General features: G+C 40.0%; 2 protein-coding genes across 3 annotated transcripts; one reads left to right on the plus strand and one right to left on the minus strand.

The window, feature by feature from the left end:
• The first annotated feature begins 40,797 nt into the window (after nt 1-40,797).
• On the plus strand, nt 40,798-55,348 carry LOX (lysyl oxidase). Of its 2 annotated transcripts, XM_032212436.1 has the most exons (7): nt 40,798-41,727; nt 43,185-43,293; nt 46,266-46,403; nt 47,157-47,313; nt 50,703-50,798; nt 50,879-50,994; nt 54,269-55,348. In XM_032212436.1, exons 1-7 carry the CDS (start codon nt 41,082-41,084, stop codon nt 54,273-54,275), a joined length of 1,269 nt encoding a protein of 422 aa, XP_032068327.1. In that variant the 5' UTR covers nt 40,798-41,081; the 3' UTR covers nt 54,276-55,348. The 2 variants fall into 2 exon arrangements, with proteins under 2 accessions (XP_032068327.1, XP_032068328.1); XM_032212437.1 differs by lacking the exon at nt 54,269-55,348 and having other exon boundaries at nt 50,879-50,998.
• A 4,535-nt stretch (nt 55,349-59,883) lies between these two features.
• Nucleotides 59,884-108,588, minus strand: SRFBP1 (serum response factor binding protein 1). Its single transcript, XM_032214257.1, has 8 exons — nt 108,453-108,588; nt 93,646-93,734; nt 90,853-90,925; nt 67,511-67,582; nt 63,905-63,986; nt 62,592-63,318; nt 61,753-61,787; nt 59,884-60,766 (listed from the first exon to the last, which is right to left on the minus strand). The coding sequence occupies exons 1-8, from the start codon at nt 108,480-108,482 to the stop codon at nt 60,588-60,590; spliced, it is 1,287 nt and encodes a 428-aa protein (XP_032070148.1). The 5' UTR covers nt 108,483-108,588; the 3' UTR covers nt 59,884-60,587.
• Nucleotides 108,589-144,179: the final 35,591 nt, after the last annotated feature.

The raw sequence follows: 144,179 nt of genomic DNA on the forward strand, positions 1-144,179 counted from the left end.
ATTACCTCTTTCTGCTGAAGAGCAATCTAGGAGAAAAAAGACATTCCATTTATTTGCTTATTTATTTAAGATAACGACACACTCCTTTTCTACCAAAAGGTACTTTGGTCTCTAGTTTCCGGTACTTGATTTAGCTTTTTTATTGTTATTAGTTTTCTTTCCCTTCACTTTTGCCAACAGTTACACAGAGGTATCCCCTGTTTTGATGCTTTTGGCAGGTCACTGAAATTTTTGCTATCTCTCCAAAGAACTGACTGTTCTTAAAGGGTTCCAAATTGTCAAATTTAAGACTGAAAATGCAGCAGAGGGGAAAGTTCAGAAAGTTCAGTTTTGTTGACTTAATAACAATACCAGTTCTGCCCTCTTAGGAAATTTTGTAGGGTCAAAGGAAGTGAAACCCCATGTTAACATGGTTGCCCATTCTTGAATTAAATGCTTAGTCAAACTGCAGCTTCCATCACATCCATTTAGTACTACAAAAAGAAGATGCAAGAAGATGGGAATGGCCACCACCTTGTTTTTAAGATGATTTAGAACAGTGATGATGAAACTTTTCGGCACCGAGTGCTGAAAAGGGAGTATATACACACTTGTCGGGGTCACAATTCAGAAGAGAAGCTGCCCAGGGTGCTTGCACACATTGGAAAATGAACTTCCAGTTTCTGGTGTGCGCATGTGCACCGGCAAGCTAATCTTCCGAGTTTCTGACGTGCATGCACATGCGCCGATTAGCCGTTGGGCGCGCATGCTCACATTGGAAAACAGAAAACCAGTTCTTCCAGTTTCCAGCACTGCCGCATGTATGAAGGCCAGCTGATCATTACATGTGTATGTGTGCCAAAAAACCGAGAAGAGGAATGGGCAATGCCGCACATGCCAGATGACATGGTTCTGCATGCCACTTTGGGCACATGTGCCACAGGTTTGCCATCATGAATTTAGAAGTTTTTAGCATGTCAGAGACATCTGGTTCACGCAACTTTCTCCTCCTTCAAAATTACTTACTTAAAAAGAACTTCTGATGAACAGCTGTAGTTGCCCACTTTCATCTTTACGACAAAATGTGAACGTCTGCTTGACTACTAAGTCACGGACACCAGCTTTCCTCACTTGGTGTCTTTCAGGAATATGAGATAAAATTCCAAAATTCTCAGACTTTAAGAGTTCCCACCTTGGAGATGTTGTACAAAGATGTTATTCTCCTTAGTTGCTCTTCTGTTTTGGAACTATTTCCTTTTATTTGTATTATCTGCCACTACAGTTTCTGTTGCCCTTATAGTTCTAAGGTGCCTACATTTCATGTTGCTTACCACAAATCTGTAGATGCTGCCATCAAACACAAAATATCATTTCTAGACACCAGGGATTCTGTCCTGAAGATATGAATGTTCTCAGTTGACCCAAACATTCACATTGCTACCAAAACACATTCAAATGCTCATAAACTATATTTGCCTTTGAAGTTTGAAGTTATTCTGTGAATCTGACCATTGTTCCAGCTGAAGCAACAAGAACTTTTGCACATGTCAAAATCTGTACCATGAGCCAAAATCAATCAAAGTAGCTATCAAATTGCAGATTACAATTTGTTTCTGCTCACTAGTATGTCTATGGCAATTTGGACTGATTTTATCATTATTTACCGAAGATATTTTGATTCCAATGTTCTGATTAGACCAAAAAGAGTAGTGCAAGATTTGTATACAATACCAGACAGGAAAATATATCCAAGAGAGGCCATGTTTCTAATGAGGAGGGAGGAAATTGTACTTTAAAAATAGCAACAAAACAACAGCAGCAAACCAGAAACTTTAGAAAAATAAATCATAGTAATGACAGACAAGATGCAGGAGCCGGTGTAGAGTGGTTCTGAGGGAACATACCACTTCTCTACCATGCAATGTCCTATCAAAGAAAGGCTGTGATTGATATATATATATATATATATATATATATATATATATATATATATATATATATATATATATATATATATATATATATATATATATATATATATATATATACACCGTGTTTTCCCCAAAATAAGACAGGGTCTTATTTTCTTTTGTCCCATGAAATATGGCCTTGGGCTTATTATAGGGGGAGGGCTTATTGTTTTGGGGTTGCTGGGCAGCTGCTCCCTTGTGCACTGGCTCCCGAAGAGCTGGGCATAGCCTCAGGGACAAAGCAGCCATGAGGTGACCACGCTCACGAGCAGCCACCCGGCAAACCCCCACTCCAGCCGAGCAGAGCATCATTCACTGACAGAGGGGGTATCCCTAAGGCGCCAAGAAACATGGCGCTCTGCCCACTCCCCAGCTCCCATGGCTTGACACATTTGGGATACCCCCTAGGTCAGTGCATGGAACTCTTCCTGGTTGAAGAGGTGGGTTGCACGAGCGCCTGTTCCGCCGCCGCTGCGCTCTGAGCATAACTTCTTCTGCAGCTTCCAAACTCCAAAACTCAGCTGCTGAGTCTTCCAGCAGCAGCCGCTCTAGGAGTGCACTCTATGGTTGTGGACCGGCTGCCAGACAGTCTTCCAAACAGAGAGTCTTCCAGAAGCCAGGGGTGGGCTTATATTTTTGTCCATGTTTCAGGACAGGTTGTATTTTCGGGGGAACACGGTAGTATACACATCTAAAGTCCCCCACAAAGCACTCTTTTAACAAAGTGATGGATGACAGGGGAATTACCAATGCAACAGCCTTGGTGCCCGGGCTGGCAATCCCTGCTAACTAAAGTTGCTGGGGCAAGCAGAGAATGTTATTTGGGGAAAATTATATTTAGATGGAAAGTATTGGGAATGTGCAACTTATGTCTCTGTTTTAATTTTTTTTTTAAAAAGTGATGCTCTTAATTCATTATTTCCTCCATTCTTAAATTCTTCCACACCAGAGGTGGATTGCTGCCAGTTCATCCTGGATTGGCCGAACTGGAAGTAGCAGTGGTGGGAGGCTCTGCCCACCCACCCAGATGCTTCTGCGCATGTGCAGAAGCATTGGGAGCACGTCCGAACTGGTAGTAAAAAGATTAGCAACCCACCTCTGTTCCACACTGTGGTCAGCCAATCCATGCCTTCACATTTACTCTTGAAGCCTGCTCGTCAGCCCCTTATATGCACCTTCCCTCTCTCAAAGAGAAGCATGTGGCACACATGCCATAGGAGGGTTCTCTCACATCCCACCCCTTCCTTTCTACTGAATAGGAAGGCAACTTGTATTTTTAAAACTCAAGCAGAAGTTGTTGGAGAAGAAATTGGAAGCTAGTGGGATTTACCAGCTCTCCTCAGCCTTAGATTTAAGCTTGAATTTTCAGAAAGAAGGGTTTTCCAAGAACCAATTTAACACCAAGGTCATTTATTTTTGGGAATAAAAGAAAATCAATAAGAACTGAACCAAATTCATTTTTTTCAGGGATCTTATATTAGATACAGATTAACAGAGTTGGAAGGGACCTTGTAGGCCACCTACTTCAAACCCCCCCCCCCACTTAAGCAGACCCTACACCATTTCTGACAGATGGCTGTCCAACCTCTTCTTGAAAGCTTCCAGTGATGAAACTCCCACAACTTCTGAAGGCAAGCTGTTCTATTGGTTGATTGCTCTCACTATTTAATATAGTGATTATGATCTTCATACAGATTCAGTCCTTGCACACATGTCCATGGGTGTAGTGAATGATGCCAGTATGCAAATTAGGTAACACATGCAAAGAATGAAAATTGTGTTATTTCTGTAAGGATAGCTCTATACAAATTACATAAATTTAAGTGAAAATTAGGCATATTCCATGAGCAACTGAAGTTTGCTCAATCAAAATTTCAAGGCATATAAGTTGAGGATAAACCATGGGCATCTATAGCAATCAATTTTAAGTCAAATGACAAAAGGTGCATTGTGACATCACAGTGAAAGCTCCATCCCTTTTTTGCTTGCCTACATCATCATCAGAGTTTACATTATAATGTACATTTTGGTCACGGAAATTCAGCTGTAGTATTAACTCAACACCTATCTCTCTGTATTACATTATGTTGTCACTTTCTATTATCTTCTGTCTGATTTCTTTTGCCTGATGATGTTAGCCTGGATTTCAGATACTGAAATATTCTAATACTTTTGATCCCCCGCTTTTCTTAAGTTCCTATCTTCATTTCAATGAAGAGTATTATTGTACCTGACTATCAATTTTATTGAGTTTCACTTCTGAACACAGCTATTAATTTAGCATACAGAAATTTGGCAGGCCAAGATCCTAGTGATGTGGAAATAGATGTAATCATCCATTAAAATGTATAGTTCAAATTGCTGTTAAAAGGCAGAAATGAAATAGCTGATGCAAAGTAATGATGACAAAACTTGTAAAAGATATGGCAATGCCTTAACTGGTCTCTGGTCTGGTTGATTGGTGTTCTATCTAGCTATATGATACCAATGCCTTCAACCATGATAATGTCAAAGATAAGGAGGGTATTGATTGAGTGGCTCAGAATGTGTATCTGTTACGCATGTCTCTCTTTTACCAGTAGAGGGAAGATAGTAGTAACGAATAGTAGTTACCACTGGCGAAAAATTAAGATGAAATGAATATGTAATGTTCTGCATGCAGATCATCTGTGTTTAAATAAAAGCAGATAAGAGTATTGTATTCAAACGTATTTCAGCAGGTTTTCAAATAATATTTTCCAAGAACTGCAATACCCTGGAATCGATGCATCACTCAGAGAAAAATAATCAATAAATAGACAATAGGCATTGCTCCATGATTTAATCAAAGCCATGCTTTCTCCAAAGAGATTAGCTTGCTTAAAAACTTGAAGGAAGGGATAGAAAACCTCCCTCTTTTGAAATTTATACATAAAAATGTGGATACTTGGCTTGAGATTTCTAAAATAAAATTACTTTCAATTAAAGAGAAGATTACTATCATTAGAGAATAGCACAAATACTAGAACTCAGAAAGCTGCAATAATTTTAATTGTCTAAACTCAGTGCTTCCAAAGAGTAAGTTTTATGTATGCAGAGTGCCTTTCTAATTGAAATGGAATAAAAATCAATATATTGCATTTAGATTTGCATCCAGGTTGCTACTTTAAAGAAAGTGGAATGAATAATTAAATGAGTCTTTCTAAAAAAAAACCAGCTCTGGACAAAGATGGCATACTCTGCAATGAATTATTATATCTTTGAAAACTCAAGTTGCAAGATGTTTCTCATCACATATCACTAAACCCCATATGTTAGACATTTTATGTCTCTGATGCAATGTGATAATGTTTCCATTGAATATTTCTACTAGATAAGCATGTAGCATGAAGACTAAAACATAAACAGCATTTTATCTTAAAGCATTTTATGTTGAAATACTTAAAATTAAATTTTATTTTGCCCAAAAATCCCTGTAAGGGACTTTGACAGTCAATAGCATATGAAGTAACATACCTAAAATTGTTTAGAATAGAATATAATGACTGGGTCAGCTCCAATATTTACCTTCTGTTCCTTATCTTTACTTTATTCCTTTTGCATCCTCTTTAGGCCTTCTTTAATATGTAGGTCCCAGCTTTCATTTGTTCAATGTAGGTACAGACCCAGGCAGGACACCCACCCACACATTAGTTCTGTTTTGATTTAATATTTTGATTATAAAAATAAGTCACTTTTATTAGGAAACAAAGGCTACCTACTGCTTTATTTGCAATGAGTACACAATGATTTTATTTATATGGACTCTAATCCAGAATCTTTACTTAGCTTTTCCCAGCTAAATGGCTCAGTGGTTAAAATGCAGTATTGGAGACTAACTGCCAACTCACAGCAGTTCGATCCTGGCTGACTCAAGGTTGCCTAATCTTCCATCCTTCCGAGGTCGGTAAAATGAGGACCCAGATTATTGGGGGCAATATGCTGACTTTGTAAACCACTTGGAGAAGTGGTATAAATCCAATAAATCTAAGTTCTATTGCTATTCAATTTTTTGTTTGCTTTATTATTTTTCTATCTAATACATATTTCTCTTACTCTGTGTATCTTATCTCTAAGTTTTACATACTTATCTTTGTATCCACTTGTGTGTGTATTTTTTCTATAGTTCTCTAATATTCTTCCTGTGTATTTTACTCTGTACAAAATTATTTTCCAATTTGTCAGGTCTGTGTTATCATCACCTGTCTTTGTTGAAGTCTATGACTTTGCCAACCTGTTTCCCCGGGTTCTTTTGCTGTGGGATCAACTGGCTTGATCTTCATTGTGCTGGGACTACTGTTGTGTGAAAAAGGGCTCAATGTAATTACTTACACTGAATTAATTGCTTCAGGTATAAGGTCAGTGGGAAAATGGAATTGACAGGCTTTCAACATTGTTATTCTTAGCACAGGAGCCCCCCAAGGCCATGTGCTCTCTCCACTTCTTTTCTCTCTATATACCAATCACTGCATCTCAAAAGATCCCTCTGTTAAAGTACTGAAGTTTTCAGATGGTATAATAGTGATTGGTCTCATTCAAGACAATGATGAATCTGCATACAGACGGGAGGTTGAACAATTAGCCTTGTGGTGCCACCAGAACAATTTTGAACTAAATACACTCAAAACTTTAGAAATTGTGGTAGATTTTAGGAGAAATCCTCCTATATTACCATCTCAATACTAGACAACACAGTGTCAACAGTAGATACCTTCAAGTTTCTAGGTTCTATCATATGGACACCTAACGTCAAAAACGTCATCAGAAAAGCATAACAAAGAATGTTCTTTCTGCGCCAACTGAGAAAGCTCAAACTGCCCAAAGAGCTGCTGGTTCAGTTCTACAGAGAAATTATTGAGTCTGTCATCTGCACCTCTATAACTGCCTGGTTTGGCTCTGCAACCAAATGAGACAGAAACAGACTTCAATGGATAATTAGAACTGCAGAAAAAACAATTGCTACCAACCTGCCTTCCGTTGAGGACCTGTATACTGCACGAGTCAAAAAGAGGGCTGGAAAAATATCTGCAGACCTCTCACATCCTGGACATACATTTTTTCAACTCCTACCCTCAAAATGATGCTATAGGGCAGTGCACACCAGAACAACTAGACACAAGGACAGTTTTTTCCTGAATGACATTACTCTGCTAAACAACTAATTCCCACAACACTATCGAACTATTTACTGTATTACTATTATTCTTCTCATCCTTCCTGGTAGATATCTCTTCCCACTTATGACTATAACCATATTGCTTGTATCTTTACAATTTATATTGTTTTATTTGTTTCCTAGTATGATTTGATTGCTTATTAGTATCCTATGACTATCACTAAGTGTTTTATCTTATTTCTTTATATACACTGACAGCATATGCCCCAAAGACAAATTTCTTGTGTGTCCAATCACACTTGACCAATAAAGAATTCTATTCTATTCTATTCTATTCTATTCTATTCTATTCTATTCTAATGATTTTTCTGGATAGCCAAATGATTCTTGTTTTCTGAGATCTTGTCATCTTTGGGGTTTGAATTTGACTGTTCGTAGTTTCCCAGGCTCTTAAATCTGTGAATACCCTGGTCTCCCAAAATACCAGTGTCCCTTGACCTCTCCTAATCACACCATTGATGGGAATTCCTGACCTTCTCTACTAGGTTGGGTCACTTGCCAATATCCTGGACCACTTTTCTTTCTTGAACTTCTTGACTGTTCTGATTCACCACCACTCAAAGCTCCTCTCAGTGCACCACTACATGATTCTTCCTCCACTCCCTCTTTCTTTAATTCTTCAACTATTATCCTGCTTCCCTCTGATTCTTTTATCTTAGTCCTTAACATTTTCCCTTTTCTTCAAGCTTTCCTCTTTTGGTTCATTCTTCTGATTTCGTCTTTGGTTCTTTCCATCAGCTCCTCCTTCTGATGCCACCATCCTGGAAGAATTTTGACTCTCTACCTGAAGGAGCCACACCCCCTTTTTTTTTTAATAAATGTTTTTTAATTTTAATTTAAAACAGGTACAGCATCTTTCTTTACATCTGTAGAAAATGTATCAATCAATTACAGATAAGTTTTGGTACATCTTCTCCACGGTCATCCAACATAACTCATATTAACTCAAGCATTATTATATATCCATTTTCATTTAACTGTAATTATTATTTAGAAATATTAATAAAAGTAATAATCTTGAACAATACCTGCCCACCCCGGTGGGAAAATAAAAAATAAAAAAAGGGCAAATAAAAAATTAAAATTAAAATAAAAAATAATACAAAAAAAGACCCCTTAAAAGACACACTAGGGGTCAAATTCAACTTGTGCCAGAGAGCAACCATCAGTAGTCAGCAATGATCAGAGATGAGCTGCTGCCAGTTTGGACCAGCTCACCCGTACTAGTTCCAACCATTGTCTGGGCCCGCCCACCCATCCTAGTGGTATCCCTTCCTATATATCTCACTCTCTGGCTCGCTTGCCCCACCTATGCAGCCCAGCTGATTTCTGTGCCTTACCCGCTCTACTCACTATGACTGCCCAAGAAGGTTGCTGGAAGCCGCGCACATGAAATCGCTGTGTATTTGAAGCCGCACGCAAATGTGGAAGATGCGTGTGTGAAGCATGCATGAGTGCGCAAAGTGTGTGCTCATATTTTCGGTTCTGCACTAGGTGAACGGGTTGCTAAATTACATGAAGCCCATCTCTGGCAATGATCCATCTGGAGTATACCATGATAACAATTCCCAAACAAAGAAGCCTCTCATGTTATGAAAACCTTTTCAGAAAAAAAAGTTCACATAGTTCAACAAAGTATATTTCCCAGTCAGCATGGACGAATATGGAGCTCAAATAAATGAAGCCCTTGTTTAAATGAAGCCCTTGTAATTCTTATCCCTGCATTTAATAAACCCTGATCAGTAATATGTTAGTACCTCATACTTTCAATCTAAAACATGTGAGCCATGTGTAAAAAAGAAAAAAGAAATGGGGGAAGAAAACACATTGGGTAATCAGAAAAGGGAATAAAATGGCAACAGCCCAGTGACAGATGGGGGAAGGCCCAGGTCAGGAGAGCTCCCAGCAGGAGTCAGTGTGACTTTTTCTTTTCTCTCACTTGGCTCTGCAGGGTGTTGGAATTGCTGCCATTCGAGGTTAGCTGAGGAAGGCCAAAGATGGCTGCTGCATGAGTAGTGATGATGGAATAGCTCTGCCTCCCTTTTCACCATCTGCTTGACAGCTGAGAGGAAGGGTTGCTGTAGAGGGAAGTCCAGGACAGCTGCTTTCTCAGTAGAGGCTGAATGGGAAAGAGCTGGGCTTCTCTTTCTTTGCCTCGGTGGCTCTGCAGCCTGGGGCACTGGCTGCTTCCCAGCGACAGTGGCCATATACGTTCAGCAAGTCTTGTCTTATTTTTCTCTGATTACCCATATCATTAGGAATAAGAAAGGTGGAAAATACATCCCTATCTACTCAGCACATTCAGTTGCGTGCATGCAAGTGTATGTGTGTAGGCTATTTCCGGATGTACACACTGCAGTCATGGCTCTGTGTCCAAGACACTCTGTTTATTTTTTGTTTTTATGTTTATTGTCTTTGACCTTTTGCCACGTGCTGGCTATGCATGCTATAAATCATTCATTTATTTTTCCAACCCCCACCCCCCATCTTTTCTGCCTTTGGAGGATAGTAATATGGGGCAAAGTTTAAACAGTTAAATGTGGAGCTAAACTAAAACACTAGATTGGACTAGAAGCAGAAGCAATAACTGATTTCATTTAGAATTATACTTGAAGAAATCTATTGAAAAAGGGGATGGCCAAGTGCTGGGCCAAAGAGAAGTTGAGTTAGAAAGCAGGACAGATTTTCTTCAGCAGGGTATAAAATGGCAATGTTAAAGAAGCATTTTGCCAGTGGATCAACTATTGCAAGGTTCCCAAATTTTAGAGATTGGTGGGAAAAAAATGGGAATTTGGAGAGAGAATATAATGCTACAGCTATTCTGAGAAAATGGCTGGTAGATATAGTATCCACTGACTAAGACAGGAAGATTTCCAAACAAAGCATTTGGCTGCAGCCCCTATTATTTTTATTTCCTAAGAATGAGTTCATGTTATTTATTTATACATTTGGCAAACAAACAAATAAATGGATATAAAAGGGGCCATGAAGCATTCTTAGCAATAAAGATTACATTTGAGTATGTGCTCTGCTTTGCAGCATACTATCTTTCTACTTTTTTTTTTTAATTAAGGCCATAAAATGGCATAGAGCTATGGAGGCTGCAAGGGACACATCCATGGGGATATTGGGGGAAACCAGGTGCAACTATATTTGAATTAGCTGAGAGGAAAGAGAAAAGAAACAACATAAAATAAACATAGTAGTATTCTTGAAAACCCTGTCAACACCTATGAATCAAAAACCTGTATTTGCTAACGTGCATGAAAAGACCAATGCACGTCCAATGACAGGATAGGCTCTCAATGTGTACCTCTACATTTCCTCAAAATTATGTTGCCATGGTTCCCACTTTCCAATCAACGTTAATTGGCAGCAATGAATAGAGGCAGATGTCTAGAATCTCTTACATTCCGTAAATCTGGCTTCCCCAAATTGGTGCCTTCCTAAGACTTTGAAGGAAAGCACAAAGAGTAACAAGGACAGCCACAGACAATAATGATTCCAAGTGTCTCCATTCATTCAGAAATCATAATTGCCCCAGTTTGACGATGATGATGTTGAAGTGGTAGAAAGCTTCTGCTTTTTAGAATCAAACATCAACAGTAAAGGAACAAGAAGTCAAGAAATATGCTGCACACTGGCATTTGATAGAGTAATCATGAAGGCCCTGGAAATGATTTTCAGATACTCTGGTGGATCTCTATCTACAAAGATCCAAATAGTGCAGATAATGTTATTCCATGTCACACTGTATGGAAGATAAACTTGGATTTTGAAGAAACAGGATGGAAAGATTATTGACTGTTGATGTTGGAGAAAACTCTTAGAATATAATAGACAGCCAAGAAAACAAACAGCTCATCAATCAAATCAACCCAGAGTGCTCACCTGAGTCACAAATTATTATAATTCAGATATGTTATGCAAAGATCCGGCTCTCTGGAAAAGGCTCTAATGTTGTGAAACATAGAAGGATACAGAAGAAGAGAACAACCAAGAGCAAGATGGATGAAATCAGTTATAATAGCAATGGGTATACCATTGGACTATCTGAAAGACTAGATTAGAGACAGATCATCTTGGAAAAATCTAATAATAGATAATTATAATGGTAATAATCAATCAATCAATTCCTCAATTACTAAATTCTTTTTTCCCCTGTTTAATAAGATTGTTCAGTCAATATGTTATATTTTCAGTGAACTAAACATATTCAAAACCACTCAAAGCAATGTTCTGTTTAGCTACAGATAAACCTGTCTGGCTTTTCTCGAACAGCTAAACAAGGTTAAGTTTGGTTAATACTTAACATGATGGGATAGCAGCTTAATGACACTGGAACTGCCAGACAGAAATAGTCTACACTCGAGCAGTTCGAAGCCTGCTCCATAAGATGGGATGAGCTCCTGCCGCTCACTCCCCAGCTCCTGCCCACTCAGCAGTTTGAAGACATGCAATATTGCAAGTAGATAAATTGGTACCACTTTGGTGGGGAAAAACCTAGCTGTATTTGTGTGTGCAGAGAGTGGAAGCTGGTGCTGGATCTGGCTGGACAAGAGGCAACGAACCCAAGGAGAGGTGAGCTGAGACAGGTGGAGGAGCCTGAAACAGTGAGCAAACAGTGAGCAATCCGTCGCTAATCAGCTGGTGTAAGTTAGTTTGCCCTCTGTGGTGCATCAAGGAGAGGCATGCAAGTGCTGAATAGAATGAGCTAGCTGCACTGACTGCACTGTGTCTAGCCAGTTGTACATTCCCACTGACATTGTATGACATATGCTAAATAAATAAATAAATCTGGTTAATAGGCAAGAGAGAGAAGTAAAACAAGAAAAAAAGAAACCAGAGTGAGGTGGTAGCAAACCACTTCCATACTGTTACTGATATAACTTGATGGACATACTTATGAAATCCTAAGGCATTGAGTCTGATCACAGGATATTTCATTTCATTTCATTGCTTCCGATTAAGCAACTGTTTTCTATTATTTAATAATTGCCATTTCTCAGATAGTTGCTTTTATTATGATATCTTTGGCACATTGTTCAAAATATCAATCAACTTTCTTCTCTGTGAAGATTACCTGTCAGGTAAATTGCACAAATCTGACAAGTAATAGTTAAAAATCGTTATTTCTTTTTTCCTACTATTGACTTAGGATAGAAGTAATTCAATTCATTCTCTAAAATCGTATCAGCCTCAGTATTTACTTCAAATCAATACTTTGAAGAACTTAATGCAGCGGAGTAAACAAGACCTTTTATGGGTGGGATATACTTTGTTAGATTTGATTGATTTGTTTCTTATTACAAATTATATTATCATATTATCTTTCACTAAAATACTTTATTATGAATATAGTATTGGTTTACGATGGTGCCATATAAATGGATCACTCTATTTAGTTGAAAAACAATGTTTATTTAGTAGAGAGAAACAATGTTTCACAAAGATAAACATACGATATGGAGAATTTAGTGGCATTATTATTTTACCATATTTTTCCATACAATTATGCAGAACTTAGCCTATGATTTCTGATCTTCACATTCTGATGTTATGTTATGTTATGTTATGTTATGTTATGTTATGTTATGTTATGTTATGTTATGTTATGTTATGTTATGGTATGGTATGGTATGGTATGGTATGGTATGGTATGGTATGGTATTTTTATTGTGTTTGTTGTGCTGTCATGTCATGCCATGTCATTCCTAAGGAGTTTCCTATAATTTTATCCTAACAAGAGCAACAGCCTATGTTAGATTACCTGAAAGTGCAGGTAGTCCTCAACTTACAACAGTTCATTTAGTGGCCGTTCAAAGTTACAATAGCACTGAAAAAGTGACTTATTGTTCACGCTTATGACCATTACAGCATCCCCATGGCCACATGATCAAAATTTGGATACTTGGCAACTGATTCATATTTATGATGCCTGCAGTGTCCCAGATCATGTCATCAGCTTTTGCGATCTTCTGACAAGCAAAGTCAATGGGGAAGCCAGATTCACTTAACAACCATGTTACTAACTCGACAATTGCAATGATTTGTTTAACAACAGTACAAGAAAGGTTATAAAATGGGGCAAGACTCACTTAACAAATGTCTTACTTAACAACATAAATTTTGGGCTCAGTTGTGATCGTAAGTGAAGACTACCCGTAATTTCCCCAGATATATCCAGTGAATTTCATCTTTGAATGGAGGCTTATAGCAGGTCTCCCCAGGCCCAATCCATCATATTATGAGCCGCAGTGGCACAGTGGTTAGAGTGCAGTACTGCAGGCTACTTCTGCTGACTGCCGGCTGCCTGCAATTTGGCACTTCAAATCTCACCAGACTCAAGGTTGACTCAGCCTTCCATCCTTCCGAGGTGGGTAAAATGAGGACCCAGATTGTTTAGAGCAATAGAGCTGAGGTGGCGCAGTGGTTAAATGCAGCACTGCAGGCTACTGCAGTTCTGCAGTTCGGCTGTTCAAATCTCACCGGCTCATGGTTGACTCAGCTTTCCATCCTTCCGAGGTGGGTAAAATGAGGACCCGGATTGTTGTTGGAAACAATATGCTGACTCTGTAAACCGCTTAGAGAGGGCTGAAAGCCCTATGAAGCGGTATATAAGTCTAACTGCTATTGCTAATAGATTGACTGTGAACTGCTTAGAGAGGGCTGTAAAGTACTGTGAAACAGTATATAATTCTAAATGTTACTGCTGTTGCTATATTGAATGAGAGAGAACTGCCAGTTCTGTAAAGAATTATAACTGCATTACCCCAGTATGGTTTCAGTTCCATTTATGGTTGCGAGTGCAAGGGATAGTGCAAGGGATAATGCTAGACAGAGGATCCCTATTTTTGCTGTAAAGTTATAAGTTTTAAATGCCTGAGCAGGAATATAGTTTCTTTAAGCTCTTATGGAGGAATGAGTGGAGCTTCTGGATTGTTAAAGTTTGGTCTTAAAGATGCTGTATCAACAAATAGAAACAGGATGAGCAAATACATTTATAAAAACAAACTGCCTGCACTATATGAGCAATTAACATGAGTTTGAAAAACTTATTTGAGGGGTTATGATAACATTACTTCTATTTTAGAGATTAGGTTGATGAATTGATTGTTTCCTGAAAGTTGCCCATGGGATTCAGGTTGGGAATAAAACCAGGCACCAGTCCAGATGTCTTTCACTGCACCATGTCAAAGTTTACATTTAACAGCACAAATGCTCAATGTGATACTGTGAAAAATGCAGCATGTAATAAGCAACTTCTAGTTGAAAACAAGCTTATGTAAGGGTGTTGGTGCAAAAGGCGAATCTTTCAGACTGTGATTTCAAGTACATCACAGTAAAATCCCCATCTGGTTGAGATTACATTTAAAATAAATATTTACATGGAGGAATTCTGGAGAAAAATATGTGCTTTAAGCAAAAACTGAACTCTTGGGAGTTATAACTCACTAATTGCCACTTGGTGTTTAATAGGCTGCCTTAAAAAAAAACACCAAAAGATGAATAATAAATTGCACATCACTATGCTGTTGAGGAGGAAGCAGCTAGTTCTGTTGTTAGCAAGCTGGAAAGAATATGTAAATGGAAACAGGAATCTAGTCTGATTCGGGGGACCAACAACATTTTTTAAGTGCAACCAAGTGAAAATACAGTTCATATTGAACCGCTTTATTTGTAGCACATTGTGCTTTCTAAAAAAGAATGCTGAAAACAAGTACACAAACATGTTAAGTTATATGAAGAAAGTCCATTTTGGAAGCAGAAAAAAAATGGCCATTTATAAAAGTCAACAGTTGGGTGACAGAAGAAAGGAAGGAAGGAAGGAAGGAAGGAAGGAAGGAAGGAAGGAAAAGAAGGGAAGGAAGGGAAAAGTAAAGAAAGGAAGGAAAGAAAGAAAGAAAGAAAGAAAGAAAGAAAGAAAGAAAGAAAGAAAGAAAGAAAGAAAGAAAGAAGGAAAGAAAGTCAATCAGTTAATCAGTCAATCTCCATGTGAGTGGAACTAATCATCAAAATTTGTGGGTAACAGAATATGGATGTTTTTTCCAGTAGATTCATCAGGGTCTGCAAGGACAACTTTTTAAACATACTGTAATCAAACTTCTGATTATTTTGTATGATATGAATCAACTCTAGAGAAAAGCAATTCCTCCAAGAGGATTGGAACAGCTGACCAAATGGAAAAGAAAGACAATTGGTACATAGCAGTATTATGAACTCACAGATCTTGCACAATCATAGACAAAGCTGTTCAAAGATGAATTTCAGTAGGAGAAATTTATGAAACAACAGAGTTACCCCATATCTCAACTTCCTTGTCAAAACAGTCACTGTCCCAAATAATAAGATACCTAGACATCCTGCACACACATCAGAATTTGAATACTGTCAAGGATAGCCTTTCCCTATTCTATTGTAAGTCCTGTTCAGGTCCTTACCTGAATTAATGACTGTTCAAAGTTGAATAGCAAAGTCTAAAAGGGGAGTTCTAGGAATGTTACTCTGAATGTGAGTCAGCCAATCTGGAACCCCACTTTATCAAGGTAGTGTATTATTGTGATAAATATGTTTCTTATGGCCAATGCAGAAGCTTTTGCTTTTTTTGTGAATATAGTCAGGTCAGTTTTATAGCATAATTCTTAGGAAAAGCTAACTCATATTTTACTGAACATTTTGTTAAATAATTTTGAATTTTAATCCATACTGGTTGGGTATACACATTTTATTCTCTTTAAAATATAAAAATACAATCTAAGACCAGGAGAGGGCGATGAAGCCTAACAAATAAAATGATATTTGCAAAGCAGAAACTGCTGAATAAAGGAAGAATTATATCCTTTATGCTATTTTTTTTCTTTTTGAGGAGGGGTGTGTGAGTTATTTCCATTGCAATATGTATTTGTCCAGGTCCCAGTAGATCATTCATACAGAGTTTTGCTACTGGCTGTGAACTTAATAACACTTGTCATCTTAACTTTATTGGGAAGGCATGTACGTGAAGACAGTCTTTGAGATGAAAGGAAAATCATGTTAAGCAATCCAGTGGCTGGTTTTGGGAGCTTCCTGTGGAGCAGATGGGGAATAAAGTGTTTAACTGGACAGTGTCCCAGACTAAATTCCACGGAAGAATTTGTACTTAGTAAAAAATATTCGATGCATTTTTAGAAACCCTCTGTTCCAAAATATAACCACTTCTTTCTTCTTCAACTCTGGCTCTTTAATATATTTCATTTTGGAGACATTATTTAAAATGACTGGACATTTGATGAAATCCAAAAAGAAAGAAAGAAATCACATGTATTAATGTTTCTCCAATGCTGTAATAAAGAAGCTGGACACTCACTTCTAGAATCAGTCTAGAGACATAAACTTCTATAAATTGGGATGCTGGTCAAGGCTTATAATTTTGTTTTGTTTTTCTTCTGAAGGACACTCCCTTTAAATAGACAATGTAACTTATAATTTAACAGGCCCAATTGGTTTTTTTTCTTTCTTTTTTTTATGGGAGAAACTGGCTTTGGTCAGAGTGAAAATAAATCTGTTCTAATCCCTGCTGAATGTTTGTCTTCATTTTGCAGTATTACAGTCATATTCCAGAAGTTTTGGGTGTGTTACATTTAATCCTCAAGTTCAATGATGGCAAACCTTTTTGGCACCGAGTGCCAAAACTGGAAGGTGCGGGCATGCATGTGCATGTATGTGCGCTGAAGTGCCAGAAACCCAAAGACCAGCTGGTCGGTGCACATGCGCATGCTGGCCAGTTGATCTTCAGGTTTCCAGCACATATATGCATGCCATCTAGCTGGTCTTTGCATGCACCGGAAACCAAAAACGGCTGGAAAAACAGCTGGAAAATGACCCGAAAAACCACAGGTTTTTCAGCTGGCTTTTTGGGCTATTTTGGGGGCATTTTCCAATGCTCTATTGCCTGTGAAGACCAGCTGGCCAGAACACATGTGTGCATCAGAAACCAGAAGAGCAGTGGGCAATGGCACGCATGCCCACAAAGAGATCTCTGTGTGCCATCTCTGGCATGCGTGCCATAGGTTCGCCATCATGGTTATGTATTTAGTTATTGTAGAGAAGGAGATAAATGTTTTTGGTGTTGGTGAAATGTACCCCATACAGTGGTGGGATTCAAATAATTTAACAACCGGTTCTCTGCCCTAATGACCAGATGGGTAAGCATGGCTCGGTGGTCATGTGAACGTGTGGCCATGGCCAACTCAATGTCACTCAAGTTGATGACCTTACAATGTAATAAGGGTTAACCGGAGAGGCAGTGTCTGTAAGCAGGGCAATAAAGATTAGGCTAGAAACAACACCAGAATGTTTCCTTCCTGCCTTCCTTACAGGAGTAGCCCTGTAAAGTGGAAAAAAACAAAAACAAAATAAGATTTCTTCCAACAACTGGTTCTCTGAACTGCTTAGAAAGTTAACAATCGATTCTCCCTGAATAGGTGGAAACTGGCTGAATCCCACCCCTGACCCCGTATAGGAGAGGGGGAAAGACAAAACTGGTTCCATAGAAAGCTTTTATGAATGATACATATAGCCATAATATTCCCTCAAAAATCATGACACATGAGCAGACCCGGTGTTAATGATAGTGCCTATATGCAACCCACATGGAGATTCATCCAGGATGGAAACCACATTGCCACATATGCACCCACAGATAAAATGATGGGCCAGAGAGAAGAACCCAGTCCACAGCTGGTAAAAGTAGTTTTGTTTTGTTTTCAAATCAATTTTCATTCTGTAATTTCCCCAACCATGGAAGGTAAATTTGCCTAATTCTGGGGAGGCTTTTGACTCCTAGGTCTACAATTCTGCAACTTTAGAGGGATTCCCACCTGAATTCAGGCATCCCTCAACTTCCGACCACAATTGAACCCAAAATATATGTTGCTAAGTGAAACCTTTGTTAAGTTAATTTTGCCCCATTTTATGACCAAGTTAGCAACAGGGTTGTTAAGTGAATCTGGCTTCCCTATTGATTTTGCTTGTCAGTTTTCAAAATGTGATTACATGATCCTGGGACACTGTAACCGTCATAAGTATGAACCAGTTGCCAAGCACTCGAATTTGATCATGGGGATACTGCAACGGTAATAAGAATGAAAAATGGTTGAAAGTCACTTTTTCAGTGCCATTGTTACTTTGAATGGCCATTAAATGAGTTGTTAAAGTCAATAACTACTTGTACTAACCAATTCTGACCTTGGTTAGTTTTTCAATACAAGTCAAAATCTATTAGGTGTCACTATATAGCTTATAGCAATCAACCACCTCAGTCTTGAATTTTGTTTTAAATAACCCAAATGCACAATGCTCTCCCTCTCTCCCTCTCCCTCTCCCCACCCACCCTCTCTCCATTATGAAGTAGCTTTTTGTTTGATTTTGGTATCACTGCAGGGCAGTGGTGGGTTTCAAAAATTGTTCGAACCTACTCTGTGGGTGTGGCCTCCTTTGTGGGAGTGGCTTGCTGCCCATGTGACCAGATGGGAGTGGCTTGCCACCCATGTGACCAGATAGGAAGATGCCGACGACACTTGTCAGAACCACCTTAAATTACCTCACACACAGCACTGCCATGCATAAGAATATGATGTAAACTTGTTTTTTAAAAGGCATCTTTGGTTTGCGTTAAAACAACTTCAACACATGCAATGTTCTGATTGCACCACAAATGCAGTAGTCATCCTTACCGTTCACAGAGGCACTGAGTTTTATAAATATGAGCATGATAGTGTAGAATAATCATATCCAAGGACCAGTTGTGGGTTTCAAAAAATTTTGGAACCTCTTCTGTAGGTGTGGCCTGCTTTCTGGGTCCACTGGTGGTACCTCTTCTAACCGGTTTGGTCGATTTGATGAACCAGTTCTACCAAATAGGTGTGAACTGGTAGGAACCCACCTCTGCTGCAGGGGTGGGCTGCTGGGGGTTTGCACGGGTTCAGGCAATCCTCTAGCTAGCATTCTGCCCAGTTTGGTGAACTTCCAAATGCAACCCTGGCTGGCATGCCTACCCTGCCCCTCCCACCCCACCCCGCCCCTCCCAGGAGTCTCCATGTCAGGTAAGTTCAGGGCCCGCACGGAGGCTCAGGGAGAGGGCGTCCTGGAGCTTCCAGAAATCTAGAAACGGGCCTGTTTCCAGCCTCCGGAGGGCCTCTGGAGCCTGGGGGAAGACATTTTTGCCCTCCCAGAGGCTTGAGGAAAGCCCCCAGAGCCTGGGAAGGGTGAAACCTTCCCCCACACCACCATGGTGCAGAAGACTGACTAGGCCACACCCACCATGCCCATGCTCACCCAGCAACAGGGCAGTGAACTTGTTGCTGCAATTTACAGCCCACCCCTGTATCACTGTCATTCACAGCTGTTAAGTTACTTGACATCCTGCTTGAGTATGCAGGGCTTATATATGAGTAAAACTCTGGCTGCTGGATGACCTTTCTATGACTTTCTCTGTGTTACAAACAATGTATTAAATCTTTATTTTATAGCCGTCTTTATTGCTTTAAGAATTATATCTGATTTTTATGAAGGGCATCATGTGTTATTATTTATCAAGGCTCCAGTTTGACTTGAAAGATATTCCAGCTACATTCCTGTGCCTAATAATGCTGCTACGGTAGACAAAATGGATCTAAATGGAACAAAAATTCTTTGACCACAACTAATTCCATAATTTTTTTCTTTAAAAATTGCTAGTCGGAATAGTCTGTCCTGTCAATATTTATAAAGCGTTTCCCCCCATAAATATTATCAACGGGTTCTGAGCCTACTCATTGTCAATGAAGCCCATGTGATGCAGTGTTGATGGTCTCTTTTGAGACTCTCTTGCTGTTTCATCCAGTATATTATTAAAATTCTGGGACCAGTAATTAAATATCTCCCAAGGAGACTTCCTGAAACTCTTTGCCATCTTCCTCAGTCCTCATGATATATTCTTGGACTGAATTTTACGTTCTTTAGGTGAGCACAGGCCAATGAAGAGAATGGAAAATATGTTAAAATTGGAGTTAGGAAATAATTTTGAGACATTCATGTAGTTTTATTTCAATCACTGGAATTCAAATGCCATGGTGTGCAGTTAAGTTAAAATCAGGTGGAATATTATAATTGTCAAAAATTGTTGTAGACGATTGGTTTTTCTTTATTTCATTTATATTCCAACTTTATTTTTTTAAAAAAATAACTCAAGGCAATGAGGGTATTTAACATTCCTTTCTCCTGCTGTTTTTCCCATAACATCCTGTGAGATTGGTTGGGCTGAGAGAGCGTATGGTAGGCAAAGAGCTAATAGTTTTTTGAAAAAGAAACGAAAGCCCTGATTAATATCATAGCTACCATGATCACGCTCTCTTTCCCTTTCTTGCTTTCAGATTGCAAATGTACTCTTATTCTCTTATCACCTTAACAGTATTTGTGCATTGCAATCAATTCAGTTCAAACCTTTATTGCCAGAGTACAACATGTGTACAGTGAGATTGGCTGAGCCACCCTTCATGCACCCTCCCAACACAATACAACTCACAGTGAAAGACAAAAAATCCCTAGCCCAGTGAATCCTACTAACAAACACCCAGTCCTATTGCACCATGTGAACCAGTGGTGGGTTTCTAATTTTTTTACTACCAGTTCGCTTGTGTGCAATGCTTCTGCACATGCGTAGAAGCGTCCAGGCAGATGGGCGAAGCCTCCCACCACCGCCACTACAGGTTCGCCTGAACCAGGCCTAACCGGCAGAAACCCACCTCTGATGTGAACTTATTGCTCGTTGAACCGCCCCACAAGTCAATTTTACTGTGTTGTTGTAGAGTTATGTTTCATTCAGGAGTCTGACAGCCCATGGATAAAAACTGTTCTTCAGCCTGTTTGTGCGGCTGCCTATGCTTCTATATCTTCTTCCTGATGGTAGGAGAATAAAGAAGGGCTGACCAAGGTGTGAGTCATCCCTGAGGATTCTCCTCACTCTTCTAAGGCAGCGAGCCCCACCGATGTCATCTAGTGGTGTCAGGGGACAGCCGACAATGTTTTGTGCTGTGCTCACCACCCTCTGTAATGTCTTTCTATCCGCAGCTGTCAAGCCAGCATACCACACCATAATTAAATGAGTAGAGACGCTTTCTATTGTGGACGGTAAAAGGAGATCATCAGTTGTTGTGCCACTTTATTTTTTCGCAAGACCCTAAGGAAGTGGAGACTCTGTTGGTCCTTTCTGGCTACCTGGGTCAAGCTGAATTTCCAGGTGAGATCTTCACTGAAATAGACTGCCAGGAATTTAAAGGAGGCAACTCTCTCCACACAGCCCGCCTCGATGTAAAGTGGAGCAGGTTCCTCTCTCTTCTTCCGGAAATCTAACACCATCTCCTTTGCCTTACTGATGTTCAGGTGCAGGTTGTTTTGTAAGCACCATGTGGATAGTTTTTGAACCTCCCCCCTGTATGCTGTTTCGTCTCCACCTGTAATAAGACCCAATTCAGTGGTATCATCTGCGGATTTAATGATCACAGTGGATGGGTCAGACAATACACAATCATGTGTGTACAGTGAATACAGTAGGGACTGAGCACACAGTCCTGGGGGAAGCTGCTGTTAAGCTTCAGGTAGGTGGATATGACAGACCCAATCCTCACTGTTTGTGGCCGGTCCCTCAGAAAGTCTTTGATCCAGTGGCTGATGGAAGAGGGAAAATCCAAGTCGGTCAGCTTTTCAATAAGGATGCTCGGCGAAATGATATTGAAGGCTGAACTATAATCTATGAAAAACATCCTGACATAGTTTCTGGGTTTCTCCAGATGGCTCACTACAGTGGTACACCACTCAAAATAGTGGTGAATATCTGCAACTCAGGTATAGAGTGAGGGTGAAGATTTATTCTCCAAGCTTGTGGGTTGATTTCCGAACACCAGGCTAGTTAACATCTTCAGCAGACTTTAGGGGATGTCAGTGTTGGTGTTCTTCTGTTTATAAGGACTGTGAGTCCTGTGATGGGTCTTGTGATAAGGAAATTACATCAGGTCAGAGTCACTGGGAGGTGAACTGCTGGGGTGGGAGGGGGTTGAGTGAGTTGGTTGATGTTGGTGCTGTATCTGGTTGGCTGTGCAGTTGATTTGTATTCTGAGGGGTTTGTAGGTTGGTTATAAGTCAATGCGTTTGTTGATGGAATTGCTTGTGGACTGCCAAGCTTCGATATACTCACAAGTGTGGCGGGTGGCAGCATGGCTGATGATTTTTGTGTTTCTCCAATCGAACTATGCTGTTGGTGTCAGCGTGGGTAAATATTAAAGATGTGAGATTGTGGTGTTTCATTGCCAACTGGTGTTCATGGATCCTAGTTTTTAACTGCTGTGATGTCTGCCCCACATAGAATTGGTTGCAATGGTTACAGTTGATTTTGTAGATTACATAATTTCTTACATCCTTCTGTATTTGTGCATTACAGAAACCTGAGTGTGCACCATGGGAATTCTCCTATTAAGTCCTGCATTACATGCTTACCCATGAGAAAACACTGACCTTTCAATTGCCTATTATAATCAATTTAGGTTACATTTAATTGACTTTTTTCAGTGTTAATTATAATTGATATAGGTCCAGTTGTTTTAATTTTAGACTATTTTCTAGTTCCAATGAATACATTGTCGCTTGAATTGCCTATAAACAGCATCCACTGAGAGATAAAACTTGTTAAAAGTGTGCTTGATTCTTGCAGTTCCTTAATTATAGAAATAGCCAGAAGGAAGAGGGAGAACTGGCTAAGTTGTAAAGGCAGGAATGTATGTTCCTTAACATTCATAATACTGGAAAGAGAACGTATGAATTCTACCTAAATCTCTCTGTAGTGGATTATTTCTAGCCAATCTCCAATATTCAATTATTTGAAAAATGCTGGAATTTTATGGTGGGGTTTCAGTTCCAGAAGGGGTGGCATGGTGGCTCAATGGTTAAGATGCTGAGCATATTGGCTAGAAGGCTAAAAGATGGCAGCCCAGGTTTGAGACCCGAGCTCCACGTGACAGAGTGAGCACTTCTATCCTCTCCCCAGCTTCTGTCAATCTAGCAGCTTGAAAGCATACAAATGCAAGTAGATAAATAGGTACCACTTTGTTGGGAAGGTAACAGCACTCCACGATGTCATGCTGGCCACATGACCATGCAACATGACAGTGCTGGCTCAATGGCCTTGAAATGGAGATGAGCATTGTCCCCTGTAGTTGGCAACATCAAGCAGAGAAAAATCCACAGGGATTCCTTTATCTTTTTTTCACCTTCAGTTTCAGGATTTTCTGAATTAGGCAACTATCAATGTTGACTTCTACAGTTTCCGGCCAAGTTATAAAACATACTTTGACAAATATACTTTGTCAATGTTCATTCTGGAACTTAAATAGGAAGTGTGGCTCCATATTACTCAGCTGCACCGTTCCATGGCTTTTGAAATCATCAGCTATGATAATCTCCATGATATAGCTCCAATGGGACTTCGAGATAAGGTTATTTCATTATTCCTTTGAATGGCAATTAACATAGGTGATGGCAAAAGACGTCTGCTCAATGTTATGGAGGTTGGGTTAGGGTGCTCCTCAAAACAGGTTATCCAAATCTGGAGATTTGTTATGTTCTCTTTTTTCACATAAATCCAAGAAAGGTGTTCATATTCAAGAACTATGTATAATATTAGTATTACACAGATAAGGGCATACAAACTAATGTCAATCCAGACATATTCCTATTTAATTGAAAAGCAGCTAGGGAATGGGGATTCAGTTTGTTATAGATGAGATTAGATTTCCGGTGAAGACTTAGATTTATTGCTTGAGTTTACTCATAGATTCAGCATCAATGTGGATGTCTAAATTGTAGATTGTTGGGGATATGTTTGCAGAGATAAGACTAATTCACCAACTGCCCATTCCAAGAAATGTCACAGCTTTATAACAGGGGTGTCGAACTCATGGCTCATAGGCAGTGGTGGGTTTCAAAAATTTTTGAAACTCTGTGGGTGTGGCCTCCTTTGTGGGAGTAGCTTGCTGGCCATATGACTGGATAGGAGTGGCTTGCCAGCCATGCGACTGGGTGGGAATGGCTTGCCAGCTGTGTGACCAGGTGGGAGTGGCCTGCCACCCATGTGACCTGGTGAGAGTGGCCAAGACGATGTCACTGAATTCTTTGCCCCAATGGATGAACTACAATAACGTTAAAATAAGTACAAAAACAATAAAAGAGCTAATCAGTCAATCAGTGAGCGGCAGGCTGGGCTAGCCTAGTTTAGTGCGGACAGGTGGAGGAGCGAGTGAGCTGCAATAGGACGGCAAGGGCGATTGAGCGACAGGGCCGGTGCCGGCGTTCCCGGAAGTTACTTCCAGGTCCACCGGTCCTCACCAGCTCGCTGAATTTCACCAACCGGTTTGCCCAAACCGGTGCGGACCAGCAGAAACCCACCACTGCTCACAGGTTAGATGCGAGGTCACATGCTGACCATGTCCACCTCCAATTTAGTGAGGGGGAAAAAAGTCACGATACGTCACATGATGACAGTGTGACACTGCGAGTTTGACATCCCTGCTCTATGATATGGTCTTTGCAGGTAGGACATGTGGAAGAGTAGGCTGCTTAGAAAAATTGTGGGTGTCTGTGCTGTATTCTTCCCCTCAGTTCAGTTCAGTTTATTGTATTTGTGTGTTGCCCTTTTCCCCCGAAGGGGGACTCAGGGCGGCTCACAACTCGAACCGGGGAAGGGGGATACAAACAAAAATTAAAAAAAAACATAACAATATATAATTTAAAACTCACAACAGTCATACCATTCGAGACGGGGGCAACAGTTCTTTAGCCCCAGGCCTGTCGGAACAGCCAGGTTTTGAGGGCTTTGCGGAAGGCCTGGAGGGTGGTGAGGGTTCGAATCTCCATGGGGAGTTCGTTCCAGAGGGTCGGAGCAGCCACAGAGAAGGCTCTCCTCCGGGTAGTTGCCAGTCGACACTGGCTGGCGGATGGAATTCGGAGGAGGCCTAATCTGTGGGATCTAATCGGTCTAGTGGAGGTAATTGGCAGCAGGCGGTCTCTCAAGTACCCATGTCCAATACCATGAAGGGCTTTATAAGTGACGACTAGCGCCTTGAAGCGTATCCGGAGACCAATAGGCAGCCAGTGCAGCTCGCGGAGGATAGGTGTTACGTGGGTGAACCGAGGTACGCTCACGATCGCTCGCGCGGCTGCATTCTGGACAAGCTGAAGTCTCCGAATATTCTTCAAGGGCTGCCCCATGTAGAGCACGTTGCAGTAGTCCAGTCTAGAGGTCACAAGGGCGCGAGTGACTGTTGTGAGGGCCTCCCGGTTCAGGTAGGGACGCAACTGGTGCACCAGGTGAACCTGGGCAAATGCCCCCCTGGTCACAGCCGACAAATGGTGTTCAAAAGTCAGCTGTGGGTCCAGGAGGACTCCCAAATTGCAAACCCTGTCTGAGGGGCGTACTGTTTGACCCCCCAGCCTGAGAGATGGAACACTTGGCCAATTAGTAGGAGGGAAACACACCAGCCACTCGGTCTTATCTGGATTGAGTACAAGCTTGTTAAGCCCCATCCAGTCCCTAATAGCCTCGAGGCACTGGCACATCATGTCAACCGCTTCACCGAGTTGGCATGGGGCGGACAGACACAGCTGCGTATCGTCCGCATATTGATGGTATTTTATCCCGTGCCGTCGAATGATCTCATGTAGATATTAAACAGGAGGGGTGACAGGACCGAACCCTGCAGCACCCCATAATTCAGGGGCCTAGGGGTCGATCTCAGCCCTCCGACCAACACCGACTGCGACCTGTCCGAGAGGTAAGTGGAGAACCACCGTAGAACAGTGCCTCCCACCCCCACCTCCCGCAGTCGTCGCAGAAGGATACCATGGTCGATGGTATTGAAGGCCGCTGAGAGGTCAAGGAGCACTAGGACGGAGACATGACTTCCATCCCTGGCTCTCCAGAGATCATCAATCAATGCGACCAAAGCGGTTTCCGTGCTGTAGCCAGGCCTAAATCCCGACTGGAAGGGATCTAGATAATCGGTTTCCTCCAAGGACTGCCGGAGCTGAAAGGCTACCACTTTCTCAACAACCTTCCCCACAAAGGTAAGGAGACTGGACGATAGTTGTTTAGGACGGCTGGATCCAAAGATGGCTTCTTCAGAAGGGGTCTCACCACCGTCGTCTTTAAAGCGGGGGGAAAGAACCCCTCCCGAAGGGAGGCGGTAATAACCGCCTGGCTCCAGCCCCGTGTCACCTCCCTGCTGTTAGCAACCAGCCAGGAGGGGCACGGATCCAGTACACAAGTGAAGGTACTTACAGCTCCCATGGCCTTGTCCACGTCCTCAGGGGTAACAGCTTGGAAATCAATCCAGTGATGTCCTTCCAGATTTTCCCCTGGTGCCTCGGCTGGCTCTGCGCAATTGGAGTCCAGGTCCATCCGAAGCCGAGCCACTTTATCCACGAGGAATTGGACGTAGTCCTCAGCTCTGCCCTGCAAAGGATCGCCCGTATCCCTCCTATTTAGGAGGGAACGGGTTATCCTGAACAGGGCGGCTGGGCGCGACTCAGCGGAAGCAATCAGAGAGGCAATGTGTGTTCTTTGGGTCGTCCTAATTGCCCGAAGGTAGGCTCTGATGCTGGATGTTAAAAGCGCTCGGTCTGACTTGGACTTACTGGATCTCCATCGTTGCTCTAGGCGTCTCTTTCGGCGCTTCATCTCCTGGAGTTCCTCAGTAAACCAAGGGGCCCTCCTGGATCCACTGCCTCGGATCGGCCGTAAAGGCGCAATCCGGTTAAGAGCCCCTGCTGCTGCTGAATTCCAAGTAGCAACCAGAGTCTCCGCCGGACTGCGGACCAGGGTCCCTCCAATTTGAGTTGTCTCCTCAGCATCAGTATAGCAGAGTTGCCAATAAAGTTGTAACTTTGAAACAGGTACGGAAAAAGACACGTGATTTATAAGCTCTATAGCCATCAAGAAAGAAAGTAAAGCACACAGATAAAAGTATTTTTCTTTCAAAGGGAGTGAATGGTCCAGAGGAAAAGAACTACAGAAGCAAAGCATAACGTAACATGGAAGGTGCATGGTGGCCACTGTGAGGAAAACAGGTTCTTAGAGGAGTAGAAGCATGGTAGCAAAATAGAATCATAGAAGGAATGGCTGCACTTGAGGGAACATTGGAATGCTTAGTTTTCCATAAGCTTTGCGATTTTTTAATGGCAATGTATCTACTATGATTTTATTAAGACAATTATTCTTTCTTGAATACAGTAACAATAAAAGGGTGGAGAAATAACTTGAGGTTTACTAATTATGAATATCTATGCTTACATCATTTATTACCTATGCATATTTATGACTATCGTTTTCTCCTCCTTTCCTGAAATATAAAACTATGAGGGCATCCTTTTGTCTGTAGGGGTCTCTCCCATTGTTTTCTGGTGGAAATTCTTCTAATGCATGCTGTTAAATAAATAAATACTATAGTAACCCTTGATTATTGGGTTTTGTATCCTGCATTTGATTCTCTGTTAACAGAGAAAAAACAAAAAATTATAGAGAGAACTGGGGTGGAACAAGATTTGTAAGAAGAAAATATTGCCAATAATACTATGGAGTGTAGTGTAATAGTATATGTAGTATAATAGAGCATAGTAATGGTTCTAGTAATATAATGGGACATGGTGGCTCAGTGGCTAAGACACCGAGCTTGTCAGTCAAAAAGTTCAGCAGTTTGGCAGTTCGAATCCCTAGTGCCATATAACGGAGGGATCTCCCTTTATTTGTCCCAACTTCTGCCAACCTAGCAGTTCGAAAGCACATAAAAATGCAAGAAAAATAGGGACCACCTTTGGTGGGAAGGCAATTGCGCTCCATACAATTTCGGTGTTTAGTCATGCTGGCCACATGACCACAGAAACCTCTTCGGACAGCGCTGGCTCTTCGGCTTTGAAACTGAGATGAGCACCACCCCTAGAGTCGGGAATGAGTAGCACATATGTGTGAGGGGAACCTTTACCTTACCTATAGTAATAATACTTATTAATTTAGCAATAATATCAACAGAAAAAATACAGGATAGAGGCAATAGAAAAAAACTCATATATAGATTTGTAGGTTTCATATTTAATAAAACACCTTCCCAGCCATTATAGGGAGAAACTAAAATTTTCCTGTCCAGAGGTCAGTTGTAGCGCTTTTGAGTTTGGATTAGTCTAATTAAGCACATTTAAAAAAAATTCTGTGACATTTTATTCTTGAAGTGGACAAACTATTGACATCGGATAGTGGTAGAACATTCCATTCTATTCCATTCCATTATTGCAACAGCTTCTCTACAGTAGCTACTGGCTTGTTTCTGCGCTAAGTTTAAAGTGCTGGTTTTAATTTATAAATTCTATAAAATTTGGAAGCAGATTATTTGAAACACCACATTTTCCCATTTGAGCTTTCCCATATGGATGTTTCTTAGAAGAAGTCCTTTTCACGGTCCCATCTTTCCTAGAGGCATATTTGGTAGAAATATGAGAAAAAGATTTTCTGTGACTGCTCCCGGCTCTGAAACTCCCTGCCAAAGAAAGCCAGGATATTTATCCCTCTTGATCTTTTATTGGCAGACAATGACATTTTTATTCAGACAGGTTTTGGCTGTAACAGGTTTTAATCATCTGAATGTTGCTTTTTAAAATAAAAAAATTAAAAAAATATACACCCTACTTGTATTTCTTATAACTTTATTTAATATTATTGTTTTAAAAAAATTATCTGTTGTTCATAGCTTCTTTCAGCAACATTTTTTGTGCAAATACGTGGTAAAAATATAATAGAAACAAAAATATGTATATGCATATGGGGTCCAGTATAATTTATTTTGCACTGATTAAGCTATAAGAGGAGCATTGTATCTAGTTTTAAGCCCCCTATTTAGCCAGAAAAGTAAATAGAGAAACTGGAACAAAAGAGGACAGCCAGAAATTGTGCAAGTTGTAGGAATCTCTAAAGAGTGAGGGGAAGAGAAAAGATTAAGAAAAGACATGATGGATGCAGGGTTGAAGCTGGTTCTGTGGCACCTGCAGCATCTGCTTCTTCTGGAGGGTATCTCTAGGAAAGGGGCGGGACCAGGGGTGAGATTCAGCTAGTTTGGACTGGTTCCGGTGAATCAGTAGTTCCGGCAATCAGTTGGGCCGCCTCCCCACCCGTTCTATTCCGTCCTATATTTCCTTTGTTTGAAGCCCAGCTGATCAGCACGACAGAGTGGATTGCCATGTCTCAGCTGTTTTACTCACCAGGGTTGCAGGAAAAGGGAAGATTTACTATTGATTTCATATGTAATGCGCTTGCGTGCTTAGTGTGAGTGCTTGCACAAAGTGCACGCTCAACGAACCGGTTGTTGCACCAGTAGAATCCCACACTGTGCAGGACCTGCAATGTAATACTGCTTTCATCCCTCCTGCCTCCTTCCATGAATGCCACTGAACAGTTAATATAGCAGAGAATGAAGAGTCCAGAGAATTAAATGGTGATTAAATATTGAGAGAAAATTCAAAAGCTGTTCAATAATATTAAAATCTGTTAAAGGATTTGGTGAAGCATGGAAATCTGTAAGATTGCTGCTGTTGCATTCTGTATGTAGATCCGTCTTTTAACAAGTGCTTGGTCTCTAAGAATATTGTTTGCATCTAGTGACAAGTCTATCATGGGTGAAATGAAGACGGATAGAAGGATCCTTTGTGTGACCCAGCTCCTGAAGACTATGGCAGCTAAGGGAATAGCAAAGAAGAAAGATGAAGGCATCTGTAGATGTACATGCGGAGGCAGTCAGGCTTATTCAATGTTGCAACAGACTGGAGAATTTAATTTATTTGTTCCTAAGATTCTAGTCAGGAAATGGAACCATAGACTTCTCACTGAGAAATAAGACTAATTGTGGCATATTTCATAAAAGTATTCCTTTGTATTTTAATGAGTGAAATAAAAATTATTGTCAAAAGTATTATTGCAAATTTTATTACTATAACCAATAAATACAACATCATACACAAATTGCAATGATATGTAATGACTCTTGAGGAAAAATGTGTTTTCTTTCTATCTTGGCTGAATCTAGGCCCTTCTACATAGCTTGGGAATCTCTGGACTAGATATGCTTCAAGTTCTCTTTCAGCGCTCTTTTTCTGTTCTATAAAGGGTAATTGCACATTCCTGTCAAGAAAGACAATTATTCTTTGCAGATTTATAATATGTAGTTGGGGTAGTGTTAAACTAAATAGCACAATACAGATACTGTTCTGTTAGGCTCATTTTTTCAGTACTCTTTTGTATGCTAGTAAAACATGGACTATTTCTAGCTAATGAAGGAATGTATTTCTCATTTCGCACTGGCTGAATAAGAACATTTATTAGATTCTTTTAAATTAAAAATAAAATGAAAATGCACATATGTCAAAGCAAAGTAATATTACATTTATTCATGTATTAACCTAATTATATCATTAGCTATTGAGGTACACAGAGGTCCCAAATGATAATCACTGAGGGAGGGAAATTGTGATTGATTGCACCAACTGCTTGCTGAGCTCCCCAAAACCCACAAAGCGGGAGAGTTAGAACTGCAATCTTAACCTTTAGTTTTGGATATGTTGGCATTTTGAACTGGCCACATATTCCCTAACAGCCATTTCAGAAAAGAATAAATCTATTTTGTGACAGCATTTAAAGCAGGCTTCCAAAATTCCAAGATGGACAATATATCTACAAGCTTTCGAACAGATATGTTACATAACTCATTCATTTGCTATTTGTATGTTAATTGCTTTATTAACTATTTTTGCCACCTTTTTTATTTCTGTATCCTTATTTAGTAATTTAATAAGTCTGAGTTTATTAGATTTTTACTCATGGTTCATGATTGTTAATTGCTTTATTAACTATTTTTGCCACCTTTTTTATTTCTGTATCCTTATTTAGTAATTTAATAAGTCTGAGTTTATTAGATTTTTACTCATGGTTCATGATTGATTTTTTTTAACACAAATTTACTGATTTTTGAAACAGTAGAAAATTAAAATATAAGCAAATAAAAAAAGATTTGGGGGAAAAAAAGAGGTGAGAGGAAAAAATTACAGTACAAGAAGGAAAAAAGAAAAAAGGAGGAAAATACCAAAAGACTTTTGACTTTCTTTGGTAGAAATATACAGTAGATAAAAAATACATCAAACCCTTACTCTAAGATTAATGTTTATCTACATTATTTCTATAGTCCCATATAATTATAACCATAAAATCCCAAAATCAACTTTTTATTTCTTTTGATTTCTCACCAAAAGTCCAAAAATGATTTCCAAGTAAAAATAAAATTATTAAAATCTCTTTTTTCATCAAACCTGTCAATTTCACCCTCTCCACCAGCTTCACCATTCATTCTTGCATTGTAGATATTTAAAAATATAAGTTTAATGATGACAGCGAGCTTTTATATGCTCAAAGGTGGGACTCTTACAAATAGATTGCATTATAATTTTAAAGACAAGTTTTATAAAATGACATGCTGTTGGCATATGGGAACTTCAAATATTTGTTGAAAATGTAATCACACAGAGAGAACACTTTTTAAAAAATGTTGGGTGGATATGTGACAAAGATAGAAAATATTGGATTAAAATATATTTTTTTATCCAGAGGATTTTAAAGATGAATGTGCTATTGAAACAATGGGCCTTTCTTTTGGGCTTAATGGATAAACAAATGGAAACTTCTTATGGAAATTCCTGCAGCCATCCACCACCAAGTATTTTTGTAATATGTCATTTAGTCTTCTAAAAGTTGTGGATTTTCTCTTAAAAATCAAACTGACAAAGGCTGTGGCCAGAAAAAGTTTAAATAAAACCTCTATCACAGAAATCTTATTTGCAAAATTTTTAGAAATCTGTATATCAATTCTTGAAAAGCATCTCGGTCTTTCTGAAAAGTAAGTATATTCCCTAGAGGTACCATACTTCTGTATCCAAGGCTTCAACCAGGGGTGAAATGGTACCGGTTTGCCCGAACTGGTAGTAAAAAAATGCTACAGGTTCACCCCAGTGGTAGGTTCTGGTACGGTTGGAACGGGTCCGGCATCGCTCACATGGATGTGTGCAGTGAGCATGCACACGTGTATGGCATATGCATGCATTGTAGCTGCAAACGATGCTTCTGCAAGCCTCTGCGACGTTCCAGCTGCTTGTGTCATGTGTGTGCGTGGGAGCGCTGAAAGCTTTAAAACATGGTAAGGAGCTTGGGCAGGCAGGCAGGCCTCTGGAGCACCGAACTGGAATGGTATCTGGTGCTCCGGGCAGGCTCTGGTATGCCCGTCCTGGGGCATGCCACCTGCAACCCACCACTGGTTCACCCAAATTGGTATTTCCAACCATCAGCTGTGACGCGTAATTTACATTAGCTAGAAAGCAGGATTTCCTACTTTCTAGCTAATCTTAATCGTGTGGCACAGCAGATTCCCACCCTCCCGCTGTTCTACTTACCTTTGTAGGCGTGTATGGTAGCAGACTCTGCCCACCCACCCGGATGTCCTCACATCCCTTTTTGACACTCTGCACATGCAACAAAGTTCCTGCGCATGCACAGAGGTGGTGTGTGCGAGCGCTCACATTTGCGAACCGGTCATTCCTGGGTTCAACAAGAATATATTGTCCATCATATATATATATGGAGCAACAATCTGGAGAACAAGTTGATTGATTTCTGTTTTCCTCCTACAAACCACTGCTGTGCAGTGAACAAAACAAGCTGTCATTATTACCAGAGGTGAAATTCAATTTTTTTTTAATACCGGTTCTGTGCTCATGGCTTGGTGGGCATGGCAGGGAAAGGATACTGCAAAATCTCCATTCCCACCTCACTCCAGGGGAAGGATACTGCAAAATCCCCATTCCGTCCCCACTCTTGGGCCAGCCAGAGGTGGTATTTGCCAGTTCTCTGAACTACTCAAAATCTTCGCTGCTGATTCTCCAGAATCTGTCAGAGCCTGCTGAATTTCACCCCTGATTATTAACAAGAATGAAAGTGGCATCTAAACCACCATTTTCCTCACTAGAAGTCCTATGGTGGGTGGATTGAATGATTGATTGTGCCACCCATCTTGCAGTTCGAGGTGATTCTAAAAGATGATATTGATTTAAAGTAAAATATTTCTAAATCTTCATTAGAAAAGCCTGGTTCAGGAACTAAATCTTGGAAAGAATGAGTGAAGATTTCTCTTACCTGCCTTTTTATAGTATTTTTCTATTAAAGAGTAGAAAAAGAACACAATTATCCCCTTGATCATGTTCAATCAACAGAATAAATTAAGTTCATATAGCTCAAAAAGCACAAACACATCTATTTTCTTCCTGACACTGATAATTGTCACCACTGACCTACATACAAATTGCTAGAAGCTCAGTCTTTCCAGAATAGAAATAGAGAAATTAAAATACTGGATAGTGTTCAGTGGTTTGAATCTGCATAAATGCTTAACTGTAATCTGAATCAGCTATCAAAATGACTGTTCATATTCAATATGAAATGCAAATTTTAACGAATCAATCATTTTGTTCCAAATCTCTTTTCCTTCCTTAATATATTTTAAATAAAATGATTTATTTAATCACCTGGTACTATTTTTCAAATAAAATAAATAAATAATGTGCTGCTCAGAAAATGAAAAACATATTTTGCTTGCAAATTCCAGAGCAGCAATAGCAGAAGCTTAGCAGAGATATTTGAGCCTTATTTCCAGATGGTAGGTACATAACAGCTAGAAAAAGCTTAATTTCCTTCTCAAATCTTTTTATATTTAATACCATGACATAAAGGACAATTATTTGGTTACCTCACTTAATTTTTTTCAAATGTTAAACATGTACTTATGATATGGAAAACTAGGGGTATATAAGCATGATTTGACATAAGAAAAATGTTTCCTAGAAAGAATGCTAGTTGATGGGACCTGGGAAACGTGCCTTTTCTTTAGTGGCCCCTGGCCTGAAATGATTTCCCTCCAACCTTTTCATACTTGGTCTTCAAAAAGGCTTTAAAAACTTTGCTATTGTCTAGGGATTGGATGGGGTAGAAATATGGGCCACATTGCTGATTTGGGGAAATTTTTTGTTGTTGCAAGCTACCCAGAGTTGCACTGTTCAAGTTGGGCAGCCAAATAAAATGCTTATAGAAGAAGGGGTAAGATAGAGTTGGAGAGCTTTAAATGTGTCAAAATTCTGATTAAATTAGATGAATCTGAAACTTGGAACTTGGGTTCTTTTAGGCTTGCAAATCTTTTTTCAATGTTACTCTTTATGCTTTTAGTTTTTACCATTTTAAATTTCTGGCTGTATATGTATCTCCTTGATTTGCTTGGAGCAGAAAAAAAAATGATAGACAGTGGGAATAAGGATGGGGTGAGGAGGGGAGGGGAGAGCAGACATGCTTTGAGCCTGCAATTTAGTTCATGATTTCTCGTTTACCTGCCAAAGCTCTTTACCCCTGAATTTCCAGAACTAAAGTCAATTTTCTTGGATTTTCTCCATTGTCCTTTGGCAAAGCACCAATTGGGATTTAAGAAAATTATAAAGGTATTCATTTGTCCTTCATATTTGGTTGCTTAACCTTAGTTATTTACTGTTTTATTTCTGTTGTGCAAAATGTCTTCCATATTTCACCTACCTAGCACACCAGAACCTATTTGTGTTCCCCCTCTGAAGCTACCATTATATGCCTGATTTTCTATGGAGGTGATGAAGCATTAATCATGGTTTATCCCACTATGTTTTTGGGTGGAAGGACATGTAAGAAAGTTGTTTGGGGGCATTCTGGAGGCAAAGGCATCCATTCCCAATTATGGTAACACTGAAATGATGAAATGTGCATGAAAAGAAGAGCTCTACTCTTTCATTCTTGCATTATGATATCATATGCAAATACATAAAAATTGAGTTTGCATTGTGATGGATATTTCATCACTTGACCTCTCCTCCTATGGATGCCTAAGTCTTTGAATGTGTAAGTAGGTACTTTAGAGGCTTGAGGAAATGAATACAGAATGAATATGAAGAAAAACTGTGTTTTCACTCAATGATACCAACTTATGAAAATTCAGTACAAATACTGATTTATGATATCGAACTATGTCATTAGCATGCATTACTTGATATTGGGATCATACTATTTAATATTTGCTAAACTAAAGTAATTGTAAATTTAATACAGATATATATTAAGCTGAATATAATAATTCTACATTACATCCAGTATAATTGTGATTTATATGGAAATATTAAAACACATAGTCTGTTCAGTTATCTTAAATAATTTATTTTAAATACACCATAGGTATATATAATTGACAGGTATTTCAGGGAGAATGATTTTTAAAATAAAATCTGATGAATAAAATTCATATTAGAACTGACAAGTTTCTTTACCCAACTGTCCTTTTTTCAAGATTTATATCCTATCTTTCACTTAGGAGCTCAAGGCAGCATACATTGTATGAAATGAGTTAGTGTGGGTCAAAAAGAGTTCAGTGATTTGCCTTTAAAGTTTGGCAGCCTGTGATGTAAACACTTTAATGTGTGTATTGAGAGTACTAAGTTCTCATGAACTTTGACCACGTCATTTGGAAATGATAAACCATCTATGAATGAATATATTTAATTTGCAATATATGTTTTGAGTATTGCTGATATATTGATTATTCTTGATCTATGATTTGCAAACTCCATATTGATTAGAAACATGGAACTGTATTAGAATTAATACAGTATAGTAAAAATGTGCTAGTGGTAGTTTTTACTATTGCTGTCTTCATTTTCATATAAGCAGTAAAGTCATCAGAAAAGGGGCAGCTAAGGCCCAAATCCCATAGCAAAGCATTTCCATAGTGAAATACTTTCTAATATAACACATTCAAAAATAATAAGCTATATGTAACACTATTAAGACTTATGTAAAGATTAGAAAGAGCATTCATTTTATTCATGATTGCCTTTTCCAGACTTCCCATTTTTTGTCTGATTTAGTCATTGTTTGCTGCAAGCAGGAACAAAGAATGAAGGAAAAAATTATGTAACCAAAATGAAAAGTTTGAGAATCTTTAGAAATTTCATCTGAAAAGACTATCTCATCCCTAGAACTGGAGTCTTAAAACAATCTACTTTATAATTCTTATGTTCCCAGCCAATATGATGCATCCTGGATGGAAAGATATGTGTTTCTTAAGATTTCTGTATCGTTCTGGTTGGAGTAGTTACCCAGCCTTGGCTTTTTGAAAAAGTTCAACCCCCTGAGAAGACGATTAGGGCAAAACTGGAAAGTGAAAAAAACAATGGTGGAAGAACAGTGTATTATCATAAATTTTATTAAGCTAGAAGCTATCAAGCACTGTAGTGCTGTCAGTTTTACTGAAATATTGGTGAGGAGGAATTGGATAGTGATGTATATTAATGTACCATGGTGCACGGTACAACTTTATATTCTTATGTAATATAATACAGAACTATATTACAGAATTAAGCAACCATTTATTTTCGTTACCAAAGGGTTATATTGGGGTATATTTTGTTTTGCCCTATCCTTGGTGGGACACTGTGTAAAATAGAATGATCTTTCTCATTGTCAATCAAAAACTTTGAAAAACAGATACCTTTTAACATTGACATGGTCTCATCATCACATAAATAAAAGCTTCTTAATTTTGATGGCCTCATTCTTGACTGCATTAGACAAAGCATTTCAAACATTTGATAAGACAGACTCTTCTTTCACCAATTCCATTTAGATGAGACCCTCAGAATAGGTGTGAGTAATTGTGGTTCTCTGTCTATATAGGGATGCAATTTCAATGGATATGTAATGAGGACAGTGTTGCACCCTTTTTCCTCTTCTCAGACTTTCTCAGTCTGTTAAACATTCCATCATTACATCTGGACATTGGCAGGAATGGGATATACCTAGCTACTATTGGCTGCTTTGAGCTAGTGTAGGTATCTTTCCATTTGATCACCTACTGAAATTAGGACCTAAAAGGTGGATTATGTGATATCAGAGACTATGACTTTTCAAAATCATATTCCTCCCTTCCAGATTCCCTTCATAGTATGCCCACTGGTATAGCAGCTGTTGTGGAATGTTAGTGGCACTGGTGTACGTGCTTCCACCCATGCGTAAACTGCTGATATGGGTCTCAACATACCACAAAAGGTGTATGGTTTAGGTAGAAGGAAAATAATTATCCTGCCCCAGTCAGTGCCACACTTCTGGAGCAGGTTGGCAGGTTGTGCATGGGAATAGGGAGAAACGAGGTTGATTGAAATGCAGTATATTGGCAGGTCCTATTGGATGCCAGGCTGGTAACACCAGGACAGTTCTGCAACTTCAACTAGTGCTACCTATGATTTTCCCACACAGCTGCTGACATGTCATCCAGGGGAGATCATATGTATGGTATCTGTATCAGCAGATCAACGGTGTTGGCACTCACTGAATCTTTCTGCTTAATCAAATACTACTATTCCATGCATACAATCTGGCAGTATACTGCACTGGAGATCTCGAGGGAGAAAAATGAGAATATTGGAGGTGGGTAAGGGCTTTCCAATATACAGGAGAGCATTTTCTGCTTTACTGGGGCCTTCTCTAAGTGCCTGATCTATGAAAGACTGAGGCCTATATACATAGCAATAAGACCAAGAAAGTAAGAATGACATGCATTTTAAGAAAGCAACTTTAGTACTGGCTGTACCCTGAAAATAGCATCATATTTACCCTGAGTTAACTAAAGCAGTCTCTCTTAAACGTTTTTTTCCATATCTTCAGCAATTGCCTCTTCCGGGATAAATATTAAAACACCTGGTTCTTCACTCTCCCACAGTATCTCACAGGAACTGTTTGACAGTGCCGCACCCTTCATTATGTTATTGCCATGGACCAGGCACTGTAGTTGATCTTTGGGGTGGATAAGGCCTTCCTAGCAAAGCAGAAAGATTTAACCATCCAGCATCCCTGCTCTCATCTTTGGTCAAACCCATATCCCCCCCCCCCGCCCCCACACAGCCACCTTATGTTAAGGAGGGGGATTGGTGGATGCTTTCCTCTCTGGCAGGGAAATCTACCAATAACTTGTTCCAAAGTAAATTGATTCTAACTTGCTTTACAGTGATTTGTTAGGACCATGCAACATACCAGTCTTGTTAATGAGGCAAAGTAAAGACCGGCTATGTTGATGGAGGAAATTCTTGGTTCTCCTTTATGCAATGGAAGACAGCATGTTAAACTAACTGACTGTATGCTATGCAATGACGAGAACATATGGAATAGATGTAGCTTGTGTATTCCTGCCATTACTATTTCTCAGAAGCTGTAGCACAGAAAAGCCGGGGATGCTTTCTATGTGTGGTGATTAGCATTGATAGAAAAGACAAGGGTGTGCCATTTATATCAATATGGATTATTTTTTCTCAATTCTGTTTCAAATTAATGACCTGAAGAAATTAGAAAAAAGATATACATGTAAACTGTTTAGCTAGACTTGAGCTTTAGCTAGAAATCCCCATGTAAATTATTTAGCAAGGTATAGAAGGGGAAAAAGGGGGGAAAATCAGTGATACGTTATTTAGCTGTAAATGAGAACAAATTACTCTATGTGAAATATATCTAATTTTTACCAAGTTCGGTCTTCAGATGTTTTAATACAACTGGTAACAGAAGGTTGGATAAATGAAATGACTAAAGGTTCCTTGAGGTAGGTGATGCTGCTGCAATCTTGAAATACATGTCCCATCCTCAAAAAGCAATTACTTGACCTGGCTGTTCTGGATAATCACTTTTCTATCTCCAACGTTTCTTTATAGGCAAGATTGTAGATAAGGTTAGCCCAGCATTTAAAGAGCATTCTGGATGAAACAAATTATCTAGATCCCTGGATCCAGTCAGGATTCAGGTTTGGGAGCAAACTGGAAAGCTCCTTACTCATTTTTGTGGATGATCTGTGTCAGGACTCATGTAGTTCTCCCCAACGCCCAAGAAACTGGAGATTTCTTAGCACTACTCAGTATCATTGATCATGGTGTCCTTTTGGACCATCTGCAAAGAAACAACCAATTTCATTGTATTTAAGTACAATGACAATAAAGATTATACTGATCTTGGTCACTATTCTACAGCAGCGTTGCTGCTTCTGGAGTGATTCTATTCTTCATTGGTTTAGGAAGGGAAGCTAAGGCCATCATTTGGCCCTTTTCACAATTCTTTTTCATCTATAAATTCACAGGAAGAGACCATCAACCTCTTAGGGCAATTTATTCCTTCTATATTGATGAAAGCCAGTAATATATATCATCTCAGGCTGACTAGGTGATGTGGTGGAAATCTTGATCTAGTACCTGCAGGTTGTGTGACCCTGGACAGTCTAAACCAGTGGTTCCCAATGTGGGCCCTACATCCCATAGGGGGGCAATTTGATTTTAGTGGGAGCAATTTGAACCTTGTTTAAACCAAGTTAATGACCTTTTAGGCTTCCTCCGCATGAGTAGAGTTCACTTTTTGAGTAAAGTATGAATTATATGTCACAAGTTGGGGGGGGGGCATCAGGATTTTAGAGATGCTTCGGTGGGGCGTGGCCAAAAAAAGATTGGGAACCACTGGTCTAAACAAACTCAAACTGAATTCCAGGAAGATGGAGTTACTCTTGGTATAAATACTGTTAATAATAGAAGTTATATGTTAATTGGAGTCAAAGAGCATCTATAAATTATTCTGGGAAAAACAGGTTCATGATTCTGCTTGGAAGAGGTCTAAAGAAATAGAAACTGTTTGAAACTGATTTCTTCTACCAACCACAGCAATATTTCTGATGTGATGTACAGTTAGTTCCATGAGAAACAGACTTTGACTTACACCTCTTTGCAAAATTCATGTCTTCACGTCTGTCACGAACTTCTTCTGTGACTCACCCAGGGAAAAACAAAAGTTGGTATGCACAAGTTTATTTGAGGAGGATTTGGGGCCATGATGCAAGGGCATTGCAGGAGAATGTGCAGTTGTTGTTTTTTCATCCTGCCACCACCAAGTTTCCTCACCAGAGGTCCAACTGTGGGAGATGTCTTCGGTGAAAATATTTCCCAGAAAACATGTTTCTTCCCTCTCTGACTTTGCTTTCTTGTCTCTCAAGTTGTGGTGGTGATCTAATAGCATTTTTCTCTCTGCATATTTTGGCAGCGCCCCACCTCCTGGCAGACCAAATTGTCTGAGGAAAGTGAAATGCCTGCATATTGTTAACCCTAGACGCGTGCCGATTGCAGAGAGAGACTCCTAAATACCCAGAGTGGCACTCGATTGCTGTTTTGTCTTCTTGGGCTTCTCCCGACCGAGGGAAATAAGGTTGGGGGGAAAGATGGAAAACCAGAGAGGGAGAGGAACGATCGGGCTTGCACGTTTCCAATGGCATTACGTGAACAAATAGAGAATCCGTCTGCCAGAATGGGCTTGTGTAACTTTGCAAATGTGCCAGAAACTTTGAAATCCCTCATCTCCTCCCCCTTTCCGCCCTTCCTCCAATTCTCTCCCTCTCTCCCACTGCTTCATTCCAGACTTCAGCGAAAGCGAGGACGAGGCGAAGGCTGCTCCTCCTCCCCAAACCCATCTCCCTGCAAAAGAGAGCACTGGGAGGAAAAGAAAGAGAACGACGGGGAGTCCCTCGCTTTGCGCAAAGTAAGTCGGAAGTCGGCAGCTGGGAAAAGAGAAAGAGGAAAGCCGCCAAGTGTTTCTTTTAACCTAACAGAATAAGAGAGTTGGAAAGGGACCTTTGAGCGAGCTCCCCTTCCCCAGTCCTGCAGCGTCGTCGAGTAGAGGTCCCGCTCGCTTGTGAGAGACCCACGCCGTCGCCATGCGTCTCCATTCCCGGACTCCGCTTCTCCTGGGCCTTGCCCAGCTGCAAGCGTGTTTCTTTTGGAGTTGCCTGCTGTGGCTGCCGGCGGACGGGATGCCACCGAGGAATCCACCACCCCTTCCTCCCGCTGTGTGGAGGCAGCGGATTCAATGGGAGAACAACGGGCAGGTGTACCGCCTCCTTAGCGTCGGCTCCCAGTATCAACCCGCGCGGCGTAGGCTCAGCCAGGAGCCCGCGCAAGGCGGCCACGTTTTGCTCCTCAGGGGCAACGACACTGCTCCTCGCAGGGCGCCGGGAACCGCTACAGGCGGAGGCGCCACTGCCACCCGAAAACCGGAGGCGCAGTACTGGTTTCAAGCCGGCTACGAGCAATCATCCGACAGAAATGGCACGGGAAGGGGCCGAGGAGGACCGCAAGGGAACCCCGCGGAGAGCGCCACCGCCAGGACGGGCAATGGGACTGGCTTTTCTCTAAGCAATCTCCGGCAGCCGCCCCGCGGAGACGTCATGGTGGGCGACGACCCGTACAACCCATACAAGTATACGGACGACAACCCTTATTATAACTACCACGACACCTATGAGCGGCCCCGACAGAGAGGCCGCTACCGGCCGGGGTACGGCACCGGCTATTTTCAATACGGTAAGGGCGCGCATTTCAACCAGACACAACAGGCGACGGGGCAGGCTTGCCTTGCCTTGCGGTCGCCCGCAGCTTAAAAGGAACGGGGTGAAAAATTGCGCGTCTGTTCTAAGGAAGTTTTTAAATATTCTGCACGCAGATACCGAATTAGCCGTCAGAGTCTGTAACGGTGTCCCTCCAAAAAGCGAGCTCCTACCCCCACCCCCAGATCCAACCCAGCCGCGTGGCAAGTCCCTCCCTTCTCGGCAGCCTGCGGGATTTCACCTCGACCAGCCCCACATCCTCCGATCACCATCTAGTTCCAAGTCTCGCCCGGTAGTCGGTCGGGATTTTGCGCTAAAATATAAGATGTTGAGAGTAAAGTAATGCAAAACATCAGGATGCTGGGGGCTAGAGAGAGGACTCATTCTAATAGAGCAGCAACTCTTCGGAAGTGGAATTTATAAGGGAGAAAAGTATTAATTATTAGGAGTGGATCATTTTCTTAGATGAATTCTAGTCCTTTTTGCATATACATTTATTAGAACTTAATCAGCTTGCCCTTGACTTTAAATGTGACTATTCCCTGGCAAGAAGAAAACTTTATAGGTATGCTGGTCAAGGATACTTGTATTATTTCAAGTGCTGCTATCTGGAAGGTTCAGCGATGGGACTGAACCAAACTTGAAAAGTAGAAATGTAGGTCTCCTAGAGAACACTCAAATTCAAGATAGGCTGTTGTTGGCTTCATTTTGAGGCTCATGTTTTTGTTGTAATTTAGTTAATCTAGCCTACTTTGTCTATCAGAAAGGTGGGCAGTTCGAATCCCTACCGCCACGTAACTTGTCCCAGCTTCTGCCAACCTAGCAATTCGATAGCATATAAAAATGCAAGTAGAAAAATAGGAACCACCTTTGATAGGAAGGTAACAGCGTTCCATGCGCCTTTGCCGTTTAGTCATACCAGCCACATGGTCACGGAGATGTCTTCGGACAGCACTCGCCCTTCAGCTTTGAAACGAAGATGAACACTGCCCCCTAGAGTCAGGAACGAGGGGAGCCTTTACCTTTAGCTTACTGGATATTCACAGCCTTTTGTTTGAGAATATTGTTGCCTTAGACAACAAACATAATTTATTGTTCTGGACATATTTCTGGTATCTGGCAACTTATTGTTTTCCTCAGCTGGTGGCCTTATGAGGAAAATGCCTTTATGATACTTAAGAAAAATATTTTACAGGATCATGTGGTATAATAGTTCCAATCTGGAAGACACATTTTATTTTAATGTTTCTTTTGATCGTCTGAAAAAGTTATTTTTGGTCTTAATAAATGACTGTGTACAGTATGGGGTTCCCATTTGTCACACCATGACTAGAAACTGCAGCTTTGGCTGCCTTTTCCAAGATTAAAATTTGTAGATGTTTTCTGGGCCTGATCTATTTTGTGTATATTTGTGTGTGATTTGATGCACTGCAGGGTTGCCAGATTTGGTGCCAGATCCTTATTACATCCAAGCAGCCACTTATGTCCAAAAGACGTCCATGTACAACCTGAGGTGTGCTGCTGAAGAGAATTGTCTAGCTAGGTAAGTACAGGGATGGCTTTGATTTCATATTCTCCTTTAATACCTGTTGGATGGAAAGATTATTGAATAAGTTGCAGGCTTTCCCTAAAGATTTTGGGGGAGTACAACTCCCAGTATCTCAATCTTTCACTAGGTTGACTAACTATTACTCATTTACTGATATTACTATTCTAGTAATCCTTATATATTTGGAGAGCATTAGATTGAAGAAGGCCAAACTTTAGAATACAGGTTTATAAAAGAATTAACATTCTGAGGCACATATTGTTTGATCATTATTGTTTTGTGCCCAGGGTACATTATAAAAGATTTTGAATTGCACTGGTAACTTAACAAGAGGGGAATAGACATGATTTCAGTAGAATTTAAGCAATGGAGAAAATTCCTTTACTATTTCAATTCATAAAACATGCTGTTTTTATCAATGTCTGCTGAAAGCTTGATGACCAAGCTACATAAGGTTTCCATGCTTTGATTGTTTAAGAATTATTTTCTTACCAAGATCTGTTTTTCATTAACCCAGAGCTTTATTAATTTTTGAAAAGAAGGCCTTTATTGAGCACATTGCTGTGTACACAGCAGAAGAAAGTAATTTTAAAATTGCTGTTTGATTATTGTAATTTGCACTTATTTATCAGCTATCTCCCTACTCTAATCTGTTTTTTAACTCATTGCTTTTCAGCATCTAGATTAATTGATAATCAGATACCAAATAACAATCATTGCAGTTCATTTCATAATGAACCTGTGATCGAATGCATACATGTGGAAGTAAGTTACATTAAATGCAGTGGGGCTTTCATAAACATGCATTAGGATAAAGCTATGATAATACATGATACTAGGAATCAGCAAAGCTTTCAGAGGTCCTTCAGACCGAAGCATGTCTTATGAATGAAGGTAAATATATGTGTCCCAGAATAATGTTGCAAGATGCAATCTAAGTCAGTCTCCAGGACCGATTTACTCTTCCAAGTTGATAATGGACTGTTGAGTTCTCAGGCTTCAATCATTTCACTGACTTTTTTGTCCCTGTTCACCCAATATTCATAGTAGCTGTGAAATTAAATGCATGTCCTTGCTCACTGCAGTGTGAGGCTACCAATGAGTTCAGGTCTCGTTGGTAGCCTCACATCGTAATGAACAATGAACATTCAATTTCGCAAGTACAATGATTGTTGGGTGAGCAGGGACAAAAATAGCCTGAGAAATGGATCCTTTGTCAGTCAATAGAAGTGCTGATCTACCACCAGCCTATCAGGTACAAAAGAGCCCAGGGTGCAGTGGCACAGAGAAACAAAAATGACTTAATAGACAGAATTAAACACCTCAAATGTGTAAAAGCTACACATAATCAGGAATACAATGCATAGGACACCGCAGTGTACATATTCTGGAGAGAAAGAACTACCTTGATGACAGGCTCCAGCAGGAGCCCAAAGCCTTGGAAGAATAAATGTTTGGTCCCAGTGGCCAACATAGATTGGATCCTGCAAAGCACATCTCTCTGAAACTTAGAAGTAGCTGTGCCCTATACAAGGTTTGTACTGCTAGTTTGAAAACTGTCTAGTTGTTTGCTGTTTAATCTGCAGAGACACACAACTGGTAAAGGTAATGTGTCTGTAGATAGCTACAGTTCCTAGACACATGAGAAACACCAAGGACAGTTTCCAAAGGAGACAACAAGGTTTGAAAAGTTGTCACTGCTTAACCGCTAAAAAGCTTTAATTTGTGAAACACTGCTTTTGAATCCTTTGCACAGGCTTAATAATAGACAGACAGATGGACAGAAAAGAGATATTTAAAATTAAGCCCAATTGAACTGAATAAGACTTGCTTCCAATAGAGAAGTTGCAATCTAATTTATGAACAGAGCTCTAACAACCTACACATATTTGATTTATGTTTGACCATAGCAATTGTAAAAGAATGCCCAATAACATTTAGAGCTAAGTTCCAAATATTTATTTTATAACTCAAACTAATTCAAAGCAATGTTAGTCTTGATTTGATTAATAGTATACTTGAGGCAGGTACTTTTTCTTGGATATAATTGTAAATCTATATGGATTTTATTTTCAATGGAAATGGAATTAAACTGCAGATAAAACTAGGAATATCATACGATTCAGCTATTTTTTTTTGTTTTTCTTTTAATCAGAAAAATTATTGACAAAACAAATGAATTCTGCTGAAATAGATGGAGAAGAAAAAAGTGAAGGATCATGGGGGAGGGGGGTGTCAACAACAGAAATAATAGGAGAAGAATCTGTAGAAAAATTGGACTGGTTGCCCAATCTCTCCTTAAAAACCTTCAGTATTGGAGCAATCACAAGTTCTGGAGCTTGTAAGGAAATGTTTCCTTAGTTCTTAATTCCATAATTTCTGAAAGAAACAGAAAACCAGAGTTGCTCAATGACTTTATTCAAAGGAAGAAAATTAGAAAAAAGTGTTCAAATGAATCTGTCCACCATAGTATTTGGCTGTGTTTTATGTAGAATGAAATAAAAATGGAAATATTTTATGGTCTTAACTTTATTTTTGAAATTATGAATACTGATATCGAAGAGATTGTTATACTGCTAAGAGTAGTTCCACGTTTCCTGTAAATGAAAGTCTGATTCAACTAAAAAAATATCCATGTCTTTGTTATCTAGAAAGCATGAGAAACATCAATTAAATTGCACAATATTTTTCTAATATAGACATTCCATAAAAATTGTTTAGCAGCTTTACACTCTTAAAAACAGTGGCTTTTCACTGGGTTGAATCCTTGTCAGTCATGCTTAAGGTGGACCATTGCAATTAATGGGATTTATGTTAGTCCTGATTAACTCCCCGCTGTTTTCACTGATGAAACCTGATGAATTCCAAGAGGATGTATTCAATTATATAACAATATAAATGTGACATTTTAAACTAAGATCTACTTGTTAAACAATTTCGGTCTTTTCATATGCATATTCTTGCAGCTCAGCTTACAGATCAGATGTTAGAGATTATGATAACCGAGTACTTCTGAGATTTCCACAGAGAGTGAAAAATCAAGGTACATCAGATTTCTTACCAAGCCGACCACGATACTCATGGGAATGGCACAGCTGTCATCAGTGAGTGAAGTGTTCAATATGGCACTTTTAAATTATGTTCATTTCTTATTTACTGCTTTTGTCTGTTCCACTCTTCTTGTTGTTGTTGTGTGGAAAACATCAAAATAACTTGCCTGCGTATCACTTGTTGCACAGCTTCTTTTGTCTTTTCCTGGGTTGCACTATGTAAATTCAGGAAATTCCTGAAGAAATTGTCAATAGATTGGAATGATAGCTCACCTATCTTCTCTGAATAACTATTTTCCTTTGATTTATAGCTCAATAAAGGAGTATTTTAGATATCAAAATGAATTGCTGAGTTTAATATATAAATGGTGCATAATTTGGGTGTAAAAATGACAATACTAGAATACTAAAAATAACTGGCACCAATAATCTTAATTTAATGTTTGCATAAACTTTAATGCTAACAAAATTTAATTGAAAAGAAAGGATAAATTACATTTAAATATTGTAATGGAGGCATTACTGGATAAAGGTATCTAATGTAGAGTCCTTTTCTTTCTGTGTAAATATGAATTATCTGCATGTAAAAATACTGCAAAGAAAATGGTTAACTTTATTTTTTATTATGAAAACACTAGCAAAAATCGGAATATAGCTTTTGAGCCTTACCAACCTTACCAATACTGCGATATTTAAAATTTGGGAAAATATTATTTTCCTTGTTGGCTTGTTGGCCCAAATTATTATTAAGATGTTGATTCCTGGTGTAATAAGTTAAAGTAACTTTGACTATTAATTTACTAACAGACATTACCATAGCATGGATGAATTCAGTCATTATGACTTACTTGAAGCAAGCTCACACAGTAGAGTAGCTGAAGGACACAAAGCAAGCTTTTGTCTTGAAGACACTTCTTGTGACTATGGATACTATAGGCGATTTGCATGTACAGCCCATACACAGGTAATGTATAATTATTAATACTACAATTTTAGATAGAATTTAGATTAATATCAGGTATCAATTTCTACTCACTACGAAACTTTGCATTACAAAGAAGTATATCATGGACAGTTTCATACCTTTTGAGTTAGTTTTAAAGTGCTTAATCTACCAGAAAATAGTTAATAGAATGAATGAAAACTAATGTTTAAATTCCTTTAAGTTCCTTTAGAAATGGTGAGTAACATCTTTCTAATCTATTGCCAGATAGAATAGTGTAAAATAGAACAATCCTCACTTTATGACTAGTAAACCGGCTGTCATGAATGGTTGCGCTGTTGCCCCCAGGATCACATGAGTATATGTTGGGTGGGTCAGCATTATGATTGGTCACAACATTCTGCGGTCACATGACTGGGATTTACAACATTGTTTGCTGGTTTCTGACATTTGCGGTTTCCGGCAAAAATCTCCTATTAAGATGAATGAGTTAACCATTGGCTACCAGCTACATTTGTTTTATGATCACTGTATTTGCTGAACAATGTCCACAAAAAAGGCTGGAAACTACTTCCAGTCATGAGTGCCCTAACCTATGACTAAAATGTTTTATGACCATCATTCCAGGCTTAATTACAGTAATACAGTAAGTAAGGGACTACCAGTATCCTTAATAGAATAGTACAAAGAATGCTATCCACGAAGAGTTGCTCTGGTGATCTTAGTGTAAGTTTTCTTAAAAATGAGCAACAGTTCCGGATAATCTTCCCTCAGAATAAAGAATGAAAATAAAAATCATAGGACTGCATAATTACTTAGCTGAGTGTTTTTCAACATTGGCAACTTAGGATGGGTGAACTTCAACTCCCAGAATTCCCCAGCCAGCATTAAAGTTGCTGAAATTCAGAAACACTGACTTAACTGGTAAACAGAGATAATTGATGATGGATGAAAGAAGTGCATTCAGAGGTGGGTTGCTCCCGGTTCAGCTGATCTCTTATGCTGTTGACGGCATGTTTCTGCACATGCGCAGAACAATAGTCAACTGCGCATGCACCAGCAACGCACGACCAGCACGCACGTACAACAAACCAGTACCGAGCAGTATAGAAACTTACCCCTGAGTGCATTGTACTCTGCACAAGAGCAGCTTTCTTTGTTTTTGCAATTTGTTTTAAGCAACTCAATTTTTTGAAACTTGAATTGAATTGAATTGCATTTATTATATTTCTATGCCGCTCTTTTCCCCGAGGGGACTCAGGGTGGCTCACAACTCAAGTCGGGGGGGGGGGGGGGTAGGGGATACAAATAGGGCAAAAAAGACATGGACAGACAATACCACAATTTAAAAGCGACTCAACAGACACACCATTCAAGCGGGGACAGGAACTCATCAGCCCCAGGCCTGTTGGAACAGCCAGGTCTTGAGGGCTATGCGGAAAGCCTGGAGGGTGGTGAGGGTCCGATTTTCCACGGGGAGCTCGTTCTAGAGGGCCGGAGCAGCCACAGAGAAGGCCCTCCTCCGGGTGGTCGCCAATCTACATTGGCCAATGGATGGAATTTGGAGGAGGCCTAATCTGTGGGATCTAATTGGTCTATTGGAGGTAATTGGCAGCAGGCGGTCTCTCAAGTACCCAGGTCCAATACCATGAAGGGCTTTATAAGTGACGACTAGTGCCTTGAAGCATATCCGAAGACCAATAGGCAGCCAGTGCAGCTCGCGGAGGATAGGTGTAACGTGGGTGTACCAAGGTGCACCCACAATCGCTCGCGCGGCTGCATTCTGGACAAGCTGAAGTCTCCGAATGCTCTTCAAGGGCTGAAGAACTTCCACATAAGCCTGAAAAAAAGATGTGGATGTTAAGAATTGCTTTAATTTTAATGAGTAAAATTGCTAATATGAACTTCAAGTTTGTAATAGTTTGCTCACCTCCTTGGTGCATTGGCTTAAAGAAAATAACAACATTATCATCAGCTTAAGCTTGTATCCTTCTCTCCTTAGTATTATGAATTATTTACTTACAGTATATACTCAATATTATCTATCAGTGTTTCATGAATGTTATTTTTATTAAATATTAATTTAAATAATCAAATAATAATATAAAACGTACTACAAATAAGTATTATAGAACCAGTTTGGTGTAGTGATGAAGGCATTAGGCTAGATACCAGGAGAGAATGAATTCTCGTTCTGCTTTAGGCACAAAGCCAGTCATAAACTGATTTTGGGCCAGTCACTTAATCTCAGTCCTAGGAAGTTAGCAATGGCAAACAACTTCTAAAATCTTGCCAAGAAAACTGTAAGGGGCTGAATGAAAGAAAGAGCAAAGACCATCTTATTATATCATTTACATCAAACCAGATCTATATTTGCAAAAATCTAATAGTTATGTTCAATATTACCTAAAATTTAAAAGCAACAACATTAATAGTGAAGGTAATAGACCATAGTTCAGATTTCTTATGTTAGGATCCTTTTCAGGTGAAAATTACTTACATTCTCTCTTCTTTTATTTTGACTTGCTATAGACTTATCTTCCTGTTCCTTCATACATTTTTCAGCAGCATTGCTTCAGTGTTCTCATAGCTGATAGGACTGTATTGCATCATGATAAATTTAAACAATATCCTTGACTATCTTTTGATTGGCACCGCTTACAAGCATATTACATCTGAATGCAACCAACAATATTTAGTCTCTACAGCATGTATCTCACAATTACAAATAAGTAACCAATTGTATCAAGCCTTAAATATAGTACCATACTTGGAATTTTAAAAAAGAATTTATCTTCATCTCATTTTAAGATGATCATTTTAATAGCTTCATTTTATGAAGCATTTTTCTCAGCAATTCCTAGAGACTACAGCCTGATTCCAAATCTAAAAAATATATTCAGCTGCCAGCATTCAATATACCCATGGCCTTCCTTTCCATAGCCAAGACTGTTCTTGCCAAGTGACACAAAGTCTGTGACTAAACATTATACTTTCCCTAGAACCAGTCAAAATATCACTTAGAATAATTTCATGGTAGAGAAAGGAACCTTGTAAATTGGAAATTGTGAAGACCATATAGGTAGCTTAAATGGAGCTATCCATTCAGGGTATTCAAACATAATAGCAGTTAGAGGACAGCACATAAACATCTGTTTTACTAGCTTATTCCAATGGATGTCACTGTTTGCTTTTAGACCAGCTATGGGGAAGTATTAGACTTTAAATACTTAAAGAAGAAAAATCTGCCAGTATTTGAAGACTGTTAAAGGCTCTAGATAAAATAGACCAATAATCTTTACAGAAAAAAGTGACTATTTCTTTGTGCTACGAGTAATATATGCTTATTATACCATACTTTTAAATGGTGATTATCTCAATTTTTTAAAAAATCAGCATTACATTTCTAGGGGCTGAGTCCTGGTTGTTACGATACCTACAACGCTGATATAGACTGCCAGTGGATTGATATTACAGATGTTAAACCTGGAAACTACATTTTAAAGGTAATCACATTTCATTAATTAGAAAACCCAAACAGATTTAGTATTATATGAAACCTGTAAAGTGTTTATTTCTTTTGTAGGTTAGCGTCAACCCTAGTTACTTGGTACCGGAATCAGACTATTCCAACAACATTGTACGTTGTGATATCCGTTACACAGGCAATCATGCATATGCCTCTGGGTGTACAATTTCCCCGTAAGTTTTTGTTTGTTTGTTTCTCTCTAGTATTTTGCAGTAGTACTAGCAAAATGTAGCATGAACGTAGAAGTGCATTGTAATGACAGGAAGTATGTAAAGTACTTTTTTAATGAAATTGGCAGACACAATGTTCAACTAAAGTTATGTGCTTTACTTCTATAACAGATTTATGTACTTTTTCCTTCCATACTATGGCTACTCTTTTAAGGAGAATTCTACATTGAACTTAATATAATTTTTCACCCAACCAGGGGCCTAATATTTTTGAGCTAGCTATGGTTCATATTATCCTTCCTTAATAATTGCTTTAGAAAATACTTTGCAAATTAAATTGTCATCTAGCATCTGAGGGATGCCAGGTTGGGAATAACAACTTTCTAGCCAAAGCCTCTCCTCCCCCACAAAAGTTCGTATGATTGGAAATTACACTCATTTTAAAAGTAAAATGTTTATTGTCCCCAATAAGGTGGAAGTTGTTTTAGGAAGGGGCTTAAAGGCATGGCGTATTGGGGGCGTACAGCATTGTGAGTTAACTTATGAAGGAAACGTATCTGCTTTAAGAGATATGACTTGGATTGAACCTGGTGAACTAGGTGTTACATTCTAGGCCCCTACATGTTTTAGAGTACTATGCGGTGTTATTGTGATTTCACATATCTGGAACTGGGCCTATGTCCGCCTGTATTTTATACTTGTTTTGGTTTCATGTTAGATCCATTCCATTATAAAAATGAAATTGCCAAACTTTCATTTTTTTCCATAAATCTGTCTTAATTGAGTGGCCTAGAATGAACCTAGAATAGTGCCAGACTCGATTTTGTTTGCCAAAGCATAATACTCAAATTTGATTGTTTGTGAAATGTAGAAATCCTGTTTTGAAACTTTAAAGGGATTGGTACTTTCCTACTGCTGCATGAATTTTACAAACATCTGCTTTTATTTCTAGTTCCCACTGACAAATCCTTAAGAGTAGCATATCTATTAAAAATATAGATCATTGTCTCAGTTATGACCTGCTTTGACTTTCCCACTCAAAATCATGTAATTATACATGATCTTACAGAATACCCTTGTAGTTTAGTATTTTCCATTTTTCAGCATGCCTACATCTACAAACTTTGTATTGTTTCTGTGTGAATATTTAAGTAGCTGCCTAAGCATGGCATTTGCACATCCCAGATTTACTATTAATCTTTCAGTAACTAAGATGATTTATAATGTAACTTGATTTAATATCTCCAGAGCTAATTTCCATATTGTTTCCCTTTAATCTCTAATTTGCATTCAATAATTTAGCATTTGGCATCTGTCAATATTGCTGCTACATACTATTTGTCAAATAACAAATTGAAAAAAATCACTATTTGTTTGAAGGTAGTGGTTGGTTTACAGAACCACTGGAGGAACCATCCTTTTTTTTGCTGCAGCTCTTGTTAGTGCCTAGTTAGTCACAGTTCTATTAGCATAACTATAAGAATTTGACATTTTTGAAATCTCAAAATTTGTTTAAACACTGGAAATTAATTTGAAAGAAGCTAAACTTCTTTTAGAATCAGATTTTTTTTAAAATGGAAAGAGCAAATGTCTTCTCAGTCTACTTAGATTAGTTACCAAAGATTTACATGGATGGATATTAAGTATGGGAAAAAACATTCAAAAATGCTTGGTGAAGCATATTAGCACAAACCTAGAAGTGTTTAAATAGCTGCATTCTTTAGGTTTGTTTCAATTTCAAAGGCTGCCCGTCTGTGCTGTTGTTCCCAGCAGAATGTACAGTTAGTCCTTGACTTACAACAGTTCACTTAATGACCATTCAAAGTTACAACAGGTCTGAAAAAAGTGATTTATGACCATTTTTCAGCATTATGGCCATTGCAGCATCCTCAGGGTGAAGCGATCAAAATTCAGATGCTTAGCAACTGACTCATAGCCAGATTCACTCAACAACTGTGATACTAACTTAAGAACTGCATTCACTTAACAACTGTGGCAAGCAAGGTTGTAAAATGGGGGAGCTCCTCATTTAATGTCTTATTTAGCAACAGAAATGCTGGGCTCAATTGTGATTGTAAGTCGAGGACTATCTGTATATGGATGCACAGATGAGCAAGGATAGCCTTTAAAGCAGCTCTGAAAGGCTCCTAAAAGATGCTACTATATTACTACTCCTTGCTTTTAGGAAGGACGTTTTATTTGTGCCAATGCAGATAGTGAACTATCTGTTTAGTGCTTCTGTCTGCAGTCTTCATAAAAACAATTTAAGCAAAAGACAATTATCTAACAAGGGTAGGCAAATTAACTGAAATCCAATTCAGATTAATAATCCAGTTTGAATTTTTGAGCTAACATCAGTTTTAATTGGAAAAATGTGTACATACCGTATATACTCGAGTATAGGCCGACCCGAATATAAGCCGAGGCACCTAATTTTACCAAAAAAACCTGGAAAAGTTATTGACTCGAGTATAAGCCTAGGGTGGGAAATGCAGCAGCTACCGGTAAATTTCAAAAATAAAAATAGATACCAATAATGTTTTTGAATATTTATTTCAAAGAAAAACAGTAAACTAGCGGTGTATTCAATGAAATACTTCACTCACCTCATGATGCTGATGTCCCGCTGTGATGATGATGTCCCGTGCAGCCGCGGGAGCGATGTCCCGCCTCCTATGACACACGGCACAGTGATTCCTATCATTGGATCACTGTACCAGAGGAGGTGGGACATCGCTATGTGGCTGCTTGCCATAACAAGGAGGAGGTGGGACATCGTTGCAGAGCGGCAGGAGGGGGAGGAAGGGGAATCGTAAGACAGCCCTGCATTACATTAGAACGTGAGGAGGGGGGATGGTGCGGTGCGCGCTGCGCGGCAAACTGACACAGAGGGAGGGGAAACTCACAGGGGCACTGGGCCATTCACGAGTGTCACCCAGCGGCATGGCCCCGCCCCTTTTTCCCCTCCATTTCGGGCAAATTTTTCACTGACTCAAGTATAAGCCAAGGCGGCTTTTTTCAGCCCAAAAAGTGGGCTGAAAAACTAGGCTTATACTCGAGTATATACAGTAATCAGAATCATTTGAACTTTCAGATTGAATTGTTTTGATTAAAAAAATTCTAATGACTCAATCAAATCTCATTCAAATTGAATTTCTATACTGGAATTTACCACATTCCTAATAGCTAAAATAGTTATTGTATTTTTAAAATTGTTATTTGTAATTTTCTGTGCAGCATTCTGTTCCTATTAATAAACTTGTTTTTTTTTCTATAGATACTAGGATGAAAGAAAATTGGTTTACTGATACCCAAGGTTTGGAGATGCAATTATTTTATAAACTGAATAGGATGTAAACACTTTTGAAAAATGAGACGGATCAGAATATATACAAAGAATTTTAATCTGACTGAAGCATTAAAAACTTCTTCAAAATGAAACACTTTTTTGATTCAGCTATTCAGCTTTTGAAGCCAGTGAGACAATGGTACTCTATAGAAAGAATAATGAATTCTAAAGGAAGTTAACGTACTTCTATAAATATCTTTTCCATTGACTACTGGAAATCAGTATAATATTTGAAAGTGCTTTTTAGAAATATAAATGGTGCTAGCATAGGCAGATATCCAAAGAGTTGCTTTCAATTCCATTGCATGATTGAGACACGTCTAATGAGAGTTTAGAGTTTAAACTGTAGGCCCATTGCTTCCTAGTATCATGGAAGTCTTCTAACATCTTTTTGCAATATTTGTTGTTACCAACAGTCAATGGTACTAGTGTCCAAATCCTCTGGGATTATAGAATAATTTTATAGTTCTTTAATATGCAGTCGTGTAATACTGATTGTGAGGAATATAGAAACGAACTCTAGTTGTGGAACAAATTGGTAGGGAAGATGAAGTTTCCATAAATACCAAAGCTTCATTTTTTTTGTCTAATAGATACAAAAGTAGTAGGCTTCATTAAAGGACAGATATATGCTTAAAATCTGATTGCATATAAAATGATTCTATTTTTAAAACTAGCAGGCAAATAACTTTAAACCAAAAAGTATATCTATTTTAATACATTGCTTAGAATATTAAAACACCAGATTTGCCTATTTCCAGTGCTTCCTGCAGACTGCTTTGCATTTTATCCCCCCCCTCCTTTCCTCAACTGGAAAGTTTCAATTACAGATGTTGGAAAGATTTTGAATTACAGATGTTTAGAAACCACTTCCCATGAATTGGACTTGGATACCAGATTGAAAATGATATATGCTCAGGAAAAAAAAAGGCTGAGCTCATAAGCTTGATGCTTCATGTTGTGTTCCATTATAAAACTAGTTTCTAGCTACATGGGGTGGAAAAAAAATATTCAGGTGAAATCATAAAATGAGCCTTACCCAGATTTGTCTGTGTACCTCATGAACATACAAGAAAATGTTCTTTTAAAATGTTCATTTAGGAAATCAAAATGAATTATTTTATACATACATGAAAGCACAGATGTGCTCATATGAACATATACTCAAGCCTGTTACCACCTGCATTAGCAGGTATTATACAAACTTGGAAATAAAGTTGTAATTCAAATTTCTACTTGGGATATTACATGGACCAAAACAAATTTGAACCAAAGTTAATTGTACTAAGGAATAGTAGTTCAACTTACTGGTAAAGGTTGGATTTTTCCTCAAAATAGATATATAAATCCTTGTTCACTGAATCATCTTGACATAAAATTCTTAAATTGTGATATACATGCTATTATATGACATGTAACATTTGGAATATATGAAATATTTTTTGTGGAAAGTTTTTATAGTCTGAATCTGAAACATTTGGGTGCTTTTTAAGTTTCATTGTCCAGTTGTCTGTGATGAGATTCCTTTCAATTCTAGAGCAAATTTCCCAAAATCTGTTCTGGAACACCTGACTGTATTGTAAAAAAATTAGCAATTTACTATCATCCAATGAGCACTTAAATTGTTCCATCCATTTAGATTAAACATTTATTCTATCATTCAAGCAATGTGCCCACAAATCTGTGGACAAAATTGCAGGACTGAACCCTTCCTATCCACTTGTCAAGGCCTCATCATCTTTTTGATGGATGTTGAACTGCCAGTCCTGTTCATATTCTCAATCATACATTAACATATGTTGCACTATTATGTCAACCACTTGAAATGTTTATACCTAAGCTCCAGTTAAAAAAGAACCCAGACTTTTGTAGCAAGGAACTGAACTGGTATTGTGACACCAGTAACTACTTAGAGGACACTCCCTCAGGAAAGTTGCTGATCTTTTCTCTAGTAATGTAAGAGATAGCTGGCCTGACAATTGAGTAACTTTACAATACAGGATCACAATGTATAAGATGCATTTTTCTTATGATAAAACCGTATTTTCATGTATAAACATAGAGTACCTGTTATTTATTTTGTGAACAGAAGGTCTGTGTTGTATCCAGAAAAAGGCCTGAATAGTAAAGGATACTATTTCGTGAAGGATGCTGTGATTTAAGAATTTTTGTTCACTCTAAAATATGAAGTAGAATTCCTAAATCATAAGGAATATCTCTTTATCAACTTAGCCACTCAATTTGAAGAAACGTTGAATGTGGCAAAGCTTACAGAAGTGTTACACATTGTGAGTTTGACACATCTATGTGACACTTACTTTTTTAAAAAAACTTTGCTATGCCAAATACATCATGATGCATTACATTAAAATATTTTTTAAACAATGAGCTAATAATGGAAATTTCTATACATTCCTATCATTTCAAGCTGGATATAACTGAGGTACTATACTCATTTCATCAGAAGTGGTCTATCCTGTGCTTTTCAACACCACAGATATCACATTCTACAAATTACAAAGGTGCTTATATATTTAACTTGAACTGAACAAAGTGAAATTCCCAAAAATTTTTAAAATCTAAACATCTTTCTATGTAGTAATTTATAATTAATCATACACTAACATTGTATTTTTCACAGAACTTCCATATTCTTGTACTGTTTGCAAATTTATGTGAAAATGACAAATAAAAATGTTTCAAATGCTCAGTCTCCTCTAGATTCAAACAAAATGTAGTCTAGATCTTTAATAAATTAAATCTTTACGTCTTTGATTTGGCATTACTTTATGGAGAGTCATCTCAAATCTCACCCAGAAGTTTCATGTAGATATTGCAAAATAGGGAGAGTATATTGAACTATGAGGAATTCCACAAAGAAGAATTTCTGGGATACATTTTTCGTTGCCATAAATTCTAGTTGGGACCATTCTTAATCACCTGATACCATAATAATACTGAAAGCCAATGAGGGGTCAAAAATAATATGGATGGACCCATCATCTCCATCCTTCTACCAGAGGTTATCCACAATTGTGATCAATTCTGTCTCGGTCATATACCTAAGCCTGCAACCTGTGATAGGGGTCCAGATAATTTGCAGCACAACTACCTTCTCAATAGAAGAGAGGATGAAGATTACCCAATATAGTCAGGTCTAGCAAGATTATTTTGGGGAGGGAGAAGACCACCTCTTTTTTCAGTGTTTGTGGGACCCCCTCCTAGATCCAACTACATGTCTATTAACCCATAACGAGCTCTAGAGCCCAAAGTGAGAGGCAGGATGCAGTGGAGAGTGTCTCTGAAAGCCACCAGAGTATAGCCAACCATAGCTATTCTACTACCCATTCTAGAATTCTTGATTTATACCACACCAATCTGGTATTTTGTAGCAGCAGCAGCAGCAGCCAAAATCCCAAGCCTCTTAAAACAAGGCTGGGAATTGGGGTAGAAAAGAGGGCTCCAGAATGTGGAATAGAAAACAAAACCATGTTCCCCAAAAGATATTCTGTAGCAGCATGTTCCATGTTCCCCAATCTGGTATTCTGTAGCAGCAGCTGCCGCCAAAATCCAAAGCCTCTAATAAGTCTGAGAATTGGGTAGAATACAGGGTTCTAGAATGCGGAATAGAAAAGTTATTTCTCCAAAATAACTCTTCATAATGGTGGTAAAATAGCTATAGCTCTAAATGGAGATTGCCTTGCAGACACAAACTAAACCAGCAATATAGGCTCACCTCAACATCTAGGAGACCATAGGGGTTGGTTGTGAAAGCGTCCAGTACCTCAAGGTGCACTCCTCAGGGATATCTGTTGCTACCTAATCTTCCATAGCCACCTCCACCAGCAAAGGCACATCATGGCCTTCTCCAGTGGTGTAAACAACTTGTATTATACTGCCTGCTGCCAAGCAGCTCATTAGTACAAAATAAAGGCAGAGACCCAATTCTACAGCATTAGTCCCAATTTATAGCAGGAGGCCTACAACCAAGCATTTTCCGCTTCTGTTCACTTGTCACTGAAAGGTCCAACATAGGGCAATGCCTGTGTTTGCTCAATTGAGGCACAGTTCTCTTTCTGTTCTGTTCCTCAATCTGTTCCTGCTCACTGCAATCCTTTTTCAACATATTAAGGGCTTCAAAAATTTAGGCCCAGGCGACAAAACATGTTGAGCTGTTAGGCACCTTAAAAAGCAACACTAACAAGTTTAATCACCAATTACATAAAAAGTACACCACCTTAATAATCTGCAAATTACACATAGCATGCAGCATTTTCAAATTTGTTTCACATAAAAAATTAAAAAATATACTCCAATTTCCATTTATGTTTTACTTAATATAAAAGTAAGAGTGTAAAAGATAACAATGTATAATACCAAATTTAAGAAAATAAAGGAGAATAAAGGTTAAAATTATAGTAAGCAGCTACTGGAAGCAAACTAGTTATTATATAGCCCTTCTACAGGAAGCCTTTCTAAATATATTTCAAATAATGTAAACCAGTAACCTAACATTTAGGATTACTTCCTTACTCCCTTAATAGTTGTGTAATAAATATTCTTTAATACCTGTTCTCTAAAAACAAAATCTATTCTGAAAATAAGCCCTAGAATATTTTTACACATGCAGATAAGCCAAGCCCTACCCCCAAAAGAAGCCATACTTAAGAGCCTATGAAGCCGGCCAGTCGGCTATTTCATCTGGCTGCTTGCAATGCCATGGTCACAAGGCAAGGGGGGAGGTTGAGCTACCCTATGTGCCCCACACCGGTTTCCTCAGAACTCCCACATCCAAACCATCCATGCCCTGACACCTGCCTCATGGCCGCAGCACCAGCAGCCATGTGTAGCAAGAGCCCATGTGGCCGCTGGCCCACTTCTGCTGCTTGCTCACAGCCACAACAGATCAGGAGCCCGAGTGGTTTGTTGGTGCTGTGGTCGAAAGATGAGGCAAGTGTCACGGTGTGAATGGCTTGGCTGCGGGGGCCCTGATGTGTGGGGCAGCTCCACTCTGCCACCTTGCCTTGTGGCTGCAGCACCAGTGTGGTATTTGGCCTCCTGCTTAGTTGCAGCCGTGCAGAAGTAGTGAGCCAACAGTCACACAGGTTCCTGTTGAATGGGCCTGCTGGAGCTACTGCTGCGAGACAAGACAGATGTCAGGGCGGAAGTGGTCTGACTGCAGAGGCCCTGAGGTAAACTGGTGCGGGGCGCATGGAAAAGCTCCACTCTCCCTGCCTTGTGACAGTGGCACTGGTGCGCCACGTGGCCTCCTACCCTGCCGTGAGCAAGCAGAAGTGGGTGTTTCATATATGAAAAAATACACCCCCCCAAAAAATAAGCCTTAGTGCTTATTTTGAGGTCCAAAAGAAAATAAGACTCAGACTTATTTTGGGGGAAATATGGGTAGTTGCAACAAATGTAAGGAACAACTAAAGCCTACAGTTCCGTAATCAATTTTAGAAAAGTAGAGGTAATATTTTTAAATGCAAATACTTTTATATTCTCAAAATATTGAAAGGCCAAATAAAAGCACGTAGCCATTGTCATGTTCCATTTCAATTTTTATTATGGTTTTATATCAACTATATTTGTTTAGAAGAATCCGTTTCTGAATATTCCACAAATATTCGTTCAAGCACACTCTAGTTTTAAAGTTTATGGTGCTTAATCAGGCCATCACATTTATTCATTCAGCTTGTTCAGGAAATAGAAAGTAAACAGAAAGGCTACATTTCATGCCATAAATAAAGCAATGTGGTATTTTAAACTATAGATTTATTATAACATAATATTTCAAAGGCACTAGTATACTTTCATAAGATTCATCAGTTATTCTGCAGACTGCATTCATGTTTCTGTTTCATATTCATAATCACAGGAAAGAAGCAGTTGAGTAGGGGCTAAATGGCAAAGGTAAACAAACAAACAACCATAAAATCAATCTTGCAATCAAAATCAACCTTCAATATTCAAAATATTCTCCACGAAAAATTTCTATACATGTCAACAGACCAGAATCAATCCATTGATCTTTTTATGCAAAATCTCTATGTTAAACAAAAAATATGATTGAGAAAAAGTGTCAATGTCAAAACAGAACGTTGTGCAGTGAAAAATTATTTTTCCTCAAAGTAAATTTTTTTAGCTTATACCGCTTCACATACTTTCTGCAGGACTGTCAATGTGTAACACTGCAAAAAATAAAATAAAAATAAAAAAATCAGCGATTCAATCTTAAAAAAAAATTCTAATCTTCAAATTTAATTTTCTTCCCTTGGAATGCTGTAATTTGAGATATTTGCTCTCGCATTTTTCTGCTTGCTTCCCATGATGGATGAAGAGGTTGCTGTGGAGGCTTCCTCTCAATAGTATGTTTCACTGCCGAACTTTTAGACATCCGTTTCTGTGGGTGATTTTTTTCAAAAACTGTCCAAAAATTAACAAACAATAAAGTGTAAGTAACTCAATCAGTTATTTACTCAATCAGTTATGCACTCAATCTTAGTTGCATAATAATTTCAAAATTTAGAAGTGTTTTATCCTTGGAGAAATTCAATGTCGTTTCCAACAGGCTTTATTGAAGGGAGATTCTGAAAGATCTCCTTTGAATAGAGACTGTCAATGTGGTGGAGAAATAATTGAGACAATGAAATACATTATTTTATACTGTCCTCCCTGCACAGACACCCAACTATTATCAGCTCCATTCTTTACTTAATACCCCGGCTGTTCAGATTTCTTTTATCTTAATTTGTTATTGTCAGACAAATCAGATTTTATTTCCTTGATTATGACTAAGTACTGTTACACAGTTTGTAAGGCAGTGTTTTTCAACCACTGTGCCGCAGCACACTAGTGTGCCGTGACATAGTGTAAGGTGTGCCGTGGGAAAAACACTTTATATATAGCCAATATAGGCACAGAGTTAATTTTTTTTAACATTTTCTAATGGTGGTGTGCCTCATGATTTTTTTCATGAAAAAAGTGTGCCTTTGCACAAAAAAGGTTGAAAAACACTGTTGTAAGGTATGCCATTTTTTTCTGAGTCTTCTTAGATACTTCAGAACTGTTTTTGTTTTTATCCTAATTGTTATATTATTGTTTCATTTGCTGTCTATGACCCAATAAAAATGGATTAATTGACTGAAAGTATAAGTAACTTTTCACATACTATACATTATGCTATATTATAAATTGATGGTAAACCACATAAATTCATATTTATTAAGCAGAAACAACCTTAATATTGTTAAACACATCCCAGGTTTTAGACTGTTAAACATACCAATACTTAAAAAAATCAAAGTCCATGATGAATAAAAACATTAACTATATAGTTAAGGCAAAGCTAGATTTCATTGTCCGCGAGTAAAAACAAATGTCAAGAATATTACTTTAGTATTCTCACTTACTTGCCCTGTCTCTCATATAATGGCCTCTAATATTCCTAAAATAAAAAATACAAGAGTTAACATTGAAAAAAGACGATAATTTCAAGCAAAGAACACACTACTAGTGAATAAAAAAATGAATCTAATGTACATACCTAAATGCATAAATTATTTACATAAGTGTGTTTGCATGGCCAAGCTAAGCCAAATATGACTTAATTTCTATAATGTTTCCTATAATTAAGCTAGATTCTTCTTAATCTGTTAATGGGTGCTAATAAGATCCAGTTTCTCTGAATAACCTTCAATATGAAAACTGACTCAATAACTAGGAAGGGATCATGTAAGGCAGACAGTAGTGGAAACACATAGCCGAGCTTAGAGAATTGATGCAGTTTTACTTTGTTATGGGGGGGAAAAACATAGAACACAAAAACACAACTCCAGGCAGAGCTTTTTTACCTTGAAATATGCAGCACATAAATTACAGGCATGCATTTAATGACATGTTTCTTTGATAGTAGCTCCTTAATGCTATGTTTATTGGGCCTAACTAGAATCTGTCTTCCCCACTATAACCCTTCTGTTTCCTCTCCAGGGACTCGGTACACAAATTCAGTCCCAATGAAAATAAAGGAATTTTACTTTTGTCCCAAGGGCATAATTCGTTTTTGTTACATGCTACATTGAAGAGATGGGGGAAACCTCTAGGTCTTGTGTTTGATTCTTAAGATTGAGGAGGACACTATTATCTTCCATTTCATTATCAGAAAAAACTAAATTGTTTTTAAACTATTGTTTGAACATTTTTGAACACAGTTTCAACAAATCATTGATCAGATTTTCAGTGCAAAACCTACCTTCTCACAATTCTAGGTTCTTTGTTGTTGGACAATGAATGATAAAACACAGATTCTAGCTTCCCTGCTTTTGAACTCTGGTTGCTGTCTTTTGAATTTTGGTCTAATAGCCTGTCACATTGTGGATCCTTTGGGTTTTTTAGTGGCATAGCTTTAATTTTTTGTTTTGTAGGTTGTGAAGCATTAGCCGCTCTCCTTTTTTTCATTCTCTTTACTTTGCCAATGAAGAAATCATCATTGTTGTTACTTTCATCAGTGCCGGAAGACTGATTATAGAACCTCTCTTCTGTACTGTCATCAAAACGTTCCTCCTTTCTAATGTCCTCACTTTTATCCATATCTTCATCAGAGTCACCTACTGTCTTGTTCACAATGTCATTCAAATGTACTTTTTCTTGTGAATATTCAGAGTTTCCAATTTGATCCTGATGGATTAATTTGTCATTTTCTGTGTCAGGCACAGCAGAAGTGAGTGAGAGACATTTTTTCATATTATCTGCCATTTTCTGTACTCTACTCTCAAAAATATGTTTTTCCCCCTTATCAATTTGTGCTTTTTCAATCGCCTTTGTTTTATCTTGAGATTCAGCTTGTTTAAGTATTTCGCTACTAACAGAATGCTGGGTCTCCTCAGGATGCTTATTAAGCTGCTCTTCCAGTTTTTGTTCCGTTGAAGAAATAGCTCTAGCTGGCTTCTGTCTTGCATTTTTAAAGTCTTCCACCGCAGCTAGGAAAAAGAAACCCAGGTTTGATTTTTTTTAAAAAGCAACAACTTGTATATAAGCACAGCAATGGTAAAGAAGTTATTAAAACAACCCTGCTATCTACAAGTTTAAGTAGTTTACAGCTCTCCAAAATCTTTATTTAATGAACTATATGTCTTTTGTACTGTGTTACGTTCACAGTATTATTAGGGATTTCAGAATCCTTGGTTCTTTTCATTAGTTTCTAGTTTCACAAGAGTAAGAATGTTAATTAAAAGTTTTATAGTTTATTAATCTTCTACTAGAAGATATACATGCAACATTATGCACTACTTAAAGCAGCTTTATTTTTACACAAAACACTGCAACTATTTGGATTATATGAAGTTGGGGCATCAGCTAATTTTCTTGGTGATTCTGGAGTTCTTCTGCCTTTCCTACAGGTGAACAGAATAGAAAAATATTTAAACTGCATGGCAACTATAAATGTTTTTTGAAGGCTAATAACATATAGACATATTGCTGTATGGTTTAAGATATATTCAAGTGAGAGACTGCAAATTTAGAAAACAATCTTGTACAAGATGAGTTGGAGTGAATTCTGCTTACCTTTAATATTAGCAATTTTGGTCTTCAGTAATGGATGAGATGCCAATCTAGCAATTGCTCTGTCTCTTGCTGTTGAACTGGGCTATATTGGGAAAATGAAAAATTATGTTGATTGAGAATATAGTAACAAAACAGAAAAATACAGAAAGAGGTCATTCATTCTGCAAGAATATTCCTTGAAACAAGGGTGTATTGCGAAGCTCAACATTAAGATGAGCGGCTTTTCTCAAGTATCATCTGAGTCTCTTTCCCTCCACTGAAACCACCTTGCAAAAGGGCTTTGCAACCAGCACCAGCAGGATTCTAACCATCCACATGAAGCACCAGCTCCTCTCCCCATCGACATGGTACCTATTTATCTGCTCACATGTAACATGCTTTCTAACTGCTAGGTAGGCAGAGACTGAGAAGAGTGACAGGAGCTCACACTGCTGTGCAGTGCTAGGACTCAAACCACTGGAGCAAACACCATCTCCAGCATCATTAAGCCACTGAGCCACTATCTTTATTCTGGCTTTGTCAGATGTCAACTAGAAATGTGAAGCGTTTTGGTTCTATGTCTCTCCCTGAAACTCAACTGAAAAGAATCCTGACATCTATTCAAGAACATCACCACAACAGACAAAAGCTCCTTGAAATAATTTCTTTGTATTTGTATTAGCTATTTGTACTGGGGTCACAAAGATATTGTGTTGCATGGATTTTGTCCATGTCTGGGGTTAAAGAAATATTTTCTAACACTATGCATGCATCAAATAATAATAATTGCTCACAATCCAAGCATTGTCTAATAAGCTCTTGGGTTTCAGATTATTCTTATAGGTTACAGTAACAGAATCTTGAAAGGCTAATTATGTTTTCCCTTCCCTTTCCCTCCTATACCCCAGGGAATTAAAGGTGCAATCTGTTTAATTTTCTTCCTAGTGCCTTCATTTTCTTGGCTTAAAACATATCCTTGTAACTATCACTGCAGTGTTTTTTCAAGGCCATCAGTGGCTGTCCATAACCTGAGCAGGATATATAAAATGGGGAAATTTCTCCTACTTGGGCAAGTTGACGTGGACATCTTGCAGGTTATGGCAAGGGAAATATTCATGCAGCTTCATCAAAAGGTTTATATGCAGATGAGATGATCATCAACAGAATTGACACACTCAGGGAATCTGAGCTTATGATCATAGTGAAACTATAGACTATATAGTAAATAAAATATATAATGAAACTATAGACTATAAAAAAACAAAACATTCAAGTTAAGTATTGTTCCATTTAAATAGAAATCCAAGACAGGAATATTTATAACTAACTTTTTCTTGAACTAGTTTTGCTAAAAGATATATTCTTTGGCATGAGAGGAGACACTAATTAGGCAAAAAAAATTCCACTGCTCTGAAAATATTTTAAGAGCACAATTCAAATATACACATTTTCTGAGGTTCAGAGGATGTATTCACGTACCTTACTGGAACAGAATTAGTCATAGCAGGCAAATTTTACACTTCCATGTAACATTCTCTCATCACCAATGTTCCCAAAGTAATCACAGCTATTTCTGTTTAAAGTTCACATCTGTTTGCCATGGAAATTTATCAGGAAACTGTGGTTTTATACATCCACAGTCGTTTCCACTTCAGCCAAGATCAAAGAGCTCTTTAAAAATCTGTAAAACCTATATCTAAAATACTAATCTTGTATTTGTGGAAAAAGAATATTTAGATATTATTACTTTGACATCCAGGGAACTCTGAGTAGCATTGGGAGCTGGCTGGGAGTCGAAGTCCACACATCTTAAAGTTGACAAGTTTGAAAAACACTAACTAAGTAATGGTATTGCCCTAAAAGTGTGTAGAATTAAAAACACAAACAGCAAAACAAAACAAAACCAAGTCCCCAGTGAAAGCTTCATCTTCATATTGCAAGTATTTTAGATGCAAATATACAAGTAGAAAGCAAAACCCACACCTGTGATAGAATTCCATGTTCATACAATATAAAGTGTATGTACAATATCAATGATTACATTAACTCAGTAAGAGCTGCTAAGCCACAAAGAATTGGCTATTTATTTATTTATTCATTCATTTAATGCAGTGGTCCCCAACCTTTTTATCGCTGCGGACCAGTCAGCCTTTGATAATTTTACCGTGGCCCGCTGAGCGCGCGCAGGGGTGGGGGGGCGTTGTTCGCGCCTCTGCCTGCCCACCCCCTCCGCCCACAGGGCTCCCGCGAAGCGGTTCTGGGCACTAGCCCAGAGGGCGGTCATTGGTCGGCGTCCTTCAGAGGTGCGGGGAAAGGTGCATGAGCCTGTTCAGGGTGTCCAAGTTCCGGCACGCCGAGGCCAAAGTGGCCCGCAAGGAGGTGGGTGGGCGGGCGTGGTCGTCAGCCGTGCTTACCTCCGGATCGTCTCCCCGGTGAACCGCCGCCCCCACCTGCCGGGACGGGCGGCGGTTCCCTCCTCGCCCCCTCCCCACGGTGGGCTCCATGGGGAGGAAGGGAGCAGCTCTGCCCTCGGCCTCTCGGCGATCCCACTGAAGAGGAACGCCGGTGCTTCCGGAGGCCCGCCCGGCTGCCGGCTGAGCCGTGCTCGCGTGGGCGCCTCCCGAGACATGGTCAGGCCTCACCCAGGGGAGCCGCGGCCGCCCTCCTGGCTACTTCTTGGCCACGGGGCAGCTCCGACGAGCCGAATGGAAGTCACCGGGACTGCATCCGGGGAAGCCTCGCCCTGCAAATTAGCCGGTCGGGGGGGCGAGCAAGGCGGCTTCCCCAAGAGCCCCTCGCTGCGATGAGGCTGGCTGGGCTGGGACCGTATGCCCGCTGCCAACTGGGCTGGGGCCGCTCGGCAGGTGCCTTGTCGCTTTCGCTGCAGCCGGAAAGCGGAGCTGCCGGGGTTCGCAGGCCATGCAGCAGCGGGGGATGCGCCGAGCATCGCATGTGGCGAAGCCGGAGCCCTGGCTAGGGAGGGCGGGTTAGCCCTCCTCTCGGCGCCGGAAAAAGCTTCGAAGAGCCTCTTCAAGCGGAGCCGCCTTGGCCGCTGAAGCTTCCGGCTGCAGAGGAAGCGCCCGAAGGGCTGTTTCTGCAAGGCTCCCGTTCTCTGCGTTGACGCCTGTTTTGTTCTCGGGGCTTCCGTTTCCCCGCAGCGGGGCCGCCTGGGACAGCGAACACCCGGCTTCTGCGGCCCGGTGCCAGGTACTCCACGGCCCGGCACCGGTCCGCGGACCGGGGACCACTGATTTAATGGCTTCAGGATTATATATACATTTCTTTTAAAGAAAAGAATGTAAAGAGTTTATTTAAGTAATCACGTGTTTGGTTATTAATGCATTAAAAAATGCCAACATTTTTCAAAGCATTTGAAAAATAACAAAATAAATTTCCCAAGTTAAGAATCTTAATCCATAAAACAATACTGTTTGTGAGACTGCATTCCTACATTTCTGAAATCACTTGACAAACAGTTAGCTTTAATGCTCATTGAAAAAGTGCATTGAGATTGAATGTACTGTGATACATTGCTCGGTTTTTAAACAAATGTGTTAATATATTGTTGCTAGAAAGAGACTTTACAAACAAAAATACAACTTTTAAGAAAAGTTGAAAGCATCATACCTTTTTACAGATAACCGCAAAGTCAATTTCTCTCCCAAGTGCTGATTTGGTAACCTGATCAAGTTTTATTTCCTAGAAAATATAACAGAAGTGGTTACTTCCTCCATGCATTTCTGGGAGTAGTTTCGGTGCAAGAAACAAGCAACACAAATGTCACATTTTTTTTTTTTTTTTGTTCAGGGGGGAGCAGTCAATAGAGTAAATAGTTAAACATAAGTACAGACACAAAAAATGAAGTAAAAATTATGAAAGCAAAAGAAAAACCACAAAAAATCAATAATTATTTGTTACAATTATTTCCTACTTTTCAAACTAACAACTCGCAGAAATTCAAGCAATGCAATTCATTGCAAATAAAATACATATTACATTCAAAAAAATTCAGGTCCTTTCTTGTAGAATGATAATGGAGAAGTAAATAGAATTGGCTCAGATGAAACAGGATTCAAGAATAGACCCTGCCTAGTTTAGTGCAACTAGTGAAAGTAAACATAATTGTGCTTGTTTACAAAGTAAAGCTTACATTTTAGACCAGGTGCTGATATGCTAGGCCAAGTGCCAAAACGGGAGCACGCACAAACATTTTTGGCCCTGATGAAGATCCGCGGTCCAGAGCATCTGGTCGGTTTGGGCACATGTGGCAGCAGGGCATCATTTGCTGGAAGGCTGGCTGCCCTGCCTGCTGCTCCTTCCCCAGCAGCTGCCACTTCCAGCCAAGATGCTGGAAGAGGAACTGCTGGCGAGGAGGCGAGCTACCTGCAGTTGCAGTGGCTGCCCAGTCGCTCCTGCCCTTCCCCCTGTGGCTGCTGCTGCTGCTCTTCTGGGGCTGTGCGGGGACCAGCCAGCTCTTCTGGGGCACCTGAGCCGGCCAGGCACTCCAGCCCACGGATCCACATCTATGCCGCGAGCTGAAGCCACGCAAGTAGCCCACTCAGGTGGGAAGGGAGGGAAGCCCTGGCTTGCCCTTGCCACCGCCACCCCCTTATCCCCGGCGTCTGTCACAGTGCCACTTCTGGCTGGCTTGAGAGTGACTGCGGTGGTGGGCCTGTCACTACTGCCCTTCCTGTTGTGGCTCCCGCTGCTGCTGTTCTTCTGGGGCACCTAAACTGGCCAGATGAGCCATGGGCTGAAAGGCTCGGGACCTGCAAGAAGCCTGCTCGGGTGGGGAGAGAGAGATCTGACCACAGCTCTGCTCTGCTCGGAAGGGGCAGCCGGGATCTCCTCTCTGTGCCTTTGGACACGCTCGGCCGCACCTTTATCCACTCCTGATGACCTGTAACAGTTACTGGGGTGGTGGATAGCAGAAATGCCAGGTAGGAGTTAGGCATGCTGACACAAAGGCATGAGACCACAGATACAACATTAGGGACAATAATTCTAAAAAACAAAACCAAGCCCAAAAAAATAGACAGTGTCTTCTGCTAGTTCTTTTAACCAGGGGTCCCTTACCCCCAGGCTATGATCTATTCAGAATTGGGCTGCATGAGAGGAGGGTCAATGCATACATGCAGCTCCACTTGCATGAGTGGCACCCCAAAGGCTTCTCTCTTGAGTGAGTAGAACTGTCCTTGTGGCCTGCTTCCTTCTCCCCATCGGTCGGGCAGTTGGGCCACCAAGCAGCCTGCTCCTGTGGAACTGTGAGATCAGAGGCTGAGTGGGACGAGTGCAACCTGTTCAGCTTGCTGACTCACTGAGGCTGCCTACGCAGGACACCTGATCCATTTTTGGAGCGTTGGGCAGCCTCAGTGAGTCTGAAGACACATGAGACCACGCCCCCAAAGGCTTCTCTTTTCCACACCAAAAGGTTTTGCAAATGGACAAAAGGCTTTGGGGGAGCAATCTTGCACTGCTTTAGGTCTCAGCTTTTGGCACAGAGGAGCCTGAAGGAGCGCGAAACCACACCCCAAAGGCTTCTCTTCTGTCTTGTGTGAGTGGAAGTGTGTGTGCAAGCACATGTGCACTAGTCCACCTCAAACAGCCAGGTTACCTTATTCCCTCCCCACAGCTGGGCTGCTAAACTACAAAGGTTGGGGATCACTGTTTTTTGACTACCTTTCTATAGTATCTCCATTTATATTTTTACATTAGGCTCTCAATAGAATTTTTTTTATGGGAAAGCTAATTCTGTGATAATTATGAATTTTATCTGAAAAGGTTTTACAAAACTATAACAGTTGCTTTTACAGCTTTGCAAACAACAAATTCTTCCCCAGACTAACAGTTTTTCAAAAAGTCTACTTAACATATCTTGTGGCACATATTAGAAGTAGGCATAAAGATTATTTAGTAAAAAATATTCTCCTAGGTTGTCTTCTGGGTTATAGTGCTCCATCTACAGCTGCTCTTAAATATTCTAGCAGTATGCCATTTGACTTGTAGTGTCAGCTTTCTCTTCCATAGAATTTTTGAGGTAGTACAGAGTACCATTATTAAAACAATATGGAGGCTACCCACTAGGATCACCTATAACATCTTCCTGTCAATCTGGGTAAAGTTTCTTCCTGTACTTTTGCTAAGACTGCATTAAATTGTGTTGCTAAATATTAACACAGAACACTACTATTCTACTAGTAAAGCAGACATCACTTTCAGCTTAATGGCTTTCACAATTAGCAATGCTTTTTCCCTGCTATATTAAACTTTTTCAGATGCTTTGACCTGCATTTGGCTATGTCACATTTTGACAACAGTTGGAAAATATGTAAACATATTCAAACAGGGTACTTTCCAAGAATTATATGCAACATATAACAAGCTTGGAGACATTGTATTTTAAAGACATTTGCAAAAAACATATTGACTTGCTTCATAAGAACTTAGGAGACTAAGCAAGGAACTTTCAAAATGTAGAACTGTAGACAGGATGAGAATAAATGATGGTGTGATGCCAAATTAGAGAAGTGTTGAAAGAGCTCTATTGACTATTGATTTGCAAGTGGCCAAACTTAATGACTTTGGTTTAAGCACTTTGGGACTTGAATGTCTATGAGAACACTATTGTTAGTAAAGCTCTCCCTTCCTTTGCTAACAAAGCAGTTTTAAAATACCTTCCATAAACTTTTTAAATCAAAGAGTTAATGTCAGACATCATGGTCAGATAAAACAAGAAGATGAATAGAAGAATCTAAAATATCTACCATGGGCTATGTTGTAAAGCTATTATCTATTTGCCTTCCAGTCAGAGCAAATGCTTGGAACAACATATACTAGTAAAAGGTGTTTTATTTCCAGGATTACCAGCTGTCAGAAATCTTTGGACATATTGTGGCACAGAATAGTTTTGATAATAATACTCATTAATATTTAATTCTTTAGAAAAAAATCTAGTTTTATTATAGAGGTAAAACCTTTGACTAGAAGGGGTGGAAGCTGAGATTATGCCTTTAAACCAATTATGTACGTAATTATTATTTTAAGGATTTTTCCTGATTTCAAGTTAAATTTGAGCTTTTAGTTCACAACAGTGTAGCATTTTCAACAAGCACTTTGAATGGCTCAATATGAGCCAGACACTTTGACCACTTCAAAAGTCCAAGATGCTTTCATATTGAAATGACAAAATAAACTCCATAACATGTTTCTATCAAAAGGGCAGGAAGTTTTTTTTTTAAGTGAACATTTTGGAATAATTTAAATATGATCTAAAGAGTTGGAATCTTCAACAATGCTCTATCAATGGCTCCAACTCTTAAAAATATTAAAATGATATGAACAGATTTGCGATTAAAGTTATCATTTTTTTTAAATATGAATTTATTGGATTCCCTAAATAATGAATTTAAAAGGAAGGACATCGATGTTTCCTATTGGAGGTGTAAAAATGTGATATTGACCCATACAATATGGTTCTTTGATCATTTGTTATTTTTTTGGAATGGTATTTTAATGCATGTAAGCAGACATATGGATGGAGCATGGTAACCTAGCAGTTGGCTTATAAACCAGAAGGTTGGCAATTCAAGGCCCAAGCACCATGTGATGGGATGAGCTCCTGTCCTTGTTCCAGCTTCTGCCAAGCTAGCAGTTCAAAGTGTGGAAAAGCAACTAGTTAAATATGCACTACTTCAGTGGGAAGATAACTGCATTCCCTGTGCCTTGGCATATAGTTATGTTGACCACATGACCATAAAAGCAACTTCAGGCAATGCTAGCTCCCTTAGCATCAACCGTTAGAGGCGGACACAACTAGACAGGAGAAACCTTTATCTGTTTTCTTTTTTAAAACTTTATGCAATCACCTTTAAATGTTAAAGATGTCAACGTAGCATTAAATTAGGTACCAAATATTTTGGAACTTGTTTATCAAGAATTATGACTATCATGCATGAGGAGTGGTTAAAAGAGTAATGTTGAAAAATTAGAAAAGTGGCATTATTCCAGACACTGAAGAATAGCTTTTTGAAATAATTTCTTATCTGGCCTGGAAAAGGCAGCATTCTCCACTAATCAAAGGTAAATAATAATAAAGGATGAGGCAATATATTCTACTGTGACAAAGCTGTTATGATAGATTGCAATAATATTTCTCAATATGCTCAATATCTTCCAAGTCGTTCACATACTAAGGTTAAAATGTCACTTCTTTATAAGGTAATGAATTGCTAAACAAGGAAAAACAGTTATATTAACACCATTTTCAGTTTTTAAAACTCTGCTATACTTTTAATTTTAATGCATTGCAATAAAAAAACTAACCTTTTTTAAAAAACAAGTACTTACTGCAGTAAGATATACTTATTAAAATCCAACAGCAATAAGAATCTAAGTGCAGCTGGTGAATCACAGCAGTTTTTCAAATCTTTTCCAAAAGCAGCACAGACTAAATCCTGAATGTTTTTTTGGAATCATGTGCTGCTTGAATACCTGCCATTTTGCCCAGCATGCCATTCTGCAGCCAGTAATACCAGAGACACGATCCATCTCCAATGCTATATCAGCATGCTAGAAAATTTAAAAATAAACCAATAACCACTTGGAGGTAATGTTCAACATTCACCGAATCTCAGAATTCTCTGGCAACTCCATAAAATTACAGCATACAGCTGTAAAATGTTTCCAACCTTGAAAAGTTTTTAAATCATGTCCTGATCTTGAAGCATCTGAAATGGTTGTTTCAAAATCAAACAATTTTGAGATAAGTTTGTATACAATGCATATACTAAATGCAGTTTCCATTATCCATCTAAGAAATCTGAGAACAGGAATTATGTTCATCTGATCACATTTTACAACTTTTATTCAGACCTCTTTACCAGCACAAATTGAAAAAGGAGATGGTTTCATGAATATTCTTGTGTCCCTCTATATCTCCTAATTAATACTCTCTTAATAGGTGTTAGTAGAGCTTTGAAACTTTTTTCAGTTCAATGACTACAGTTCGCCCGTGAGTGACATGATGGAGTATACACCAAAAGTAGTATACCAGTGCAGATTTTAACGATAATTTAATGTATTTTTAAAGTTAATTAAAAATTGCACTGATTAAACAAAATTCATAATCACTGAAAAAAATTGAAGTTTGATTTTGAAAGAATTCTAAGGGCTGCAAACCCGTTTTTTCAAGAGCCTCTGGCTACAACACCTTCTTGCTTTGAAGATCATGAGACGTACTGTAAGTTATTGTGGCACCAATAGGGTCAGAAACCCTACATAGGTTTTCTCATTCTTAACGTGATGTCCAGTTATAGTGTGTTACGTCCACCCGAATGAGAAGTTCCGCGCACCACTCAGCCGGGGCCTGCGTGCCCTGTGGCCGACCAGCCTACCCAGCCACGACCATCCGCGACTCCTCCAACTAGGCCCGACAACATTGACGGGTGTCTCTGCCCCTTAAGCTATGCAATCCTACCTCGGCCCACTCCACACGGCTCCGGGTCTGGTCCAGCCCCTCCGATATGTCACTGCAGCAGGACACATCCTCCTCCTTCGGTAGACGCCCCAGCACTGAGGAGATCGCAGCGCGTGTGCAGACAACCAGCGTATCTGCGGGACTACGCATGCGCTATCTGGGGGGAAGGCGTGTTACGTCCTCCCGTGCCAGCTGATGGGAGGGGCTGGAACAGCCGGCATCCGATTGCCTGCGACGCACCCGCCAGCTGGAGGGATATGCGCCGGTTGTCTATTGGCTGGCCAACTGACAGCTCGAGTATATAAAGAGCTGTCAGTTGGTCAGGAGCTGTCCGCATTCTGAATCCTCCTTATTACAAATAAACCGGAAAAAAACGTTACTGTTGCAACGACAACTCTCGCCTCATTATTTAAAATAGTGTTACTGTAATACCAATGTTATTTTATTTTATTTATAAAATTTATTGGTTACCCATCTTACCATAGGGAAATTTGGGTGGCTTAGAGTTACATCTTAGTTTTTAAAAAAATGCTAAAATGAAACCTTAAAACCAAAGACACATGGGGAGGGTGGGGGCAGAAGAGTAGGAAGTGGGATCTGTTATTACTCAATCAACCATCTCCATTGTGCTGATCTCCCACTAGGGCCCCAGCTGACTGGTACAGCCACTTCTTTAGGCCCTTACAAAAAGATAGGAGAGTTGAGGCCAACCTCAGATTGGGCGGCAAGATGTTTCAGAGGATGGGAGCAACAGCAGAAAAGGCCATCCTCTTCAACCCTGCCAGATGGAATATTTGGACTGATGGGACCAGCAGTATGCCTCCTCTGCTAGCATCAAGTGGCCTGGACCTATGCCATGAAGGGCTTTAAAGGTAATCACCAAAACAGTGAATTGTACCCAGAAGCAGACTGGTAATCAGTGTAGCTCGGGGAACAGTGGTGTCACAGGGGCCATTCTTAGGGCCACATTCTGCACCAACTATAGCTTCTGAATATTCTTCAAGGGTAGCCCCATGTAGAGAGCATTGCAATAGTCCAATTATGAGATGACTAGGGACTGAAAGACTAAGTGAAGAGAATCCTGGTCCAGGAAAGGCTGCAACGGACACACAACACAAAGTTATGCAAAGGCTCTCCTACCCGCAACTACCACCTATTCCTTGAACAGAAGTTGTGAGTCCACGAGAACTCTCAACTTGCAGAACAGATTTTTCTGGGGCAGTGTCATCCCATCAAGAGCCAAAGGTGACAAAGCCCCAGATGCCCGTGTACCCAAAACCATTTCATCTTACCAGGGTTCAGTCGAAGCCTGTTATATCCCATCCAGAACCCCACACCTCCAGACACCAAAAAAAGGTGGCAACAGTATCACTTAGGTCCACAAGAGGGGAAATAAAGAGTTGGGTGTCATCAGCCTACAATATGTACCTCAATCCATAGTGACAGATGATGTCACCCAGTGGTTTCATATAGATGTTGAAAAAGAATGGAGAATGTATCAAGCCCTGCAGTACACTACAGAATAGCAGCCAAGGGCTGGACTTCCCTATCAATACCCATTGGGAACTTTCACAGAGAAAGAGCTGAACCAGCGAACAATAGTACAACAACCACCACCATCTAAAAACAGAATCTTAAGGTGCAATGGCTCAGCAGGTTGGGAGCACAATGGTTCAGAGTTAAATATGTTGAACTTGTCAACTGCAAAACTCGGCACAGCCCGTGTTCAAGACCCGAGTGCTGTGCAATGGAGTGAATCTCATTACTCGCCCCAGTTCCTGATCACATAGCAGTTTGAAAGCATGCAAATGTAACTAAATAGGTATCACTTTGGTGGGAAGGTAATAGCGTTCCATGCACCTCAACATATATTCATGTTGGCCACAGATCATGGAAATGTCTTCGGACAACAATGGCTCCTTCAGCTAAGAAACAGAAATGAGCACCAACTCCTACAAGCAGACACAACTGGAGAAATCTTTATCTTTCTTTAAAACAGAAGAGAGTCTCTGCTCATAGGTTTAAATATCTGGCACTACAACAAATGAAAAATAAACTATATATTGAACTTTCAATTTAGTCTTGGGAGTAAACTCCACCAAACTCAGTGGGAACTACGTATAGGATCATACTTCATTAATACTGCAAATGTGCATTAAGGATTTTATATTGTGTACTTACTTAGCATTTAAGAAGTCACCAGGAGAAAATGATGTAATGACTTCAGACTAAACTCTAAACTGGAAATTATGATCTGAGCTTTTTAGTTGAAATCACTAAAGGAACTATTTCAAATAGAAGAATCATAATTTAATGTCTTTCCTTTAAGATGCAATCATCAATGCACAAGATAGTAATTTTGTGGTAATGTTAAAAACAGTAGTTCTTCAAAATGCTCTTTGCTAGCTACTGCAGGGAAGTAATTTGGCTATCAACTTTAGAAAAACTAAATTATGCAAAAGGAAAAAGCTAGATCATAACATTATCCAGTAGGGCAACCAGAGAAGCCAAAATTATAATGTTTAAATGTTCTATTTCCTAAAATACTCCCATTTTGAAAGTCAGCATTTACTTGGAATGGTATCTTCGCTTTTTCATTTAAGGTGCTGTCTTTATCATCTCTTTCAAAATCGCAGTTATGATTTTGGAGTAGCAATTCTGGAGCGGCTTTCCCCCAGATGCTATTTTCCCATTTTGGCATTTTTAACAGCACCTCATTTCTTTTTCATTTTTTTTGGGGGGGAGGGGGTAAAAGGATCATTTTCATCCTAAACTTTTCCTCCCAAATAAACATTTTTTCAATCCCTCAAAGGTGTCATCTCTTCACTTGCTTTATCTCAAACTAATTCATTAGACAAAAAATAATTTATGACAGAGATCAATTATATGTATATATACCCACTGAAGTGAGTAGAGTAGTGTGTGTATCTGTGTTGCGTGTATATACATAAACGTATCTCTCAACTACCTTGGTTGATCTACTTATTGGTGGATTTAAACACTGATTCAATAAAGTGAAAATTATAGGGGCCATATAATAACACAATGTAAAGAAAACCAAAATGCAATATTATATACACATAATATATACATAAATACACATAAGTGCTGGAAGAAAAAAAAAGCTCATCCAGCAGGTCAGCCGCTTCATGCACAATACTTGAAAAAGAAGAAAGTCCTCAGATCTCTAAAGGCAGGCATGAGTTAGAGTATCCTCCTCCAGAAGAAAGAAAGATTTGATAAACTGTATTTACTACCTTTAATTTCTTCCTTTGATTTCAACACCTGACAGCCTAGATATGGTTGACTTTTGGAAACTTAAAGCTAGATTTAGATTGCTTTTATTTATAGGCCGCCCTTTTCCCTGAGGGGACTCAGGGCGGCTTACAACCTATAGGGAGGGGATACACATAATGACATATACAGACAATACACAATTAAAAATAGAAGCAACATTCATTCATCATTCGGGTGGGGACAGATCCCAATCTTTAACCCCAGGCCTGGCGGGATAGCCAGATCTTAAGGGCTGTGCGGAAGGTCTGGAGGGTGGTGAGGGTACGAATCTCCACGGGGAGGTCGTTCCAAAGGGTCGGAGCTGCTACTGAAAAGGCTCTCCTCCGTGTAGTTGCCAGTCGGCACTGGCTGGCAGATGGAACTTGGAGGAGGCCTAATCTGTGTGATCTAATCGGTCGCGAGGAGGTAATTGGCAGGAGGCGGTCTCTCAAGTACCCAGATCCACTACCATGAAGGGCTTTATGGGTGGTAAGTAGCACCTTGAAGCGCACCCGGAGATCAACAGGTAGCCAGCGCAGATCGCGGAGGATAGGTGTTATGTGGGTGAACCGAGGAGCACCCACAATCACTCGCGCGGCCGCATTCTGGACTAGCTGAAGTCGCCGGATGCTCTTCAAGGGCATCCCCATGTAGAGCACGTTGCAGTATTCCAGCCTAGAGGTCACAAGGGCACGAGTGACTGTTGTGAGAGCCTCCTGGTTCAGGTAGGGTCGCAACTGGCGCACCAGGCGAACCTGGGCAAATGCCCCCCTGGTCACAGTCGACAGATGGTGATCGAAGGTCAGCTGTGGGTCCAGGACTCCCCCCAAGTTGCGAACCCTGTCTGAGGGGTATAATATTTGGCTCCCCAGCCTGAGTGATGGAACACTAGCCAAATTATTGGGAGGGAAACACAACAGCCACTCTGTCTTCTCCGGGTTGAGTACAAGCTTGTTAGTCCTCATCCAGTCCCTAACGGCTTCAAGACCCCGGTTCATCACGTCCACCGCTTCACTGAGTTGGCACGGGGCGGACAAATACAACTGCGTATCGTCCGCGTATTGGTGGTATCTTATCCCGTGCCTCCGAATGATCTCGCCCAACGGCTTCATGTAGATGTTAAATAGTAGGGGGGACAGGACCGACCCCTACGGCACCCCATATGTTAGGGGCCTAGGGGTCGATCTCTGCCCCCCAACTAACACCGACTGCGACCTGTCCGAGAGGTAGGAGAACCACTGCAAAACAGTGCCTCCCACCCCCACCTCCCACAGTCGTCGCAGAAGGATACCATGGTCGATGGTATCGAAAGCCGCCGAGAGGTCAAGGAGAACCAAGATGGAGGCATGGCCTCCATCCCTGGCTCTCCAGAGATCATCGGTCAATGCGACCAAAGCGGTGTCTGTGCTGTAACCAGGCCTGAAGCCGGACTGGAATGGGTCAAGGTAACTTGCTTCCTCCAAGGACCGCTGAAGCTGGGAGGCCACCACCTTCTCAACAACCTTCCCAACAAAGGGGAGGTTGGAGACTGGATGATAATTGTTAAGAACGGCTGGATCCAAAGATGGTTTCTTCAGGAGGGGTCTCACCACCGCCGCTTTAAGTGCGGAGGGGAAGAGCCCCTCCCGAAGGGAGGCGGTGACAACCGCCTGGATCCAGCCCCGTGTCACCTCTCCGCTGTTGGCAACCAGCCAGGACGGACACGGGTCCAGTACACAGGTGGAGGCACTCACAGCTCTCATGGCCTTGTCCACGTCCCCGGGGGCAACATCCTGAAACTCAACCCAGCGATGGTCTGTCGAATTATCCTCTTGTGCCTCGGCTGGATCTGCAGGGGTGGAGTCCAAATCCGATCGAAACCGAGCAACTTTGTCCGCTAAGAAATGGACATAATCTTCAGCCCTACCCTGCAAGGGGTCCCCCGTATCCCTCCTATTTAGGAGGGAACGGGTTATCCTGAACAGGGCGGCTGGACGAGACTCAGCGGATGCAACCAAGGTGGCAACATACGATCTTTTTGTTGTCCTAAGAGCCCTGATGTATTCCTTGGTGCAAGTTGTTAAGAGTGCTCGGTTCGATTCGGATTTATCGGCCCTCCATAGGTGCTCTAGGCGTCTCCTCCGACGTTTCATTTCCCGGAGTTCCTCGGTAAACCGAGGAGGCCTCCGGGATCCACCACCTCGGAGCGGCCGTAGTGGCGCAATCCGGTCAAGGGACTCCGATGCTGCTGAGTGCCAGGCAGCAACCAGAGTCTCCACCGGACTGTGGGCGAGAGTATCGGGAATAACCCCAAGCTCCGTCTGGAACCTCAAGGGGTCCATAAGTCGCCTGGGGCGGAACCACCTGGTCGGTTCCTCCTCCCTACAGTGGGGGTTTGGTCTCCGGAAGTCAAGCCTCAGTAGGCAGTGGTCTGACCATGACAGGGGTATGATCTCATTACCCCTCAGACCAAGATCACAAGTCCACTGCTCCGAGAGGAATACGAGGTCGAGCATGTGACCCGCTGAGTGGGTTGGGCCCCGAATTACCTGGGTCAAGCCCATGGCTGTCATGGAAGCCATGAACTCCTGCGCCCCATCAGAGTGTTCACCGAGCGAAGGCAAATTGAAATCCCCCAGGACCATAAGTCTGGGGAACTCAATTGCTAGCTCGGCTACTGACTCGAGGAGCGAGGGGAGGGCTGCTGCAACGCTGTTGGGAGGCAGGTACGTTAACAGCAAACCCACTAGACCCTTGAGGTCCAACTTTACCAGCAGAGACTCACACCCGACAGGCTCCGGAGCAGGGATCCTACGAGGTGCTAAAGACTCCCGGATAACGATAGCCACACCCCCACCCCTTCCCTGGGCTCTCGGCTGATGAAGCACCTGAAATCCTTCTGGGCACATCTCTACGAGGGGGACTCCTCCCTCCGGGCCCAGCCAGGTTTCAGTAATACATGCCAGGTCTGCCTTCTCGTCTAAAATTAAGTCCCGGACGAGGGGAACCTTGTGAACCACAGACCTGGCATTTAGCGACAACAGCCTGAGACCAGGGTCCTGATTACTCACGCCATCTGGCCTCGGAGTGGAACTCATAGGGCCGGGATCTCTGTGACGTAGCGAGCCCTCCTTCCCCGGTAATGGCCAGCCCTAAAGTCCCCGCCATATCTGCCCCTCCCCGTTACGACCGCAATGCTCCAACCCACTCCCGTGTCCGTGGTTCCCTCAACCACCCCTATAGCTCCCGTGTTCCCCGGCAGGCCCTCCGAATCAGACAGACTCATTTACTCACTCAGACAATCCCCACGTAATAATTAAAACACATAAAAAATACAGTAGCAATAGGGTAATAAAAGTGGGCCATTCATTCAATCACAAACAAATCCCATGCACTCACCATACCAGTTAAAAATTGTGCGGTTAGAGTGTCCTTGGCCGCCAGATCAAAAGGCGGTTAAAGGGGCTGCCGAAGGTATTAAGTCCGGGCTGCCAAAGATGTGGAAAAAGGCAAAGTCTGAGTGGCTGAGATGGTTGCAAATGGAGGGGGCAGGGCGTAAACGCCAGATTTTAACAAGCAATAGCTTCGCAGTCTTACCCCCTCCAAGTCAGGATATAATCCAAAACAGAAGCCAACAACGGTCCAATGTTCAGGAGATAAAAATCTTATAAAACAAGTAAGGAGAGAAAAAGTAGCTGCTACAGCTAAATAGGTTCTGGGGTAAAAGAAAAAAAAATCTGAAACCTGTGTGAGGTAAAGCTAAAATTAGTAAATAGCTTTAAAATAAATATCAAGCCTTGATAAAACAAATACATACTGGGGACAGATCCATGTTATAATGTGGAATGTCTTAAAATGAATATAAAACTGAAACCTGAAGTTTTTATTTTGGTATTATTGGGTGAGGGACTGGAAAAAAGATTTGGAGCTTTGTTATTGTATGTGTTAAGCACAGAAATGGAAAGATACGTCAATCCCCACAACAGAAGAATGGATGGAAAAAGTGATGGAAGTAGCAGAGATGGCAAAATTGACTATTTTAATTAGTGAAAGAATATATCCAGCTTTGTTTCTACCTGGAAACCTGGAAATAACCAGGTTTTTTGGTTAAAAGTGCTGCTGACAAATATATAAAGGAATATAGATCTCCAAGGAAATATATACAGGTCAAACTCGAAAAATTAGAATATTATGCAAAAGTTCATTTATTTCAGTAATGCAACTTAAAAGGTGAAACTAATATTTGAGATAAGCCTCATTACATGCAAAGCAAGATAGTTCAAACTGTGATTTGTCATAATTGTGATGATTATGGTTTACAGCTCATGAAAACCCCAAATCCACAATCTCAGAAAGTTAGACTATTACATGCAATCAATAAAACAAGGATTGTCCATAGAACATTATCGGACCTTTGAAAAGTATAAGCATGCATATGTACTCAGTACTTGGTTTGGGCCCCTTTTGCAGCAATTACTGCCTCAATGTGGCGTGGCATGGAAGCTATCAGCCTGTGGCACTGCTGAGGTGTTATGGAAGACCAGGATGCTTCAATAGGGGCCTTCAGCTGTTCTGCATTGTTTGGTCTCATGTCTCTCATGTTTCTCTTGGCAATGGATTGAACCATGGAATGCCAAGCTGCCTTTGAGAAGTTAAAGTTTGGAGTTTGGAGTTTATTCAATTTGTAGGCCGCCCTATTCCCCGAAGGGACACAGGGCGGCTGAACAAAAGCCAAGGGAGGGGAAATTACAAAAAATAAGACAAAAACAATCGGACAATACGAACAATTTAAAAGCACAACAGACACAGCAAACTCGAGTAGGGGGGGGGGGACTCAACCCCAGGCTTGCTGGGACTGCCAGGTTTTCACGGCCGTCCGGAAGGCCCGAAGGGTGGAGAGGGTCCGAGCTCGTTCCCCAAGCGCTGGGGCAGCCACAGAGAAGGCCCTCCTCCGAGTAGTCGCCAGCCGACATTGGCCGGCAGATGGAATACAGAGGAGGCCTAATCTGTGGGATTGAATGGGTCTGTGGGAGGTAATCGGCAGAAGGCGGTCTCTCAAGTACCCAGGTCCAATACCATGTAGGGCTTTATAAGTAATAACTAGCACCCTGAAGCGTATCCGGAGACCAATAGGTAGCCAGTGCAGCTCGCGGAGGATAGGTGTAACATGGGTGTACCAGGATGCACCCACAATCACTCGCGCGGCTGCATTCTGGACCAGCTGGAGTCTCCGAACACTCTTCAAGGGCTGCCCCATGTAGAGCGCATTGCAGTAGTCCAGTCTTGAGGTCACGAGGGCATGAGTGATTGTTGTAAGATCCTCCCGGTTCTGGTAGGGACACAATTGGTGCACCAGGCGGACCTGGGCAAACGCCCCCATGGTTACAGATGACAACTGATGATCTAAAGTCAGCTGTGGGTCCAGGAGGACTCCCAAATTGCGCACCCTGTCTGAAGGGCATATAATTTCACCCCCCAGCCTGAGAGATGGAATACTGAGCCAATTTGTGGGAGGAAAAAACACAAGCCACTCAGTCTTGTCAGGATTGAGAGCCAGTCTGTTCACCCCATCCAGACCCTCACATCCTCCAGGCACTGGCACATCACGTCAACTGCTTCACTGAGTTGGCACAGGGCGGACAGATACAATTGAGTATCATCCGCGTATTGGTGGTATCCTATCCCGTGCCGTCAGATGATCTCTCCCAGTGGCTTCATGTAAATGTTGAACAGGAGGGGGGACAGGACCGACCCCTGCGGCACCCCATAATTAAGGGGCCTAGGGGTCGATCTCTTTACTCCAACCAACACCGACTGCGACCTGCCCGAGAGGTAGGAGGAGAACCACTGAAGAACGGTGCCTCCCACCCCCACCTCTCGCAACCGCCACAGCAGGATACCATGGTCGATGTTATCGAAGGCCGCTGAGAGGTCCAGGAGAACCAGAACGGAGGCACGGCCCCCGTCTCTGGCTCTCCAGAGATCATCGGTCAGTGCGACCAAAGCAGTTTCCGTGCTGTAGCCAGGCCTGAAACCAGATTGGAAGGCGTCTAGATAATCAGTTTCCTCCAAGGACCGACGGAGCTGAGAGGCCACCACTTTCTCAACAACCTTCCCAACAAAGGGGAGGTTGGAGACTGGACGATAGTTATTTAAGACAGCTGGATCCAAGGACGGTGTCTCCTTTAAACAGGGGGGGGGAAGACCCTTCCCGGAGAGATGAGGTCATAATCGCCTGGATCCAGCCTCCCTGCTGCTCGCAACCAGCCAGAAGGGACACGGGTCCAGTACACAAGTGGAGGCACTCACTGCTCCGATGGCCTTGTCCACTTCCTCAGGGGTAACAGACTGAAAATCAAAGCGGCTTTTCGTGGAGGAACCAGTCCTCAAACACATCAAACAGCTTGTGGTTCAAGCTGACGCCAGTGACGTGGCTGTGGGGGCTGTGTTGCTTCAAGCTAATAGTCAAGGTAATTAACAACCCTGCACATACACCTCTCGCAAACTAACCGACACGGAAAGACGTTGGGCCATTTTGGAGAAGGAAGCGTTTGCTGTTCACTGGGCTTTGGCTACATGGCGCCATTTTCTAGAGGGCGCCAAGCACCCTTTCGAGGTGTGGACTGACCATAAGAATTTGGAAGCTTTGAGAACGCCCAGAAAACTTTCTCCTAAACAGATGTGCTGGGCTCAGCATTTCAATGGATTTAATTTTACCTTAAAATACATTCTAGGGGGGAAATTTTTTATGGCTGATGCTTTATCCAGACTTCCTCAATACAACTGTTCTAAGCTCAGTGTGGTCCAGCCTGTCATTCCCGCGACGAGTCTCGCTGCTCTTGTTGTTACTAGAAGTCAAGCCCGTTCTAAGGTAGAGATGTCTCAGGACTTTCTTTCCAACCTGAAAAGTGCCCTCGCTGATGATGATTGGTTCCGACAGCACATGAATGAATGCACTATGAGGGATGAACTGCCTTGGATTGGGACAAAATTATACGTTCCTGCGTCTCTTAGACTCATTGTTCTTCAACGGGCTCATGATTCCTGGATGGCAGGGCACTTTGGCTTCGTCAAGACACTCCATCTCGTCAAGCGGCAATTTTGGTGGCCCTCTTTGAAAAAGGACATTGAGAAATATGTTGTCAGTTGTTCCATTTGTGCTGCTGCTAAACGCCCTCCGGGAAAGCCACAGGGGTTACTCCAGGCGGTAGCTCGTCCAGTGGCCCCTTGGAAGGAGATCTTCATGGATTTCATTGTCGAACTTCCCGAGAGTCAGGGACACACTGTTATCTGGGTTGTTACCGACTTGTTCTCCAAACAGGTCCATTTCATCCCTTGCTCCAAGATTCCCTCTGCTAAGTCTCTCGCTAAGATGTTCATCTCCCATATTTACCGCTTACATGGGGTGCCCGACCGCATCATTTCGGACAGAGGTGTTCAGTTCACCTCGTTTTCTGGAAGGAGTTTCTGAAGCAGATTGGCTCCGCCCAAGGGTTAAGCTCCGCCCACCACCCTCAGACTAATGGGACTTGTGAGAGGACTAATTCTGTACTAGAGTAATATTTACGTTGTTTCATCAACTACCAACAGGAAGATTGGGTAGATTTGTTGCCTCATGCGGAGGTAGCTTACAATAATTCTGTGCATAGCAGCACTGGGTTCACCTCTTTCCGTGTGGTGTTTGGCCAGGATTTTGTGCCCATTCCTGAAGTTCCTCAGGAACAGCCCCAAGTGTCATCATTGTCCGAGTAGAGTGACCACCTTCTGCACATTTGGCCTTTAGCTCTTCAGACTCTGGATGCTGCGCACCACGCTCATAAGAAACAGGCTGATAAGAAATGGACTAAGCCCTATGAATACAAAGTTGGTGATCAAGTGTATTTGTCCACTAGATTTCTTCAAACACCCCAAAAGTAAAAAAAAATGGGGCCCAAATATGTTGGCCCGTTTCCCGTTGTCAAGATCATCAACCCTGTTTCTGTCCGGCTCCAGCTGCCTAAGCACCTCAACCGGATTTACCCTGTTTTTTTTTTTTTTTTTTTTTTTTTTTTTTTCGGCTTACAAAGAAAATCTTTATTACCTCATATATATCTTTATTTCATTTTCATATTCATTTTATACAATCACTTATATACTGTGCATAAAAAAAAAAGGAAAAAAGGAAAAAAAAAAAAAAAAAAAAACCCCATGACACTTCATTCCCCCATACACCCTCTCTTCTCCCCCTCCAACTTTCCTTTCACCCCTCCAGCATTCCCCTCTTCTACTTCCCTACCCCCTCAGACATCTCCCCCTCCCTCCATTTCACCCTCCATACATTCCCTCTCACTCCCTCTTTACTTCTCCCTTCTCTTTCCCTCTTCTCCTCACTTTGGTGTATCCATACAATTCAATTTGTTTTTTACAATAAAAGTAGAAAAAGAAAATAAGAAAAAAAAAGAAAAACGAGCCGCAGTACACAAGTGAATTCTTATTGTTCTAAGGATTGAAACTGTAATTCCACCCTCCCCCCTCCCCCCTATAATCCCCCCTCCCTAACCCCCTTACGGCTTCGCAGGTCCCATGCCCGGCATAATTCTTTAACAAGCATTTGAGTATAATAAGGCCAGCTAACTTTAAAATTAAAAAAATAAAATAAAAATGAAGCCAAAAAGAAAAAGGAAAAATAGTAGAAAACCCTGTTTTTCATGTTAACCTCCTGAAGCCTGTCTGCACTTCGTCGTTGCGGCCGCCTCTCCCTCCTCCGCCCGCTCCGCTTTTGATTGAGGGTGAGCAACATTTCAAGGTCCGTGAGATTTTGGACTCTCATAAGCAATAGCAATAGCAGTTAGACTTATATACCGCTTCATAGGGCTTTCAGCCCTCTCTAAGCGGTTTACAGAGTCAGCATATCGCCCCCACAGTCTGGGTCCTCATTTCACCCATCTCGGAAGGATGGAAGGCTGAGTCAACCTTGAGCCAGTGAGATTAGAACCACTGAACTGCAGATAACAGTCAGCTGAAGTGGCCTGCAGTACTGCACCATATCCACTGCGCCACCTCGGCTCATAAGCACCAGAACCGTATCCAGTACCTGGTGGCTTGGAAGCATTTCCCCCCTTCCCACACTGAATTTGGACTTCTCCTAATTTTCCTTTTTCTTTTTTTTCTTTCCTCCCCCTTTCTCTTTTTCATGTCTGTCTGTCTGTTTGTTTGTGTTCTTTTTGTTTCTACAGGTCTGACCACCCTTTTCTGGAGGAGGGCCAGATGTCAGCCTCTGCTTTGCTGCTGCTTCGGCTGTCATTGAAACGGGGAGGGGGGGGCATGGTATCTGGGAGGGGAATCATTATGTGCGGGAGGAAGTTTCTAGACGCTGTTCTGACCACCTTACTGCACATGTGGAAGAAGGGAGTTTCCCGCCAAGGCCAACTTGTCCAGCATTCCATCCTGATGAGGATTTTTGAAGTTATCTCCCACCTGACAGTTGGGTACATTATAATTGGACTATGAACGGGGGTGCCAAGGGGAGGGGATTGAATTGTGCTTGATATTATCCGCCTTCGCACCTAATTAACCAGACTCAGTTTTGCTTTGCAACTGTTCATTTATAATTAATAAAAGTACACTTGATTTCAATTCAAATGGAGTTGAGTGGTTTCTTTCCTGATTACTGAATGAAGTCAATGCTGACAGCAAGTCTGTATTTGCAAATCACAGAAGATCATTCACCCTTAAATATAAACCATTGTTTCCAAAATTAAAAATTAATTTGCTCAGAGTTATTCACTCTCCCAAATTACTAGAATATTCATTATTTGGGGTGGGGTGATATTGGAACTGAACTGTTTGCAGGGCTTTTGTTTAGCTTGACAATTCCAATCTAAATACTGTAAATAACCAGAAGAAAGTAAAGTCAGATGCTGGTTGGTTGTTATTGTTGGTATGTGTGTGTGTGTGTGTATGCATGTATGTATATCTATATATCAAAAGATCTTTATAGATTTCATCATGTAGTTACTAGAAGTCGAACTTGATTAATAGATTTTACTTAAAAAATAATGAGTCTGAGATCTGTAGTATTTACTTAATCATTTCAAATTCTAACTGAAGACAGTGATTATAAATGTCACTTTTTTACTTTAAGTATCATTAATATTAATAGTGGAAAATTCCTTAACCTCAGTTGAAAATAATGACAGTATTTATTTCCAGGGGGGATGAGTTCGAAGAAAAAAGGATTAGTTTTCATTTTCTTAATAGTGCTTAAGAGACAAACAAATAAGTTTTGCCTTTTTAGGAGTATCATACTCTAGTGTTAAATGTTACATTTTATCTCATGAATATACTGTGAAATAGTTTAAATGATTACCTATTAAGTCTAACTGAGAACATTTAACAGCAAATTCTATTAAAACTATTTTCTAGCAAGGTTCATAATGTTCTTTGTTTCTGGTATTTTAATATAAATGTGTCATACAGTTCTGATGAAATAAAGTCTGATGAAACTATAAACATTTTTCTGTTCCAATAGCTGAAAAAACTCCTGCAAACAATTAACCCAATTTTTCTCATCCACATATTATACCATATTGTTTCTTCACAAAAGGGCATTTCTAGATTTTAAATAAGTAATGCTGAATATTTTATTAAAAAGTCTTAATAGTAGTTATTCTTCCTTAATAAAAACATAAAGGAAGGGATCTCTCATACCAACTCACTTTGTTGCAATGCATTTTAAAGAGTAAATGTGATATAGTTAAATATAAACTGTATCTTTCGGATGGCAAATGAGGGTAACATAAATATTCAAGAGTCTAGATATTTATCGATGTACTTTAAATAGTGCATTTTAAGTAGTGACTATTCAATAGCTCTTCATATTCAATGCTAGTTGCAACTAATACCATCTTCTCTCTATATTGTCCTTTTGGTATTTGTACTTCAAATTTCACTTGTGTCCAATGGTCTAAGGCAGCAATGGTGAATCTTTTTTGGCTCGTGTGACATATGGGGGGGGGAAGCACGGGGGGATCGTGCGCTGGCGGGCCGCACCCATAATGCAACACGTGACCCCCAGTGTACATGCGCGCATGATAGGCGCTTCCCCCCCCATTTTCCCATGCTTTTTTCGCTCCCCCCACCAGGCTCCTGGAGCCTCCGGAGTGCAAAAAACCAACCTTACAAGCAAACTGGAAGTCCATTCCCAAACTTCCGGATTGCCCATAGGGCCGGTTTTTTTGCCCTCCGGAGGCTTCAGGAAAGCCCCTGAAACCTCTGGAGGGTCTCCGGGGGGGGGGAGGCTCTTTTTGCCCTCCACAGGCTCCTATAAAGCTTCTGGATCCTGGGGAGGGTGAAAAATGGTTTTAATAAAGGCTGAACTCAGCTGGCCAGCACGCCCATGTGCGCTGGCCAGCTGACAGGGCAACGCCTCACGTGCCCTGACAAATGGCTCTGCGTGCCACCTGTGGCAAGCGTGCCATAGGTTCGCCATCCTGAGTCTACGATGATCAAGGACTTCCTCTTTAAAAAATTGTGTTTACACATATCAGAAAATTAGAATTCATCAAAGTTTCATCATGTAGCAATGAACAGAATGCTGGTGGATGCTCTAACAGTCCAGCTGGCTTTCCTAACAAGTGGAAACACAAATGACTGTCAGCTAATCTGCAATTTATCACACTAAACTTGTTTTTTTTTCCCCAGAACAACTTGAGCCAAATATATTTAATGTAATTTGCAATTCCGGCAAATTCTGATAGTTTTCTCCCGATGAAAATGACAATTCAAAAATATTTGAGGAACACAAGCTTCTTAAGCCGATATCCACTTCTATAAGTTAGGTTATTAGGCACAGGGGATGGAAAGAAAAACTACAGTTGAACAGATGCTTAATTTGTATATGCTGTCATACAACACATTTCAGCTTATGAAGCCCAACTTTACCTAGCCCTGACTTTTTAAAAAGAAATTGTCCATTTGAAACAACTATTTCTGTTCAATAAAATAGCTTCTTGTGCAATGTAAGGCTTCATTTTTACTCTATGCATATGTATATATGTATGTGCGCACACAAAAACATACGCACACACACATAAAGCCACTATATGTATACACACACATATACATACAAAATAAAGTGTACATAAAATAAAAGTAGTATTAAAAATTTGACAATATTTTAGGGTACTCATTTACTTTCAGAACAACCCATCTCACAAGGTTTTTATTGGAAAAATAGGAGGAAGAACAGGTTGCTGCCTTGAGTTATTTATAAAAGTAATAAAATCAGTCCATAAATATATACTTGCACAATGAGTAACAATAGTAGAGATATATCTTAAAATTCTTCAGATAACAAACCATTTTACCAGCAGTCTTTGGATAATGAGTATTCCTTCAATGACTTCTTGAAATTATGACATTGCTCAAGTAATGAAACACCTGATCCTCAAAGTTGTGACTGTTGCAGTGTCCAACTTTACAACCCAAATTTACAACCACTGGATATGCTTTAACTCTTCCCACCTACCTATCTTCTTCCCATTTTTCACCCTTTGTTTGCCTTGCATTCTGCCACCTCTGCTGTCCTCATTGCCTTGCACTCTGCCCTAGACCCCTGTGCTCTACTTTCCTGATGCCCTGCACCACCACTGCCCTTCTCTCCTCTGCCCCTGTCATCCTACAGTCTATCTCCACCCCCCAGCCCTGTTTTCTTGTCTCTACCAGCTGATCTCCGCCCTCTTCTTCCTCCTGTTGCTGACCAGGTATGCCTAGCTTAGCCTTCCACAAGATAGCTGCTAGCTATATGAGGAATGCTGCATGCCACTTGGAGATGACCACATGTAGCTAGCAGATGCTTTGCAAAGAGCTGGGTGAATCTCAATAGTGGGAGGAAGGAGACCAAAGGTCAGTTGGTGCAACTACAGTGGCACAGATGAAAGATGGAGTGCAAGGTGCAGTGGAGCGCAGGACAGCAGGAGTGGTGGCTAAAAGGGCAAATTAGATGAGGTGGGGTGGGTGGGGAAACAGAGGCAAGCAAGGCAAGGCAAGAGAAGTGTGAAGTCCTAACAATGGCATGACTGGCACATTCCTGGCTAGTGACCACAACTGAGACAACTGAAACTGCTGTTGCTAAACAATGAGATGTTACAACACCTAATGACCATATTGTTTAGCAATAAAAATTCCAGTCCCAATTAGCTTCCTTAAGCAAGGACTATCAGCATTTACTTGTAATAGGTTGAATTGGGGAAAGGACATCTAAAAGGGAAAGACTTGAGGGTCCACTCTATTGCTTTTGCTTCAATAGGATGGCATTATGTAAAATTATATAAAAAGGAGATTTCAAGCATGTATATGAAGTCCTCAATATGTATTGGTTTGAAAGCTGTTCCACACCATTTTAAATAATTACATAGGCCACAAACTTGAAGAGACTACTTTAATCTATTATTAATTAATCCAGTTAAAATTTCTCAGTTTGAAATATTTGCAAGGATTAGTATGAAAAGCTAAATTAACATTGCTGATCTAATTATGACACAAAATTAAGCATTCATTAATAAGGAAAAAGAACATTCCTGCAGTTTAATCTTAAGGGTAAACCTCAAAGATTATTCTTATATTTTGATGTATGATACAAATACATCGCATAATTAACAGTTCACTGCTATAAAAATGTTTGCTGAGAGCTTGCCAGACTCTTAATGGCCCGTCATGTCTGTGTAAGAGAATAAAATACTTGCAGAAACTAATGAATGCCTTAGCTTAGGAGGAAAAAAATGCTATAGTTTCAATCCACTTTGTCAGTTGCTGCTTTGTGCATTAGAGCAGTGACACCACCACACAAAAATGTAAGGAGTTGGCAAGAAACAGACTAAGAACTATGATGTCACCCACTGTAATGGCCATCCATGCTTTTAAGCAGCCGCCGCACTTAACGAACCCGTTTACCTCAAGAACGGAGTCTGAGGTAATCATAGTAATGTTGGAAAAATGTAATTTTGGAACACTTAAAATCAAAAGTGACTATCACCTTGACAATTATACCAATAAACAATGCATACAAATTTACAGTATTGTCTCATAAAATTTACAGTCTAGTCCTTTCTCAGACATAAATAGATAAACCTGGCATACACAAGAGCTAAAACCACAAACTTACTTAAATGAAAAAGCTTCGGAAACCAAAAGTTTAAAAACTATATGTAGAATTTAAATTGCATGCAATTTGAGCAGTTTACAATAGGCATGGCACTACCTTCATGGCATGAATTTCTTCTAGTAATCTCTGTGCACGTCTGCGGTTTTTCAACACTGCATCTTCAGTACCCCTGGAAAAAAAAGGCATGTACTTCATACTGTATTAATGTGTGTACCTACATAGTTGATCACAAACATTTATCTTCCATGCCCCCGTTTTCTTAAATGTTTTAGGGAAATGCTTTGCTCACAGCATTACATTTGAAGATCTGAGAAAGCTGCAACCTTTGTCATGTGGGGTAGTGCTCCGAAAAGCCATCTAATTGGTTTCCAAAGCTCTATCATCTATTAATTAGCATATCATTATTTTACAGGCAATAAAATAAGTTTTGTTTAAAACTGTAAGAATGCTTGATGTTATACATTGTGCATAACAATATAGATAGTTCTTGACTTACTATGACAATTGAGTCCAGAATTTGGGTCATTAAAATTCACTGAGATTATTAAACCGGTCACTATGTGGTATGACTCAATTTTACATTTTTACATGATTGTAAATCAAGCCATTGCAGGCATTAAACAAATCCAGCATATTCAATAAGCATTTTCTACTATTTTCAGAATGCTTCAACTGATCATAAATGTGAGCTGGTTGCCAGGAGCCTGAAATGTAATCAAGTGACCGCACAGAAGGGTAGTCTTAACTTCAAGGATGGTTCGTAAGTACTTTTAAGTGTATTGTAAATTGAAATGGTCATTAAGCAACTCATCATAAGACAAGGATCATCTGTATATCATTCACTGATTATATTGATCAAATTGTTGTCAATTGTTAGCAGCCACACAGATTTTCCTCCATAGTGATCTGTCCCTAACCTGGTCCTTCAGGTCTTCTTGTGGTGACTGACTAACTTCAGAAAGACCTAATATTTTACACTTGATCATTTGTGTTTTGAGTAAGAACTCTGGCTGATTTGTTGAACAATTAATTTGATTGTTTTCTTGGTTGTCTATGGCATTCTCAGGAGTCTTCTCCAAAGCTGGTTATAATGTCTTGTGTTTCTTGCTTTCCCCAAAGCTGTTTTGAAAACTTAGTATTTCTTTTTCCATGCAGGACTTTAATCTGTGTTGGATTATCTGGTGCTTTTTTTACTAGCATGCAAAAGACAGTGTTTGTCAGGTCTGCCCAACTTACAGAGGGGAAATGGCCAGATTGATACCTTGAAAAATAATTGTGAGCCACAAATAACTGGCATGCCAGTTAGCTGTTTTGCAGCAGCAGAAATAGAGCTGGCAATACCTGGAGTGCTCTAGAGGGTAGAAGTGGTACAAAAGCCAAGATGATGGTGATGTTGGGATGTAATGAATTGGTTACTTTTCAAAGAACACTGGTGGGCTGCACAGGGCTGGTTGGTGTGTGGCATGTGTCTCATGGGCCATATATTCAGACCTAGCATGCATATGTGTGTGTGTATTATTCCATGATTATGTTTGGGTTCTTTTTAAAGTTATGTAATTGTTTACATGTACTTGCTTTGCTAAGTAGACGCTTCTATGACTGTAAGGACCAATCAATAGTTTTATTTATTTATTTACTTTATCAAAAGTACCTACAAATTTAATTGTATTTTTTTATATTCATGGTCCTAATTTAGAACTCATCTGCTTGAATAGAATGTTATTTTTACTGGAAACCTATGAATCTTTTTAACCATGATGACATTAGTTAACTGCTAGAGATGTGCTTCTCAAAAGACAACCATATTTATATGATATGGTGTTCTGCTATAATGTTCTCTTTGAATAAGAAATTATTTCATGTATTAAATTTATTGTGATTCTTGCTAGGCACATTCTTTTGAATTACATTCCTAGTGTTTGGAAACTATGAGTTCTACTAAAGTAATAGCCTACTATTCTTTAAAGATTTTTGCACTGTACAATGTTTAAAATCAGAGGTAAGAAGTCTTTTTTAAAATAAATTTTGAAAAACACATGATTTCATGTAATGTCACTTATGGCCATTATAATTTTTTACATGTTATGCTTTCATATAGACCACCCACCCACTCTTTGTTAAAACAAAATCCATAAAACCAACCCCCTCCAAAAGAGAAAAAACAAGTAATTCACAGAAACACTGTATTACATATACAAAAAGCCATGCAGTCCAATTTTAAAACACATCATTAATCTTTGACCACATAACGTAATGCTGTATCCTTCCGTTATACTATGAAAGCCAGATCAGAGACTGAAAGTGAACACATTTCACTGATCCAAGATTAAAATCCTAAACTGCCTTTTCAAAAATATCTTTTCTTTGCTGTACTCCATATTTAGTAAATCGATAATTCTTCATACAATGAAATTTTTTGGTATGTAGTTCAAAATTACACGTTTTTTTAAATAATTCTGCTCTTTGAAATTCGGTATCAATTTATAGATATTAAACCAGTACAGAGCAAATGTGAGATATGTGCATATCATTAGTGTCTCTGTTCATTTCTTACTTCCAGCATATTGAGGCTGACCGATAGCCAATTCTTTTCAACAACAAAAAATCAAAGTACCACAATATTTGAGAACTGCTACATTTAATCTAAATTTCATTAAAAATAAACCCATCCACAATGGAAGGAGAAAAATATGACTATCAAACTAACATAAAATAGGGTTTCAGGTACTATAATTTAAATTTTAAAAGCATACAAAACACATGTTTGCCTTGAATTAGCCTTTTTCCACGAATGCAGCAGCTTACATGGTCAGAAATCAGACACAATTATATTTGGCACATTTATTCTATACAAAGATCACAGAAGTATAAAAGAAGAGTTAAACTTACTTTTTCCCCTTCAGTTTAGCAATATGCCTAGTTAGTTTCCGAATTGTTAAAACTCTGATTTTCTTCACTTCTTTTCTCATCTTGACAACCTATGAATGAGAAGGGAAGGGATGTATTATCATCAATATACTTTACACAAAAATACTAGTTTTCGACTCCCTAACTTACCAAAAGATTCAGATAATGTTCTCATTGAAGTCAAAAAGTTTCTCCAAAATTCTCAGACAATTAAAGAATACAGGTAGGCTTAACATAACAATGATAACAGGGAGCAAAATTTTCTTTAGTAAGTGATGCAGTTGTAAAGCAATGTTACATGACTGCATCACTTAAACAATGGCAATCCCAACAGAATTTGGCATGGAAAAATGGGTCATTTTTTAAAAAATTACACATTACATTTCATAATTTTCTAATGGATGTATTTTTTTTCCAAAAGTACAGTAGTTAGATCTTGTCCATCCAACAAAAGTTACTACATACATACATAAATTGCCCAAATCAGTATTTAATACTTGATAATAGGTAAGCATGACAATATAATTCCATGGGATTTCACCCAGTTTAAAGTTCATGATCTTGTCCCCACACCAACAAATCCATCACATGGTCCAATCCTCTTTTTCTTCACTAAGACTCCACGCAGCTTCTTCCGGTCAGGTGCAAAGGTGCTGAGACAAAGAATAACCTTGAGCTTCCAGAAAGGAATTTTTTATTTTGAAAACAACTCTTGCTACCCCCCCCCCCCTTAATGAGTGTGTGGCAGGCCAAAGATTCTTAAAGGAACCGCTGCAGGCCTGACATCTACCTTTTTCTGAAACACAGGTCTCAATAGAAGTTCCTACATGGCTAATTAGTAAATCCCTGAGTGACAAAAAGAATTAAATATATGGTTCCCAACTCCCCCCCCCCCAAAAAAAATATAGAGGGCAAGGAAATCACTTTATAAAATCATGATCTGGAAACTATGAGCAAGCCAGTAATGGCTCTATGCCAAACATCTGTGAAATGCCACTCCAAAAATAAGAATTCTTAGCCATGCTCATAGAAAATTCACAATTATACAATTGCAGCAATTTAAAAAGGCACTAAATTGAGAGGACTCCTATATGCTGTATTTTAGGGACATGAGTTGTACTTCTCGTGTTGTTCAGTTTTCAAAAGGTGAATTAAATATAGAGCAATGGCACCTCAAGTAAAATTTGATTTTAAAGAGGAAATAAAAATTATAAAAACTCTTAAGAAGTTAACTGTCTGGTAGAAAGGTAGCTTACATCTTTAAAACCATAAGCCATAAATACGAAATCTGTCCAAGATGACTATTTCACATTAACCAATACTTTCTTCATATAAACAAGGAAGCACTCTTTTTTAAGAAATCCTCTTACAGAGTGCACATTTAAATAAATTATCCTTGCAATAGTAAATACTTCTCTTTAAATATTATTCCTCATTATGTTTAAGGAAATAAGTTCAAACCCACATAACTTCAATAAATAATCATGTATAAAAAGGAAAAATATTTTATTTAGAAGCTTACTTGGCTATTTTAGGTATGGATATGAAAATGGATTTTATTTATAAAAAGTATCTACGGTAAATTAAATTGGGGTTCTCAGTACAAGTTTTTGGCCAGGCTTTAAAAGCTTTCCATAAAGTATTCTGGTCAACAAGGTTCGCCTCCTACGAGGTTTTCTATCATATTTTGGCCACTCATCCATGTTTCTCACCATGCATTAAAACAACCTAGTGCTTCAACTTTTTTTAAAGCCAGACTTAGCCAAATGTCTCCTGACATTGAATTTTGGCGTGTAATCAACAGTTAAACAAGTACAGCTCTTATACTCACAGAATGTCCATGGCATGAATAGCTGTACCAACTGAATTTCTGCCTAGCATGTAACTTTTTAAAGACTCAAAGTCACTGTGAATAAAATGTCAAAAGCTTTCACAGAAGTTTTAGCTGATGTCAATGAAAAGCTCACAAACTATAATAAGTAAAAGTAACAACAACCTGGCATATACAAAAACCTACAATTTAAAGAATAACAGCAGATCATTATGCACTAAAACATATATATTTAACTTCCTATCCAATATTTACTCCTTTCTAGAACACTATGTGGAGGAAGAGTATATTTTTAGTAACTAATTCAACCAAAAGCAAATTCTAACTGTTGCTCACGAACATAAAAATGCCAACCTAGAGGAATCCAAAGGGCTATTTAGTCTCACACTCTCTTCCTGCTTTGATCAAGCAAGTCACTAAGGCAACAGAAACTTCTTGGTCATGTTCTACACTATCTAATATTCAGAGACATTCTCTCTAATTACAAAGAGAAGAAGAGAACAATCACCAACATGTTGGATAGATTCAATTATAGTGACAAAGGTTGCAAAACTAGAAGATCTGAAGGACTAGGTTAGGGACAGACCACACACCTGTGTGGTTTGCAATAGATTATACAGACTTGATGACACATAATCAATCAATTATAGGGCATAGCAGCAGGGGAATTGTCACTATGACATAGCCATAAATCACCTTTACTCTGTCTATTTTTCAAATTCTGTTTTCTAATTCAGTCTGGTGATTTCCACACATTACATGTAACCATTAAGTTTGTGATGTTACACTGCCACTACAACTTAGATTTCAAATTCAAATTCCTCTTATAAAATTTTCTTAATCAGCCAAAAATACATTTTATAAAACTTAAAAGATTCTGCTTCGTGAGAATCAGATAAACTTTTCAGTTTCCTCTTGTAAACACACTAGAACAACAAGTATTTAATAATTACACTCAGAACAACCCTACTATATTTTTAAAAATAAAAAGTGCCTAGGACATTGAACTCAATCTAATAACCTGCAAGAAAAGTTAAGGCAAAATAAAAAGGACAGTGGAATGTTACAAGGATATGTTAAAAATATTTTTTAAAAGTCTTAAAATTCTAAAAAATATATTAAAATTATATTAAAACACTCTCTCTGAATCACATCCAAATTTTATACATTGCAAAGACCTTGTAAGGGGTGGCAAATATTGGAAAGAAATATTGCATTAGAATAAAATGTTATGCTTGGCTGCATTGGGGGCTTGTTTTTAAGTTGAACAGAGAAAAGGCATCCAATTTAAGCTAACTCACAGCCAAAAATGCAAGATACTATTTGGAAAGTTTGACCAAATGGGGAAAAGATCTTAATAAAGGTATAAATAGAATAAGCCACCATGGAATAAAAATATTACAAGTGTTATCAAGTTATGCCATCTTTCCCAGATCAGAATTTTTGTCGTGAATACCCAATTAAAATTCCCAAAATCTAAGAAAAGTTCACAGTAATATTAATCTAATAGATATACATTAACACTGAATGTTAGTAGGTCATGCTATAAAACAAAATGCCAGCCTTAAGTGTGATCCTAAGCATCCAATATACATTTGGAAGTCAGTATGTCAATCTCATTACAATCTTGAGAATAGGCAGAAAGTAATTCCTTCAAAATCTGTAGCTGCTGATATTTTGTGTGTGGCATCCAGGTGCTGCTTTAAATTGCCCAAATTACACTTCCAAGATCACTTATAAACGTTATGCAATATCATCACAAACGTTTAACACATGGCAGCACCTACATATTATTAACTACTTGCAGTCAAAAAGCCAGCACATTTTTAAAGAATTTACTCTGCATATATAGGTCATGTGAATTGCATAAAGTGAGACAAAGTAGCAAGAATTAATACGATACAAATGACACAATTCTGTTGTTCACACAGATTGCTTTAATTTTTTTTTTCTAATATCAAAATGTTGGTATACATGTCAAAACACTTCCAATAAAAAAAAAAAGATGTGCTAAGGTGGGGACTAATACACCTAGGACTGTGATGCCGAACCTGTGGCACGCGTACCAGAGGTCACACGCAGAACCCTCCCTGTGGGCACATATGCTGCTGGTCTTCTGGTTTCCAGTGCACGCATGCACGCTGGCCAGGTGATCTTTGCATGTCTGGAATCCCGGAAACCTGAAGACCAGCTGGCATGTGCATGCCAACCACCTGGTCTTTGGGTTTCCAGTGCTGCAGCATTTGAAGACCAACTGGTCGGCATGCATGTACATGCCGGAAACCAAAGGACCAGATGGCCGACACATGCATGTGTTATCGGCCAGCGGGTCTTTAGAGTTTCTGGGGCTCCAGCACATGTACACAAGCATGATCCGGTTTAGGCACTTGGTGCTGAAAAGGTTCCCCATCACTGACTTAGGGTATTAATAATATTCCAAAGGTGGCTTTCCTAACACTTTGGAAAAAAACAGATCTTCTGAGCCTGTTCAAAGAATGACACTATTGTGGCAGTTCAAAATTCCACAGGGGAGCTATTCCAGATGGCAGGCACCCTGGCTTGAGAAGTCATCCACAGTGATACACATTCCACTTTAAGTTTAAAATAGGCTTAATTGTAATTTTCAAAACAATTCAAAAATTTGTTCAAAAAATAAGGTCCCACTGTCCCCCAAATACAATTAAATATTTCCATGAGCAGCTTGTCAAACTCTTAAATAAAAATGATTCAGGTCACCAAAGTATTAGGGTTAGGGACATGGTGGCATAGGCCGTATCTTTGAAATACAAAATTAAGATTACACAATTGAATTGAAAACTCTTATTCCAATATACACAATTAGAATTCTCCAAATACGTATGTAAGTTGATTAGTTGATTTTGACACCTAATGGCTACTTTCTTCAGCCACAGTATGGAAGATGTTTACAATTTCCTTCTTTCCTCTCTCTCCCCTCTGCATGCCTTCCATCCCAATTTGTGTACCTTGTGTTTTCTATTCAAGTACCAACCTGGGCTTGATCCTTTTTAAATTTCAAAGTCAAATGGCTGTTTCCATACACTGAACTAAATGCCCAGGCACTAGAAGAATGTTAAGTGGGAAGATTACATGAATCCCAATAATATTGTTTACATTTAGGAAAAGATTTGGGGCTGAAATATAAAAGTTTATTTATTCCAATTAGAAAACCATGAATTAAGTGTATTTTGAATACTAAACTAATTAATAGTCCAGAGGCCAAAATTAAAGCAAATCAGAACAATCTTTTGGTGGCAAAGAGCCAAATGTAAAGGAAGAGGGAGGTTGTAGTAGAAGGAATAATTACACACAGGAGTTCAGGATTGGTTACACTGAATTAGAGGGATATCTGTGGCAAGAGAACTGAATAATAATTACAGATCAACTGTGCCAGATGCCTTTTAAATTCATACTTCAGACACCTGTAGATAAATCAGCATAGAATAAGCATCATTTTCATCACAGCTATGCTAAAAACATTTTAAATATAGTCTACAGCAAGTTCCCATGACCTAGCTTGCATATTTTGATTCTGCACCGGCCAAGTAAGAAGCCACATGTTTTATTTTTGTCAACTTCTAGCTAGCCTACGTGGCCCAGCCACACACATTTTATACAAGCTTCTCAGAGTAGAAAATTGGAGAGGGATAATATTCTGTGACACACACTCATTTAACAATTTTAACATATAGCAAATATGTCTACTGTGCTTGCATTTTTAACTTTAAATTAATTTGTTTTTGTTGAAAGCAAATATGATCACAATTTGACTTTAATGTTCTGATGCTGATGATGTGGCAATCTGAACTTGAAGGAAAGTTGCTGGAAAGGTTCCTAGGACAAAATGCTGTTTGCCTGAATTCCATCTGAGATTCTGCACTTGGAAATTTCATAATCTTTTAAAGAAAAGATTGCTTACAACATTTGACATTATTTCACAGAAAAAAAAATCATGATTCAGTTCATTACATAAAATTCTTACCAATGAACTTACATTCATAATTATGAACTTATTACTTATATTACCAAAGGATCAAAAAAGGACTGAAATAACAGAATAGTTTCTTTCCAATATTTCACTTTTAAGCTACGCATAAAAGCCACTATATTGTAATGTTAGGAGTGGAGACCCAATTTCTAATTTCCACTCCAGCAGAGAAATTCTCTGAATGACTCTGGGCCAACCATTCATTCTCTGCCCTAGATTGGGAAATTGAAAAACATCTGTCTATCAGCCTGCATTACACTCATACACCTTTACAATAACAACTTCATCCTGCAATGAATTGATTTGGAATGACAAGAACACATCAAAAAGGTATGTTTGTTTCTCTTAATCTTCAAAAAAATAGTCCTATTAGTTTCTGTGCCGTACTACTCAGTAATCAGAAAACTGCAAGCCACCATGTTCAAGATACTGTTTATGAAAATATTTCTGTTTTTTTTTAAAGAGGTGCAATCTTATTGTGCCTGAAGGCCTCCCCTTCCCTTCACCCAATCTTTGATAATACCTTTTTTCTGGTTTAACATTTTATTGAGTTATAAGATAAAATAAGATATGAAATACAAAAGTAAATAGGAGAATGGTGGGGAGGAAGAGGAGAAAGAGAAGTGAGAAAGAGTAGGGAAAAAAGAAAAGGAAACATTGACTTCTGTCTCTGTTGCAATAAAATAAGGCATTAACGTCAAATCACAACTTTGTTTTTTAATAATATAAACAAGCCATTTCTATAGAGATCTATCAATCTAATCAGTAAAACCCAAAACCAAAGTTTCATTCTTTTCCACTGCATGCACAAAGTTCAGAAGCCGTCTCCATGGGGAAACAAAAGTACTTATACTATTTTCTTTCATCAAAATAGTCCATTTTGCTATTTCATCCAACTCCCAATCTTTGATAATATTAAAGAAAGCATAATAATGATTAGGCAGAAGATGATTCCAGGTCTCTTTGACTTTCCACTGCTTCCCAAAGACGGAGTGATTTAGATGGATGTGTGAGCTGACTCTGGAGTATACAACGGATCTGTACTGATTCCATTTAGCAAGTCTCCATTCACATTTTATTCAGATAAGATGGAGCATGGCAACCAATATTTAGGATTATTCCAAATATTCCAACATACTATGAATATAGTTTACATTACTTTTATTAATAACAACACCTATTGAGTTCCACACAATTACCCAGCAATCTATTGAAGTGTCAAAGTTTGCTAATCCCATGAAAAACAGGGAGAAAGAGAAAGAAGGCTGTTTATTTATAAATTTATAAATCAATTTGGCTTTCAAGTTCTATAATGTATTTAAGTTAATAATGAATGTAGACCCGTCCTTGGAAATGGTGAAAGAATGAGCCATTTTTTTAAAAAAAAGGCAGGGAGGGGGGAACAACTTAAAAAAAAACTTGGTTGTGAGAAAGAAAAAAAAAAAACTGTAAGGAATGAAACTCAAAAAACCTTGAATCTGCTTGGTATAAGATGGGGCAGACAGAAAATCAAGATTCTGCTGTTCTAACCCTCCATCCATCCATCCATCTATCTATCTATGTATTAGGTAACATTCCAATTTTTAAAAAAGTTTCTTCTGCCAGGTTTAAAGCCAGGAAGAAAGGGCAAATCTGTAGCAATCAGGAAGAACTGAAAAGCAAATGCTGTGATAGCCATAAATTATGGATGGATGTGAGGTTTTTTGCTTTTAGTTTCTATTTACTTCAATTGTAAAAAGTATACACAAACCATGTAGACTAAAAACGAGCAACTTCCATATTATAAAGCCCTTTTTATACAATCACTAAAATTGTAGGGTCACAAAACATACAGTTAGTTTCACTCCCTTATTGATTAGCAATGTTTATTTCTCTTGTATATATACTGTAGGCATAAAAACAGGAGCAATAAGAAGGAATAAGACATCCTTACAAATAAATTTAACCACAAGGATACACAGATGCCTAGACTCAAATAATTGAGCTGAATACCTTCATCCTGTTGGATAAAAGGAAGAATTATGAGTATTGGCTAGAGAACCTGTGTACTCGGGATTGTGTTTTTTTAAACTTCAAGTCATATAAGAACTTTCAAACTGTCCCTTTGTAGTTGCAAATGACCTTAGGAGCTACAGCAGAACTCTAAAAATATACATCTCAAAATATTGGTCTTTGTTATAATTGTTTGTTTGCTCTATCCTTTTCTTCTGTAGATTTTGATTTACCCTTGGCAATAGGAAAATAGACTATGAAAATACAGTGACATCATATGGATGTAATTTAATTTGTTTTTAAAAATATATTTACTTAATAAGTTATAGGAATAAGAGACTGCTTCTGAATAAAGATCCTGTGATTAGATGGCTAAGGAAGTGATGGTGTACCAAAAAGAGGAACAAGGAAATTAAATCTTATCAGGACTTGGAAATAACAAGAAGTAAAAACAAATAACATAAGCTATGAAGTTTCAGAGTTCAGTTCATACTGAAGCTAGCGAGATAGGAATCAAGACTTCTTAAAATACAACATATAACCACTATATAACCACTAAGGACATTCCAAATCTTATGGCTGCGGAATGAAAAAACAAAGAGTCTATTAACCTCAGTGAAGTGTAAGGAAAAGCCTTGAGATTTAAACTACAGAAATGGCCTACAGATATTTCTCAAATTATAACCATTCATTGAGACCTTTTAAAATTACAGTGGCATTGAGCAAAGGGACTTCTCACTGGTCCCCAAAATCACAGCCATTGCAGTGTCCCCAACCTCACATGATAAAAATTCTGGTGCTTGCCAGCCTGCCCACACTTTTGACTGCAGAACTTTAAATCCTACCCATCCACCTATCTCTCCCCACCTTCAATGACCAAGGACTTTGCAAGGCAGCTGCTGGCTGCGCAAAACGTTCTTCCTAAGGTTGCACTCCTGAGGCATAGGCCTGGGGAGAGGGAGTTTGAGGTAATCCTTTACCTTACTGAGGCTGAGGGTCACGAGGAACCAAACCGGGAAATGGTGGCTTGGCTTGAGGTAGGTTCAACAACCGGTAGAATTCAATGAACACTGACAACAGGGAGTGATGTAATAGTAATTGCTTTACAATGCAATTATGTGACCTCATACTTTATAACTGCATCGCTTACTGTGTGTGTGTGTGTGTGTGTGTGTCATACACACACACACACACACACATATATAGTATACTGCAGCTGTCAGTTTATATATGACCTCTTTCTTATCTTCACAGAAGCAAGTTACATAGGAATATAAAGTCCATAAAGAAATGTTAAATATTATAATAAATTGATGAGAAATCTCTATGGAATACCCTTGGGAGGAAAATGATATCAGATAATCAAACAATGACTGAACTCTGGCACAGAAGTCTACATTTGTAAAAATACAAAATGTAGCTAATTTTGTAACTATTCAGATGCAATACTCTGAATGCTTTATATTCAACATTATTAAATTTATACTAATTTTAAAAAATTAATAAACACTTTGTCCTTCAATCAACTTCTTAAACATATCTTTTAAATTTTATTTTTTTGTCTCTGGAAAAAATGACAAAATACTCTTATACTGTTACCAAATGGACATATTTATGAAATCATCATAAGGTAAGATTTTATGGGTTTTTTTCTAGAAGTGCCTAACTTGTTCAAGTATGCAACTTATAAAGGGTAGAAACTAATTTACTAAATCAATTTTTAAAAGTTGTCATTCTAAAAAATTTCACATGTGACTCAGGGCTTCTGAAGACTTTTTGTATAACTCTCAAAGATCTTTCAAAATTACAACAAAGTAATTTTTAACATGACAGAAAGCAAAAATCTGAAATAGAGTGTGTTAAGAGTAATCATTATGAATTAGATATAATCTTCTCTATAAATGAAATCAAATTGAGTTTGCCATTGTAGTAATACTCACTACCTTTTTGGAAGAGGGTTTCCTACATGCAATTCTAAATCAAAACCCAACCTTTGGTCCACAGAATGTTATATACTTCGATAGAGAGTTTAGACCAATTGAACAATATATACCAACTAACAATTCTGATAAAATTATAGAAAAGCATCTATAAAAGAAACAAAGCTAAAATATTTATTCCATGCCTAATAATTTCTCAAAACTATATTTAAGATATTTAACTACTGTATTTTCAAAGTATAAGCGGCACCAGAGTATAAGACGCACCAAGATTTTGAAGAGGCAATTTTTTAAAAAAGGTTTTGCACTCTGTAGGCCTCTTGAAAACGGGCCCATTTTTTATAAGAAAAAAAAGGGGCATGCATAGCCTTTAGGAGACTTAAAGAGTGCTCCTGGGAGCCAGCGGCGGGAAAAAATAAGCATTTTTGCTCATTTTTGCCCTCCCCAGCCGCACTCTGGAAGCCTCCCAAAGGCTATGCATGGCCATTTCTGAAAAGGGGCAGGGTTGCGGGAGGCCAAAAACGCTGTATTCAGTGTATAAGACACACTCAGATATTCACCCTCTTTTTTATTTGTTTTTTACAGGAAAGAATAATGAAGTTATTTTATTTCAAACAAACCTATAAACCCAGTGGAGTCAAATGTACATATACTTCTATATGTATAAAAAGCCACATATTAAAACAGGCTCCATAATTTTGCTGAGAAAACTGTTCATTTTATACAGTTACATTGATACATTTACATCAGAAAATTAAACTTATTTGTAAGAAATCTTATACAAGTATTAACAGAAGAGTAGAAATCCATTACTTATTTTGTGCTGCCACCTAGCAATGTTTTCAAGAAATAGTTGCACATAAGTTCATATAGGCAACACTTCTTAAAATGTGCCCATTTGTATCCACTTGCTTCCTTCTTACATATGTAAATTCAAAAGGATACCTTATTTAAGTAAAAAAAAAATCTTCATGGTTCTATTAATTTTAACTTTAAAACTGAGGCAAGAACATCTCCAGAATAACCCTTCATTTAAAGTTTATAGTGTAATTCTTTTAAAAAAAATTAAATTCAATATTGAAAGCATACTCATACAGAAAATGGAAATTGCAACCAGGTGTCCGTTACCCTATTCGTATTTGCAAATAATTCAAAGCTCATTGTTATTGCTTTTATTTTGCAGCCAAAGAATTTCCCCAAACTTCCAAATTTACTCATGGTAAAAAAGAATGAGGAATTGTTAAGGCGTAAAAGACCAGATCCATGCATAAAGTTTCAAATATTAAGTGATGTATTGCTAAAAGCATATGTAATCTTCTCAATTCATGGTGGGCACTTGCTTAGACTTAAATAAGGATGAACCACACTCAAGGAGGGTTAGACTTATACTGTATGCATGATTATTAGGCAAGCTGTATTTTCAAGAATTTTATTATTGAACAACTGCAGTGCTCTAGGTCGATCCAAAATGTTAATAAACCTCAAACATGAATATTTAAGAAAGTAAAAGTGAGGTTTTAGCTTTCTTAGGAGAATGTATGCACAATTATTGGGCAACTATTAGTGTGCAGAATTATGCAAATAAATGAAAAATGAAAATTTGCCCATCTCACTCATTTATTTGCATGTGAGAATAATAAACAAACTCAAAATGTACAAACATTTCTGACATTTAAAAAAAATCAGTGGCTAATATAGCCACCCTTCTTTCAATAACAGTCATAAGTCTTCCATTCATGGAGTCTGTCAGTTTCTTGAACTGTTGATGATCAACTTTTTGTGCAGCAGCAACCACAGCCTCCCAGACACTGATCAGAAAGGTACTAGTCTCCCAGCACTGTTCAGAAAGGTGTACTGTTTTCCTTTACTGTAAATCTCCCATTTAAGAAGGGCCCACAATTTCTCAATAGGGTATAGGTCAGATGAGGAAGGGGGCCATGTCATTATTCTTTCATCTTTAAGGCCTTCACTGGCTAGTAGTGGAGTACTTTGATGCATGCAATGGAGCATTGTCCTGGATAAAAATCATGGTCTTCTTGAGGGATACAGACTTTTTTCTTTACCACTGCTTGAAGAAAGTATCTTCTAAAAACTGGAAGTAGGTTTAGGAGTTGATTTTGAGTCTATTTTCAACCTAAAAAGGTCCCAGCTAATTTTTCATAATACCAGTCCATACCAGTACCCCACCTCCACCTTGCTGGCATCTGAGTTGAATTGAAGCTCTGTGCCCGTTACTGATACAGCATGGCACCATCCAACTGGTCCATCAAGAATCACTCTCCTCTCATCAGTCCATAAAATCTTTGAAAAATTTGTCTTCAAGTACTTCTTGGCCCAGTCTTGCCATTTCAATTTATGTCTTGTTCGGTGGTTGGGTTTCAGCCTTCCTTACCTTTGCAATGTCTCTGAGCACTGAACACCTTGTACTTCTGGGCACTCCAGGTAGGTTGCAGTTCTGGAATATGACAGCACTGGAGGATAATGGGTTCCTAGTAGATTCATGTTTGATTCTTCTCAAAGCTTTGGCAGTTAATGGGCCTCTTTTTTTTGTCAACATGTTTCTTGTGACCCTGTTGACTATTTGCAGCAAAACATTTGATGGCTCTGTGATCACGCCCCACTATCTTAGCAATTTCAAGTGTGTTGCATCTCTCTGAAAAGACTTTTTACCATTTTTGACTTTTCAGTTAAAACTTTTTTTTTTGGCCTATTCTGTCTGAGGACAAAAGGCTGCTGAATAATTATGCACACCTTGATATACAGTGCTGATCTCCTTAGGCCACACCCTCCCTCATTACAAATATATATATATATATATATATATATATATATATATATATATATATATATATATATATATATATATATAATGTTATATTTATGCTGATAAATAAAGGGAGACTAGTATAGATCTATTTCAAGCTATTTAGCTCTCATCAGCTAGCCACACCCTTACTGGGAAGTAATATTGGGTTTCTGTCTGGATGGTCTCTTGTGACGAGCCGAAGACAGAGAGTGGAAGTGTGACCTTCCTCCCATATTTGGGCATACCAGGGGTTGTGACTTTAAATATATATATGCTTATTTACACTAAGTATTCAAGTTTTATACAGCTTGGAGGTGGAAAATATGCAAAAAAATAATATGGTCAAAATACTTACTTGTCTAATAATTGCACACAGTGTAGTTCTCTTCCAGCTACACAGGGATTCTAAGCTGAGCCCCCCTTTCACTCAGGCCCCCGATTACCCCTCCTCCTACAGTAATCAATGTCTGCTGAATGAAAATGTATCAATACAAAAGTGAATGACCAATACAAAATTAGTATATCCAGGTGGTCTCTGAATTTAGTGTGAATGAATAAAGAACAAACCAAATAAAGGCTTCCCTTGCCTTATGTGAACTGACTTTATGAGAATAATTTAATTTTATATGAGAATAATAATTTTTCTTTTTCATTTTGGATACAAAATTCACTATATGAAAAATGCCACCCATCTTTTATGCTATATGTGCTAGTCTAGTAAATCTTCATCAAAGGTCTAGAAACTTGATCTAATCATTATAGAGATGCTATAAAATTCAGAGATTGCCTTGAGTTTGGAACTGCTCTGTTTTAAATTTGAGATGCTTCTAGCAATAGCAATAGCACTTACCACTTCACAGTGCTTTACAGCCCTTTACAGAGTCAGTAGGCTGCGTCAACTTTGAGTCTGGTGACATTCAAATTGCCAAATTGCAGGCAGTTGACAGTCAGCAGAAGTAGCCTGCAGTACTGCATTCTAACCATGTAGAATGTATTATACTCTTCTAGAATGCATTAAAGAGACCATTTCACATATAAAGCATCAGTTTTACAATGGAAGCATAATTTTCTACAAGATTTTATTAGGCTGAAGGCTGCATTTTACCACGATATGATTTGGGAGCAGTCTCTGCAAGCTCATCCTATTTCTCAGTGTTGTCCCTAGAGAAAGATAAAATAAAGAGAAACTCCACATTCCTCCTACCTTATGAATCATATTTTTCAAGAAAAAAAAGACAGGATATTGATGCAAAATATTAAACAGGACAGTAAAAAGGACCTGTTTTGTTAACTGCAATCTAATAAAGGAGACTCCAAGAAACTCACATGGGAACCAATTCTCTGAAAAGTATCCTAAAAATGTAAATTGTGTATCATTGCCCATATGTTGCCATCTGCACAGTACAGTGATTATTTACTCCAGTAACGTTCAGGTTTTTTTTTCTTCAAATGAGCATTCTGGACCTGATGCTGCTAGTGCAGTGTTTCTCAACCTTGGCCCACCTGAAGATGTGGCTGGGGAATTCTGGGAGTTGAAGTCCACACATCTTCAGGTGGGCCAAGGTTGAGAAGCACTGTGCTAGTGCATTCATCAAAAGCAAGGCCAGAATCCAGTTCCAGTAACTGAAGGCTAATTATTACACAGTGACCAGCATCTCCACTAAACCCAAAAGTGCTTTTTCAAGAGGCTACTGGATTTTGTTTTTTCTTTGAAGACGTTTCCCTTTTCATCCAAGAAGCTTCTTCAGCTTCTTGGATGAAAAGCAAAATGTCTTCGAAGAAAAACCAGAAAGTCCAGTGGCCTCTTGGAGAAAAAAAAAGCACTAGGTACAACCATGACTTGGGTGAGTCAGAATCTCCATAGACATCCTCATTGACCTTATCTAAAAACGCTTGGAAGGGCTACACTTGGGATTTTCCGCATTCCCTTTCTTGAATTACTACCTTCTAAAAACCAGCTCTCCTTTCCTCCCTTCTGGGACTTCTCCACCACCACCCCAAGCCAGCGTGTCCATTATTCTTAGAAGGAAGTTGAAGGGCGTACAATGGAGAGAAGTCATCCACTGCCTAATGACCCAACGAAAAGCACACGCCTTTACCCTCTTTCCCCCTTACCACCCACGTTTAGTATCCGAAGTTTCCTTCCCTGCCATCTCGAAGGGCCCCGGAGGCTACCTCCCAGCAATGTGGCAACGCTCCCAGTCAGACGCTCACCTCATTGTTCAGGTTCAAAACCTGCGCCATGATAGCCGCTCCAAGGGTCTTCAGCTGCAAGAACTCACCGGGTTCCCACGGGATCGGCTTCTTATCTCTGCACGCTTCCTCCCAGCACCACAAACGAAACAGCGCGCCTGTGCGGTTTTAACCCGCTCGGCTTCCGGGCGACGCTCTAGCTTTATCTTTATGGTTATACAAAGAAAATAACGTGCCTCTTGTTTCTCAACCTGGCCAACTTGAAGATTGTTGGACTTCAACTCCCAGAATTCCTTAACCAGCTATGCTGGCTGAGGAATTATAGGAGTTGAAGCCCACACACCTTCATGTTAGTTATATCGGGGTTAGCCCGGAATGTTTTTCAGAAGGCACATTTGAAATAATTTAGCCCGGAACGTTGAACAGAAGGCGCGTTTGAAATAATTTTTATATGAAAAATCATAATTCAAGGGTACTGGAACCAAACTATGATAAGTTGAACTACGATTTATTAGGCATCGGAGATAGGCGCATCCTATCCCAGATTAGTGTGTTATGGGAATGCAGTTTGAGCTATTCCCTACACTGGATTTATCAGGTTAAAGACAAATTCAAACTTGGCAACTTTAAGACTTGTGGACAGCTATGCTGGTTTGAGAATTCTGGGAGTTAAAATCCACAAGCCTTAAAGTTGCCAAGTTTGAATACCTCTGGATTAAGTGAACACAACGTTGCCCACTTACGGTACAGTGGAATCTCTAAACGGTTCGACCTTGAGTTATTTTGGGCTTATTCTAGGCAAAATGGAGTGGGTTAGACTGAGAAAGACACTCTGAGAAATAAAAATACTTTTTCTTAAGAAAAAAATGAAAAGCCAATGTTACTGTGGTTTTGTTTTTGATTCTAATATGCAAACGTTTGGGCTCCTTTTCTTATTTAAAAATTAATCAGAATATGGAATTTATGACCTTGTTGGCAGCCACAAAAAACTGATTTTTTGCTTTGGCTCGCAAAATAATTCATTATTCTCTGAGGGGAAACTGTTCCAGCTGGGATTGGGTTGATAAAGAGTTTTTGCCCAGTTTTTAAATGAAATCAATTGTATGCACCCCTGTTATAGTGTGTTTTTGACCTGCATATGAAAGCTGGAAATTCAGCTTTTATTCCATATGCTCACTTTATCATTGTTCATTTCACTAATACTCATTTTCTTCATTTTTTTAAAACCAAACCAACCACATGTTACTGATGGAAGAATATAATAGAAATAGAATATTCTTTGGACACAAAGAATTTGTCTCTGGTGCAGAAGCTCTCAAATGTACATACAAACAACGAAGTATAATCATAAGCTACTGTAGGAAGTTAAAGCCCACCCCTCTACTAGAAAATGGAATATTTTAGAAATATTAAAAGGACAGAATATTTCCTCTAAATGGAGGACAAAAACTCAATTCCTCCCTACCTTTGTCAATGAGCCATTAAGGCCTGAACCAATCTATTCTACATACCAAAGAGGATTAACCCTATACAGAAACTCACCATAAGGGGAAAATTACATCAACCAGTAAAGCAACCAAACTTGGACTCAAAGCACAGCCTATAGCGTTTCCCCTGAATCTGACAACCAATCAGAATACAAGCTCAAGTTCAAAGCCCTGAGAGGGCATAAAACCAGGGACTTTCAGCCTCTCTGCCCTTTTTCTTCTTCACCCAACACCCTGAAGCATGTGATCCCCCTTTTCTGTTCTAGAGCTCAAGCCATGTGATCCTGTCCAACATTAAACCATCTTTCCAAGCAGCCTCCATGTTTCCATGTCTTTTATCCCCACTTGGAACTGAACCCAGAACGACATTTCTTGCAACAATACAAATAGGAAAATATATAGGAAAGTTTAGAAGGATAAGTATTAACCTATAATTTTTGCAATTAAAAAAAGTAATTAGAATGTTGGTGTTGCTTTGTCATTAAAAACAGGGGAGAAAACTAACAGTAACATGGGAGATGAAAGAAATTTACTAAAAGGAATTTTAGAAGTATGTGATAGACATGGAGTTTTTAAGAAAATGTAAAATAACTACCTATATTGTAGTATAAAATCCTTTAAAATAAAAGGGATAAAGAAAGGCTTAATTTGATGTAAAGTTAATTTCTCATATTTATCTTATCTAAAGGTCCTTAAAACAGAGTACAAATTGTTTTGTTTTTAACCCAAATAGCAGATGTGTCTAAAACATATAATTAACAAAGACCTAATTTAGGCCTTTTAAGTGGGATTTAATGGTATTTCAAATTGTTCTGTTTGTTTTCACTCAAATTATTTTAGCTATTATACAGGTCTTACCCATGACCACAATCAGGTAACAATATACCGGTAATTCTTTTCTTAGCTTAATTTTAGTTTTCCTGTCAGTGCTAAAACTGAACTTCAATAAATTACAGTAGAAGAGAGATTTTAGTGACCCACATAAGATATGACTTGCATTAAGTTTGCTCAGTCTGTATTTTTGAAAGTAATGCACTAACATGGTACTTTCTGAAACATGTTACTTTCTGAATCTTTTTACATTTTGTGTATTGGTACTATAGTGATAGCAACATATTGTACTTTATCATCTGTAATCTTTACTTGGTATCTAGAAATACAATTTTCTATCTTCGTTTTCATGCAATGCTTTTTCTATACTATATTATATTTTAAGTATATCTCTGTTAAACCAAAAATTAGAATCCTCTCGTACTCAACATATTGAGGAACTATTGTGTTCAGACAACCTTACTAAGTCAGGGTAATTGATAAAATTTAGAGGTCAGTTTCCCACTCTTGCAGTGCTGCTATGACTGCAACTTTTTTAAAAATAATAATCCTAGGAGTCACCAGCATCCATGCACACATTATTCTACCCTCTCTTTTTATCTATTTATCTAATCCCATTCAGGTATGATGCTATCTTCAGAAACTGATTTTTGATCTGATCCATAATAATTTATATCACTTTGAATTCTTCACTTTTACAGCATTTGGGGGCATGGTATGCTATCCTTTACATTTTAATGTACTATTTTATACATCAGTTCTGAAAATGTATGCATGAACTTTTCCATTGTAAGGACTTTGGTATCAACAGAACTATGGTACAATGTGGAATGTGTAAGCATGGTGCATTAATGAATTTATAATCCCTGCAATTTACTTCTTAAAATAATCAGGTTATCTCATGACCATCTGTGTACTAATCAATAGTAGTCCCTAGGTGGCATGGTTTAGGATAATTAGTGAAATATTTCTGTGTTGGATTGTAGATTAATGATTTACAAACCTTTGGGTGGCACTGTTGCTTAGGAATTGCATTATTTTGAATTATACATCTTGCTTTTCTCTTTTAAGAATTTATGTTTAACGCTTGAATGTGTATTTTTTTGGAAACAAGGCTTGAGTGACTTGCCACATCATAACAATTGTCTAATGTAAATCCTGTGCACTGATAGATGGATGTCTCAGACAGATTCACTGCAGAAAATTATGATAATTACCATCTCTTATTGGTAATTTCTGGTTTCTGGCATTAAGAAACATACTGTCTAACAAACAAAATGTTGCTGTTATCTTTACAGTACTGCATTGGTATATTTACCTTCCAGGTTTCATCTATAGTGGTGAATATTCATGTATACAAGTCACAATTGCAACATCCCATTTTTGCTTTTTTAGCAGTGATCGCAAATTTATAGAGCTTAAATATCGTACACTGTGATTGCAAAATATTGCATAATTGGTGTGTGATATATTGAGGCTACCCAGTGATTTTTTTCAAAACAAAAGTCTGTAAGTTAAATTCATGATCTGTATTACCCTGTTTTCCCCAAAATAAGACTTCTCTGGATAATAAGCCCAATCAGGCTTTTGAGCGCATGTGCTATAATAAGCCCTCCCCCGAAACTAAGCCCTCCCGGAAAATATTGCAACACAGCAGCAGCCATGAGATGACCAGGTTTGCTGTCTCCTGCACTTCAAAAATAATAAGAACTTCCCAAAAATAAGGCCAAGCGCTTATTTCAGGGGTCAAAAGAAAATAAGACCCTGTCTTATTTTTGGAGAAACATGGTAAGAGTTTAGCTAACAAATTATATGTGCCTTCCTCCACTGGGTTTGTCATAAGAATTGAAAGTGTTTAATCTTTCAATTTGTATTTTTTAAAAACTTTATAGATAAAATTCCTACTGCACAGAAAGGGCAGATATTGTGAAAGCAAGACTGACGATACTGTTTTCTCATTTTCTTTACAGCCATACCCTGAGTTGAGTTTATGGCTAGAATGGGGAAAAAGTTATTGGTGAAATGCATTTTACTGTTTCTATAGTAATGCAGTATTACAGCACATAATGTTAATTAAAAGAAGCTTGAAATGAAGATGAAAATATACATCCATTTTCTTTGGCAATGTAATCTAAACTTTTGTATACTATTTCCTTACATATGTTGTTAGTGTAAATTTCTCAATTCCTCAAATAATTCAAATCTTTCTGATGCATTTTGTTTTTGGTTAATCCTGATTGAAACTTTTTAACCTATTTTTTCATGCATTTTTAAAAAAACCAACAAAAGGCATAATTATATTATTGTTACAACATAATTAGATTAGTAGATCTGTTGTCACAAAACTTTATGGAAAAATTCATAAAGGAAATTTATATGCTACAACCAAATGTTAATAATGTTAAATTCCAGGGGTTGTTTTTGTGTTAGATCATATTTAGCTATTCCACTTATCTGGTAAAGAATAACCTTTGTTATTATTTGCACATGAAAATAAAATGATCAATAAGTTCATCATATGTCATAACTGTGTAATGTTGTAATATATGACCATCTTACTTCCTATTTCCATGCAATTTACATGGACATTCAGCAAAATTCATAGTGACTTTCTTCCAATAAAATGGGCACAAGATCATCAAATTAGCTTCTAATTTCTGAATTAAATTTAAAAGAAAAAGCAACATGTTTTGAAATATGGCATCATTTGCAGGGCAACGAGGAGAGAAAGTGTCAAATATTATTCAGCAAGCAAACTATTTTTAATAACTCCTAGATGCTATTAAGTGATAATGGACTTCTTGCCATTTGTTTCTCAGTCTTGGAAATAGAAGACTTTGAAAGTAGTGCTGATATCATTTGCAAAATGTGCATTATTTCAGTTACTTGGTTTTTGTAGGACAGTCCGCTGGAAAGCCACAATAGTCTTGTAGGTAATAATAGCTCCCACATGAGAACTAAAACTCTTGGTCCCCCTGTTTCTAGCCTGATGTCTTAACCACTCCACCATTCATCAGTTAATGGAAAAATTGGATGGATAGATTTGGTGTGAACAATACCAAAAAAAACCACCCTATGATCATGTATAGATCATATATGTAAGGCAATTTATTCATCTCTAATTCTTAGGGAACTTAAACCTGATTTCTCTTTTGTTTGTGCTAGGACCATGATGGCAAACCTATGGCACGTGTACCACAGGTGGCATGCAGAGACCTTCTGCTGTCACCCATCTCAGCTCCACTACACATGCATGCGTGCCTCCGGCCGGCCAGGTGATTTTTGGGTCTCTGCTGCTAATGCATTTTTGCTTTATGGATGCTTCAGGGAGGCCTGATAGGCCCAAAAAGGTGGGGGTGGTGGTCTCTCCCGTGCCCCATTTTTGGTCCCAGCAGGCTTCAGGAAGGCCTGCTAGGCCCAAAATGGGGAATGGAGGGGTCATGTGCATGGGCGGGGGAAGCACGAGGGAGCATGTGCATGCGCAGGGGGGACGCATTGCATTATGGGTATAGGATTATGGATTTCAGCTCGTGAGGACAAAAATGTTAACCTGGCAACTATACAACATTCAACTGTTCTAGGACATAATTAAGGCTTGAATGTTGTATAGTTGCCATAAGCAACATGGATTGTTTTAACAAAAGATTGCCGAGTCTTAAAGTCTGCACAGAAAATATCAATTATTGAGTTTCTACTTTTTCATCATATGAGAATGAGAACCTTGCAGAGTCGTGATGACATTTTATGAGTGGTTAACTTTTAAGAAGGTTATTTTTGTCCTACTTGATGTATATGTTGTACATCATGAAAAGCAGCCTGAGTTGATAGGCAACATTATCAATACATAAAACATGCTGAAATTAAATAGAGAATAATGAAACATAGAAAATAATACAATCAGTGGCTATGAATAGTAACCTTCTACTCTATGAAATGAGAGGATATATATAATAATAAAGCCTACCAAAATATTTATTCTGGAATGGTTTGGGAATGGGATAGAAGCTAAAACATTTGGTCTCTTTAGAACAAGTAATACATCAAACTTACTGTATATAAAAACATTATTATTCAAAACTACTTTCTCAGGACTACAGATTATGGTTTGAGACAAAATATTGCAAGTAATTCTCAACTTTTGACCATACATTCAGCATTAGGGTTAGGGTTCTATCAGGTGCAGATAACCAGGAGCAGAAGCTGAGTTCAAAGCACTAAGAATGTATTTTTGCCTTATAAATTACAAGAATCAGAGCAACTAATGGCACAAGTTAAATTGGTGCTAGATAAGAGCAGAATTCATGGGAGGTTAAATGTGGGTCTCTTGTGGCTGTACAATTACTCCAAACTGATGACACATTTAATCCCACCTTCCATCTCAGCCTGTTCAGTTCCTAGAGGTTCCAAGTTACAATGGTGCTGATAAAATGGAATTACAACCTGTGCCTAAAATTATAATTGTTCCAACACCCCTGCAGTCATGTGACACATACGTCAGTCCACTCCAATTACAACCACAACGTTGCTTTAGCTTCCCCAGTATTTATTTCCCTCTAGCCTCATACCACCCTATTTTGCAGTTTTATTGGCTTGAAATCTAGACTTGTTTTTATTCTTGAAACATCTTAGTTAATTCTAAGTATCAAAAGCATTGGAAGCATTAATCAGATATAATGGATATTCAAGGTATTTACTGTTTTCCCTTGCTCTCGTTTAGCACTAGAAGATGCCCATATGACTTCTCTGTTGTGGGGTAATTCTTGGGGTAAGTTATTGTCCTGAAAAAAGTTATTATATGCAAAAGAGAAATTGCAGGGTGAGGAATTTCATAATTGTTGAAGAAATTTAAAGAGAGTTAAGGGCACAAAAGAGGAGGTGGTACCTCTTGGATTACCAACATTAATTCAGATTGGAGAAGTTTTAATGAAAGTGCACAAACTTGCAGCTTCAAACAGTAAAGGACCAGTAAAAGTATCAATCAATATAAACAAACAGAGGAAAATAACAAGAAAAGAAAATTTGGAGTTCCAAAGAAAATGAAAGTAGTCACAGGAAAATTTATAACTAAAGCAGGAATACTTAAGCATATACACAGAAGAGATTTAACAGAGGAAATGAGGTTTAAGAAAAGTGAAAAGTTTACATTAAAACCTCTTACAAATGAGATTATAGAGGGACAAAAATGTTTTCCTGTAGAAGATATGATCAGGAAGATTTGCCAATAAAAAGTGAGGGCCAATGAATAGTAGCTCAAGTGTCCTTACAAAGAATACAGTCATAAGCAAAAGGAAAATGCTAATTGAATCAAAATGTTTCACAAGAGGCAAAGTGACATGATACTAACAGCTAGCATGAAATGGACTATGGAGAAAATAAGAGTATATAGCAATAAGGTATATTTTTCTTCTATTGACCATTGCCAATAGACGGAATCTATTAAATTTATTGTGTATATCAGTACCCATTCTTCTTCTTCTGAAGAATCTTTTCAATGAACTGTAAAACTGAGCTTAAAGAAACAGATGGTTCATAATACCAAAAGGTATGAGTCAAGTGTAATTGTATAGTAAATAAAAGAATTTCAGGACTAGTAGAGATGACAACTGAATTAAAATAAAAAGCTAGGACCCTATTCGGTTGAGATAGGAAGACAGCACCGCTTTGTTAGCTGAAAATAAAAAAGATTTAGAAGTGCTCATTATGAAAGGGAAAATAGAAAGTGAAGAATCTCTAGGATAACATTAAATTGTAAATAAAAGGCAATGCTGACCAAGTACATTTACAGTTTAGAGAAAAAAAATGAAGGTGATGGATGGTGTTGTTTTGTGAACTAAAAATAAAAGATAAATGTGACTTAAGTGGTAGATCTTTATTGCTTACCAGCAACCTTCTAATCTCAAAAATGTACTAATCAGCAACGGACTATGCCGCAATGTGACTGGTACATGACAAAAAAATATAAGTTTAAAAAGTGGAAAGGGTGGGAGGACATAACTAAGGCAGAATATCAGCAAATAGCCCGAGCATGTAAAGATGAAGTGAGCAAAGCTAAGGCTCACAATGAAGAAAGGCTTACCACAAAAGTGAAAAAAGAACAAAAAAACCTTCTTCCAACATGTTAAAAACAAGAAAAAAGTTAAGGAAACAATTGGTCCATTGCTGGGAGAAAGTGGCAAGAAGGTGACAAGCAACAGGGAAAAAGCAGAACTATTTAATTCATGTTTTGCATCTGTCTTTACACAAAGGGATAAAACAGTCCAACCTATTAAAAACAGCACCACAAAAATCAGATTAGGAACACAAGTTGAAATAGGGAAGAAAAAGGTAAGTGAGCTGTCTACCCTAGATGAGTTCAAATCACCAGGACTGGATGGATTACACCCTACTGAGTGAGAAACTAGAGTGAGTTAAAGTGAGTGAGTTAAAGTGAGTTACAAATGGTTATTACACAATGACTATTGTAGTGTCCCCATGGCCACATGAACACAATCCAGGGGAGAAAGCTTGCTGAAATCTCCTAAAGGTATTACATAAATTGTAATTATTTCATTCAGTCCAAACTGGAATTTAAAAATAACATTTCTTTTATTCTTTTAGAATCAGAAAAGTGACTTCATTTCAGGGACACAAGAAAGTGGAAATCTTACGCAGACTGAAAATATAGAGGCATCTGAATATGAAACACCAGTGTTACAAGTCCAAGGTCATGTATGTTAAAATCAGAACCTATGAGATCTGCCTTTTTATCCTTATAAAATGCTATTTTAAATGGAATGGAAGTACAGGTAGTCCTCAAATTCATTTAGTGACTGTTTGAAGCTACAATTGCACTGAAAAAAGTGATTTATGACCATTTTTTACACTTTTTTTAAATTGAAAATTTTTAGAAAAAAAAACTTTTGCAAATGTTTACCTCCCCCCCCCCCCCAGGCTTCCCAGAACAAATACAGGGTATAAATCTTTAACAAAGATGTTCTAAAATAAACTTAAAGAAAGTTAGTATCATCTTTCATTTGAGCTTTAACTCCTCTTTGCTAGGCTAATTCTAAACAGATTATATCATTCCTTGTTTCTTCAGTCATAAACTATCTGGAATTTCTTAGTCCCATATTTATTTTGAGTATAGTCAATCCATCTTCTCCACTCCAGTTTATATCTCTCATTTGAGTGATCCTTGAGATATGCTGATATTTTAGCCATTTCTGCTAGGTTTGTTACTTTTAATGTCCATTCTTGAATAGTAGGCAAATCTTCCTTCTTCCAGTACGTGACCCATCAAAAGCGTGTTCCACAAAAGCGCGGTCGACGAAATCGCGTATGTGACGTCATCACAACGCGATGAAAAAGATCAAAAAATTGAAATAAAAATTAAATTACAGCAAGCCGATTCACATAAAGGTAAGGGTTTTAGCTTTATTTTTACATTTTTTGATCTTTTTCCATCTTTTTCGTCACACTGTGATGACGTCACATATGCGCTTTCGTCGACCGCAATTTTGTTGTCTGCGGTTTTGTGGTAGAACCCTTCCAGTATTGCGCCACCAACAGTCTTGCTGCCGTTACTAAATACAAAATCAAGTTAGTTTCTATAACAGTACAATCAGTAGTTATACCTAACAAGAATAACTGAGGGCTAAACTTTATCCTTTTTTAAGAATATTTTGCATAATCCACCATATTTTTATCCAAAATGCTTTTACCTTTTTACAAGTCCACCATATATGGTAATATGTAGCATCGAAACAATCACATCTCCAGCATTCGGGTTGTAAATTCGGACACATATAGACCATATTTTTAGGATCTAAATGCCATCTATAAAACATCTTATAAAGGTTTTCTCTCAAATTCTGGGCTTGTGTAAATTTTACATTTCTTACCCATATTTTTTCCCATGTATCCAATATTATTGGTTCTTCAAAATTTTGTGCCCACTTTATCATACAGTCTTTGACTAATTCTGTTTCTGAATCCATTTCTATTAATACATTATATAGTCTTTTTATATGCATTTGACTTTGGTCCCTAATTTGTTTTAGTAAATTATCCTCATTTTGCGTAAAACCAGTTTTTTGTGGGAGATCAATGGATCAGAATTTTATCTCAGATTTCAGATTTTATTTCAGATTTAGAAGAAAAGGGAGAAAATCTGGCAGAAATAATGATAGAAATTCTGGCAGACATCTTGGAGATAACCCAAGAGAAGATGATGGATGGTATAGACAAGTTGTTTTGAGTCTATATAAGATATGCAGCGAGAAACAATCTCCCAAGAGAAGTTCATATAAGATTTACTAAGAAAGCAATTAAGACACAAATATTAGAGAGGGCAAGAGACAAAAGACTGGAATAAAAAATAAGGAGATTGCGGTTTTGAAACAAGTACCAAGAAGAATGAAAGAGAAGAGTATATCAATTTGTGACTAAAATTTTACTTTAAAAAGTTGTTAATTATAGATGGCTGATATCAGAAGGTCTCATGTTTGTATGGCAAGGACAAAGATACAGAATAGATTCAACTGTGAAAGCAGAACTATTCTATGCAGAACATTTGAGAGGGAAAGATGAGGAGACAGGAAAAGAAAAACCACTAATTGTACTCCAAGTGGAGTACAGAAAGAAGAAGGTGCGGTAGGCAGCATTGACCTTAGAGAACAACAAGAACCGAGATCTACTAGAGCAGTAAATCCTTCTTATAAAGTATAAATATGGAAGAGAAAAAATTGATTACAATTAATATAAATGGACTTAATTTGGCTATTAAAAGAAGGAAAACATTCCATAGAGAAATTAAAATTGGACAAAATCTGCCTACAAGAAGTACATATTAAAAAGCAACATGAACAAATACTGGTGCAGCCAAAATTAGGGAAAATATTTACTGCGTTGCCAAGATGTAAGAAAAGAGGAGTGGTTTTGTATATCAAAGATACAATCCCAGCAGAACAAATCTACACAGATGATGATGGAAGAATTTTGATGGTGGAAATTATGGGCAATAATAAGAAAATACTTTTAGTAGCAATTTATGCTCTCAATGACAACCAAGATGAATTTTATAGAAAATTACACATGAAAATATTTGCCAATCACCTCCAAGATGTGGCTTTACTCCCAAGTTCACCCTGTTTTCTTAGTAGTTCTTGTCTTCTGGTATCTCTGCGCACGCACACACTGGGAACAGGTTCCAGCTGTTCCTCTGCCTTACTGCTGTCTAGCTCCTTCTCTACCTCCAATGCTTCAGTGAACTTCCCTCAGTCCCCAGGACTGGCCCATGTTTTTCCACAACCTCCTCACTGTCCGACTCTGCTGCCAGTTTCACTGGTGCCCCACAACAAAAGGGGACATAAATGACAAGGCGCGAGCAAGGATGAGTGCAGCCTGGATGAGTTGGCGAGACCTCACTGATGTGTTATGTGACAGATGGATGCCAACCCATCTTGAATCTAAGACTTACAAGAGAACCATCCTCCTGTTGCACTGTAGGGCCCTGAATGCTGGGCAGCAACAGGAGGGAGCAAAAGCTCTCTCCATACCATGGAAATGTGAAGGCTCCATTGTATATAGGACACTTCCCTTCCTGACCACATTACACATGACACCATTTGACCACATTTTGGTGTGGCAACAATTACAGAGAAGATGAGAGAAGTCCGACTCCGCTGATAAGGACACATCCCGAGAGCAGCATCTTCCACCATGGCCAAGGCTGCCTACCAACTAGAAGTCAATGACTGGTAACCTTGTGGGCATCCAAAACAGGGATGGCAAGAGGTCATCAACAAAGATATGGAAGTTGCAGGCCTTCTCCCAGGCAATTCAGGTGACGGAGCAAAGTGGCCCTCAATGATCCCTAAACCGGACCCTGCACCTGTGGGAATATGCTAGGAAGAAGAAGATGGGGCCCTTGGTTCTCCCTGGACTTGGTTCTTTAGTTTCACACTTTTCATGACCCAAGTACATCATCAGTGTTGGTGAGTGTGATGTTTGCTCCCTGCTTTTTCAGGGCAAGCTATTGTGTATAAACAGAGAGCAAACTTCACTCCCTTCTAGCACTGATGATGTTCTCTAGTTGGGCCATGAAACGTCTGCAAGAAAACAACCAAGCTCAGAGAGCCTCAAGGACCCCATAGTCCTCCTCATCAATATTCATCCCACAGTCACTCTCTTCATCCAGCTATTCTGTCTCATACGGAAACTCCCTTCCTACAGCTTGACTCGCTTAGTGACCGTTCAAAGTTACAACGGACCCCCAGCTAGCTGGCTGGGGAATTCTAGGAGTTGAAGTCCACCCCTCTTAAAGTGGCTGAAGTTGAAAAAAAACACTGAACTAGATTTTTGGCATCAGATCTAGAAATGGTCCACGGAACATTCTTCATTTATTCGATTAGTTATCCCACCTTTGCAAGCAGTCCTCGACTTACGACAGTTCATTTAGCGACCGTTCAAAGTTACAATGGCACTGAATAGTTTAGGAAAGCATCCCACAGTTACGACCTTTGCGGCATCCCCGTGGTCACATGATCAAAATTCGGATGCTGGGCAACGGACTCCTCTTTACGACAGTCGCTGGGTCATGGGGATCCCCTTTTGCGACGAGCAAAGTACAATGGGGAAGCCAGATTCACTTAACAACTTGAGGGATTCACGTAACAACTGTGGCCAGAACTCACTTAACGAATGACTCACTTAAGGATGGAAATCTTGGGCTCAGTGGTGATCCTAAGTCAAGGAGCATCTATATTACATATTCAAGGTGGCAAAGATGCCTAACTCTTCTTTCTCCTGTTTTCTCTTCAACAACAACCATGTGAGGTGGGTTGGACTGAGGGAGATAGACTGGCCAGTCACCCAGCTGCTTTCATGCCTAAGGCGGGACTAGAACTCTCTGTCTCCTGGTGATTGGCCCAAAATCACCCAGCCGGCTTCCATGCCTAAGGCGGGACTAGAACTCTCCGTCTCCTGATGATTGGCCCCAAATCACCCAGCTGATTTTCATGCCAAAGGCGGGACTAGAACTCACCAGCTCCTGGTGATTGGCCCAAAGTCACCTAGCAGACTTTCTTACAAAAGGCAGAACCCACAAAGTACTGGAGATTAGCTCAAAAGTTGCGAAACCCACTTTAATTCCTAAGGCTAGACTAGAACTCATTGTCTCTCAGAGTTTAGCCAAAGTTGCCAGGTTAGCTTTCATACTTAAGGCGGAACTAGAATTTGTGGTATCCTGGTGATTGGCCTAAAATTACCCAACGAACTTTCTTACATAGGTGGGACTAGAACTCCCAATCCCATGATGATAATTCCTAAGGCTGGATTAGAACTCAGGGTCTTCTGGTGATTGGCAAAAGTCACCCAGACTTACCTCCTGTACTTGCGCAACTGTTCCTGACACCTATTAGCTCTTCGGTGCCAGGCATCCAGGAACAACTCACTACTGGCATCCGGCTCACTCTCCCTTGTCCACTCCCCACTGGTCCAAGGCTCAGGCGCCTCCTGGTGGCCAACCAGCCTCTCTGCACCGTACTCAGAGTCGGAATCCTGTCCAGGGTCCTCCACATCCCCCAGAGCCAACTCATAGGGCCCCTCGCTGTCGGAGTCTGGTGGCAGCTTCAACGGCTCCTTCTGGGCCACACAACACATATGTTTTGCTATAAGTAATAATTGGATATGAATACTGAATGGTACCTATGAAAGAAAGATTAAGGTCAATAAAAAAGAACTAAGTTAAATTTAGTTAAGTTTTGTTTATTAGGGGGCAAATGTTATGATAAAGGACACAGTCAAATAAAGGAGGGATAATGATAACAACATATATACATATATGCATGGGTACAACATAAGGAAAGTGGTTGTAAATTGTAAACAATGATTTGGAAAGGAGGATTAGAAATTTTTGTTATTAAATATTATGGATGTTTAGCCAGAGTAGGCCGTAAGGATTCAGTGTTATTGGAGGATATTAGAAATAGCAAATGAAATGAAAGGCCAGTATGTGGTTATGTTTTAAATCTTGATATATTTTATGATGAAGGACGTTTAAACAACTATAGTCAAATGAAAATGGAGGTATGATGATGTAACATGTGTAAATATATCTGAATTAAAATACTTAATATGAATTATGGTTGATGACTGTGGAAGAGATGCACGAAAGTCCTTTGTAACCAACTGATACACTTTCTACTGTAGAGTTATTACAATGTTCATCTGGATGGTTTTTGGAACTGCGGTTACACGTAATTGCAAGCGTCAGCAATTCTTTGCTTGCAGTGTTCCCAAGCATGTACAAGGATACAGGATGAAACAATGTATAAACTGTAACATTTGCTGCTTTGAATGTATAATATTTGAGTCTTTCATTGTGTGTGAAAACATGCATATTCTCATGAACACCAATGATGTAATTACTAACCAATTACTATACCATGGAGAATTGTTAACCAATAATGGAATAATATGTAAAGTAGGTAAGAACTGAGAAACTAAGAAACTATAAAAATCCTGTCTGATGCTCAATGAAGTTGCTGTTGATTCTCAATAAACTGCTGTTGATTCTGCTATCTGTGGATTGGTTTCCTTTCACTCATCTTCAGCCTCCGGGGACAAATGCTACATTCTAGAGTACGTAAAGAAGGAGGATTCTTTGTGTTGTGTCTGTTTTGAAAATAAAAAAAATTATATATATATAAAAAATTAACATTGATTGGATGAAGGCAAATATATGAGTCCCAGGATAATGTCTATGGAGCTTCTCCATCATTCAGGTCCTGGTTGTCCCAAAGGTGCTTTTTCAAGAGGCAACAGGACTCTCTTGGTTTTTCTTTGAAAATGTTTCGCTTACCTCCAAGAGAACTGAAGAAACTTCTTGAATGAGAAGCAAAATGTCTTCAAAGAAAAAACCAGAAAGTCCAGTCTTCTGAGGACGCCTGCTGAAGCCCATCTTCAGGGAACTTCTCTCTACCAGAATATATGCTTCAGATTATTCCATGCTTCATACTTATGTGGTGCCTTCCCATTGGTTGAGTGGTGTGTTGATGGCTGACAATTGGCTGTTCTTTCCTTGTGCTGCCAAGCCTCAGCTGCAAGGTACCTGATTGGCTGGTGGTAAATCAGCACACCTATTGACTGATGAGAGCTCCATTTCCTGGAGCCCCCCGTCATCCTCGTTTAATGATTTCCTTGACTGTTTTTGCACCTGCTCGGCCAACAATCTTAATAGCTGCGAAATTGAATGCATATCCTTCTTCATTGCAATGTGAGGCTACCAATAGGTTTGGGTAATGTTGATTGGCTTTCTATTTATCCACAACCTTAACACAGAATATGGTTTTTAAGATGTTAGTTTAATGAAAAGAAGGACCAGTGGTGACATGATAGCAGTCTTCCAATATCTCAGGGGCTGTCCCAAAGAAAAGGGAGTCAAGCTATTCTCCAAAGTGTCTGAAGGCAGGACAAGAAACAAAGAACAGCATAGCATAGCATAGCATAGCATACCATGGAATAGGAATAGGAATAGGAATGGAATGGAATAGACATATGTAGGGTTTTTACAGTGAATCATCTGGATGGTCCTTAGAACTGAGGTTACACGTGTAAGTACAAAGTGCGGCAATCTGCAGAAAATATTTGCTTGTCAGCTATTCTTTGCTTGCAGCGTGTTCCCAGGCATGAAGGACATGGGATGATGAAACAAAGTATAACTTGCAACATTTTATTCATTTGAATGATAACACTTGATTCATTCAGCTGCAACAACATGCACATTCTCACGAACTGCAATGATGTAAGGCCTAACCAATTGTTGTGCCTTGGAGACTTGTTAGCCAATAATGATATAACACGCAAAGTAGGTAGAACTAAAGAAGCTGCAAACACTATAAGAATGATGTTTCATGATTAATAATTTTGCTGTTGATTCTGCTATCTATGGAATGCTTTGTTCAATAAACTTTTGTTGGTTTAGCTATCCGTGGGTGGATTACATTCTTTCATCTTCAGCCTCGGGACCCTAATCACTACAGACATAGACATAGAAATTAGAATAGAATAGAAATAGAATAGCATAGAATAGAATTCAAATAGAATAGAAGAGAATAGAAATAGAAATAACATAACATAGCATAGAAATAGAAATGGAATAGAATAGAAAGAATAGAATAAGAATAGAATAATAAGAATAAGAATGGAAATGGAAGAGAAGAGAAGAGAATAGGACCTTGGGGGTCTTCTAGTCCAGCCCCCTGGTCAAGCAGGAGGACCTATACCAGTGATGGCTAACCTTTTTCGGACTGAGTGCCCAATGTGCGTGTGAATTGGCATGAATGCACGCATGTGCACCCAAACCCTCCAAATGCAATGTCCATGCAATCCCACGGCAAGAGGCATGCTTCCTGTGCTTGCATACGTGCCCCCCCATGCACCCCGTCTCCTGCACATGTGCGGCAGGGAACTGAAGACCAGTTGACCAGCGGGCAGCAAGCGGTGCCGGAGCTGAACTGAGGAGACAGCTTGTGTGCCCACAGAGAGGGCTCTGCATGACACCTCTGGCACGTGGGCCATAGGTTTACCATCACGGAGCTGTACCATTTCAGAGAAGTGACTGTCTAGTCTCTTCTTAAATGGATGGAAACTAATGAAGGAGAGAAGCAAGCTGCAATTAAGGAGAAATACCCAGAGAGTCAGAACAATCAAGCAGTGGGACAACCAGTCTTCATAACTTGTGGTTGCTCCAACTCTGGAAGTTTTAAAGAAGAGGTTGGACAACCATTTGTCTGAAGTGATATAAGGTCACCTGCCTGAGCTAGGGGTTGGACTAGAAGACCTACAAAGTCCCTTTCAACTCAGTTGTTTTGAAATAATTGGAGAATTCCATTCAGTTCAAAGTTCATTCTGATTAAGACAATAGCTGTGACTCATGATAACAGCAGATAACTGTGTTCAGCAAGAGCATTGAAGATATCCATTTTTAATAAGGTATTTCTTTAACAGACATTGGGACTCTGAATGTAACATCATCTCATATTGTTGTTTGACTTATTATCTTTTATTTCGTGCATAAAGTCTTTTTCAGTAATGAAACTGTTTTTGTCCAATTCAGGAAACGTCCAGCAAGTGAAGGGCAGCTCAAATCTCTGGAGAAACCGCAGATGCCTTGATATGCCCTGTAACCCCGTAAGTGGCCCTCAATGATCCAAAACTGGACCCTGCACCTGTGGGAATATGCTAGGAAGAAGAAGATGGGGCCCTTGGTGCTCCCTGGACTTGGTTCTTTAGTTACACAGATTTCATGACGCAACTACATCATCAGTGCTGGTGAGTGTGATGTTTGCTCCCTGCTTATTTGGGGCAAGCTACTGTGTATAAACAGAGAGCAAACTTCACTCCCTTCTAGCTCTGATTATGTTTTCTAGTTGGGCCATGAAATATCTGCAAGAAAACCCTTCTTCTCCTCCACTCTGAAAACCTTGTACTCCCTTGTACTACTGACAATGTTCCCTATGTGAGGGATGCCCGAATTAATCATGAGCCTCAACCCAACCTTCAAAAGAAATCCAGTCATTTATTAGGAGCTTCATATCCATCCCATCCAAATGGAGCCAACTCTGACCTCACTTTTTTGCGTGTTAGCTCTGACCCTGTTTCCCCCTCCCCCAAGGTGGGTCATCAGTCGACGAAGCAATTTTGCAAGTTGTAGATGTTGATAAATCAAGGACTACCAACCTCTGGAGACTGGTTGCTTCCTGGCCATTCCAATCAGAGGAAAAAAATCCAGACACTTCATCTCACCATTTGTGGCAGAGCTTTTCCTTCTGTTCCTCTCAAAAGCTCTCTTGGCTCCAGCTGATGCAATCCGGATGGTCCTTCTTAGGGGCTTCGTGTCTGTCCCAGCTAGAAAAGTCGAATCAATGATCCGATGCACCCTGAGGCAGAAGGGAGACCAACCCTCCCCTTGGAAACACAGAAAAACCTCTTCCATCCTCTGCTCCTTCACTTCCTCACAACTTCTTTTTTGTTGTCCTTGTTGTCGTTGTTGTCAAAGCAGATTCCTGCAGACCACAAAGTCACCAGGGGGAAAATGAGTGGATGGCAGCCCATCAGCCAGAAGCTTTTAAGGCAACAAACCACTTCCTACTTCTTGTCTAAAGAGAAGGTAAATATGCTGAGCTTTTCCCCTTTTAGGGCGCCAGTTGTCTTAGACAAAGGTCAGAAGAGGACAACTTGCTTATCTCCATCAATTTTTATCTCTTTTCTTCTTCTGTGCTTTGAAATCTAGGGTAGAGTTCCAATCCATCCATCTCCCCTTTCCATATTCCGCTCTTGCCATTGCCAACCCCGCTCACTTTGTTGTCAGTATCCACAGTTTTCTTATCTCTTTGCTCATTTTTTCCTTCCATCTTTCAAATTGTGTCCTTCACTTTCTTCATTTGCTAAACATCCTCAGTTTCTCCATCAGATTTTTCTGATTTGTATTCCATATTCTCCAATCTCTTCAATTCTCTCTGTCACAACTAATAGATTTTGAATTTCAAACATAATCATTTGCAATATTACAGTTTCTTTTTTTCTGCTGGGCCATTCTTTCAATTTTTCAGATACTGCCACTATAGGGTTCAAGGCTATTTTAATAAACTTCAAACAGGTTCATTTATTATCTTTATAGATATATTAGTTTGATAATATGATATTTTATATAAACAATATATGGAGATTATGAGAGGAAGTTTAAAAGCTTTATCTAGAATATGTTATAAAGATGCATTGCGATTGGATGATTTTAGGATGATTTAATGGAATATTATCATATAATCCTATTCTAGATTTTGAATATTATATATAAAAGGACGTAAAAACAATTATAGTCAAATTAATGTTGAGATATAATAATTGCAATATACATGAATATAGGTGAATTTAAAATATGTGATTTGATATGAAAAACAGGTGATGACTATGGAAGAGATGCATGGAAGTACCGTAACCAACTGACACACTTTCTACAATTTGTAATGGAAGATGGCTTTTTTATTTTTATTTTTGTGTTTGTTTGTCCTTGTTCAGAAACAAATAAAAATTGTTTAAAAAAAGAGGACAAATTCCTGTAGCCAACTCTACACTGCCCACTAGTCACGGCCAACTGGCTGTGGGTTAATTCAACAATTCAAATGTTCTAGTCCAACCCCTTGCTCAAGCAGAAAACCCTTTACCATTTCAGGCAAATGGTTGTCCAATCTCAACTTAAAAGCCTCAAGTGATGCAGCACCTACAACCTCTGGAGGCAAACTGTTCTACTGGTTAATTGTTCTCACTGTTAGAAAGTTCCTCCTTAGTTCTAGGTTGGTTCTCTCCTTGATTAGTCACAGACTAACATAATAAGAGAGTTGGAAGGGACCTCGGAGGTCTTCTAGTCCAACTTTCTGCTCAAGGAGGAAACCCTATACCCTTTAAGGAAAATGTTGTCCAATCTCTTCTTAAAAATCTCTAGTGAAGAAGCACCCACAACTTCTGGAGGCAAACTGTTCCAGTGATTAATTGTCTTCATTGTTAGGAAGTTCCTCCTTAGTTCTCCTTGATTAGTCACAGAATTACATAATAAGGGAGTTGGAAGGGACCTCGGAGATCTTCTACTAAGATCTTCCACTAAGAAGTTTCTACTTAGTTCTAGGTTGGTTCTCTCCTTGATAAGTTTCCATCCGTTGCTTCTCGTCCTGACTTCTGGTCCCTTGGAGAATAGGTTGACTCCCACTTCTTTGCGGCCACCCTGAGATATTGGAACACTGCTATTAGTGCAACTCTTGTTCCCTACTGAGTGGGCCATGGCGAGTAAGCCATGCTTAGTTGGAAATGGCCCTGTGCTTGACCAAACTTGCTCCTTTTCTGATCATCCTTTGTCCTGTTCTTCCTTTTCCTGGATGATGGGTGGAGCTCCCTCAGACTCACAAACTCTTTTTCCAACCTTCAGATAAACCTGTACAAATATTATGGCTTCAAATTGAGGAATACCAAGCAGAAGGACCTTGTAAAAGATCACCTCAAGAAGCTTCTGGCAATCTCACTTGAAGATGAGACAGACAGAGAGGTGAGTGGGAGTGGGCTTCCTGTGGGGGCTGAGACCTGCAACTTTGTGGGGTCCTTGGTGCTCTCTGAGCTTGGTTACAAGAAATGTAAACCTTTTGCGACCCAACTAGGTCATTTCATCAGTTCTAGAAGGGAACAGGATTTGAAGAGGGGAGGTGAAGGGAGGAGAATAGAATAGGAGAGGAGGAGAGGAAGGAATGGGAGGAGGAAGGAGGAGGGGAGGAGAGGAAGAAGAGGAAGGAGGGGAGGAGGAGGAGAACTGTGGGGGTTTTGGAGTAGGAGGAAGAAGTCTGTGGGGTCCTTGGTGCTCTGTGCTTGATTGCTTTCTTGCAGATATTTTATTACCCAGTTAGGTAATTTCATCAGTGGTAGAAGGGCCTGGGGCTTGCAAAGAGGAGGAGGAGGAGGAGCAGGAGGAGGAGGAGGAGGCGGAGGAGGAGGAGGAGGAGGAGGATTAAAAAAAGAAAATGCAAATGTCCTAATTCACAAGCATTGCTTTGCTTAGGGAATCTCGGAGAGCATCCACCTAGCTGCACACCATCATCTTCCCGAAATTCTCTTGGTCCTCAGGGAGGTCGGTAACATCGCACAACCCAAGAGACCATCTCTCTTGGAAGACTCCCATGAGGTAAGACAAGGGATGGGGTTCCAAGGTCCAAAACTCAGTAGAGAAGAAGGCTGGGGGATTCTGGGAAGGAAAGTCCTAGATGTTTAGAAGGATGGATGCTCCAGGTGATCTGGTCTCTTCAGGCTAGTCATAGATCTCAAAGACCTGAGACCAGCGCTGAGATTGTAGGTGGGGCTGGAAATTCTCCACCTCCATCTCCTGGAGGATGATTTTATAAGTCTAGAGAAGATCATGAATTGTCCAACAAACGTCTCAAGTAGACTCAAAGGTGCTTTTTCAAAGGGCTTGGACTTTGTTTGTCCTTGAAGACATTTCGCTTCTCATGCAGGAAGCTTCTTCTGTTTTGACCAAAGTCAGAACTGAAGAAGCCTCTTTGATGAGAAGCGAAACCTCTTCAAGGAAAAAAAGAAGTCCAATTGCCTTTGGAAAAAGCCCCTTTGGGACAACCATGACCTGGATGACTAAGAATCTCCATCTGTTTCCATCCATGGCTTCTTGTCTTGTCTTCTGGTGCTTTGGAAGAGAGTTTGACCCCCTCGTTTTTGTCCTGGCAGGACCCACAATATGTGTCTGACAGAAGGATTAGGACAACATTAATCCTCTGCTATGGACAAGCAGCCCAGGGAGCCTCCCCTGAAGATCTGGGTGATTTCATCCAACCCATCGTGTCCGAAATTCTTGTCCAGTACACCACTATGAACAAGGTAGGCTGGTTTCCACCCTCGTGTCAGTGCTGGCAGAACTGTTGCTTTCTTCTTGTTAGTTCCTTGATCTTTTGTTTACTGCTGCCTTGTTTGTCTGGGGTTAATCCCTGCTTCTCTGGATTTCAGTTGATGGTGAAAAAATATAAGAAACATCTGTAAAAACCAACCAAGCTCAGGGAGCACCAAGGGCTCCACAATTCAACCCTGAGCTACAAATATCCCCTTTTGGTGAACAAGGACAAACTGACTGCAGTTCTTAGAGGTTGCTGGGGAGAATCTAGTTTAAAACAAGTGACCTCCAGCCCCCACTTATGCCTCCCATTCAGATCTGCTTCCTGTTCCAATTGCCCTGGAAATGATGAAATGCTAGTGGTTTCTTTATCTATGGTCATATCACATTCATTACACTCAAGGCAGCGCATTATCCTCTTTCTTCCTTTTTACACAACCACAACAACCCTCTGATGTGTGTTGGATTGAAAGAGAAGAACTGGGCCAGATGTGGACTCACCCAGCTGGCTCTCATGCTGAAGGTGGGACTAGAACTCACAGTCTCCTGGTGATTGGCTCAGACAGTTGACTTTCATGGCTATAGTGGGACTAGAACTCTCCATCTCTTGGTGATTGACGCAAAGTCTCTCAGCTGCCTCTCATGCCTAAGGCGGGACTAGAATCCAGAATGTCCAGGAGATATTTTGATTGGGAGCCCCCCGGAGTTCAAGAAAAGACAGTCAGCTATGTAAAAGTTGAAATAAATAGATGCACCCTCTTCCCTCTGGTGTCTTCTCACCTCACCCTCTTCCCATTTGGGTTTCCCAAGACGAAGGCCTGAAGAAAGCCTTCATGAGGTCCATCATCATGGTCACCAAAGCGGCTGCCCTCAGCAGGAGGCAAGACCTCCATCTGCCCCAGAAACAGGAATTGGTCACCAAGATCATTGTAAGTGGGCACGGGGGGCAGGTGCTCCTGGGCGCATTTAAGTTTGAAAGAGAATTTGAACTGAATTTAGTTCTAATCAATTGGGCCCCAAACGATTCTGTTGCTAAGTTGCACAGCTGGTAAGTGAATTCTGCCCCATTGTATGACTTCTCTTTCCACCGTTGTTAGCTGAATCACTGCCGTTAAATTAGTCACACGGTTGTTAAGTGAATTTGGCATCTCCTTTGTTTTTATTATTAGTATTTATTTTTATATCCATAGTCAGACAGACAGACAGACAGAAAAATAGATGATGATGATTATGATGATGATGATGATGATGATGATGATATAGATAGATAGATAGATAGATAGATAGATAGATAGATAGATAGATAGATAGATAGATAGATAGATAGAGTTCTGACCCCCTCCTCCATCCAGTAACGAATGCCGAGACAAACTTAAATGGAATGTACTTTATTAGCAAGACACCAAAACCTCGGTGGCTGAAAGCCAAGCATAACAACAGATAAGGACCTTGGCAGCAACTCAGACAAGCCTCGGCAGCAATCCAGCCTGCCAATCTAGTTACAAAAGTTCTCCAACTTTTAATCAATGCGTTAACTTCTGCAAGAGGGTCGTGTGTGCAAGCAGTCCTTTTTATAGTCTGGAGAGGAGCCTATAGTCTGGAGAGGAGTGCAATTACCTCCTGTAACTGCGCAACTGTTCCTGGCGCCTAGTAGCTCTTCAGTGCCAAGCATCCAGGAACAACTCACTGCTGACCTCAGGCTCACTCTCCCTTGTTTCCTCCCCACTGGTCCAAGGCTCAGGCGCCACCTGGTGGCCAATCAGCTTCTCTATGCCCTGCTTGGAGTTGGAACACTGTCCAGGGTCCTCCACATCCTCCAGAGCCGACTCATCGGGCCCCTCGCTGTCAGAGTCTGGTGGCAGCTCCAACGGCTCCTGCTGGATCACAACAGATAGATAGATAGATAGATAGATAGATAGATAGATAGATAGATAGATAGATAGATAGATAGATAGATAGATAGATAGATAGATAGATATGGATGGATAGTGAGAGAGAGAGAAAGAGAGAGAGACAGACAGATAGACAAATATTTAATATATAAAGTAGAATGAAAAATAGAAATGGGAAATTAGGGGAAGAAAAAAAGGCATTGAAACTTTCTAGAAGAAACTACACAGCCAATGTCCAGAATGGCAGAGGGTGGAATTGTATAACATTAAGAGCGATGGATTTAATTCCCAAAATTCTCCGGCCTTTAGGGATTCTGAGAGTTGAAGTTCACAGGTCATAGTGAAGCCCTAGTTACACATCCCTGACTTAAACCATGGTCAGGAGACACTGCAAACTGCCATCAATGCAGGCTGGTTCCCAAGCGACCAAAATATGATCCTATGATCCCTGAGTAAGAAGAACTTCAAATCGGGGTCATAAGTAGTCCTTGGGTGTTAGAATTAGAAGAACAAAGTTGGAAGAGACCTTGGAGGTCCTCTAGTCCAGCCAGGAAACCCTATACCACTTCAGACAAATGGCTATTTGGAAATGGAAATTTCCCCTTAGTTCTAAGAGGGATCCTGGAGAGATCCGTCATAATTTTAAATGGTGGCTAAGTGACCAGTTGTAAGTTGAGGACTTCCCATGTCAACCAGAAAAGGCGTAGAGATGGGAATAGTGCCAGCTGGATGGTGGCCACATCTCAGGAGCTTTCTTACACGTCTTTCCTTCTCCTTTCAGGAAGTCATTGAAGATGAGCCCGTGAGACCCTTGTCTGTCACAATTCTCCATCAAGCCATCGTCACCATCACCTGCATGAGGTACGTACCTGCACCACCCTCATCTTTCCTCCAGCTGAGGAGGAACTTGGAGTTGCACCAAGTGATGGGATTTCCATGGAAAGTCCCCGTGTTCTAGAGCATGGGGGGGGGGTCAAACTCCATTTCATTGAGGAACACATCAGGGTTCTGGTGGGTGGGTGGATTGATGGTTCGATGGATGAAGAGAGAGAGGGAGGGAGGGGGAAGGAAGGATAGATAGATAGATAGATCCAGGAGAGCAGGAGTTCAAACTCTATTTCATTGATTTGCTGGAAGAAATGTCCTTCTGGTTTCGGCTCCAAGTGAGGAATAAGACATTGGAGACATGGAGGCTGCTTGGAAAGATGGTTTTAATGGTGGACAGGACCACATGGCTTGAGTCCTGAACAGAAAAGGTGATCACGTGCTTCAATGTTGGTGGAGAAGAGAAGCTGACTCTCTGGTTTTATGCCATCTCTGGCCTTCGATCTTGAGCTTGCATTCTGATTGGTTGTCAGACTCCCATGGGCCCATGCAGGTGCAACTCTCTAGGCTGTGTTTTGAATACAGGTTTGGTTGAGTTCTCAGATGCCATGTGGTGAGTTGGGTCAATATTATCATGCCTTAATCCCAACCCCCTGGAGCTGAAGGGAAGAACTCTTTATTATGCAAAGGGACTGGCTTGGCCATCTTAATGGCCCATTGATAAAGGGGTGGGAGCAGGAAACTGCAGGGAGCTATTCTCTCTTCCTTTTCACATCCAGGGAAATATTCTGCCTTTTCAATATTTCCTAGGATATTTCATTTTTCTGGGAGAGGGCTGGGTGATAACTTTCCACAATCCCTACTTTTTTAAAAACATGTGAGTGGGACACACACCTTCTTGGAAAAAGATTAAAATTGGTTATTAATTCCCAATTAGAATTAAAATTTAGAAGTACTCACCCTCTTTCCAGGCAGCCTTTGAGCTCAAAGTCAAAAGACCTTTAAAACCTAGATCCAAATGGCTAAGGCCAAGATAAAGCCCACCCACAGACTCAATGGGGTCTATGCCAGTATGGGAGGCTTACCTAGGCTATATCCATTGGTTAGGCTAGCTTAGAGTCCCATCTAGGGTGCCAATTGTTGGAAGAAATGTCCTTCTGGTTTCGGCTCCAAGTGGGGAAAAAGACACTGGAGACATGGAGGCTGCTTGGAAAGATGGTTTATTGGTGGACAGGAGAACATGACTTGAGTCCTGAACAGAAAAGGTGATCACATTCTTCAATGTTGGTGGAGAAGAAGAGAAGGGCTGAGGGAGGGGCTTGCTAGGCTTTTATAACCTGTTCAGTCCCACCTCTGTTTCCTGTTCCTGTGTAACAAATTATTCTGATTGGTTGTCAGGCTCCCATGGGGCCATGCAGGGGCACCTCTCTAGGCTGCATTTTGAATCCAGGTTTGGTTGAGTTCTCAGATGCCATTGGGTGAATTGGGTAAAGGGCCAGTATCATCATGCCTTAATCCCATCACCTGGAGCTGAAGGGGAGGATTCTTTATTATGTAAAGGAAGTAGCTTGGTCATCTTAATGGCCCATTGATAAAGGGGTGGGGGCAGGAAGCTGCAGGGAGCTATTCTCTCTTCCTTTTCACATCCAGGGAAATATTCTGACTTTTCAATATTTCCTAGGATATTTCATTTTTCTGGGAGAGGGCGGGGTGATAACTTTCCATAGGAGGACACATCAGGGCTGTGGTGGGTGGAAGGATGGATGGATGGATGGATGGATGGATGGATGGATGGGATAGATAGATAGATAGATAGATAGATAGATAGATAGATAGATAGATAGATAGACAGACAGACAGACAGACAGACAGACAGACAGACAGACAGACAGACAGACAGACAGACAGACAGACAGACAGACAGAAGATTCTTTACACTGAGAACAATCAATCAGTGGAAGGGTTTTCCTCCAGATGTTGTGTGCTCTCCATCACTCGAGGTTTTCGGAAAAAGAGAGGACAAACATCTGACTGGGATGGTTTAAGGACCATCAAGCAAGAGTTGGAGTAGAAGACATCCAAGGTCCCTTTTAGCCCCCTGAGTCTAGGATTTCCTCACACCTCCCTCCTCTTTTCTTGTCTTTCATCAGCCGTATGAAGCCCTCCTTGAACTCCGAGGTGAGGTCTGAAGTGGTCAACCAAAGCATCTGGAAGGTGTTTTCGTTGCCAGCTCTCAAAGTGTCCACAATGAAAACAGATAGCCAACCCCCATCATTTCACTCTCAGGTGAGCAGTCCAGATGGAGCAAAGCAATAGGGGATCCACCTGGAAACAAGGATGCAGTGAACAGGATTCCTGATCTCCTGAACAGCCCTGGATCCATCCCTCGAGCCAAAGGTCCCCTTGGCTTGTCCCTTCCTCTTTGGTCTTGAAAGTCTGCTTCCCCTTCTCGTTCTACGTTTCTGGATCCCAGGAGTCCCTATTTTGAAGCCCTAAACATTTCCAGGGGTTTTTCCTCCCCATCTTTCCTCTCTTCCTCCACTTCTCTTTTATCTTCTGGTTGAAGGATCTTCTCAAGACCAATTCCCATCTCCTCCCTTTGCCCCCCAACAAAAGAAGGGCCATGGTGGGACAGAGCAACCATGGTCTGCAGGCACTAGCTATGATTCCTAGCAGAGGTGGGTTCCTACCAGTTTGCACCAGTTCGGTAGAACTGGTTCGTCAAATCCACTGAACCGTTTAGAAGAGGTTCCACCAGTGGAACTTTCTGAAACCCAACACTGACACACATACATACACACACACACACACACACACACACAGAAAGAGAAAGAAAGGAAGAAATAAATAAAGAAAAAAAGAAAGAAAAAGTGAGAGAGATGAAAGAAAAAAAGGAAAAGGGGACAGAGAGACAAAAGGAAGAAGAGAGAGAAAGAGAGAGAGAGACAGAGAGAGAGAAACACATGGCCAGCAAGCTACTCCCACCAGGTCACATGGCGGCAAGCCACTCCCACAAAGGAGGCCACACCCACAGAGTAGGTTTGAAAATTTTTTGAAACCCACCACTGATTCCTACGTAGTCTCAGATAACCCTCAGAATTCACATGCTTAGCAACCGAATCAGATTTATGATAGTCGGAGTATTATAGGGTCACATGACCCCCCTACTGTGACCTTCTGACTAGTAAATAGGGAAGCTGGATTCACTTAACAACTGTGTGACCAACTTAACAACCAAAGTGATACACTTAACCACTGTGGCAAGAAAGTTCATAAAATGGGGGCAAAATTCACTAATGTCTCACTTAGCAATGGAAATTTTGGTCTCAATTGTGGTCGTAAGATGAGGACTGCCTGTATTTGAATCTCCCAGAACTGTTAAGGAAGAAAAAAATGGCCCTGCAAGGTCAGCCACTCCATTTACTGCAGACCTCTGGACTTCAACTCCCAGAAATCCATGGCTGGCTCAGGAAGGTTGGGAGCTGCAGTGCCCCAGTCGTAAAAGGGCCATCAGTTCCCCACCCCTGGATTTCTGCCTCTTTCAGGAGCCGTTCCTTCCTTGACGCCCCTCCTTCCTTCTGACATTTTCTCCTTTTTTTTAGGATTTCTATCATCAGATAGCCACTGCCTGCAACAACATGCTGACCGGATTGCTGTCTGAAGCTCCCAATTTGGATGCCCTGCAGGAGATCCTGACGGTAAAGAGAGATCCTTTCTTGGGGTGGGTCGTCCGGTCATCCAGATGTTCAGGCTGGATTTGGCCCTTCTATCCCCCTGTGGAGTCTGTGGCTCTTCCAACTGGGAATGACCCATTCCTCCTTTCCTCCTTCTCCTTCGTTTCCCCTGGCAGCACACAAATCCCTGGATCGATTCTCCCAAGAGCCACGAGAGATGGAGGGCCCTCAAGACCATCAAGAACCTCTTCAAGTTCGTTTTGGAAAATGTCAATTTCGACGTAAGTCTCCCTTTGGGATGAGAAGCAAAATGTTTTCAAAGAAAGGAAACCCCCCAAGAAAGTCCAGCTGCCTTTTTGGAAAAGCACCTTTTGGATGTGACCAGGAGGATACAAGGAGTCCTGCTTGAGCAGAGGATTGGAGGAGAAGACCTCCACGGTTTCTTCCAGCCACTGCGGTTCTGTCATGCTTTGATACTGAGATTCTGTAATTCTCAGGTTCTGTGAATCCAAGATTCTGAGATTCTGTAATTGTCAGGTTCTGTGATTCAAAGATTCTGAGATTCTGAAATTCTCAGGTTCTGTGATTCAAAGATTCTGAGATTCTTTAATTCTCCGGTTGTGTGATTCAAAGATTCTGAGATCCTGTAATTCTCAGGTTCTGTGATTCAAAGATTCTAATATTCAAATATTTGATAATTCTATGATTCTATCATTCTGTGTGTCTAAGATTCTGTGGTTTTGTGGTTCTTATTCCCTGATTTCAGCCGGCTGAAAGCTTCCTGAACCCCCTCCCCTTCTCTCTCCTCTTTCCCCTCCTTTCCCCTTCCTTTCTTTAGACCACAGCTGACTTTTCTTTGCTGGGGCAGCTGGTGGCTTTGCTGGCCCTGCACATTGGTGACACCAGACCAGAAATTGGCCAGATATCCGCAGAGGCTGCCTACCACCTGCACCACCTCCTCATGAAAGGAAACCCCTCATGAAAGGAAACCCCCCAAGAAACTCCTCCTAGTGGAGTTTGGAAACGAGGAGGAAACAGAGGAAGTAAGGACATTGCAGGGTTTGGAGCAAAAGGGATGTAGGAGATTTTGTAGAAAACAAAGATGAGAATGGCTGAGACCTTTTTGGCTCAGTGATGACACTTGTGCTGGTTTTAAGAAGGCTAAGGCTGGATAGGAGGCCACTGAGCGATCCTAGGGCTGTTGAGACATTTGTCCAAACCTCCCAGAAGAAGGTAAGGGCAAAACAAAGGACCATTTTTTTTCATGAAAAATAACATTTGGTGAGCCAGTGTGGCAGTGGTGAAGGCTCCAGATGTTTTTATGGCTTTGTCAGCCGCCTTGAGTCGTCATGTGCGAATAGGCGCCAATATAAATTTCCTAAAATATACCAATAAATAAAATATCACAGGCCGTCTCTTCCGAAATGAGGAAAGGATCTGATTCCCTCCCAATCGGTTTCTCCCCCTCTGCAGAAATGCCAGGGAGATTTGGGAGGCGCTGGCTGAAGCCCCTAATGTCAATCTCAAGATCATGAAGCCCCTCATGAAAAGGCTAGAAGACCAAGACCCCAGCACCAATGCCCTCTCAAGGAGGAATAGCAAGTCCCTCATGCCCATTGCTGTAAGCCCTCCACTGGTGGCTCTCTTTCCCTTGGATCTAGAGGTGGGGAACACCTAAGGGAAGGGGAGAGGGAGGCAGTGGGAAAACTGCTGGGGCTAAAATTGGAGCATCATTTGGCATAAGCCCCTCCTCCTTTTTAGGTGGAGGCAGATGTTTCTCTTCCTGGGCTCAATGAGAATGTATCTGTCGAACAAAACTCCTCATTGGCAACAGGAAGGGCATCTGGCCAGTAAACCCTCAGCTCCGTTCAGTTGGCCAGACTCCACCCTGCAAGGGATTCTGGGGAAGAGGAAGAAGGTGATGAATCTAAGTAAACTGGGGAGCCCAAGGTGACTCTCCCTTCATTCCATTTCTAGGCCACCAACGCCCTCTCTTTCCTCCTGTCCCTCCCGAACACTGCTGAGCTCCTCTCCAACAAATTCTCCAACCTGCTCCTCGCCCTGGTCACGCAGCTGTACTTCCTCCTGGGAGCCAGCAAGAGTGGATCCAGGAGGTCCAGCAGTCATGGACCTTTCAGAACAGATCAACCTCTTGAGGTAAGGAAATCTCCTGGGACCAATCTGGATCCAACTGGATATAACTGAAAGGGGAAGAAATAAAGCGAGGCTGATTTGCTATTGTGTTTTGTGGTTGTTGCACAAGCCGCCAAGTGAAAGCTGGAGCTCTCCTGAAGGGCAGCGGGAGGCCGGTTGGGGACAGGGGAAGCATGGCCTTTGCAGGGGGCATCAGCTGAAGCATTGGCACCGACTCTTCTCCCTTCCTTTGATTTAGCACAGCAGTGGAGGCGATCAAAAACCTCATCCTGTCTGCAGGATACGAAGAGGAATACGAAGATTTGATGACGCTGGGATGCTGGAAGATGCTCTTGAGCCCAGATAGTCTGTTTGAGGCCATTTTCCACCTGGTCCGGTAAGAACTTCAGAGTCCAAAGAACTTGGCCTTGAGTGGCAGTGGGTGAGAGAGGGAGGGGAGGGCTGAGGGAGAAGAGGAAGAAGAGGCAGAGAGAGAGAAAGTGAGGGAGAGGGGGAAGAGGGAGGGAAGGGGGAGGGAGAGAGAAAGAGAGGAAGAGGGAGGGTTAGATAAAGGAAAAGGAGAGAGGAAGGGAGAAAGAGAGAGGAAGGGAGGGCAGAAGGAGAGGAAGAAGAAGAGGCACAGAGAGAAAGAGAAAGAAAGGGTGGTTGAGTGGGAGGAAAGATAGAGAGAGGGAAGGGGAGATAGAGGAGAGGAAGGGAAGGGAGAGAGCAAAAGAGAGGGAGGCGGAGGGGGAGAGAGAGGGAGACAAAGAAAGGAGAGGGAGAGAGGAAGAGGAGGGAAGAAGAAAAAGACAGAGAAAGAGAGGGAGTGTCAGAGGGAGACAAAAGGAGAGAGAGAATGAGATGTAGAGGGAGGGACGGAAGGAGAGGGAGGAGGAGGGAGAGAAAGACAGAAAAAGAGAGAGAGGGTGAGAAATTCTGTAAATGGACTAATTCATTGAGTAATTCATTTATCCATAATTCAGATAATCATTTCTCTAGCTTGGTGATTTTCTCCTCACTCACCAGCGGATCTTATCTGATTTCTCACTATTTGATCTTTAGGAAACTCTTTGCATACTCTCAAGTGGAGATGAAGATGATGTTCAGCAGGGACGTGCAGTCACTAGAGGCAGGGGAGGCGGGGCCTCACCAGTCTCCTAAGGGAAAAGAAAGAATTTTAAATAATTTTTTTTAAATAATTAAAGCCAGGGTAGTTGCTACCAGATTCAAAGTCACAGTGGCTTGGTGTCTGCTCTCAGTGTTAACTATGGGAGGAGGCCAGAGAACTCGGGGCCTCTTTTGCCTAAGGAATTTTGCGCCTTTTAAAAGTTAAGGAGGAGTTAAAAAGCGAAAACTTTCATATGCAAAAGAGGCACTGATTCTCCCGCCTCCTGATCGGGGAGCAGCGAATCATGCCTTATGAGCATGCTTACATTGACCATGCTTACGTTGGCCAGAGAAGAGGAGAGTTGAGAGAGTTTCCACAGCTGGAAAAGGTGGATCAGATGGAGCGAGGGGGGGATTCAAATTTATTGTAATTTAATTTGTAATTTTTTATTGTGAGGTGTTTGTGTGTGTTTTCTTTCTTCACAGCGGTGGGGTCAGAGGAGGCAGGTGGCGAGGCGGTGGAGTGCAGAGGCAGCAGGGACGTTCTCCCCGCTGTGTCCCAAAAGGCCAGGTGTTTCGCGTTTATGTCTGCCATAAACGCGAGACGCCTGGCCTGTTGGACACAGTGGTGGCAGGGGAGGAATGGACTGGGTGGGCTGGCTGGCTGGGGAGGGGGGAGTCCTTTAAAGCCCGTCTTCCCAGCAAGACTTCCTTTCGGCTCGCGCAGGCTGTGGAAGGAGGAGGAGGAGGGAACCAAAGAGAGGCTTTTACCAGGCGTGTGCCCCACAGTCAGGACCGTCATTGCGCCTCAAGCCGCGTTTCTTCCTGCAAAGCCCTTTGGGCATCAGGCGGAGCTCTCGGGTTGCCCGAAGGGCTTTGCAGGAAGAAACACGGATTGAGGCGTAATGACTATCCTGGCTGTGGGGCGCACGCCTGGTAAGAGCTTCTCTTTGGTTCCCTCCTCCTCCTTCCACAGCCTGTGCGACGCTGCCGCCATAGGCCGAGAGCTGCCGCCAACACTGCTGCACAGCTGAGAGAGGGAGAGCGCGAAAGCAGAGGCAGGGCGCCAAGCTTTGGTTAAGGCAGGCAAGGGAAACCGCAAGCCGAAAGGAAGTCTTACTGGGAAGACACGGCAGCAGGGCTTAAAAGGGCTCCCCCCTCCCCAGCCAGCCAGCCCACCCAGCCCATTCCTCCCCCGCCACCACTGTGTCCAACAGGCCAAGTTGCTGGGAGGAGAAAGTTTGGGCTGCAGAGCAGAGTTTGAACTGCCGAGTGACGTGCGGTGAGCTTCATGGCTGGTGAGGGTCCCGCTCTATGGTGGACGCGGTGCTGGGGCTTCGGCAGGGCTTTCGCACTTGCCTCACTGGCCATGAAGCTCACTGCATATCACTGATGTTCAGACATGCCAACACCTACCTGCACCATCCCGACTTAAGGGAGAAGACAATTGGCATGGTGTTCTTCTCGGAGGTGAGGATGCACCACAACATTGTCGAGCTCCAGGAAAGTTGTGCAGGGTTCAGGGGGACTTTATGATTAGGAAGTTGAAGTTGTGGCGGCTCCATCACTGGAGGCTTTGAAGAAGAGACTGGACAGCTGTTTGTCTGACATAGTAGATGGTCTCCTGCTTGGTCAAGGGGTTGGACTAGAAGACCTCCAAGGTCTCCTCTTACTCTGTTAATCGATGGAATTGGAGGGAGGGAGGAAGATTCAATGACCCCAAATTCCGTTTCCTCTTTGCATTATAGACAGTTTTGTATTGCCATTCTGTAGTCTCTGACATAAGACCGTCATAGAACCTCCAGTGGTCACTAAGTGATCGCAGAAGCCCTCAAGCCAACGCCGTGGTCATAAACTTGGGATAAACCAGATATTTCAGTGATTTTCTTCTACAGGTTGTCCTCGACCACAACTGAGCCACAACTGAGCGACTTATGACCACAACTGAGCCACAAGTTTCTGTTGCTCAGTCCCTAAGCAGTTTTTGTCCCATTTTACCACTTCCTTTGCCACAGTTGTTAAGTGAATTGCTGCAGTTGTTAAGTTAGTCACACGGTTAAGTGAATCTGGTTTCCCCATTGACTTGGCTTATCAGGCGGTCACAAAACGGATCATGTAACCTCAAAACACTGCGACCGTTAGCATGTGAAGCTGACATCATGACGATACGATTTCTTCTCTCCCTCGTAACTTTCTCCAGTCCTTCCTTCCTTCCTTCCTTCCTTCCTTCCTTCCTCTCCCTCTCCCCACTTTCCCTCTCCTTTTCCCTCTTCCTCTACTCAATAATCAATTTTAAGGAGTATTAAGGGGTGATATAGTCTATATATCAACAGATTCATATATTATAAGAAAACAAATATCATAGGATAGAAAGAATGAGAGAGACTTATTAATCTATGTCGGACATAGCGGCAGGGCGGCCAAAAGCCGCTTTCTTTCTTTTTGCCTCACCAGCCATAAACTTCACCGCATGTCACTGAATTAAACCATCTCCTTAGTTAATCAATACTAATGCCAATAATATCAAAAAATAATCTTATAGCATTAACAATACCAATGACAATAACAATATATTCCTTTGATAGTAGTATTATAACATTAATTCCTATTTTTTAAGTTCAACCTTACATATGACCCTCTTGGATTAAGTAATTATATAAATATTCTGAGTCCTTTGGTCCAGTAAATCTTCTTTCTCTCGCTCCGATTATTTCTTTTAGTAATGTCCAAAGATTAACATCAATGTTCTCCAATAGTCAGGTTTCTTGTTATCCAAGGGGTATAGTCACCAAAAGTTCTGTTTTCTCTTAAGGTGTACTATGGGGTGGGGGGGATTCCATATTTCACCAGTAGATGTCACTCTTTTACAAGCTAACCAGATACAGACTAACAAGAAACAGACTTGACAAAATGCACTGCTATGAGTCAGCTTTTTTTGTTCTTCAAACCTTCTTCAAACCTTCAATAGTTAACTCATTTCCCCCTGAAGGCATCCATGTAATCAGAGTTATTTACAGCTGGCCTTTGTTGTGTTAACTAATTAAGTTTAGATTCAGATCCTCATACAGTTCAGAGAAGAAAAGAAAAAAATCTCCAGCCTTCACTCACTCGCAGCTATAAAGGGGGGGGGGGGGTAAAAAAAAACAACCACCCTGCTCCTTAATCTTAATCTCTTGAGCTGTTTTGGAATAAAAATACCTTCCTCCAAGATCAGGAATCTGTTAAGCCACTTGCGACTCCTGCAGCTTCTCGCTTATTGCATGTGTTGAAGTTGTTTTAATCCAAACCAAAGATGCCTTTTAAAAAACAGGTTTACTGTTTTTACATTCTTATGCATGCCAGTTCTGTGTGTGAGGTAAATTAAGGTGGTTCTGACAAGTGTCGTCGGCATCTTCATATCAGGTCGCATGGGCAGCAAGCCACTCCCATCTGGTCACATGGGTGGCAAGCCACTCCCACAAAGGAGGCCACACCCACAGAGTAGGTTCGAACAATTTTTGAAACCCACCACTGCTATGGTCGTGCCAAACCAACCTTCTCTTCAGTCTTCCCTACAGGAAATCTTCGGTTTACAAAAGTCTTTCCAGAAACCCCTCCGGATGCCAGATCCAGCTGCTCTTCATGGAGCTCTCCATTCAAGCAACCATTCATCCTGGCAGCTAGCCCCACCCCCTCTGTTCTTTAATCTTTTTATTAATGGAATTTTTTTCAAACGCTTCTTACTTTTTAAACTGGACCGGATTTTTTCTTCTTCTACTACTTTCTTTCTTTTTCTTTTTTCAATTCTCTAGTGCATATTCTTTTTTAAAACTTTTCTTTTTCTCCTGATGTTTGGAATATAAAGAGGGGAGTAAAAGTAGAAGAAAAGAAGTTACACTGCCACTTAGAGGCTTGGAGGCTTGGAAACATTTTTTTTCTTTGCACATTTGATTTACATTTCAAGGTCTCTGAGCTTGTTTATTGAAAATGATAGACAGATGAGCATGGATTGTTTATACAGGTGCTCCTCTGGGGTACTATCAGTAGCTGGACTGGAGTAAAAAGAAAGCCTTGAAAGAGAGAAGAATTGCAGTGAACTTGTTTGGAACTTAATAAAAAAAAGCCTTGGATTCTATATAGTGGCAGTGTATACTATCTGGAGGAATGTTGCAACACGAAAAAGAAAAGAAAGAGAATGCAGAATATTGAACAAAGAACAGAAGAATTGAAGAAAAAGATGAACAAAGAGATAAGAAAATTGGTGATATTGACAGGAGATTGAGGTTGGAAAAGACAAGAGTGGAATATTGTTATGGGAGATTGATAGATCAGATTTCCAAAATATAGAAGAAAAAAAGGAAAAAAATTGGGCAGCTCTAATGTTAGAAATTTTGGCAGAA

The sequence above is a fragment of the Thamnophis elegans genome, chromosome 3 (assembly GCF_009769535.1).
Source record: "Thamnophis elegans isolate rThaEle1 chromosome 3, rThaEle1.pri, whole genome shotgun sequence".
Classification (NCBI taxonomy): Eukaryota; Metazoa; Chordata; class Lepidosauria; order Squamata; family Colubridae; genus Thamnophis; species Thamnophis elegans.

Excerpts from the sequence above, each read along its gene's own strand:
- LOX (XM_032212436.1), top strand. The coding sequence starts at position 41,082 with ATGCGTCTCCATTCCCGGACTCCGCTTCTCCTGGGCCTTGCCCAGCTG. Across the intron at positions 46,404-47,156 it reads GAATGGCACAGCTGTCATCA|ACATTACCATAGCATGGATG; the intron begins GTGAGTGAAGTG and ends ATTTACTAACAG. Across the intron at positions 47,314-50,702 it reads CATGTACAGCCCATACACAG|GGGCTGAGTCCTGGTTGTTA; the intron begins GTAATGTATAAT and ends TTACATTTCTAG.
- SRFBP1 (XM_032214257.1), bottom strand. The coding sequence starts at position 108,482 with ATGGCGCAGGTTTTGAACCTGAACAATGAG. Across the intron at positions 90,926-93,645 it reads GCTAAACTGAAGGGGAAAAA|GGGTACTGAAGATGCAGTGT; the intron begins GTAAGTTTAACT and ends TTTTTTTTCCAG. Across the intron at positions 63,319-63,904 it reads CAAAATTGCTAATATTAAAG|CTGCGGTGGAAGACTTTAAA; the intron begins GTAAGCAGAATT and ends TCTTTTTCCTAG.